Genomic DNA, 112,163 nt, shown 5'->3' on the forward strand with positions numbered 1-112,163 from the left:
GAGCGCAATACATAAACATGCACTTGTATTGTAATGAGAAAGTATAGTAGAGCAAGCATAAGAAATACATACTATGATACACAAAATAAAGAAACTACATTGTAAATCAGCTTTTTGATTTATATCGTTTGAAATCACTCTAAAGGCAATGACATGTTCTTACCAAAAATGAACAGTTTATTAAGAATTTTGCTATGGTCAGGGAGTTGTTTATTTCCTCTACCTATTTTTCAGTCTTTCAGATCCAGTTTTCCTTTCTATACTGATTGCTTTTTATGACAGATATTTATACGAAATTGTTGTTTTTGTCAGTATTTTGTAAAAAAGCAACACGCTCAGGCAGCATTTTAGACTAAACAGTGAAACACATTCCTTTTGGCTTAAAGGGACTATACACCAGATTGGCACCAAACCATTTTTTTTTTTCGCTATTGTTAATTTAGATTCCAGATCGATAATCACTTGTCACTTTGGGTGTCAATTGCTCTTGCGGATTAAACAAACATTCAGATCATGCATTGAGGCTCCCTTCAGGTGATACCGACCCTCACACTGAAATTCTCTCGGGTCAAAACTGAAGCATACTACAAATTTATGATGCGTCTATTTTGGGTCATTTACGATTTCTGTGCGTCAAAACCCGGGAGCTGGGGTGACTTGGAAGCCCTGACTGTATAGCCCCATTAAGGCTTTTACATCATCGCGGTCATCAGGTAGAATTCTAGCTGTGATTATTATGACTATGATCATATAATAACCTATTCAGCAAAAAATTCTCAGTCTAATGATAGGTACATTATTTTAAATAACTGTTGAAATATTTCTTGAAGTTTGATTCCCATTGAAGTGGATCAAGTGAAATATGTTTTCCGGAGGCTGCCATTTACCTTTACAAAAAGTGTAAATCAAGCAAACATCCTGTTCAAAACGCTACATTTCACAGCATGTTATTTCTACCCAAGCTCAGGACAACAACCGGACAAAAAGTAGTGTAAATCACCGCTATTTAAAACGCTTTATTTCACAGCATGATATTTAAACCCACGGTCAAGATAAGAACTTGACACACAGTAGTGTTAATCACCCCTGTTTAAATCTCACCATCTCACAGCTTGTTATTCCTACCCTAGGTGATGACACCCACCAGATTCCTGTGGAAAATTTTGAGCAGGCAGATGGAAACTACACCGGCCTGTGGATCCACATTGAGAACTTTATCAACCCGAATGGAGAACTGTCCGAACACCCACCCCTCTACTGTCTGGTAATACCATTAGGGCCTTGGTAGAATTGAAGATGAAAAAACAAAAACAGAAATTCTTTGCAGTTTTAATTATGCCCCCCCCCCCCCACCAGCTCCCCCACAAGCTTGTCCGAGTGATAACCCAACAATTCCTGGACCTATGTTCATCGAACTTGATTTGAAGGTTGGACCTGATCGGTAGATGACCCATATTGATTCTAGGAGTCATTGGGTCAAAGTTCAAGGTCACATTGACCTTTAACACGAAAAGGTTGTCTAAGCTAGAGCGAATGATAACTCAACAAGGCCTGGACCTATGGACATCAAACTTTACATGGGATTGGGCCTGATCAGTAGATGACCCCCTTTGATTTAAGTGGTTATCACAACAAAGATCAAGGTCACAGTGACCTTGAACTTGAACACAAAAACCTTGTTTGTGTGATAACCTGACCATGCCTGCGCCCATGGCCCTCAAACTTAACATTTAGGTTGGAGGGGTGACCAGTAAATGATCCCTGTTGATTTTGAGGTAATAGAGTAAAAGGTCAAGGTCACAATTCATATTTGTCATTAAAATTTACATCATATTTACTTATTCCCTGCTGCTAAAAGAATACATGCAAATATCAGTCATCATCTGCACATGATTAAAACCTGTACCTACTATCCTCACACTTTGAATGGTCATTATTATGCCCCCATTCGAAGAAGAGGGGTATATTGCTTTGCACATGTCGTTCGGTCGGTCCGTGGGTAGACCAAAGCTTGTCCAAGTACTAACTCAACAATCCCTGGACATATGGTGATCAAACTTGAGGTTGGGCCTGACCAGGAGATGACCCCTATTGAATTTCAGGCTCATCGGCTCAAAGGTCAAGGTCACAGTGACCTTTGATGGTAAAAGGATTTTAAAGCTTGTCCGAGTGATAACTCAACAATGCCTAGACCTATGGTCATCAAACTGATATGGAAGTTGGGCCTGACCAGTTGTAAAGTTATCACTTGGACAACCTTTTACCATTCAAGGTCACTGTGACCTTGATCTTTAGCCCAATGACCCCCAACAACCATAGGGGTCAGCAGGCTAAAGGTCAAGGTCACAGTGACATTGAATTGTAAAACGTTGTCCGAGTGATAACTCGACAATGCCTGCATCCATAGCCCTCAAACTGGACTTGGGGTTGCGCCTGTCCTGTAGATGACCCCTTATGATTTTAGGGTTCATCGGGTCAAAGGTCAAGATCACAGTGACCTTGAACAAAAAAAGCTTGTCTAAGTGATAACTTGACAATGCCTGCACCCATGGCCCTCAAACTTTCCTCACACTTTGAATGGTCATAATCTTAAAACTGCCTCAACATCATCCAATGTCAGTGACAAATCAGTTGTCATTTCGGTCCATGCATATTTCATTCAATCGTCCATATAATCCTGACAACAAGGTGCTCAGAGGGGGCATAATGTTTGACAAACTGTAAATCATCTCTTGTTTTAAAAGGAATCCAATATCAATGACAAATCAGCTGTCATTTGGGTCCATGCATTATTTCATTCAATTGTCCAAATATTCCTGACAACATGGCGCTCAAGGGGAAAAATGTTTGACAAACATCTCTTGTTATGAGTAAGTTTGCTGGTTTCTTACAAGTTAAGCTCATCTGAATGTACATCTATCAAGCCAAGTTTCATACTTATTGTCAGGGGGCGGGTAAATAAATCAGACATTTACTGGAATGTACATGTTATGGATGTATGTCTACCCCCTCTTATTAGGGAGCGGGTGAAAACTATGATGCAGTTGAGCGGTGCCTGGAATGGATCCATGGAAAGGCAAGACTTGGTGCGCCTAATCGCATACGGAAGGTGTACGAGATTGAGGGCCTTTTCCAGGAGCTGCATGCCCACGTGGGCAATCAGGTGTCCAAGGCCTTGTTGATCCAGTCCCTCACATCCTCCGACTGGGACTATGAGCCAAACACCAAGTAAGAGGCATTTAACATTATGGACATTAAGGTGCTATCTCCGATGGTGAGTAGGACTATTTGCTAAACATCATGGGTATTTAAGTGCTATCTTAGATGGTGAATAGAACTTTGACATCAAACACCAGTAATGGGCATTCAACATCATGGACATTTAAGTGCTATCTTAGATGGTGAATAGAACTTTGGCATCAAACACCAGTAATGGGCATTCAACATCATGGACATTTAGGTGCTATCTTAGATGGTGAATAGAACTTTGGCATCAAACACCAGTAATGGGCATTCAACATCATGGACATTTAGGTGCTATCTTAGATGGTGAATAGAACTTTGGCATCAAACACCAGTAATGGGCATTCAACATCATGGACATTCAGGTGCTATCTTAGATGGTGAATAGAACTTTGGCATCAAACACCAGTAATGGGCATTCAACATCATGGACATTTAGGTGCTATCTTAGATGGGGAATAGAACTTTGGCATCAAACACCAGTAATGGGAATTCAACATCATGGACATTCAGGTGCTATCTTAGATGGGGAATAGAACTTTGGCATCAAACACCAGTAATGGGCATTCAACATCATGGACATTTAGGTGCTATCTTAGATGGGGAATAGAACTTTGGCATCAAACACCAGTAATGGGCATTCAACATCATGGACATTTAGGTGCTATCTTAGATGGGGAATAGAACTGCCAGCCAAACACCAAGTTAAATTTAGGTCTTAGATGGTGACCGAGCGGGCTTTTGAGTCTTACACCACATAAGCTGCATTTTACATAATGGAAGATTAAGGGGCATTCTTAGGTCAGACCTGTCCGGGACTATGAATGTTATTTTGGGATTATGGTGCTACCCTGAATCAGAACTTATTTTGTCTTATGTCTGTAGTGAGTGTTTATGATATATGAAGAGTTATTTCAGTTTCATACATCAACATACTTCAGACTTAATTTATGAGCAAATGTACTAGCACTTCTCTAGGCATGAACCGTTTGGTTCGTTTAGAAATATTGATAACAATTGTACATACATTCTATTGTTCAATATTTAATTCTAATGGTATTAAAAGTTTGTATTCAAGTTTGAACACAATGCATACTTATATCAAGTTGTTTTGTACAGTCTCAGTTAATCAATGGTTTCAGGTGTAAGTACCATGATGAGAAGGAAGTGAAAGACTGCTCCCTGGGAATAGTGAAGAGATATGCGTAAGAATTACTGTTTTTGTTGCCTTGTTATATGGCATTTGATCCAGATCCATTAAATCACATGTGGATTGGGGGGGGGGGTGTAGTTTAAGTTTATAAACAAAGATATGTAAATACAGCGGATGCAAACAAATGGCAAATTGATATTCGGGTAATTGTTTCAATCGAATATTTGAATACCAAAATGTATATTTAAGAAGTTGTAGTAAAATACTTTTATTCGCTTTTGTAATGCCCAGGATCTTTTTACCCTTCGTTGTTGCCATGACTTGCAATGGATCCCAATTTTCCCCAGATCCTCTGTACTTCCCCATTTAGATCCCAACAAATAGCAATACATTTTGAATGAGCAAAAAACAGGATTGAATTATTTCAATTCCACAGTAATCATATTTTTATAATATGCGAATTAAGATCAGAGAAGGTTGTAACTTCCTGGTAAAATGACGTTACACCAACGTAAGGTTGTTCATGGGACTTGCAGCCTCGTTCTAGGACTGACCTTTACTAAATATAATTATGAAAAACAAAAACATTGATTTTGATTCATCTATTGTACAACAATATAGGAACTATATCCTTAAACTTTTAACAATACAGTTACATTTCAAAGCACAATATATAAAAACATGGAAAACAGTATATAGCACATAACTAGCAGATGTCATTTATATCATCAATGCAATTTGAGAAATATTGCCTAGTTCAATTGGTGGAAGGATGAGTCCTTAAACCCTTAATTTGCACTGTCATTTAGATGCACAGAAAATAATTAAAATTTGATTGATTTTACTTGTTTCATAGCCAGTGATGGTTATGTTACGGGGACTGGTAAAAGTTCCTGACGATATGTGACATATGACGCTATACTGTTATTATATTCACGCCTCTGGTATTAGGGGACAATCGTTGTAAAACCTAGACAAATGAACGATATACACAACAACACAGTTGTAGGCAAAAGGTTTATTATTTTATTTTTTCAACAAAAAACATTGAATATTCAAATTTTTGATTTTGACATTTGAAAAACCAATCTTTCAATCAAATATTCATTTGCATTCAATTAAATATTCATTTGCATCCCTAGTAAATACTAAATACAAATTAAGTATATGGGTCTCTCTTAAATAATTGTGTGTCACATGGCAAATAGAATCCAAGTGTCCTTATTTGAAGTAAATAAAGATGTATCTCTCCTAAGTTTGCCTTTACTCGTATAAATATTTTTTATGTCACAATAATATCAATATCACTGTGTGTATTCTATGACATGATGTTACTGAAATCTGTCGGACTCTTTCTGCCAATTCCTTATTTTATGTGTCCCCTGGAAGCATGGTAGTCACATCGAGATTATGTTGTCACGTGTCTTTCAATAAGTTTTAAATGACTTGTTATAGACTTGTTACAGAGTCTTTAAACATGATATACACATTGGTCATGGTCACTCAAGGGCCTCTATTGATTTTTGGGCCAATGTCATGGTGACCTTTAGCGCCACCTGCAGGCCACACATCTGATTCCCTGAGTTGCTTATACTCCTTTTTATCTACATCTATATTCTCCAGGTATGCCATTTCTGACTCACTGTGTAAGGATTACGACGTTCAGCTGACAAGGGCACACATACCTGCACGTGAGGACACAGGCCGAGTTACAGTCCTGTCCCCCTCCAGCATGCCTGTGTGCAATAAACAGGAGGCTAGACTTGCACCAAAGAATGACACCATCTTCGTTGCCAAAGTATGTAGATAGTGGTAGAATATGACTTATCTTCAGCTTTCCACTTTGATGTCAAAAAGTAATATTTTGATCTGTGTCACCATAAATTTGTTTTCACTTACAAGTGCGAAATAACCTTAATTTTATCTTGAAACATACTATAAATCATGGTAATGGTATAAAATCATAAAATATCAAACCTGTCATAGAGTTTATTGGTTTTAGAGGATGAGAGGTTTGCCCCTCAAAAAGGGACACCAGTAGAGGCTGCTACCCAGGAGGTTGACTTGAGAGTGATTTATACCTGTAGCCATCTTTACAATCCAGCTAAAGTAACCTAGTATAGACTTTTGGCTAAAGCAATGAACATTTGCGAAAGATTGGTGAAACATAATGTCATGTGATTATAAAAAATATAAGTGTGCTCAAGATTTAACATTTGATTACAGAAGCAGATTCCAGAAACACAGGACTATACAGCGCTCCGTAGACCAAATAATCCTCAAGGTACATTTGTAGGATGAAAAATGGTTTTGAATTTGACTTTTTAAAGTAAAAGGAGAGCTATACTACTCACCCTAGCGTCACACCTTGGTTGGGGTTTTATATGTAAGCACCTCTAAGTCATTATTTCAGCAAATACATCATGTATTGCATTGAAATGTTTGAATTGTATTCCCAACTATCCAACCCACTTAGTTTATGAAGTAAAATAACACTTATTTGAATAAAATGCTAATTACCGTAAATGACTGGGTATAAGACGATAGGGGGTATTAGACGCAGGGAAAAAAATCTGTGAAAAATCCGAGAAAAAAACTTTTAATCTATGTTTTTGGTTAAAAGACGCATAGAAAAAATGTCAAAATCGTCCGGCATTTTCAGCCACCATGTTTGTCGACAGTGACAAAAATTATTTTTTTCGTGAAAATGGCGATGGTTGTCTTTAAAACCATACTGTCGAGAATGAAAAGTTATGTTATGCAAAAAATATTTTGACAGTGCCCAACTTTGCTTTTTTATATGTAAGTTTGATTATTGTTTAATTCAATTTATTATTCAAAATAATTTTGAATACCGTAATTCACAAGAGTTCGGACACCATAAATTAATTATTTTTTTCGCTCTCCGAATACATAGAAAATTATCATTTTTACATTTTATTTACATGTTTGTTTAACCTGCCTTTTTTCTTCATGTTTGCTTTTTACCACTTTATCCGTAGTAATCAATGGTCATAAACTTATTTATTACGCCTATAAGTGTAAATCCTTCATGAAGTTAATTAAAACACCATTTTATACATGCACTGAACTGAATAAACACATTCTATCGGCTTCAGATCAAAGAGTCACACTGTGTGACGTCACACAACTTACAGTTATACCCACGAGGATCTCGTGGAGAGCATGGACATTGCTATGCAGGATTAATGTATAACTGTACGATTATTGCTTCATATAGTCTATAAGTGTGGTACAAGTTTGAAAGCTTATTGGCAGATCGTTTTACAAACATGTCATGTCGATGTTTTCTTAATCCCTTGATTGCCCTTGTTGTTTGTTTAATCCTCAAATAAATATATCACACTTCCTTTTCAACAGGCAATAAATCGTTTAGGATGGGTAGTAACTAATTAAATTGTCACAGTGGTGTATACGGTTAGGTAATCTAGCCAGGCATTGTAAAGATAAAAATCAATAATCTTCGTCTGTGAAACTTGGTAACTATGAAAGTTATGATTGATGTCCTTTGGGTGTCCGAAAATTAGGTACGCAAAATAAATTATTTTGGGAAATAATTATGGGTGTCCAAATATTTAGAGTGTCCGAACTGAATTACGGTAACTTTAATCAAAAAATATTTTTGTTGAAATTATAAACGTCTTACGATATACCGTATCCCGATCTTCAACTGCCGTTTTAACCCGTATATACTCGATCAATATGACGCGAGTAACATCCCTTTCTACATAAGTCTAAACAAACTCTCGGCTTGAAATTGACCTCAGAAAAAAAGTTACTGGGTATTATACGCAGGCATTTTTTTGCATCAAAATCTGAGGGAAAAAAGTGCGTCTAATACCCAGTCATTTACGGTATAGACCTTTGATGTTTGTCTTAGAAATTTTGGTAAAGGTTTTGCATTACTTGATGTATTGCATTGAGACTTTATACAATGGTACTCAACCATTCAGCCTACCTAAAACCACATTTAAGTCAATATCTCAACACATTTATTGCATTAAACTTGAGACATTTGTTCCCAACTATCCAACTGATTTAGTTAATCAAGTTAGATTACTCTATCTTGCATAAAATGCAAATATTTGTCATTTATTGTTTGACATAGAATTTCTGGCTAAGGTTTTAGTTTATATATCAGAAACTGATTGATGTATTGCATTGAGACTTTATACAACGGTACTCAACCACCCAACCTACTTGAATAACCAAGCGAGATAACTATATTTGGCAAATAATGGCCCTGTATTATTGGACAAAGAAATTCTGCTTAAAGTTTTGCATGTCACCACATTTAAGTCAGCAAATACAGCATGTATTGCATTGAAACAACATTAGACACAGGTTCCCAACCATTCAACCTTCTTAATTAATACATTTAAATAACTATATCTTGCATATAATTTAAATTCTGCCCATTTATTTTTCGACTTTGAAATTCTGTTTAAAGATTTGCACATAAGCTCATATAAATCAATAACTCACAACTATATTGTGTATTGCATTGAACTTTTTCACAATCAAGTATGGTGACTCTATCTTGCATATGATGCAAATTTCCCCCTTTAATTTTTTACTTAGAAATTCCAGTTAATCTAATTTTACAGTGATCCATGCAAGTTTCACTATCACTTTGCAATCCTTAAACTCAAAAGAAGCAGAACAGTTGACTGGGCTGAGCTTGTATTTATATTTTCCAATTAGCCCTGATTTAGTAGTGGCAAACACTTTTAATGGTAGGCTAGAGGGGATATAAATAAATAATTCCAGTATGATCTGCTCCAGCATAAGATTAAGTAGACACTTTTTGTGTCACGAGAACAGAGTGAAGCAATTTAAAGTATGCAGCAATATATTTAATTTAATAATAGTATCATTGATGTATTGTAGATTCTATGTTTTTTACAGATCACGAAAATGTGTCCTTTTGCAATTGCCTCTTATGAATTATTGTATGTGTATACTTAATGTTTACAGCTTCCAATTTTCTCATGGGGAATAGTATACAGGAGGACTATGCTCCCAGGGGCAGGGGACTCACTGTTGGAATGCGTGGTGAGAAACTACCCTTTTTTACTTGATGGGATTCTACTTAAAAGAGCCATTGTGTATATTATCTGTACTTTTGGTTCAATGCTTTTATTATGCTTTTATTATTAGGTAATGACCCTTTTATTTCTAAATAGTGTGGTGTATGTCCACTTTTTCTGAGCAACTGCCTACTTGAATTCAATGTGACCTAACTTAAAGTGGAGATGCGCATATTATCAGCACATTCCACTTTGATGATTTTTATGGATGCTTTTTAATTTCTATATAATGTGTTATAATAATAGCTTCTTTTGTATTCATTCTATTTCCTTGTAACTTGAATTCAATGAAACTGTTTGGAAAGCTCTACTTCATAAAATTGAAACTTTGAATTAGTTGAAGAAAAACTAAAAGTATTTCTTTATCATTCTGTACTTTCCGTTAAAATATAAACCCTGTGGGGGAGCATCCGTCGTTTACAACGATCACTTCGGTTTTTAGCAACAATTGTCTGTAGACATAACCTTAATATATCTCAATCATCCTATATGTAGTATCTACAATAATGCTCTATTCCAGACATGAGCCTCCAGGAGCCAAGGCCTGTAGGAAGAGGGGCTGCACCTTCTTGTCACATTGCTGCCCCTCCTACCATATTTCAGGTAGGCCTGGGCTTGCTGTAGGATTACGATATATGTGTAAATGTGTGTTTAAATGTGCAGTATATTAGTATCATAGTATCATGAATATGATTCACAATTTTGCCAAAATCATCAATCACATTGATAAGGATGTAAGGTACTGTCAAGCAGGGTGTCAACTGTAGAAAAAATGTTACTGGTAATCATATAAGGTTCCATGTCATCAACCATCAAAGTCTTACCAGAGCCTGTACCCTTCTGACAACTGCTAGTAATGGACGCAAAGATTAAAATTTTACGGACAGGAGTATATGGAACTGATGCTTATGCTTCAAATCTTTGCTATTTCAATGTAAGAGGCCAAGTTCCAATACAGCTTTTATCTCTATGGGTATATTTGTTTTCAGGGTAACCCAGGCCTACCAATACAGCAGCCCCTTGGTCTTGGGCGGGGAATGATAGCCTGCCCTTCGCTGTCTCAGAGGATGTCACAACCCCCAGGAATGCCGGCTCACCAGTATTATGGTGATGATGATGATGATGTTGATGATATGCCCCAAGTAGCTCCTGTCAAGCTTCCCTCACGGATAATACCTGCCGTTGCCATCCCAGCCAATCAAACCTCTAAACCCATTTCCCAGAATTCCAACCCTGGCAATGTGCCACGTCAGTCAGCAGTAAATGGTGCAGGGGATGATCCATTCTTTGGAGGTTAGTTAATAGCTTGGAGTTCAGGAAAAGGTCTCCAAAAAAACATTTGAATTATGAATATATTTATTGAATTGTTCCGTTTTTAGTTCATGTACTTCACGATAGGTGATAAAAACATTTCTTTAAAAAACATTAACGATTACCTGTTTATTTAGATATGAAAAATATAAGTAACAATTGTCTAACTGTATATTTTCTTCAACAGCTGTGGGAGTCGGAAGACGAGGGATTCTGGAATTGTTGATGACGCAGGGGAGAAGGGCAGGGGTGCCTGTGGGACGGGGGTATGCCCCTCCTGACTGGGGTAGGTTTGACAAGGATTTTGACTGAGGGATCGGATAATAAATTCAGTTTGAGTAAATATACGGTAGAAGAAATGATTTCAACAAAAATATCAAGAAAATACTTACTTTTTAAAAAAAAGTTGAAAAAAAGTTGAAACCTGGCTAAGTGCCTAAAGACATGGTGAAGAAATGAGATTACAATGTTCAATTTTGTGTTTTCAGTTGATGATGGCAGCCTTGGTCCCATCCGGAGACCTGACATCTGATCTGAGAATGTTCACCGTTGGTTTTCTGACAAAGTGGAATGGTTGATACCGCTACAAGTTATAAAAGCAGTGGTCGTCCTCATTGGACAATTGTTTTTTGTTTTTCTTTCAATTAAGATCTAATTACTATTCATACAAGTGACTTTCAGTATTAGATGGGACATTTATTTTGGTTTCATTAGTTTGATGAGTCCATGGTGATTTGAATCAATCAAACTGGAACACTGTTCTAGAGAGATTACAAGTATATGTTTTGATTTTTAAATGTGAAATGGTGAAAAGTGTTTTATGGATCAGTTGTATCACAAGTAAAGGAAGCCTATGTGAATACTTTTGTCTGCTCTTACTCAATTGGTCTCTTGGTATTGGAAAACCTGATTGGCCAGTGTAGTCAAAACGTTATGCTTTATGTACCTTGTGATTTGGGCGAACCATGTTTAATAAGGTGAAATATCCTTTCGAATACCGCTACCGTACATCGACGCGCTACCGTAGCCGCCTAATGCAGACCAATTTTTCAAGGGTGCTGGTTACCGCTACTGTTTTACTGTAGGAATACTGTAGACGACTGAAACGTACCGAAAAAGTAGGTACGTCCAGTTCCACAGCCGCAAAATGCACATTTTCCACAAATTTGTGGTACGTTTTTCATTGAAATAAGAAGGATTGTGAATTTTTAAAACAGCATTAATACCCTATGGTACTTTGTCTTAGAAACAGTTACTACACTACGGTATTTCTTTCAAATATAATAACCATGCAAAAATAAGCAACGGTATTTCTATAAAAATCGCCATTCAACATTATTCGCCTCTGGCTTTTGTAAATTTGCTTTAATAAAACAGCATGCTTAAGCTTTTCCTCTTGTATCAGAAGTATGCTGTGGTATCACTGTTAAATTTAAGAAATGAGCAAAACTGCGCAATGGTATTACTGTGATATTTGTGTGTTAACTTCGATAAGGTAGACATTTCATGTTACTAAATCAGTCACTTAAGTCCACTTTGGTAGCGTTCTTGAATCTAGAAGTATGCAAAACTACGCAACGGTATTTCCTGTATAAACATAATACGTAATCAACATAACACAACCCATTTCAAAGGCGACGTTGCCTTTGAAGGTCATTTAACACTAGTTACGCTTCCTTTTAAAACTGTTGAATATATGCTATAACTTTCTTATAAATCCAACCGGATATCTATTACGTGATCGCTATAAAGTTATCATGGAAACCAATAGTGACTGCAAATATATCAATATATCAACAGAACATCCATTAAAAAATAGCTGTCACAGTTGCCATGAAAACCACTGCAATAGACAATAAACCAACCGGACAAATATCACAAGGTCGCATCAAGGTTACATTGGAACCACAGTGACCCCTGTTATGAAAGTTGTATGGGAAAGGAGCATGACTTAATACAACGTGCATCAATACATATCTGTCGATGAAGCAATGATCAAATGTCACGGTCACCATTCAAGAATCGTTGGTGCTCCGTGTGTCATGGGGTATCTCAGGAATTGCCAGGCGTACTTAAGTCGAAAGATAAAAGTAAGGTTGACTCAAACAGTTGTAGAGAACTGAAGAGAAAACATCACAGGATGATCATGTTGTATTTGCCGACAAGTTTAAAACATCAGTTCCTCTGGCGTTTGGAAAAACAATCTATACAGTCGTGTCACGCATTAAACACCGGAAGAACATATCAATTGGTCAATCGCAAAATCAGTCCACGAAAAGAGATGGCAAAGTTAGGATGCTCAGCAGAGGGGAACACATGGCATGAAATATTTCGGACCGGAAGCTTATGCCCACTGCATGGGAATAATCAAAACATGTGTGCATCCCGATGACATGTTTCAATCCTATACTATAATAAATAGCCGACAGAACAAGGTTTGACCGAAGAAGTAAATACAAAAGGAAAGTGGGAAAAAAACATGCATCAAAGTTATATTTTAATTCAAAAAGGGCATGGGTGTTGTAGACAGTCAACATTTACAGTGTACCAACACAAAGTGCTTATTTGTGGACCTACTGTGTGTGGTTTGCCGTGGACATCCGGCTTGTGATTCATCATGTATAAAGCGTCAACCCTCCGGCTACCTATAAGCTGTTTGAGAGAATGGTAATACTTTTTTACAGTATATTACAAATATGCTGTAGAATGTTAAATAGTAACCATAATCAGGTTTAATAACATATTGATCGTTGCATGTACCACCAAAATGAAACATGAACAACATCTTTTAAAATCAATCAGCTGTTTAATGTTTTATGTTTCTGTTTTTAGGTTGCAGAACAACTTATCGGCGGGAATAGCACACGTATAAGGAAATCCAAACAAACAAGTGACATTTTTTAACCTGACCTCTTTGGCGATGTGCAGTGCAGAGTCAGCTTGCACAAGTATAATTCTAATGTTTATAAAATAAAACTCAAATGAAATGTTATTTTATTGAAGGGAATGTTTTATTTCGTATCGTGGCATTACCTCTAGCAAAGGCCGAATTGAGGTCAAGTCCAACAAGACTATGGCTCCAGAAACACAGAGGAACGGAAAACAACAACTCATGTATGTAAAACATTTTCAATAATATATGTTTTTTATATAATTGCATTTTGAAATGACCCTTAAATCGAAACAATGAACGGCCTCTGAAGTTCATGAAAATGCATACATTAAATTATTTCTACTGTTTAATGGCACATCTTGAATTTCAGAGTCTAGTACAAGAAAGCGCCGTTTAGATAATTGTTTCGATCATGTATTAAAATAAATATTCAATATAGTATTGATGAAATAATCATAACAAAATGTTGTTCAGGTTTTAACATTTTGTTCCTGAGGGGACGAATAATGTTTGTTTTAATGTTTTTTACAGAATTAAACATTTCATGCTTAAAATGAGGACATATATTTCGAAATTACACATATACAATGCAATTGTCGCTAACAATGTGTCTTTATAACAAATATTCATCAATATGTGATTTCTTTTTACAGACCGATGCTATTGCATTGCACCAGAAACTCCACTAGACTCTGTTGCCTTTTCATAAATCGCATGCTGTGATTGTGTTGTTTCCCGTGACAAATCTTGCGATATTTTTAGCCATATAATAGTTACAGTCAAATATTTTGATTTATGTTTTGGTCTATGTTTTTCTATTATATAATTATGTACATGTGTTCTTTGTTGATAGGAGAAAAATTATTATCATTATTGATTTTCGTCATGTTTGATTTTATCCCTATGTTTTCCTGAAGTTCCTATGATGTAAATAAATGATCTATACATTGTATAAACTTGATATATAAATGAATTATGAATCGTATTTGGATTTTAGTCCTATAAGTATACATTTATATAGGAAATGAATGAACATGTGTGTAAAATATCATGATAGAGAATTGTTATTTTAATTCCTTTCTGATTTATTTGATAAAAAACATATTGCTTTTTAATCGCTCTGTGCATGTGTAAAAACTAAAATAAACAAAAATATGTATAATATAATGAAAACTGCAGGGACAAGCCCATTAGTCGAACAGTAAAAAATAGGCCCTGTTAAGGGGTACACGTCAAGGACCCAAACAACAATGAACTAGAGACACAAACATTGTTACACCACTTCTTAAATCATAAGTTTCACTTTTTGTTTTATTACTGAATTTTACATAGAATGACACTTGCCTGGAAAACTGTGATAATGTGATGTCTGCATTAAAATTAAGCACGGCTAAAATAGCGTATTTATACATACATAGTTTAGTCGCACATGACATTCCAGAGAGTGTTTATGTGGATTTTTTCAATTTACTCCAATTCAAGTACACACATGCATGATATGATTGAAATAATAAAAACATTTCGCAACGTTGCCTTACAAACATCTTTTTAAGCATTATACTTTTGAAATATTTTGGAAAACCTTTTTCTACTAAGAACTGTAGTACAAAATTGCTGTTTTAGAAATATCAAATACAAGCCGTAGCGTATTTATGAGGAAAACAACAGACATAAAAATCGAGTTACTACAAAAGTTAAAACTGCCATAGTGTATCTATGCATGCACACGTGGTATAATTCAAAGATTGATCATAACATTAAACGTCTCCGGCAATTTTGAAATACATATACCTGAAATGTTTGTGCTAGAACTACCAGAGTGTATTAATGCATAATATTATCCTTTATGTACTTAACAAATTGTTCAAAGAAGTAATTCCTATCTACAAAACTCGCCTATAGTAGTTTTATAAACATTAAAAAAGTAGCCAATACCGAAGATGAAAATTACCACAACCTCCATATCACAGGATTACCATTGCGCTGTTTTGCATGTGCGTTTACCTACTGATGATTGTCTTAAATCAATTTACTACAACACACGTCTACGGTTTTTCCTACATATGTTCAAAATTCATCATATCCGTAGTGTATTAATGAGAGTTTTGTATTTTTCCGAAGTCAACCAGAGCGTAGTTATGCCGATATGTCATATTTATTAATAAGTAAATATTTTAATTGCCGTTACATAATAAAACAAATAAAATGCATTTTATTGTATCAATGTGTCTATTAAAGGGTTTAAGTAAAAGGAAAAATGTACATTTTCACTAGAACATTACCTTATTAGGGATAATGTATATGTCACTAATTCGTGAAATGCAAACTTGATTAATAAGGGTGTTATGTTATATAATTTTATGTACTATATAATGTTTGTAATTAATTTCTTTAATTGTGTTATAAATTTGTACTGTTTCAAAATTGATAAACATTTTTACCTAATTGCGAACGCATTTTAATCGGGAGATTTAAGTCTCTGCTTTTAACAAAACATGTACAAGATTATAAAAATAAGCGGTATTCCCACGCTGTACGATAGCGGTAATCAGAAGCCGAATATTTGAGTACGGTTTACACTGCTGTGGTAGTTCGCCGGTGAATGATAGAGGTAATGGGGACACCCGAATTTAGGGTCTGCATTAGGCGGCTATGGTAGCGGAAAGGATATAGCACTGATTTTGAACAAAAAAAATTCAATCAAAGTTTTATGAATAGATCGTGCGACTCCTTTAAGCATAGTTATTGGTGTCTTGATTTCGATGGATGATAAAAGTTAGAAGTTGTCAGTTAGTTGTATGAAAATCACACAACTTAGTCGAACCTATTAGATTAAGAATATTCATTACAACAAAATGTTGTCTCTGAGGGAATATGAACCACTGGAGCTGATGGTGTGTATATGCAAGGATTATTAAACCATGGGTAGGATATCCTTTGGTTTCATGACAACAGTCTTATTAAATTGATTTTTTCCCATAAAGTCTATTAAAAAGCAGTCAGACTTCGAAGTAATGTGAGATATTCATAACATTTTACCTAAGTTTTGATTTGGAGATGGGGACTCTTTGCTTAAGATATACTTTTTTGTGGGATAACATGATATGCAAGACTGGGATGGATAAAGTTACAAAATCTGATAGTGCCATGTTTTAAAGCGTGGTCATATATTTTGTTATTGTTTGTTTTATTTTGTTATTAGTAAACTGTAAATCAAGGTATGATTAGATTGATGTTTGTTGTTACAAAAATAAACGTAGTCAACGTCCTGTTTATTTCAACATTTTCATACAATGTTATTTGCAAAAGTGTTTTTTCTACTTTTGTCAAAAAATGTGTAGTTTGTAACACTTTTAAGAATATGCATGTCTTAAAACTAATAGATACACACATACTCATAACATCATGTATATCTCCTGTAGATGTTTCTGCATTTATTGATTAATTTGGACTTATAAATATTTGAAAGGATTTCAACCTGCAGCCATACTCTTGATTACTTCACTGGTGACAATCTTTTCCAATGATGTACATGCATTTAAGTGCTAAAGAAGCAGTAAATATTTGGTACACAAACTTACCACTATATGTACCGGTAAATAGCTCATGTTGTTGATATTATTTTTACATACTTTCAATTAATAAAACGCAAAATCTTATTTTTCTTCATGTTTATTTACGACACCAAAAATAGATGTATTTGTTTAATCCTAGAGAAGAGTTTAGTTGAGACAGTGGAGTAATTACTTTGTTAATTATTTTTACATCTAAAAATATATGTAACAAACTAGAAGTAGAATTGTATGATAATTATTTGATCAGAAGTTATTAATCTGGAAATGGGAAATCCTAAGGTGCTTGTAGAAGACAATGCAGTTAAAGACCTTGACCATCTCACCCGATCAGCAATTACGCACCTAAATCAGGCACCTGAGTAAAAAAAAATTATATTTGCAATTTATTGAAAAATATTTTTCAAAATTCTGCTATAAACAATTTGTGAAAGTAGCGCTTCTGCTGTGATGGATTCCTAACCAGTTGAAACCAATTGAAATCTTACTGCTATTCCTTCGGTTAAGTGACAGCACATGTCAAAATAAAGAGAGTGGTTTAAAAAGTCATCAATGCTAATTTTCATATTAAAAATATTCGGAAAATTGTACACAGCGTCATTTTGCAGTGCATTTCTTTAAAAAAAATATGTACATGTAAGTATGTTCAAAGGTCAAGATCAACCCCAAAGATATTCAAAATTGTTTGCCAAGCTGCAGGTACGGTAAAGTTTTGTATGTGTTCTTTACTGTAGCAAGACAGTATCTCAAATGGTCATAACTATGGTAATCTAAGGAGAATATTACCAATTGCTAGAAAACTAAGGATTTTGATTAGTCCAAAATTAAATGCTATTGCTTTAAAAGAACATCAGATAATAATGGTATATGTCGTCGAAGGAGACTATTGGTTTGCAAAACTGTACAAATGGTTCAAATTTAGTTTCAAATGTAAGAAAGTTTGTCATCAACATATCATGTGATGATCGTCCAACCAACAAAACTAAACAGTAAGTCAATTTTGTATTTTAGTATTACCCTTTTTCCTGTAGAATTTAAGATTGTTTTTCAAGTTTCTTTCAACAACCAAAGTTTTAGAAGCTTCATTCAATTTTGTCATGCTGTTAACATGTCATTTAGCTTAAGCAAGTCTTGCTCAGCTGAAATATGGGTGACTTATTGGTCAATAGTTTTTACAATTGGTCAGCTGCAGCGAGTTTTGCTCAGGTCAGCTAAAATAAGGTCGATTTATTGGTCAAGAGTGATTATAATGGCTCAGCTTCAGCCAGTCATGGTTGGAAGGTTGTGCTTATAATTCAAGTGGTGAAAGCGAAACGGTTCTATCTTCTTCTTTATTTAATGACACTTAGAACCTTTTCGCATTCACCCCTCGAATTGCTGTTTAACAAGCGATAGCACTGAAAAATGGTGTTCCTAGACAAGCACAAAACCGGTCGTAAGTCTGTCTCCAACTTGAGACGCCTACCAGTGGCTGCTCGAAATTATTTTGTGTCAGAGGTAACTTTGGGCTGCAACACTAGATGTGTGTCCCAGCGCTCAGAACCTATTGGTTATGATTTTATTGTGACAAGAGTGGACTTCTGACGCCATACACTTATTGACTTATAAAAACAACAAGCAAATTCGTTGAATTGATATCCCCCGCCTGATTGGGCTAAGACAAGGAATGGAAATCAATTGTTGATGAAATATATATACCAGTATGAGATTGATTGCAACTGTTTGAATTAAAAAGAAAAATTGTATATAATGTAACAATTAGAATTGACCAAGAAACCTAGTTTATGACTCAATGTTACCCAGTTCTGAACTAATCTAAGATTTCATCAAGGCAAACATTCTGATCAAGTTTCATGAAGATTGATCCAGATATATTGCAAAAAATATAGCCTCTAGAGTGTCCACAAGGTTTTTTTAAGATTTGACCCAGTGACTCATTTTTGACCCCACATGACCTACTAGTTTCAAACTATTCCAAGATTTCATCAAGGCATTCTGATTAAGTTTCATGGAAATTAAAGCAGATGTATTGCCTCTAGTGTTCCCAAGATTTTTGTAAGATATGACCTAGTGACCTAGTTTTTGACCCATATGACCCACTTTTAAAATGCAGTCAAAATTTAACCCAAGAGAACATCTGACCATGTTTGAACATAATCTGACCAATCACCACCATAAAATAGTTTTGGACAAGATTTTTGAAATATTTGACCTAGTGACATAATTTCTTATCACATGTGACCCAGTTTAAAACATGTCAAAGAGTTCATCAAGTTTCATGAATATAATACCATACATATTGCCTCAAATGTGTTTCAAAGATTTTTCTAAGATTTGACCTAGTGACATAATTTTTGACCCCATGTGCCCCACTTTTACAAGCGGTCCATATTTCATCAAGGGGTACATCATGACCAAGTTTGAACATAATCCGACCAATCATTTCCATTTTGGCCAAAAAAATTCTAAGATTTGACCTTGTCACCTAATTTTCGATTATGTGACCCAGTTTTAAATAAGTCCAAGAATTCATCAAGGAAAACATTCTGATTAAGTTTATGAATATTTGACCATGTATAATGCCTCTGGTATGTCCCAAAGATTTTTCTTAGGTTTGACTTACTGACCTAGTTTTTGACCCCATGTGACCCACTATTTTAAGTGGACCATATTTCATCAAGGGGTACATCATGACCAATTTTGAACATAACTTGACCAATTATTACCATGATATGGTTCCAGACAAGACTTTTCTAAGATTTGACCTAGTGACCTAATTTTCAATCATGGAAAACATTTGATTAAGCTTCATGAATATTTGACCATGTATAATGCCTCTAGTATGTTCCAAAGATTTTTCTAAGATTAGACCTAGTGACCTAGTTTTTGACACCATGTGACCCACTTTTAAACGTTGTCGAGATTTGATCAAGGGGAACATTCTGATCAAGTTTGAACAGTTTCTGATCAATGCCTACCAAGATATGGTACCGGACGGACGGACAGAAGGACAGAATGACGGACAGACAACGCCAAAACAATTTTGGTTTGGACCATCCATGAGAGACAGACCTTGAACCTATTTTCTTGTGAAATAGGGTTATCATTCTTTGGCTAAAAACAGTTGACCTGGGGTGAAAATATTGTGCCAAGAATTACCCATGCAAGCACACAAGGCTTAAGGCATTTTTTTGCATGGTTGTACCTATTGTTTGATACATCGTTCCTGACGAGTTTCTTCTTGTTTAGGGACACCACACTTTTGATAAAAACACTTGTTCGGCTATGATGTAGTGCTGTTAAATCTAATGTGATATGGACCAAACATTATTATTGATTAAGAATTCTAGGGTATGTTGTCAAATAACCTACAAGTACTCATGTTTAGAAGGATGTGCTAAAACCTGGTACCCAGTATTGCCCTGTATCATGTATCAACATCTGATATCAGGCCTCAGGCATTATTGGGTTATGTGAGGCTGTGATATTATCAGATGAAGAAACATCCAGTATCACATGATATGTATTGCTTATTGAGAAATACACAAGTAATAATTCCTATGTTCTATTATTTTCAATAAGAAACCCATTTTTAAGATACAAAGACATACAACAATACTCATTTGAGGTCATTTAATTCAAAAAGAGTTGAGTAGAAAACATAATGCACATATAATGAGCAGTATGTGAAATTGATGTGTATATAGTTGTGAAATAGTTATTCAAAAGATCCTTGCACAGTAACTACAACTACTAACTGTCCATGTTTAAGCACTAATATAAAATAAGCCAATGCATAGAGCAGAAGGGACAGATTGGAACAGAACATAAAGCATTGCAATGATGCACTTCAAGCAAAAACGCAGTAAATCTTATTCTATTGTACAAATGAATTTGCTCAGAATGATTGACTATTGCACATTTATTGTGTGCGTTTACAAATTGAATTGTCAGCTTATACCATAACATAAACAAGTAATTGAATTGATATTAGCTTATACCATAACATAAACAAGTAATTGAATTGATATTAGCTTATACCATAACTTGTAGACAAGTGTCAACTCTGCAGAAAACTGAGAAATTAAATTGGCCATAATTGCCATGCTTTCTGTAAGATACTCAACAATTATGTCAACTTACAGCATGCACATGTACAGTTTATTGTGTTTAACACAAGTGTCACATAAAATTATGTCCCCTAACATAAGCAGGAATGGATTTTTTTCTAAAAGGAAGACTGTAGCTGTAAAAAAGAAAACAATGAAATATATAATATTCATAATACATTATACATATATACAATTTCTTCAGGTTTTGTGATACCAAAATGATGGTGTGCTTAATGAATGAATGATTTAGTACTATACATGGTAAATATACTATTCATTAAATATACTAAATTTCTAAGTTGCCTGAGATTCAACACATATTCTCAAGATGGAATGACAAATCTACAAGTTCATTATTAATTGACAAGCTTGAATGAGAACACATTGTGCAAGTAGATATAGTACTGGCAAGACACTTTTGGTGGCCAATAAAAGATAAATTTATCAATTTAATTCCTCCATATTTCAAGTTCAGCATTTCAACTCATTGAGTTCTAGGTTTGAGATCAAACATTTTATGTGGTTATGTTCATTTCAAAACTATTACTAGTCCCTGTTTAATATAACAAAAGCAATGCCTATAATTGTCTGTTGTTGTTTTTTCAGTAAGAAGGGGTTTGACTTAACAATTATTAAAGCCAAAATTAAGGACGCTGCTACCACAAGTGCATATAGTTTCTGGCACCATGTGTTCTAAGTTGCATCCCAATATCTTAAATGGTTGATGGACAAGGTTTAATGTCACCGACTTAGAAAAGTGTGTGCCCAGACTGGGGATCAAAACCATGTCCCTCTGCTTACAAGCCAGGTGCTCTACCAACTGAGCTTACCCGCCTGCATTTCTCACATACTCTCTGATGTGTGGGAGTCAGAACTTTGACAAAGCTTTTGTAGACAGATAATGCAACACCAATACCATCCAAATACTATGACTACTATTTTTCAAAAACAGATGAGCAATATTTGAAAATTGTGTGTGTGACAATATGAGGTCATGTAACAAACTGCATGAAACAGGTTTTTAGGACAACCTTCATTTTGAACTTAGTCAGCAAAGTACATTAGTAGCATTTAGTGAATTTATGACTAGGAATATGACATGGAATCAGAGTTTTTAAACACACTTACAAACTATTTCCAAAAAATTGTTTGTAAAACTAAAATAAAAATCTAGATGTCCCTAAACATACATGTATTTATAAACTATTGTATTGTTGCATGACAGTCATATAGTCAGTACATTATTCTTTTGGCAAAATCATTCAAATTCTTAAACAAAGTTTAAATCTCTACTCTTACTAGGATTTTTACAACACGCTGTTAACACATAAATAGATTCATAAATATTCTGCCCCCATTTCATGGAATTTATACATAGTTGATAAATACTTAAAACATGTACTTACAGTGGTGTGAAGTTTTACATGTCAATTAAAACTAAAGGAAATTGCAGGAGTTCATTCTTTACAAACTTCTGTGTTAAGTATTATTAAACACATTATAGAAATAAATATATTAAATGCAAGTAGTATTAAAGTAAAATGAGGAATTAAAGTGACATCAAAGTCATAGCACTGGAACAATAGACATTTGTAGAGAGGGGATTCAACAGACATTGTTATTATGCAGGTTAAATAGTACACTGTATATGCACATTCAATATGGTGGGGATGGCACACATCAGTGGAAGTGTTCAATGTGCAAATGACACCAGTGTATCATGTTTAAACAATTCAGGAATAAATGAAATTAATAAGCTAAGAAGTTTTAAACAAATCGGAGAATCTAATCTAAGAAACTACACAATGAAACTACTGATGGATTCTAATTAATAACAATATATGTGAATGCTTAATGCATAGTAAGTGTGAGTGGTGAATATATTGCAGTGCAAGTTGCCTTGAGGTATGGAGACATTATACGTTTAATATGTACATCTATATGTTTGTAAGAAGTTTATGAACATAAATGAATACATTCAAAATATTTGTCATAAATGATAACATATCTATGAAATAAATGTTTAACAGTGCAAGCAAGACCTCAATTCATTATCCACATAACAATATAACTGTTCTCTCCAAATGTAAATAAACAACTTACAAAATAATGTAACACATTATATAACATGATATGTATTTTAATGACAAAATGGAATCCTTTAAACTGTTTGATTGATATTATAAAACCTTAATGTATATAATGAACATCGCATACATTTACAATTCTTACTAACAATATGATATTTACAATATAAAAATAGTTAACTATACTACATTAAATGTAAGTACATGGCTTCATAGTTAACAATATGGAATGTAGCATTCTGAAATGATGACATATAAAATCGTACAGTATTCATTTGCCCTTAGCATTGAGGTGGTTATTTATAGATCAGTGACAGATCGAGGTTTATAAAGTGGTCTAGGGGCCGGGACCGGGGCACCACTTTTGTCGAACTTTGAGCGCTCATCATTGTATTCCCCGTACCCTTTCCTGTCATCATGGAAACTTTGGTCGTCTGGCTCGTCATAATTGGTCGCTCCTCGACCTTGATCATCATATTTGTCATCATATCTAATAAAGAAGTAAAAAAACATGTGATTTATTATTTGCATATTTCTATAAAAAATGTTTGAAAAAAATGTCAACACATAATTTTTTTTAATTAAGCTCTATGTTTTTATCATATGAATTTGCTTATCTAATCTTTCTGTCTCAACAATTCATACCTTTCTTTAGAAAAATAGCGTAAATGTTTAAAGCAAAGAATTTTGGTTAAGACTTTCAAAAACAGGTCAGATGATAATATACATAATACTGCAAGCAAACTGCCTCGTACCTATCTCTGTCTTTCCTAGCATAACCTCTGTCATCATAGTCGTCATGACGATCATCATCATGATCATCTCGGTAAGAGTCCCTGTCATTATCATCTTGGTATGAATCACGATCATTGTCACGATAATAGTCTCTATCATTATCCCGATTATAATCGTCCCTATATGAGTCTCTGTTGTAATCCGAATTCCTGTAATCGTCATATTTTCCATCTCTGTCCGCATCATCGCGAAGGTATTCCCTTTCTTTTTCATCACCATAGTCATCATAGCTGAAATAAAAACATATAAGGGTATTGAGAACATATTTTTCACTGAATTAATCATTAGCTTTGCCTTAGCTTTTAACAGCTTGTTTGCAAATTATGAGTTTGGTTCCTGTTAAAATAAAAATTTTCTTCTATATTTTTATTTGTAAAACAAAAGAATGTTATTTTTTTACAAAAGAATTTATCTTCTATAATACTTGTGTGCTCATGGACTTTTACATGTATGAATATTTACAATTTTTAAATAAATGTGTTTTGATACATATTTACATAAGAGTGTTAGTAAACAAAGAAAACAGAATATGAATGGAACACTTACTGATCTTCCTTGTATCTTTTTCTAAAAAAGAAATAAAAGTTGTTTGAAATAAGAGTGTTGGATAAATTTACATGAATTTTAATGACATGCTTTACTCAAAATAGATCACTCTAACATCATGAGAGTCCACGGTAAATTCTATTATTGGAAGAGCTCTATAAACCTTATTTCTGGACATTCTTTCCTTTAATTAAGATTCCTGTAGCATGTTTTATGTTGTTTGTTTTATTGTGATGGTTTAAAGTGATTTTCACGTTATTAGGGCAATAATACTAAAAAAAGGATGTGTGAAATGTGAACCAAATGTTTGTAACTGATAAAACAGCAATAGTTTTAGTTAGGCCATATAGTTAATAATTATAAAAAAATATAAGAGAAAATGCTCTATTTTTCCATGATATAGTCATATGGCCTTTGACCTCTAAGCATGACCTTGACCTTGAACCAATCTGATTGCAACATGCACTCTAAAAATCTTCTCAATATGGGATATACATTTCTGGGATTTTGATCTCTTTTTGTGACCTTAAACTTGAACCAAGGGTGGCAACATAAAATCTGTGGTGAAGTCCCTTTAATTATTGTGATAATTCACAAATGATTAAAATAAATAATGATGTCACAATCTGAACCTTGGGAAACTGGCAAATATATAAAAATTATAAAAAAAGAACGTTGCGATATTAAAACAATCTACCGCATCCAAGTCATATCATATATTGCTGAATTGGTAGGTGAATGTCACAAAGATAATCTACAGCATCCAAGTCAAATCAGATATTGTTGAATTGGTAGGTGAATTTCACAAAGATAATCTACAGCATCCAAGTCATATCAGATATTGCTGAATTGGTAGGTGAATTTCACAAAGATAATCTACAGCATCCAAGTCAAATCAGATATTGTTGAATTGGTAGGTGAATTTCACAAAGATAATCTACAGCATCCAAGTCAAATCAGATATTGTTGAATTGGTAGGTGAATTTCACAAAGATAATCTACAGCATCCAAGTCATATCATATATTGCTGAATTGGTAGGTGAATTTCACAAAGATAATCTACAGCATCCAAGTCAAATCAGATATTGTTGAATTGGTAGGTGAATTTCACAAAGATAATCTACAGCATCCAAGTCATATCAGATATTGCTGAATTGGTAGGTGAATTTCACAAAGATAATCTACAGCATCCAAGTCAAATCAGATATTGTTGAATTGGTAGGTGAATTTCACAAAGATAATCTACAGCATCCAAGTCAAATAAGATATTGTTGAATTGGTAGTTGAATTTCACAAAGATAATCTACAGCATCCAAGTCAAATCAGATATTGTTGAATTGGTAGGTGAATTTCACAAAGATAATCTACAGCATCCAAGTCAAATAAGATATTGTTGAATTGGTAGTTGAATTTCACAAAGATAATCTACAGCATCCAAGTCAAATCAGATATTGTTGAATTGGTAGGTGAATTTCACAAAGATAATCTACAGCATCCAAGTCATATCATATATTGTTGAATTGGTAGGTGACTATCACATGGACACTCTACAGCATTGAAGTAATATCAGATATTGTTGAATTAGTAGGTGACTTTCATATCAACAATCTTACCTATCATAATCCTCATCGCTATCAGGGTACATTTTTTCATGCTCAGACTTCTTGGCTAGAAATAGAAATTGAAAATGTATATAATACAAGATAGACAAAATAAGCTTATAAACACATTGCAATAAGTTTATAAACACAACGCTGAATAAGAAAAAAATGTTTTACATAATAGTAGTTCAGTTATATTATTGCCAACAGTAAATGAACAATAAGAAAAATCATATTTTTTTATTCTATTTACTATTTATTACCAGATACCGTAAAATGCATAACTTTGAGCTTGGAAAAGAAATGTAAGAACACTGGAGATTGCTTCTATCATGGTTATTTAGAAAAGGTCAGTGGTACAGCAGCTCTTTAAGTGCATATGCATGGAAATAAGCCTCATATGTAAGGAAAGTGGTGTCATATGAAAGGATAATGGTCTCATATGTATAGATAGTGGTGTCATATGTATGGAAAGTGGTCTCATATGTATATATAGTGATCTCATATGTATGGAAAGTGGTCTCATATGTATAAATAGTGGTCTCATATGTATAGATAGTGGTCTCATATGTATGGAAAGTGGTCTCATATGCATTGATAGTGGTCTCATATGTATGGATAGTGGTATCATATGCATTGATAGTGGTCTCATATGTATGGATAGTGGTCTCATATGCATTGATAGTGGTCTCATATGTATGGAAAGTGGTCTCATATGCATTGATAGTGGTCTCATATGTATGGAAAGTGGTCTCATATGTATGGCTAGTGGTCTCATATGTATAGAAAGTGGTCTCATATGAATAGATAGTGATCTCATATGCATTGATAGTGGTCTCATATGTATGGAAAGTGGTCTCATATGCACTGATAGTGGTCTCATATGTATGGCTAGTGGTCTCATATGTATGGAAAGTGGTCTCATATGCATTGATAGTGGTCTCATATGTATAGAAAGTGGTCTCATATGTATGGAAAGTGGTCTCATATGTATGGCTAGTGGTCTCATATGTATAGATAGTGATCTCATATGCATTGATAGTGGTCTCATATGTATAGAAAGTGGTCTCATATGTATGGAAAGTGGTCTCATTTGCATTGATAGTGGTCTCAAATGTATGGAAAGTGGTCTCATATGCATTGATAGTGGTCTCATATGCATTGTTAGTGGTCTCATATGTATGGAAAGTGGTCTCATATGCATTGTTAGTGGTCTCATATGTATGGAAAGTGGTCTCATATGTATAGATAGTGATCTCATATGCATTGATAGTGGTCTCATATGTATAGAAAGTGGTCTCATATGTATGGAAAGTGGTCTCATATGCATTGATAGTGGTCTCATATGCATTGTTAGTGGTCTCATATGTATGGAAAGTGGTCTCATATGCATTGTTAGTGGTCTCATATGTATGGAAAGTGGTCTCATATGTATAGATAGTGATCTCATATGCATTGATAGTGGTCTCATATGTATAGAAAGTGGTCTCATATGTATGGAAAGTGGTCTCATATGTATGGCTAGTGGTCTCATATGTATGGCTAGTGGTCTCATATGTATAGAAAGTGGTCTCATATGTATAGATAGTGGTCTCATATGCATTGATAGTGGTCTCATATGTATGGAAAGTGGTCTCATATGCATTGATAGTGGTCTCATATGTATGGCTAGTGGTCTCATATGTATGGAAAGTGGTCTCATATGCATTGATAGTGGTCTCATATGTATGGAAAGTTGTCTTGTATGCATTGATAGTGGTCTCATATGTATGGAAAGTGGTCTCATATGCATTGATAGTGGTCTCATATGTATGGAAAGTGGTCTCATATGCATTGATAGTGGTCTCATATGCATTGTTAGTGGTCTCATATGTATGGAAAGTGGTCTCATATGCATTGATAGTGGTCTCATATGTATGGAAAGTGGTCTCATATGCATTGATAGTGGTCTCATATGTATGGAAAGTGGTCTCATATGCATGGATAGTGGTCTCATATGCATTGTTAGTGGTCTCATATGTATGGAAAGTGGTCTCATATGCATTGATAGTGATCTCATATGTATGGAAAGTGGTCTCATATGTATAGAAAGTGGTCTCATATGCATGGATAGTGGTCTCATATGTATAGAAAGTGGTCTCATATGTATGGAAAGTGGTCTCATATGTATGGATAGTGGTCTCATATGCATTGTTAGTGGTCTCATATGTATGGAAAGTGGTCTCATATGCATTGTTAGTGGTCTCATATGTATGGAAAGTGGTCTCATATGCATTGATAGTGATCTCATATGCATTGATAGTGGTCTCATATGTATAGAAAGTGGTCTCATATGTATGGAAAGTGGTCTCATATGTATGGCTAGTGGTCTCATATGTATAGATAGTGATCTCATATGCATTGATAGTGGTCTCATATGTATAGAAAGTGGTCTCATATGTATGGAAAGTGGTCTCATATGCATTGATAGTGGTCTCATATGCATTGTTAGTGGTCTCATATGTATGGAAAGTGGTCTCATATGCATTGTTAGTGGTCTCATATGTATGGAAAGTGGTCTCATATGTATAGATAGTGATCTCATATGCATTGATAGTGGTCTCATATGTATAGAAAGTGGTCTCATATGTATGGAAAGTGGTCTCATATGTATGGAAAGTGGTCTCATAATATGCATTGATAGTGGTCTCATATGTATGGAAAGTGGTCTCATATGCATTGATAGTGGTCTCATATGTATGGAAAGTGGTCTTCCTCTTACCTTTTGCATCCCTTGGAGTTTTGGGTTTCTCTTGCACCCGCGGGTCCTGTTTTCTCCAGCGATGCATAAGGTAGATCCACACAGCTGCTCCAATTAACAGCACTCCAGCCACCAGTATGCCAATAAACCAACCATAATTGGACCCAATGGCCCGGGCAGCAGCTGAAAGGGTAATATCACAATGAATGTACGGCTAGATATCTTTAGATATTTTTTCATCTTATATATTAACAGTTTTATTATACTGTAATCAACACACTTTATTAAACCTGACTGTATAACTTTCCAACAATCTAAGTACACTTAATTGAACCTGACTCTGTAAATATCCTAAAGCTTAAAGCTGCACTCTCACAGATATCATTTTTACAACTTTTTTTTATTTTTTGTCTTGGAAAAAGCAATTTTTTGCGTAAATATCTGCAAACCAATGATATTAAATTGCTGACAAAAAATCAGATCGTAGATTTTCATATTTCCGTTCGATGGCTTAAACTGTTACTAACGGTTTAAGAAAAATGCATAAAACATCCATTTTTGAACTTAAATATAAAAATCTGCGAACTATTTTTTGTCAGCAGTCTTATATAACTGGTTTCCATGGATTTTCGCAAAAATTGGCTCGTTCCAAGACAAAAAAAAAAGTTGTCAAAATGTTCAATCTGTGAGAGTGCAGCTTTAAGTACCGTACCCTTAATTGAACCTGACTGTACAATTATACTAAAACCTAAGTACATGTAATTGAACCGGACTATTATTATCCTAGAACCGAAGTAAACTTAATTGAACCTGATTGTATAACTATCCAAGAACCGAAGAACACTTAATTGAACCTGATTGTATAACTATCCAAGAACCGAAGAACACTTAATTGAACCTGATTGTATAACTATCCAAGAACCGAAGAACACTTAATTGAACCTGATTGTATAACTATCCAAGAACCGAAGAACACTTAATTGAACCTGATTGTATAACTATCCAAGAACCGAAGAACACTTAATTGAACCTGATTGTATAACTATCCAAGAACAGAAGTACACTTAAGTGAACCTAACAGTACAACTATCCTAGAGCCTTGGGATATCCATTTTAAAATCATACAACTATGGAACAGAAATCGTAACAGAAAATGTCATAATAATTTCTGAAGTTATTTAGGTTCCAATACATAGTTGATGTTTTAATTTATTGAACAAAAACTTCATAAATCAGTATAAGAAAGTTGTTATGATAAAATGAAAACTACAGGGACATGCCTAGTAGCCCAAACATGGTTTTATGATTTAAAAGGCACAAAGCAAAGGCCCAGCAGACACTAATCTAAATCATTACCAAAGCCTACAGTTCCAACGTTCTGAACCTCGCTGCTGGCCCTGTACAAGCCATCATAAGCTGTGACCCTGACCTCGTAGTATGTGCCCCGTTCAAGTCCATTAATGGCCTTGTAGTTGTTGATGATCTCATCTGTAGACCTCTGCCAGTCAGAATGCCCTGAAAAAACACAGGTAACTTCTGTAAAAGTTGTTAGAGTAGGGTAGGTCACCAAAAAAGACCAACAGGTAAATAAGGTTGGAGAAATAGGGTAAGTCAAATAAGTAAAAGCTGGTAGGTAAACATAGAGCTTAAAAATTGGTGATGAAATTTTAGAATTTTAGCTAATATTATAAATCTATGACTCTAACAACATGAAATAACATAAAATGTAGTTGTTATATAGATTGATATATGATTGATATATAGTCTGGATTAATTAGAGATCATCTAATCATCTGAGGACATGTTTTCTCGCAAAATGTTGCCACAAACGTGTAATACATGTAGCCAAATATCTTAGATATTTGGATTGAATAAACAGACATTACCAAACCAAAAGTAGTTTACTTAGCTTTATCCTAAAAAAATGACTTAAATATGTTCCAGAAAATAGGGCTTGTTAATATACTGTCCCTAATAACTTTGTAATGGTTTTCATGACTACTATGACTTCATGTTTTACCTTCCTTCCTGTACTCCACGTAGTGCACAATGTGTTTGCCAAAGTAGGCATCTGGGACCCAGGTCACATTGAAACTGTTCTCATGTACATTGTAGATCTCAAACTTGGGCGTGCCAATAGCTGAAGCATGTAAAAAATATAATGATGTAGATAAAAAACTAAATGGTCAGTCGCAGGCTTTCACTTCCGCCTACCGTCAAGATGAAGGGTAATTGTGGTCAATATTTGATATGTATGACTATACTGATCATTTTGAAGACACTTTAAAAAAAGTTTGATAGATGGGGAAAAATTATTACTTAATATGCAGGGTTTCCAAAAAGATGTGTACCTGGTGCATCCAATAGGACATTTAATGTATTATACATTTTAATGTATATAAACAGAATAAAATGGTCATCTTGCCACCTGTTTTAAAGGACACTACCCCCCCCCCCCTAACCTGGCATTTATATGATATATAAATGTCATAAAAATGTCTTATATCATAAATCATATTTCGTCAGCATGAAATAATGTCATTAAATATTTTTGATAAATAACTCATGTAATAACTTTTGCTCCGACGTCATAACTGAAAAGCGTCAAAAGTGAGTGTTGTTTACATGTTTATGTATTTAGCACTGTAAATAATCAAATAAGTATCTTTGATATAAATAGAAACTTTTGTTGTCATTCATTACAAAATTTATTGACTTACTTATTTTAGTTTTAAAAGTTTGCTAGGCATATTTTTTTATTCTTTGAATATTTAATCAGTTTTTGTATTTGAATGATTATAAGTACTCCTGTAATATTTTATAGAGATATATTCTCAATATCAAAGAAAAATCTAACTTAAACACGGCTGCGGACTCTTATCTTTGATATCAGGGAGCCATTCTGGCACACTGTAACAGCCTCAGTTGAAATTCATCACACATTTCCTGACTCTTGACATCTACTCCATTATAGTGTCTAATTTTAGAACACTAGTTTTCCAACACTTAACTCTCTACTTGTTCAACCAGTGACCAACAAAAATCTACTGAAAAGCTTGATATCATAAGAAATTTTGGTAAACCAATAAACAAGAGGCACATCAGTGCCTGTGCTCCACTGGCCAAAAGGTTCAAGCAAAGACCACCTAACGAACATTTTCGTCAAGTTTCATAGAAATACAATCATCAATTTTTGAGGAGAAGTTATTTACAATTTTTTTTTACTTTAATAGCTCTGGCTGCCATGTTGTGCAGTGGACCGAAATGATTTGGGCAATTTGAGTAAAGGAGCACCAAACAAACATTTCTGTCAAGTTTTATCGAAAAAAGGTCATCGGTTTCGACGACAAGTCGTATAAAGTTTTTTTTTATTTTTTAGCTCTGGCAGCCATGGTGTGCAGTGGACTGGAACCATTTAACAAATTTTGGTTAATGACCACCCAAGGAACATTTCTGTCAAGTTTCATCAAAATCTGATCATCGGTTAACATTTAATCTGAATAGATTATGAAGCAAATATCTAACCTGAACAAGAACTGACGAGATAGAATCGACTTGGTGTTTCACTTACACTTTTCGGCCATTTAAGTTACTAAAAATAGCTGTTTCATAAACTTTCAGAATGTCACTTAAAAGAAAATTAATGTTCAGTCTATATATACTTTCCTATGTATAAATGTAAGGTTTTTAAATTGATCTTTTTGTGAGAACTTTATGCTTATATGTTTACTCATAAATTATTATTGTTTAAAAATTATTTAAAGATGCTATACGTGAAAAATTAAGACATTATTTTTTTTTCTATTAAAGGGAGGTAATTCAGTAGTAAAATGTAATCAAAGCTATTAAAGCATGGCATTTCTTTTCTAACCATGTTGATATTATTACAGTCTTTTCAAGCAAGATGCCTTTTGTTTTTACATAGTACCCATAGGTTCTGAAAAACAAGGAGCACTATTCCCAACAGAAGGATGTCACTCCCTATCACTGCATGAGCATCATAATAAAGAAATGTTTACTCAAACTGCAAGCTGCTCAATTGAAATAGGTATTTACCTTAAGCATACAGTTTTATAATGTGGCAAAATAGTCGGACTACTAGATTGTCATTCGGACTAGTAAAATATGCCATTATGCTAGTCCAACTGGCTAGTAGGTTAAAATGTTTTTCGTGAAGACTGCGGACGAGAAGTCCTTAAAGGTTTTTCTATTTTTAACTCTCGCAGCCATGTTGTGCGGCGGACCGGAACCATTTGGGCAATTTTGGTTAAAGGGCATCCCGATGAACATTTATGTAAAGTTTCATCAAAATCTGATAATCGGTTTCTGAGAAGATGTAGTTTAACGTTTTTTTCTATTCTTAGCTCTGGTGCCCATGTTGTGCAGCAGACCAGAACTGTTTGGGCTATTTTGGTTAAGGACTACCCAAGTAACATTTCTGTCAAGTTTCATTGCAATACGATCATCGGTTTCTGAGGAGAAGTCGTTTAAAGGTTTTTCTATTTTTACCTCTGGGGGCCATCTTGTGCAGTGGACCGAAACCATTGAAGCAAATTTGATAAAGGACCATCCAAGGAACATTTCTGTTAAGTTTCATCAAAATCTGATCATCGGTTTCTGAGAAGATGTTCTTTAAAGGTTTTTCTATTTTTTTGCCCTGGCAGCCATGTTGTGCAGCGGACCGGAACCATTTGAGCAATTTTGGTTAAGGACCACCCAAGGAACATTACTGTCAAGTTTCATCAAAATCTGCCGAACCGTTTCAGAGGAGATGTCGTTTAAAGATTTTGCTATTTTTAGCTCTGGCGGCCATATTGTGCAATGGACTGGAACCATTTGAGCAATTTTGGTAAAGGACCACCAAAGGAACATTCCTGTGAAGTTTTGTCAAAATCCGCTTATCAGTTTCAGAGGAGATGTCGTTTAAAGTAAAAGTTTACGCACGCACGCACGCACGCACGCACTCACGACGGACAATCTGTGACGACATAAGCTCCATGGCCTTCGGCCAGTGGAGCTAAAAAACTGAATGGTTTACATTTAAGTCAATTAATCATATTGGCAAAACATTTATTAAACATGTGTGTTTAATAAATGTTTTACTAATATGATTCAATGACTTAAAAGCAAAATAAGTTCATGCTTCTATGAGTAGGTAGGTTAATAATGGCTGTATACCCATGACACATGTCCACTTCTTTAGAATTACAATTTACTTCTCTGCTTGCAAGACAAAATTTATCATGATTTCAGATTATTAACTCATATGTAGACGTCATAAAATATATGCATACACTATAGATCATATCTAAAAGAAAAAAAAAATCTGGATCAAATTATCACCTTATCGAAACGTCTGTTTTTTTACAAAAGATAAACATAAAGGACACTCAGTTGGGTTACACTTTCACACCAACCAGCCACCCATCTGGCAGACAAAACCTTGATTAAGAGGACAACTGTCATATGTTGCATTATTGTTGCTTCTCAGAGAATCCTGTTTAAAACAGGTAAGACAGTAGTATGGACCATACTTGTGACACAAAGTGAATATGTTAGATCTGATGATAATCCTGATAAAAAAAACTTTATAGAACATCAATCATATTCAAACATTTACAAAGAATATTTGGCATGAATATGTTGAACTCACCAGCCTTTTCAGTTGTTGAAGCCTCAATAAATGATCCCTCTCCACGTCCAAACTGTGTGCGTGCATACACGTGTATCCGATACTTCATGTTGGGCAAGAGACCACTCAGCACCGCACTCACAGAATTGGGGTCATTTATCTGTTCACTGCGGTCATGTAGGGAGCCAAGGGCTAGGCCATCAACTAGAAGAAAGATAGACCATAGTGTTCATTATTGAAAAGAACCTTATTACGTCAATTTAATGTATGCTTTACTTGTAATTAATACATTGATTTTCTGATCCTTATGCCAAATCTAACCAGTCTGGTAGGCGATGTCATATCCCCTGATGATGCCATTTCTGTCTTCATTTAGGGGAGGCAACCACACCAGGGTGAAAGAGTTACTGCTCCGGATTCTCGCCTCCAGCATGTTCACTGGGCCAGGCACTGAAAAATCATACATACAAAGTAATTCCTAGATAAGACACTCATTTGACTTTGAAAACTTTTAGCACTTTATGTATTAGATAGTCAATAACCAAGGCCTAAATACGATAATGTCATATGCCGTAACAACACAACACAAACCTCCTTCATAAGTTGTAAAAGTTATCGGATCTGAAGGTCGGCCAACATAGAAGTTGTTGGTAACACAGATCTGGAGGCTGATGGCTGCATTCTGGGGCAAGTTACGCATAATGTAGCTGGACTTTATGGACTGACTACCCGCAGGGACTTCCTTGGGCAGGACCTCAACCCATGACACCTCTCTCTCCTGGAACGTGCTCATTTTCTCGTCTACTCGCCAAAACTGAACCTGGTTAGTGAGTAAAGTGAGATGGTAGCTGAGAGTTTCAAATCAGTTTGAAAGATTTTTCAGTTGGAAAAACCTTTTAAATAGGACTTTTGTGAATGTATGATCTTGAAATGACAATTGCTAAAAGTATTCCTTTATATGTATCAAAACATTCAAATTCTGCATATTCATTTAAATGAAAAAGTAACTTTAATAAAATGACCATTAAAGCCACCAAAAGGCAATGAGCAGTTATCTCAATCCCCTTACCTTGAAAGCCCTGAACTCTCCGTGTATCTGTGCGATGGCTCCAGATTCCTCAAGCCAGATTTTGTCCCAGGTCCAGGTCAGCTTGACTGTCGATGCAGAGATATCGGACACCTCCACATTCTTCACTATCGCTCCAGGTACTTAACAACATAGATGCAGTATTAAGGTAAGGTATCACTAAATGTCTCAACACTACCATGTAAATAAGTGCATTGTAATATATAGATATACTCTTAACAATGATATTGCAAAACCTAACTTCATTTACATTCCAAGTTTACTTTTGGTTTAAAAAGTTAAAATTTTCAAGAAGTACCTATAATAATTTCAACAATGCAGCTAGTAGATGGATCAAGTGCCCATAGATCCAAACATAAAGTGGCAAAACTTACCATCTTCATAAGAATACAGAGTCTTTTCCTGTGCCTCTGTGGTGGAATCTCCAATGCTGTTTTTAGCCTGGACCCTTACTGCATACGGGAAGTAAGGGTCTGTTGCCATGTGTTCCAGTGTGTTGTTCATCCAGTTATCCACATTATAGGTGGTTCCCTGCGCAATGCTGCCACGTTGTCGTACGGTCACCTGGTACTTGAAGCCGGGGCCATTGTGTTCTAGAAGGTTCATTGGCTAGGGGAATAGAAATTGCATGAAATCTCTAGTTTATCAATTATACCTGCAATGTGAATTTTTTTTCCTCATGAAGTGTAACTTCATTGTATTGAATAATTCAACAAGACATAAAATTGTTCTACAAATAAACTCTGCAATATTTTACACACAAAAAAAATATACTGATATGACAATTCTTATTACGTCTTCTTATTTACAAGAACTTCATTTCAAACCATATTTATAACCCATACCCTCAAAAAATGTTTAAAAATCTTAATGTTACATATTTTTTATCTTAAACCAACAGGAATGTCATTGGTGCAAATGATGGTTAAACAATGAATAACACTTGTATTAGAGTACCATCCTTTAAAACCCACTTTACAAGACATATACAATCTTCAGAAATTATAACTAGAACTCCGCGAGTCAGATGTGTAGCCTGACAAATTATTCACTGTCGACATTATAGCTGTTAGACTGGCATTTTATTCATTTATAGACAATGATGTTGCCATTTAACTTTCAAGTGTAGGTGGCATTTGATAGTTTACAAGATATGCCACGGACAAAACCTAAGCAAGAAAATTAACAAAGGGCAATAACTCTAAAAATATGGCAGCAAGAGTAATGGTTCTTGTGCGCTGCACTTGCCCTCAATGAGATCTATCTAGCTATGAAGTTTCAAGTTGATACCTCTTATATTCTTCAAGGTATGCCCCGGACAAAACTTTAAGCATGAAAATTAACAAAGGACAATAACTCTAAAAATATGGAAGCAAGAGTAACAGTTCTTGTGCACTGCACTTGCCCTCAATTAGATCTATCTACATATGAAATTTCAAGTTGATTCCACTAATAGTTTAGGAGATATACCATAGACAAGTGAAAATGGGACCCGGACGCCGCCACCGACAAAAGTAACCCCTATATGTTGTCTTTTCAAGCCACACAAAAACACTATTATGTCCAACAGCTTACAATCCATTCAATCTTTAGGAATCCCTTCCTGTCTCCTATGGACCTGACATTCTGTGGGTTCTTGTTTGGAGCCTCTGGGTTGGTTTTACACACAGTGGGGGTGTGGTAGCTGGAAGTACTGGCACCAATTTTGTTGGTTGCGATCACCCGGAATGTGTAGTTGGCATAGGGACTGAGTGAGATGGTGGCTGTGTTTTGTGTGTAGTCCACTGTTTCCACAGAGACCCACTGGTCCGGGTTGAAGGTTGTGTTGTACTGGACAATAAAGTGGATGACTGGGGCATTGTTCTCGATACCCTTCACCCACTTGATGTCCGCCTTCTTCTCTCGACAACGGTCAATCTCCACACTGGATGGAGGGTCAGGTCGATCTGAAATTGCAAAAAATGCTTCATTATGAAATGGTCAAAACTTCTAAATTAGTTGAGGAAAATATAAAGACCTTTTACATTGTAAAACCATCTGTTAATATAAGCAATCAGTCCGTAACAGGAAATATAGAGCAGTGGTCACATCAAAATCGTAAGGGCCTCTTAAACAATAAATACAATTAAACTGTTCAGTGCAGCATTTCGACTATTCAACTGATGAAATCTTAAAACAAAAACATTGATGTGATTGCACATTTCTATACTGAAATTTTAATGTGACAGGAAATTATACAAAATTCTATTAAAATGCAAAGGACTCTTACAGTCATGTACAAAGTAAGTGCATGCAATGTGCAAACTATTTTTACTGTCCACAATCAATTAAAAGAATTTGATTGATCAAAGACTCCTTGATTGAATTTTAAAATTTTCAATACATAACTTTTTAATTTTTTCTTAAATATAAAAATGTAGGCAGAAATCTGTGGGAATAGGACAACAGATGTTCTTAAAATACAAGTGGTCTTACACACTACTTTGGGCCATACTGCATTTAAAAGTCTGGCAAATCAGCCCCTTAATGCAGACAGACCTTGGCTAACACCTTCATCCATATAATACCTTTAATGCCTTCAGTAGTGTGTAATATTAATGCATTAAACGATGACCAGCATAAACATATGACCGTCAATAGCGTATAATATTAATGATTGAATCACTGACCATCATAAACATAATATGACTTTCAGTAATGTGTAATATTAATGCATGAATCTATGACCATCATAAACATTTGGATCAAGTATATCTCCTTTTCTCTTTTCCAATGAAGATACAACTTAATACAGCACAAGAATCCTCCTTGTTAAAAAAGTGCAAGTAAATTAAAATCAGGTACTGTAACTAATGATATTAGATATTTGAACATTTAGTTTATATCTGTTAATTACCTTTAACAGTCAAGAAAGCAAATGCCCTGTCCTCATCAAGGCCATTGGTAATGACACAAGTGTAAACCCCAGAATCTCTCACAATGGCGCCAGCGATGGTCAGTGAGTTGTCCTGGAAGTTCTGGGTCATCCTGTGCTCATTGGTGGACATTTGTTTCCCATCTTTCTCCCAGTACACTAACATATTTCCTGCCTCATCAAAGTCAGTGGAGCCAGAACATGTGAACTTGGCATCCCGGCCAGCTCCTACTTCCAGATCCATTGGATATTGCTCAATACGAGTCTTTCCTACAGAATAAATATGCAGCCTTATTTGAAATGAACTCATTACTAAGAGCACTGGATGTGGGCCAAATGGCCCAATGTTTGTCTCAATCCTATAAATATTAAAGACAAAGTTATGGACCTTGAAGCAGTGTTTTATCTCTGGCAAAATGTGAACCAAATTTTATAAAATTATTTTCAAGGTAAAGGTTTGCCCACAACCCTGACACCTAAGGCAAAACCAAGGCTGTCACAATACCATAACTTTTGTTTTCAAACAAGTTACTAATAAAGAAGAATCTCACTCAAACTCTTTCACAGCCATACTTCAGGATTCAAAAATAAAATATAGCAACACACAAATCAATGTATTGAATATTTACTTGATGGTATCTTTTAGGATTAAACTTCTCTTCCTCTTTGGTTTTTATATACTTAAGTTTTCAAACAAATATTTGAAATTAGACATTTATGGAAAGGCAAACCTAAATTCCTTTCGGCTAAAAATCATTTGAAAGCTCTCAAATTTAGATTTGGAGACAGCCACAAAAACATTATACCAGCTCAGTCTGGTAAATATTTAAAGCACTGTAATACATAACAGAGCACTTAAATTTCTTACTTCGTATCTGCATTTTGCAGATAGAGGAGGTTACGTCCTTGGCAAACTTGTTACTCGCCTGGCATCTGTAGTCCCCCGCATCCGCCATCACAACATTCTAAAACATTCAATTAACTACCAATTTGCATTTGGTACCATTCCTTTCAAGAATTGATGATCAGATTTATTTTCCTCCTTTTTGAAAACCAAGAAACAAAAGAAAGAGTATTTCTAGCATATTAGCATGCAATTATAGTTTAGTCGAAATACTACACATAGACCAACTTAAAATGGTTTCTGTTTTTAATCTATTGCATAATACCAGGATCTTGTACAATGCACATAGACAAATAATACAGTTTGCAGAACTTTTCATCCTCTTTAGCAGATGCCAAAATTCAGCTATTTCCCAATAGAGGTGCAACGATTTGCTCCGATGCATTGAAAAAAACGGTTTTAAACTCACCAATTCGATTCAAAAGGGAAACCCCAAAATTTGATTGGATCCGAATATACATGCTACAAAATGACCCGTTGTATTCACATTCTAAACATGTCGACTTTTGTTACACAGCATGTGATTGGTTAATAGTAAATCTGGCATCCAATCAATACTAGAGTGTTATTCTTACTAGCCTAGTAACATGGCGTCTCCCTCATTGAAAGATACTCCTAACAAGAGGCCCAAAAGGGCCTATGCTCTACTGGCATGGCATTTGTGGTCATATCAATCTACAGCATGTATGTATGGGTAAAAGGCAACAGACATATAGTTTATGTTTTGTGTTTGGGTTACCTGAAAACGTAGCACGTTCAACATCTGAGCCCAGAAAGTATTGTAAGCAGATTAGTTGCATGAACTATTTTAATATGTGCCAAGTAAAAGTCATCTGACAAAAAAAAAATGCTTTCAAAACTGTACTCATAGTAAAAATTTCTGTAGTTTTAAAAGTTAAAAAAGTTGGTCAAAAGGTCAAAGTCAAGGGCATCCTAGGACAACATTGATCAATTTGAACAAACATTCACAATCAATTGTGCTGAGATGGATGCACGAACAAACAAAAAGATTTTCAAACCTTTCCAGATTTATGTTTACCAAACCTGTGAACCCTGGGTGTGGCCAGTAATGACACCAGGTGCATAACTTAAACATTCACAACCAATTTTGTTAAGATGAATGCGCAAACTACAGAACTTAAAGCTAAAAAATGGCCTTTGGGCTTTCAACAAGAACAAGGCAGAGTAATTCACAAAATCAACTGCAGAAGCAAAAAGCAAATTGTCTCTCAAAATCCTAGACTTGCAAATTGCAAAAATGGGCGGATCTGGCTGGTTTTCGAAAGGAACCGAGCTCTAATGGATATCTAGATACTGTACAAGTTTCATTGAGATACAATCAAAACTGAAGACTGTATCGTGTTCACAACCAATTGTTTACAGACACACGAACGCACAACCGCACGGATGCACATACTACGTACACATTACATCGCATAAGCTCTTCTGGCCTCTGGCCAGTAGAGCTAAAAAACTAAAAATCAAGAGAGTGGGCACATTTCGAGTTCAGCGAGGGATTGATACAAAAAGCAACTTGTAAAATTTATCTTGATGACTTTAATTATCCAAGTTAGATAACTGGCAACTCGACTTATCTCATGCAGCATTTGAAAAGGAAACACTACCTCTGTGTGTCCAAAAGTCTGTCAAATTCGACATGTACAGAAATACACCACACATTTATAACAGAAACCATCTGTTAATAACATTTAAATGAACAAGAGCTGTCACAGAGACAGTGCGCTCAACTATTCCGCCGCTTTTCGGTGTATGGATTGAAAAGTTTTGGCTAAACATGCATGGATCACTGTTGGATTAGATTTCAATGCAATACACGATGTGCTAAGATATTTACATAAATTGAATTGGGAAATATTCCAGGTGGTACGCAAATCTTAACGTAAATTTTAAGTTGAAAAAGGGGCATAATTTTGTCAAATTGCTTGATACAGTTACCTCCTCATGTGTACAAGTTGGGGGCATGATGGTGAACAAGCGGGCAAAGTTTCAAAGCCAGATGTCAATGGAATTTGAAAATATTAGAGGTGGTACGCAAACTTTAACGTAAATTAAAAGTCGAAAAAGGGGCATTATTTTGTCAAAATGCTTGAGTTACCTCCTCCTGTGTACGGGTTGGGGGCATGATGGTGAACAAGTGTGCAAAGTTTCAAAGCCATATGTCAATGGACTTTGAAAATATTTGAGGTGTTACGCAAACTTTAACGTAAATTCTAAGAAGAAAAAGAGGCATAATTTTGTCAAAATGCTTGATAGAGTTACCTCCTCCTATATACAGGTTGGGTGCATGATGGTGAACAAGTGTGCAAAGTTTCAAAGCCATATGTGAATGGACTTTGAAACTATTTGAGGTGGTACGCAAACTTAAACGTAAATTCTAAGTAGAAAAAGGGGCATAATTTTGTCAAAATGCTTGATAGAGTTACCTCATCCTGTGTACAGGTTGGGGGCATGATGGTGAACAAGACTGTGTGCAAAGTTTCAAAGCCATATGTCAATGGACTTTGAAAATATTTGAGGTGGTACAAAAACTCTTACAAAAACTTTAACATAAGTGGTTACGCCGACGCCGACGCCAACGCTCGGGTGACTAGGATAGCTCTCCTTATTCTTCGAATAGTCCAGCTAATAACAAAACCGTGTCATGTTTTGTTATTTATTTAAATTTTATCAACAAATTGTTTCTGTTGTTAGTGGGTGTTGTTGTTTTTTATTATTCAACTTTGTAAACAGAAAGTTGTTAATTAAAATTTGTTCTTAATGAAACATTGTCCTTGTTTTTTATAATTGCAATGATTAAACAATGTTTAAATATGCAACTTAATATTAAATAGCAGCAATAAGTAAAACATGAAATTAATCAAATCGACATGTTTGATATTGGAATCAAATCAAGCTTAAAGTGAATTGTTGCAGCTCTATTTCCCAATTGAAAAAAGGATAATTTTTCTCAATTTATAGACACTTATTTCCAAAAAAATAATTAATAAAAAAATATAAAAATTAAATCATGGAATCATTGTATGTTCTGATGTCATAATATTTTTGTTTGGTTTTATTTGTATGTCCATCTTTCATTAATTTTAAAAATGAGCTTGAAGTGTTGAAGCGAAACACTGTTAAATTTACCCAATTTGTGGTGTTTATCATTAAAATTTCCCAGAATGAACATGCCAGGCCTCTTTCCAACTTTCACTGAAAAGTCCTGGCCCCAATATCACGAAAATACTTAAGTCATATCTCAATCTCAGTATCAACTCATTTTTCCACATAACAGTATGACATTATTAAACAAGAGCTGTAACAGACAGCGCGCTGGACTATTCCGCCGCTTTTCAGTGTAAGGATTGAAAAGTTTTGGCGAAACATGCATGGATCACTGTTAGCTTAGATTTCAATGCAATACATGATGTGCTGAGATATCAACATAAATGTGGTAACATGGAACATTTTAATCAGATTTTTTTAGTCTAATAATAAAGGGTCATTATTTGCAAAATACAGTTATCTAACTTGGTTATTCAATTACGTTGGGTGGTTGAATACCATTGTATAAAGTCTCAGTGCAATACATCAAATAGTTGCTGAGATATTATCGTATGTATGCTAACATGCAAGACCTTAACCAGAATTTCTAAGTTGCATAATAAAGGGGCAAAAATTATATAATATGAAAAATAGAGTTATCTTACTTGATTAAAGAAGATGGTTTAATGGTTGGGAGCATGTGTGTAAAGTTTCAATGCAATACATGATGTATTCGCTGAGGTATTGACTTAAAAGTGGTAACAAGCAAAACTTTAACCAGAATTTCTATGTCTAAATAAGGGGCCATTATTTGAATTTAATGCAAACTAGAGTTATCTAACTTGGTGAATTAAGTAGGTTGGATGGTTGAGTGCCACTGTATAAAGTCTCAATGCAATACCTCAAGTAGTTGCTGAGATATTAACCTATGTGTGCTTGCATGCAAAACCTTAACCATAATTTCTAAGTTGAATAATAAAGGGCAATTATTTGCAATTAATAAAAACAAGAGTTATCTAACTTGGTTAATTAGTTAGGTTGGATGGTTGAGTACCATTGTATCAAGTCTCAATGCAATACCTCTGAGATATTAACCTATGTGTGCTTGCACGCAAAACCTTAACCAGAATTTATAAGTCGAATAATAAAGGCCTATTATTTGCATTAAATGCAAATTAGAGTAATCTAACTTGGTAAATTAAGTAGGTTGGATGGTTGAGTGCCACTGTATAAAGTCTCAATGCAATACCTTATGTATTTGCTGAGATATTAACCTATGAGTGCTTGCACGCAAAACCTTAACCAGAATTTCTAAGTTGAATAATAAAGGCATATTATTTGCATTAAATGCAAATTAGAGTTATCTAACTTGGTAAATTAAGTAGGTTGGATAGTTGAGTACCACTGAATAAAGTCTCAATACAATACCTCAAGTAGTTGCTGAGATATTAACCTAAGTGTGCTTTCATGCAAAACCTTAACCAAGGTGTGACACCGACGCCGATGCTTGGGTGAGTAATATAGCTCTCCATATTCTTCTAATAGTCGAGCTAAAAATACTATTTTCAAAAGCACATTCTTACATGCAGTATGTTAACATTACTGTTCAATATTCTAAAAAAAAAAATTCTACAGCACAAAATGTACTTGAGTAAAACTCAAAAATACTAAATTTGACTCTGATAGGTACAATTTTTGCTCTCAATTTTTTTTTCTATAAAATATTGACCAAATATTTTAATGAACATAATGAATGAGAGAATGCGATTTTAAAAAGAGTAAAACATTTATACATTTGAATCATATGATGCTGAAATTTGATTAAAAGAGTTGAGTCTGGGATCGAGATTTGACTCGAGTTGAAGATAGCCAACTTCTAGCTTATATCAATATTCCTCTCCATTCATTGATATGAAGCTTAAAAGATTAGTTACACCCTTAATAATTACCTCCTTTATTTAACAAAATAATATATCAAATCCAAGTCAACATACATTTGTTTGTCCAAGTTATCATGTGACTAGTACATGATCTCTCCATCAGAGTAACAGTAATGATTACCTAAATCAGGGTGGTTTACCAACATTTCACTTGATCACCTTAATCTCTTATTTTTTAGTATCATAACATAAATATACCTGTATATGTAGATTACCAGTGGGCAAGATCTTAAACCTCCCGCCTGTGATGAGGTTTTGGTCGCGGTACCAGGTAATGATGGGGTCTGGCTTGCCTGTCACCACACACGTGATAGTCACTGATTGAGCCTCGGCCACTTTGAGGGTAGGCGGTGGGGGTACCATGATGGTTGGGGCCTCCTCTGGAAGAGATACAGAAGCAATATTTATAGCTTACTCATATATTCTTTTTTGTTCGTCATTACCATGGAAGATCTGTTGATAATTATCAACGGGTTAACAGCATTTTTCATAAGGATGACCACTTAAGGACAAAAGGATGGCATTTTAGGACTGTCTGAAATGTAAAACTTTAACAAACTTATTAGATACTAAGAGGGTTCTCTTATAATGCTGATCACAATTATTCCAGTAGGATTATTCACTAACTTGCACAGGCTTGGTTATTGTTTAAGGATTACATAGATACAACAGTTTTGTAAAAATATTTAACATTTATTGAAATATTGAAAAACTGCTCTTCAGAGTACTGTCTCACATTGTCAAAAAAATCTAGAATATAGCTATGGTATAAGACACAAATTAACCTTACAATTGTAACATGTGGCGGATAAGTGGTTTGGCTGTCAATCCAGGGGTTGCATGTTCCATTCCCCGCCACACAACTAAACAATACTACTCGTTTTCCGGGAGGGACGTTCTATGTGGGAACCATGTGATAGCGCTATACACTGGTGCACGTTATAGAACCAGGGAAGCTCCAACCAGGGTTACAATCTGTCTGTAAACTAGGCTCCAAAAACCTAATATGACTTAACAACCTTATTGGAGCACTTTCAGATAGGGCCTTGCCCGAGTGTGAGTATAAAAAAACTTACACACCCACCAATTGGACATTAAGAGTCCTTCAAATTTTGCATGTAAGTCTCTTGAAAAACTGATCAAATTGGAGGCCTTTGAAACCTTACCCATAAATGATGTAGAGCCTTAAATGATATACATTAATTTGTAAACATCGTATGTACCTAATACATTAAGGTAGACATCTGCCCAGACATATCCATGTTTGTTGCTGCAATTACACTGAATGTTCATGTGGTCTTCTAGGGTCAGCCCCGTCAAAGTGATGTTGTTACGTGACTTGTGGAAGCGGGGGTTCCGGTAGATACGGGGATCTCTCACTGATTCCTGCCCATCAGCTGGATAATGTAAATTAAACTCTGAAATGTGCATACTTAAACACCTATGAAAGTAAGTGCCTAGAACTGTCAGTCATCTTCCTCAAGAATTTAAACTGCAAATATGGCAAGTATATGCTGTCAGAATGTGTTGGTAATAATGTATTTTTGCGAAAATGTATGGAAACCAGTGCTATAAGACTGCTGACAAAAAATAGATTGCAGATTTTAATATTTAAGATCAAAAATTGATGTTGTATGCATTTTTATTAAACCGTTAGTAACGGTTTTAGCCATAAAACATTAATTTCGAACGGAAATATGAAAATCTGCGATCTGATCTTTTGTCAGCAATCTTTTATCATTGGTTTGCAGATATTACCGCAAAAATTTGCTCTTTGCAAGACAAAAAATAAAAAAGTTGTAAAAACGGTATATCTGTGAGAGTGCAGCTTTAAATGTACCAGTCATATTTTGACAGAGATATATAGTAACTTACTGGTGGAGTCAAGCGGAACACCATTAATGTACCAGTCATAGTTTGGCTCAGGTTCGGCCTTTGCCCTGCAGATGAATGTCACTTTCTCATTTGTGCTCATTTCCTGGTTAAATGGCTCATCTACCCATTCTGGGGCAGCTAAAGTGATAGGAAACAAAGTTACATTATACATAATGGATTTAAGCAGCAAAATATTAAATTGACACAATATTCATCAGGTGTTTCTTCAACTACATGAGACTAACTCAGGTTGAAGCACTTTTTACTGTTTTCAATTCTTGCATCAGGTAAAGAAAACCATTATAAAGCACCAAATCATTTTTAATGTAGTATTAGATTAAATGGTCAGTTGTGATTACTAATAAATGAGGCCTATTTCATACAAGAATACTTACATTCAATTCTGACATCAAAAGCCTTGGTAGCCCTCTGCTGGGACTCGGCGTTAAGTCCAGTACACTCGTACTGACCGCCATCGGAGAGTTCAAGGTCAGTTATCTCAAGTTCCTGGCCAAAACTTTTCAGAACCATGCGATCTGGGAAACCACCATTAATCTTTGACCAGTACACCTCTGGGGTAGGGCTACGGTAGACAATTGATTGGTTGGCTAGAAGTTTTAACATTTCTAAATTCAATTCATTTTTTTTTTAAACGACTATTTTCATTTCATTAATCGACTTTCAGTCAAGCTAACAATTTTCAAAACACTTTCCAAAATTCAAATTTTACATGAACATGAACTCTTTTCGATGGTATAAAATTTAATGTAACACATACTTGAGGTATACTTCATTGCATGTACTGGTACTTACTTTCCAGCAAATATGCACTTGAGTCTTAGTGTATTTCCCTTCACAAAGAACTGGTCACTGGGTGATGTCCACAGCTCATAGGCTGGCCTCTTCTGTGGGGTGGCTTTAATAGGGCAGAAAAACTGTCATTACTACAATCTATTGACTTAATAGTAACTGTTCCATACTTGCAAGTATAACAGCTTCCTTTTGTAACATTGTTGTCTAAAAACTGTTTATGAAATAAATACATGTACACATACAAAAGTTGAATGTAAATTCTTGTTTTATATTATATATATGTTTTATATGTAAAGGATTAACTTGTAGTTATTACTGAAAGAAAACATAAACATGTAAGTTTCAAACATCTATTAAGCCTTAATATTTACATTTGCCAAGTCCTTTGTATAAAAAACACTTGACATTCACATTGTATAACATGCAAGGAGTTATAATATCACAATGTTAATATCAATATTGCCCTTCGTTTGGATAAGTGCTTACTACTTCATTTAACCAATGATATACGATGTACTAAAATCTTCTATTCTTTTACACAAACGTATGTTGTCGGTTTCACTTCTTTAAGAACAAGTACTCAATTGCAGAAGTATTCTTATTCTTAATCGTAATTAATGTTGTTTTTTTAAAAAGGTAAACATAAGTATTTATCACATTTTTTCTTGCATTTATACTGTATGAAAACAGTAGGGCAAGCAAGCAAGTGACCAGAACAGCTCCTGTACTCATGGAATTTGCTCGCTTGCCCTGCTGTGTTCATACAGCATAAAAGCAAGGAAAATGCAATCAATCCTAAAATGTTACTTACATCCTACAACTTTAATGGTATGCTCTGGGCCTATGGCATTGTCTCGCATGAAGTAATTAAGTGCCATGCAGGAGTACGCCCTGCCATTTAGTTCATCAGACTTTTCAACATTGGTGAAGCGCAGTCGTCCTGAAAAGAAAAGTTGTATAATTTTATACTTTCTATAGTAAGCCCTTCATTTATTAAACAGATCTCATGAATCAGCAATTAGATGATAAACATTAAATTTTAGATTATCACATTGTTATATTTACACCTCAATTTCCATTCCTTAAATGAACTGGCTTTCGGAAATTGCAATTATTATCCCATGAATGCAACATCTTTGAATATGTTCGTATCGCGAATCATCGCATAACAATATACATGAAAATTGAAATTGTTATTATTTGTATTGTGTAAGTAGGACCAGAAAAACTTGAAACAACCTTTAAGAAAGTGTTAATTTATGAGAAAGTGTTAATTTATGATATATTATCTGAATTGTTGTCATTAGTGTTTCAATTCTATGTTTAAAAGTGATTTATAGTGATTGATCTTTTCCTGCATTATTGTGGCATAATTTAATAAACTGTTTCCAGTTAGGCATGCACTTTGTTTTTAGTATTTATTAAATTGATCTTTGTAATTAAGTATAATTTAAATGTTAACAAGAGCTGAGGAGGGACAGTGTGCTTGACTATCGCACTTTGTCTTGGAAATGAATTCAATAATGATGTACAATGTCCCTGTCAAAAGCAATAAAGAAAAAAATAAAATTGAAAAGTAAACAAGAAAAGCCACAGTGTGATGATACATGGTTTTCAATGATTGACAGAAGAACTTTAGCCTTCATGCGAGATTCAGCTTTTTGTTTTTATATGTTAACAGTGTCCTTGACCTTGACCCTAGGAGCACCAAATGTAGCCTAATGGAAGTCCTCCATAAACTCTTCCTACATACCAAGTTTAGTCACAAAATGTCAACCCTAGCCTAAGTTATTCAGTACCAAACGGTCATCTATTTTTCGTAAAAGTGACCTTGACCCTAGGGGCTCAAAACGCAATGCCATGAAAGGTCTCCTTAAATTCTCCCTGTATACCAAATTTGGTCGCAATTTGTCAATCCTTACTAAAATTATTCAGAACCTAACATTTTTCTATTTTTTTAGTTATAGTGACATTGACCCTAGGGGCTCCAAGTGCAATCCGATGAAAAGTCTCCATAAAATCTTCCAAGTTTAGTAACAATATGTCCACTCTTACTAAATTTATTCAGTACTAACCATTTTTCTATTTTTAGTGAAGGTGACCTTGACCTTGACCATAACTCTTCGGGCCCCAAACGGAATACCATGAAAGGTATCTATAAACTTTTCCTATTTACCAAGTATGTTTCCCAAGTATGGTCACAATATCTCAACTCTAAAGTTATTCAGTACCAACCATTTTTCTATTTTTGTAGCAGTGACCTTGACCTTGATCCTAGGGGCCCCAAATGCACTCCCATTTAAGGTCTCCATTAACTCTTCCTGTATACCAAGTTCGGTCACTAGCATCAGATCTTACTAAAGTTATTTGATACCATAACTGAGATTGATGCCGCCCTCCTCCCAGCCCACCCCCCAAAAATGCTATGACATTCTAATAAACAGGTTTCACTTTGTAAAAACCTGGTTAAAAATAAAAAAATGTGCCTGTCCAAAGTAAAAAAAACAAGTCTATAAAGGGCCACAATTTGAATTTAGGGTTTATATACAGTTATGTAACCTTATTGTGTGAAGCCGGTAAACAGCTGAGTGAAGTATTAAGTCAATTGAATGAAGGGTATAGAAGCAATTAGTGAAAATCCCAATTTGCCCTTAAATTTTAATCGGACACGATGCTGTAAGGTAATGAGAACGTTATTGTTACTTTTTTGAAATAATTAGCTTTTTTAGGCATAAAAGTAAAAAATTCATAAATTAAATATATCGTCGTTATTTTCGTTGTTTGACTGTCTCTGTTCTCGGAATATAAATTTTCATTCCTGATTATGTATTACCGAGACGCTTTGTCAACAGGGAAACAAAATGGCGGAGTTTGGCGATCCCTGTCCGATATCTTCAAATTGGCAAACGCATGTTTATGGTCCAAACACGTGGTTGATCACAGGAGACGCATTTTGCTGTCTTTATAATGAAAATATTTAGGATATAGTTCGCGTTGTTATTTATCCACGTCCAAAATAGAACTTACATTTTTACATTAGGCTTTGCATATATCATGCAGGCTTCTTACGATTAGGCTCTGCGAATTCATGCAGGCTTAACTGCGAGGTTCACATTACATTAATCGTTACATTAATGTATCCGCAGTTATTATTAATGTTTATTTATTTCGAATAATTTAAGTCCCATCAACTGAAATCCAAACAAAAACCTGCGAAAGTTATAACAACACATGTATAGGAATGTGTCGGCTGCAGATCAAAAGGTACCATTTGTGTCGTCATAGCACAAGCGGTAATAAGATCACAGGCGCGTAGCTATGGTTTGTATTAAAATTGGTCGATTGGATACCGTATGATACCATTTGATTGCCAGGATTTCGTCTAGGCTGGTAAGAAAATACCATACGATCGAAAAAATGTAATAATCAATAATCGTCGTCTGGGAATCTTAAAACAATGACCAAAATGTTTTAATTCACTACGTTAATGAATGAAACTTTGATTGCTACGAGAATTATGATAAATTGTAAATAATTAAATAAGATACGTAAAATAAATATCCGCGTTTACTTGTTCTATTATTAACCTATCTCCATATAAGAGAGCTTAAACAATTTACAAGAAAAAAATCATCGGCAAAATTGGCGGGAAAATATGGTTTTCGAAGGCAAGGAAATGATTTCAGACATTGAACAATGCTGTTTTTTTCTGACTTTCTGTTACTCATTGAAAGCTTCGATATAATATAATTGATATGATGCAATAGAATTTTGCATGAAATCGAAAAAAAAAAAAAAATCCCGATCCGACCGTATTTTTTTTCGCCATGTTACCGGAAACACAGGTATATTTTTTTTGGCCTAATTACAAGTGAATGTGGGCTTGGGTAGCTTAGTTGAAATGATTTTGCCCCACAATCTTGTTATATATAAGGAACATTTCTCTGTGTTAGTAGTTGAGTTTTGGACATTGGCTAGGTAGTTACCGGTAGTTTTTTGAGGTGAGCTGGAGTTAGCCAGATCGCGTCTGTTAAGTCTTACTCCAATCATGTATGTTGTAATCACTGAATAAAAACATGGAATTGGGAAACAGTGTCTTTGTATACAAAGTTGAGTTGAGTTGAGTTGAACACTTGGTGGGTTCAAAGTGTTATGCTGCAATGTGCCCCTAAACTTTAACTAGCTTTAGTCAATCAGGGATGATAATTTGTATATAGGATGAACTTGTGTTATGCAACCTAATTGTAAGATGTTCCTCAATAATTGTATGAAGTATTAAGTCAATTTAATGAAGGGTATAGAAGTTATTAGTAGATATCTTAACTTGCCCTAAAATGTTAAGATAAGTTTCTTAGTCAATCACGGGCCATATTTTGTATTAAAGATAATATAGAGTTATGTAACCTTATTGAATGATTGTCCAGAACAACTGTGTGAAGTATTAAGTGAATTGAATGAAGGGTATTGGAGTTATAAGTGAAAGTGTCAGCTTGCCGTAAAACCTTAACCAGAAGCCCACAACGGAATGAGCAGTAAAGCTTCCTTATTCTTAACAGTCAAGCTAAAATGAAGAATTAATAGTGTTTTGTTTTATTCTGATCCTGATCTACCTGATCACATGACTTTGATCATCATCATGTTATATGCATGGCGGTAGTAGTGACTCTGCTGAAAGGGAAATAACTATTGTATTAGAACTTTTTCTGGCTACCTGGCCAAGTGCTAGAGGTTTAAAAATCTTCACCTTCCAGGTCCATGCTGATGCGTTTGTTAAAGTTAATGGCCTGCCACCTGCCGTTTTGCTCCTTAATGACCCAATATACATCAGCCGAGGGGTAGCTCTGGGGCGGGGTACATGGCAGGGTGAGAGGGTTCCCCCACAGCTCATAGTGCTCCTGAAGACATGGATGAGCACATTGTGAGACAGCAATGCCTTCCTATGTACAATCTTTAAGGCAGTAAGGCAGTATAATTAATGTGGTCATCCTAACAAAATTTCCTGCAGATTAAAATTAATTTACGAATAATGACAGTCTTATCGTGCATTATCTTATTTACAAATTGCAGAACTTTGTCAAAATGTCTCGGTTTTAATGTTATTGGAGTGTAATATAAAGGATATCTGTTTAATTTTAGTGTAAGATCAAATTTTATATCACTGATTGATCACACTCGAAAGCAATTATAATTCCTTACTTGGAAAATCTCATGAAAAAAAATCACATTGTGACATCATTTTAAAAACAATCAACACAGCATTGTGAACACCATATTTCTTTTTGTATGAAGCAACATGGGAACCAAAATTCAAAACAGCAGTGAAAATATCAAAACTGATATTTTCAATACAGTGAGTGATGATTACATTTAAACAACGCTATTCTGAACACCGTTTATCCTAGATTATCAATATTTTGAAATTATTTTTCGGTCCCAATTTCATTCCTTCTTCTTTTAACTAAATTTTTATTCAATAATCTGATTCATTATTTCGAAATAATCGCTATTTCTATTTAAAAATTACGGTCCCGATTTGGTATTTCACACCTTTTTATCAATCCTTATTTCGAACTCGATCATCTCATAATTTTTCACACCATACTGCGATAGCACTCGGGCATCGGCTTGAGGTGATCATGAAGCACAATTAACGCTTGTTAAAGAATGACATTGAACACGCCTATATTACAAACATCGATGTCAGATAATGAGCAAATTATTTGGGTGATGTAGTGTGTATGTAATTGCTGGTTTACTCAATCTGAATGTCATTTGAAAATGTCTCATCAAATTTGATTGCTACACTATTCATTCTACCCGCTACCAAACAATCCAGAGAAGAGCCTGGTAACCAACCTGGGAGGATATCTGGTTTGGTAATGAAAGGATGTTTAGCGGCGCCGAAAAACTGAATGAAATGTAATCTGTTGGTAGCGTGTAACCGACATTGCAATCTTCATGACATAATAGTTTGCGTCATCTATAATTTGCGAATGCTGTCATTTTCTAAAAATTGTTAATTCGAAAAAAAAAAATTCGAAATTTTAATCTGGGTCCCGGATTTCAGATTAACGATGTTTAAATGCTATATGATAAACCAATAAGAGCATAAGGGTAACTTATTATTTTACAGCTGGTAATATTTTGTAACATTTAAACAGCTGGATTGTTTGCGTATTTTAATTCAATTGGTACTGCTTTACACATCAAAGGTTAAACATTCTCATTTACAGGCACATCTGATAAAAAATTTCGAGAGGCTACACAAATAAAGAACAGTACCTTTCGCTCCTCATAAGAAAATTTCTCAAGCTTTGCTTCCCTTAAGTTAACTTTAATTGATGCTACAATCCCATAGCCATTGTCAGCAAAGCACTGGAAAATGCCTTCGTCCTTGGATTCTGGTCTGCTGAACACTATTGTTCCCTGGTTTGGTATCTGCACCACTCTGTTATCATTACCACTTGGGTTGAAATCTTCCTTATTTCTTTTCCATCGATATCTGGAACACAGAACAATGAAAAAACATGAAAATTGGATTCTGTATCATAAATGCTTGTTCCTCAAGTAAACAAGAGATGATTGTCAAACATTAAGCCAACCAAGCGTCACTTTGTCAGAAACTTGAGCAATATTTAGATAGGTGTTTACGGTAATCGCTATTTCGATGTAAAAATTATGGTCCCGATTTGGTATTTCACACCTTTTTATTAATCCTTATTTCGAACTTGATCATCTCATAATTTTTCACACCATACTGCGATAGCACTCGGGCATCGGCTTGAGGTGATAATGAAGCACAATTAACACTTGTTAAAGAATGATATCGAAGACGCCTATATTACAAACATCGATGTCAGATAATGAGCAAATTATTTAGGTGATGTAGTGTGTATATAATTGCTGGTTTACTCAATCTGAATATCATTTGAAAATGTCTCATCAAATTCGATTGCCACACTATACATTCGACCCGCTACCAAACAATCCAGAGAAGAGCCTGGTTTAAGCCGGCGTAATTGAATATACAAAAAGATATATCAGAAAAAAATGCAGTGATAATTAATAGTTGGAGGATTTTTTATTAAAGTGAAGTAAAGCATTTTAAAATTAGCACAACTGACCTCAAAAAGTATTTTTGTCATATTGTGCAGACAAGACCAGGTCTACTGACCAACCAACATTTGCAAAACTATATATCCCTTTTTTCCCCCGGAGGGCATCATAAAGCTTCTTTTTCAATAATTTACAACTTCATTTTTACAGTATTTTTTGTACAGTTTCCATATTAACACACTCTTTAAAATGACTTTGTAAACATCAACTAATTACTACAATCATGTATAAAGGCAGCAGAATTCAGTAAATGATAATGTTGCAATGTAGATAAAAGAACGGAACTAAAGAAAAGTCCTTATATAGTTCAATGATTATTTGCATTACATGGGCTTCGGTATGCCATCAGCTATACAAGTTATGACCACAGATTCCCCAGCCTTGTAAAAGATGTCTTTATCTTTGGGGTGCTGAATCATATTAGGGGGTCTGTTGACTGAAATGTAAAATCAAAAATGAAGTTAAGACAGTTTAAAGTCATGTAACATTTAAATAATTAAATATCATCTTTTGTTAACGTTCATCATCAGAGCTAATTAAAGTTTAAGCCAGCGTAATTGAATATACAAAATGATGGATTACTTTATTAATGTAACAATTTTGCATATATTGTTTTATAAAGTTAATGTTTATAATGATAGATATATTTTCAACAAGTTCTAGCAATCATTATGTCATTAAATCATCAAGTTGCTTGTAATCAATGTATTAATTTATCAAAATGGCTTTGAGTGGCAAAAAGAAAAATCAACAGCTGTTTTAAGTCTAAATATCAAATATACTCTTTATTTAGAAAAAAGAGTAAATTCTATATACCAGATATAAGGATTAAATTACTGGCGATTAATATTCAAATATTGAACTGTCCTGGAAGCAGAAATTATTTTATTATGTACTCAGACCCCTGGCATAAACTAGAGCTGTCACAGGAGTGACGAATACCCCCAAATGCCGCCTGGACACAGGAATGGCAAACCATTCCTATGAAAAGAGGCCATAACTCCAAGGTTACTGCACATTGCATCTTCTTTTATCATGCATGTATTGTTTGTCCGGAAACCGTTTTTCTATTTTCGTAACAGTGCACAAAAACCTTTACTCCACTGGCCCCATTTTCAATCACAAGCATTGTCTTCACAGAGGCTGCCTATACAGCAAGTTTCATCACAATATCTCATGCCCAATTAAAGTTGAAAATTGAAGCAGAAACCATTTTTCTATTTTAGTGACAGTGACCTTGACCTTGGCCCCACCAGCCCCAATATCGAACTTGACCTGTATCTTCTGATGTTACACCTGTGTACCAAAAAATGTTCATATCTGTCAAGCCTTTCATGAGTTATCGTCCGGAAACCATTTTTCTATTTTTAGTAACAGTGACCTTGACCCCACCAGCCCCAATATCGAACTTGATCAGTATCTTCTGATGTTACACCTGTGTACCAAAAATTGTTCAAATCCGTTTAGCCTTTCATGAGTTATCGTCCAGAAACCGTTTTTCTTTTTTTAGTAACAGTGACCTTGGCCTTGGCCCCACCAGCCCCAATATCGAACTTGACCTGTATCTTCTGATGTTACACCTGTTTACCAAAAAAATTTTAAATCTGTCAAGCCTTTCATGTGTTATCATGCGGAAACCGTTTTTCTATTTTTAGTAACAGTGACCTTGACCTTGGCCCCACCGGCCCCAATATCGAACTTGACCTGTATCTTCTGATGTTACACCTGTGTACCAAATTTTTTTCAAATCTGTCAAGCCTTTCATGAGTTATCGTCCGGAAACCGTTTTTTTTCTATTTTTAGTAACAGTGACCTTGACCTTGGCCCCACCAGCCCCAATATCGAACTTGACCTGTATCTTCTGATGTTACACCTGTGTACCTAAAAATGTTCAAATCTGTCAAGCCTTTCATGAGTTATCGTCCGGAAACCATTTTTCTATTTTTAGTAACAGTGACCTTGACCCCACAAGCCCCAATATCTAACTTGACCTGTATCTTCTGATGCTACACCTGTGTACCAAATTTTTTTCAAATCTGTCAAGCCTTTCATGAGTTATCGTCCAGAAACCGTTTTTCTATTTTTAGTAACAGTGACCTTGACCTTGGCCCCACCAGCCTCAATATCGAACTTAACCTTATCTTCTGATGTTACACCTGTGTACCAAAATTTTTTCAAATCTGTCAAGCCTTTCATGAGTTATCGTCCGGAAACCGTTTTTCTATTTTTAGTAACAGTGACCTTGACCTTGGCCCCACCAGCCCCAATATCGAACCTGACCTGTATCTTCTGATGTTACACCTGTGTACCAAAATTTTTTCAAATCTGTCAAGCCTTTCATGAGTTATCATCCGGAAACCATGAAAACCGACAGACCGACCGACCGACAGACAGACTGTAAGTTCGGCATTTTTAAATGGTGCTAACGAAATTGTGGTTGACAGCATTTGCTACCAGACAGAGTATTATTGAGGGGTTCAATTCAACCTGCTAGTTATTTCTTTATTTGTAAATATTAACAAATGTACAGGCCAAGAGAGAGAGAGAGAGAGAGAGAGAGAGTAGGCCTGTTACAACTGGAGGACTTACAAAAACATGTTTTGAAAAAATATGTAAAGGTCATAACTAACATAAAAATTAGTAAAACAATATACCTGCATGCGTGTGCATAGCACACAGTAAAACCAGGAACACTCTCACAATCATCTTGACATCTGAAATACAGAAAGGATGAGAAAAATTTAATATGTACATTCCGTTTTAATTTCTTATAAGTTACTCTTTGAGCAGTGCACACAAGAATCATGGCAGCATGTTGTTAATCAAACCAAATTTTACTATCAATTATTGGATCAATGATCCTATTAATAATCAAATATTTTTATGCCCATACAAACCCTTTCTTTTCTGCATTTAAGTTTAATTATTTTATAGCTTCAATTTTATTCAGGAGTCTTCTGACTTGTCTGTTGTGGTACTTTTAATAATTTGCATGTGCAGCTTTGAATAATGAAATAAATAAACAATTGAAGTTTCTAAAAGGGTTTAAGGAATCATTTTTAGATATGTGGGGCATTTATTTCTGAGATTCAGACACAAGACTGATGAGTTACACTATGGAATTGTATCAAGATTCCTTTAGATAAGAGTGTGAAGGGGAGTCTGCCGTATTGTTTTCATGGGTTATCATGTGGATTCAAAAGGGCAGTAACCAATGACTATGTATAGACGACCAAAACTCAAAACATCTACAATATAAAAGTTATGGAGGAAACCATTAATGTGCACAATGGTTTGACTTTGTATTCATTTTAAGATGTCCAGTCAACTCAGCTCTATAATGTTTTCGGCGGATGGAAACGTGATGATGATGATGTTGTTATTGTGTTGGTCACTCCTTAAATATAGCAGTGGTTGAACAACAGCATGTTCACAACACAAGACTGGTCTGTGTTCAAGCAGTTCAGAACAAGCAATGACTTTGAAGCCAAGACACACCATTTTATAACATATATTATATCTTACATACTTTGTAATGTAAAATACATATTTGCTGAATAAATGTAACTTCAGTATTAAAATAAACAATTTTGTTGTGACAGATTTTTACAAATATATCAAACTATATTTAAGTTGACATCACCCCATCAACTCAAAGGCAGCTGAAAGCGGATTAGTTTTTTTTATATTATTGTGGTTGATAACAAAGGAAAATGTATAGTTAATAATTCTTTTTCAGTCTTTGGTCAGTCTCATAAAAAGGAAAAATAAAATGTCTTTAAATATTCTATATACATGTACATTTTTAGGAACGATGTCATATAGGATCGATTGTGACATGAAGACAAACTTATCACATTAAATTTTGAGAATTTTTATAATCATAATAGTAAAACAAAAGTAGGCCAAAATGGACTAGGCCAAACTGGTAACTTGTTGATTGGGCCCAGTTCCCCGGATTCTTTTAGATTGGACCTTCATGATCACCTGATTACAGTACTATGATTATTTGATATATATGCTGGGACAAATCAAATTGTCACAATGACAGATGGACAGTGCTTCATTTTGAGATCATGTAGTGATCAGGTTCTTTGAACTTTTAGTGACTCATTACAAAATAAACATTGATCAAGGTGTGCTCAAGGTGTGACAATGGTCTATTATCACATCAAATTAAAACTTACAATTGATAAAAATCGTAAAAGCGGTAAACGATACTTGCTTTTTGTCGTAGACAATCGTTTAAATACATGAAATAAAGTTCGCCAAGTTATCTTATTTCCGGTTTACCTGAGTGTCCGCCATTAGTACAGAAAATACAGGTAAATTTTACGGTTACAGACCACTATTTTGCTTGGGCTACATGGTAGCAGACAACGGTTTTAAACAATATGTGATGAGGCATTCACTTTACCACTCTTACGTCTAATTAAGGACTATGCTCTTTATGTTACATGGAAGAAATCAAAGTAAATGGTTATTAAAATTAACAAAAGAAAGGGACTTAACAGAATCTTGTATTGACTTATTTAACACTGCCTCCAACGTGATGTAGATCCGCATGCCATTCACGATTCATACACTCCTGCAATTAGAGCCAGTGACACAAGTATCTGTTATGTTTATAACCAGAAGCTGGGATAAATAAAAAAATTAACCATACTCACAGCCAGCGACAGGTGCTGAAATGGAAGATCTGTGTTGGGGAACGTCATTATATTTAAAAGATGTTGAGATCCCCCATTGAAACTCGATCAGCCTGTATATTATAACTGACAAAACATCCCCAAGATTCGAGAATTCCATTGGGTTAGATACCGTATAATGTAAAAGAAGAAACACCGTGTAAGGTCACCTGATGGTATTTACGAAGAGCTGAAGGATGACGTCACTCCGATAAAGAAGTTTAAAGAACTCCTACAAAGGCGAATTAAACTACTCGAGTTGTCCGCAACAAGTATGCGCGTGCCTATGCCCAAAACCAAAACATGGCTCTAAAACGTAGTTATTACTTGCTGACTGTGGATGAAGAACTCCGGCTTCATTGTCAACATTTATACGTTTTTGGTTATATTTTAAGGTGAACATTCATGTACTTAAAAAAACAACAACTCATTTTAACTTAGAAAATATTATCTCTGAACCTATATGTTTTATGAAAAACAGCTACAGACACACACTTATTAAAAAGTAATCTCAGACCACCTTACCTGTGCTCTGGGTACCGTAAATTTATTTTCAAGGCTCGTCAAGCAAGAAACACCTATAACAGAAATAAGATCATGGCAAACTGGTCAAGCAAAACAAAGTTCAGAAATCTTAAAACCAAGGTCAAAAGAGAATCCATACAGTAGCTGTTTATTTCCAAGAACGGTTTAGTGGAGGACCCAAATCTTAAGGCTTCTGGCCGACAATTAAATATTTTCTTTCATAAAAACTTTCAAACAAATCGGATAACTCAATGATACTCAAAGACAACACAGAAAATTTGGTTTCTGATCAAAAGCTGGTGGCAAATAAAAGGAACTTATTTATCACCAATTTAACCGAAGCTATTGGAATAACTGGAATTCAGTTCAAAGATAAACATCATAGTCTTGTAAAAATACAGGAAATTGCCAAATGTCACCAGATTTTCATTCCAACCGTTCAACAATAATGATATTGGAAAATAATAATATATGTTAATTCCAAATAGCAAACGGAATAGATCTGATTCCTCCCCAAATCATCTGGAAAAAAAACAACTTCCCATCCGAAATGGCCAGTGAAATCATAAGCTAAGGATCATTTCCAAATATTCTTAAGCAGCTAATACAAATTACCCCTATTTTCATTATTTAAAGATTACCCTTTTATAGAAAATAAACTTTTATCAGTCAGTATTTTAGCATCAGTGTTCAAACTATATGAACGGGTCATAAGTTAGCACTGACTGATAAGTTATTTTGAGTTTTTTTTTCATCCTTGCCAGAACAACATATGGATGTCAAACTATCCTGTGAAGCTGAAGCATAACTTGTCAGAATATTCATGTTAGTTGAAACAGAAATTGTGCATGTGTGCTCATATGCCAAAACTTCAGATCTATATATACTCTAGCTATAGATTGGAGTGCACAACTGAATACTTAGTAATACACAGGTTGCGGACATGTTTGTAAGCACAAATGTTGTACTAGTATTTTCTATTTCAGTATTTTCTGCATGTAGATCTAAAGCAGAACGCGCGTTATGTAGCTTGCAAGCATGAGAAAATAACATTACGAGCAACAGCGACATATAATTCATTATTATGCAATTATTAATACACCAGTTTTTATTTACTTTTAAATATTCATTTCGCGCAGTCTCACAATGTATGAAAGTTAAAAAATTAGTGCAACTTACCTCTTCATGGTGAAACCATGAGTTTCTTTGGGACCATTGCGAGTTGAATGTTCTGTGTTCAGTTTTTTAGTGCCAATATATATCTTTGGAAAATATTTCGTTTTTAGGCTGATTTAAAAGGTTTAAAGTCAAACTTTTATTAATGTGACGAGTTTGAATTAATACATATAGCCGGCTTTTTTTATGACAATTCTGATTTAACGAGTAAATACAATTATCACAATCAACTAGAGATTTCTAAACATCAAAAACAATACAAATAATTATAGTCTTATTGCCTCTCCGTCTTCCACAACCCGTCTTTAATAATATGCCGACTGTTTTCCCGCCACTCACACGCCAATAAGCTAGATGGTGTAATCATGAATTGGTGGCCTGTATATTCAATATCGTGTCTGACTGGTATTAATCTGTATATGTGCGTAGCTTTATTTGAAATACGATGTTTAAATAAATCGGTATCAAATATTCGCGGCCCCATTGCCGTTACTAGCCAAAATATTGGGGATGCGGGCGCAGCCCAACTCGACTCCTACGCGCATGTACTATTATTTTAAACATTAAACGTTTTTAGAAAAACGTACGCGCAAACTGTATTTATTATGCACCAGTCAATTGTAACCACGCCCCCAGGTTCGGGGAATAGCGGGGACTTTGACTTTCGGTCCAGCCAACCCCGGGTAAAATCTCCGCCCTGCGGGGACGAACTGATGGTCAATTCAATCCCCGCCAAATGCCCCCGCTATATTTTGCGCGAAGACAAAACCACCACATTCACCCGGCACTTCGGGTCCACCTGAAAGGTAAAACACGGCCCATTTCACTGGCTATCCCCAGTATACCCGGGGGTTGGGGGTACAATTGACTGGTGTATCACAGTCGATCACCGTTGACTCGAACTCGCTCGCCTCGAATTTCTTGTTAGCTGCGCCTCGAATTGAATGTTAAGAATTAAAATTTAAATAATGCCTAACTATTCTATGTGTTTCACCTCTGTCCCATGTTTTACATTACACAAACATATCTGACCAGGATAAAAAACACACATCCCAAAACATGTTGTGTGCCCCTTTCCTTGTTGCAATATTTTCTTTGGGGTTCTTTAACTGAAATGCGGAAGTAACAAACATCAACAACGACTTTCTTTTCTCAGCTACCTGCATTACCGAATCCAAAATAATAGAAACAAGACAAATACCTATTGCCAGGTTATCGACTCAGACAAACACAGTAGTTTTTAACCTGAACTGAAATCTGAAAGTGTCAAAATTCAAATAAACAGAATGATCTGATCACACTGTTACTGGTAGCTTTAAAGTTTAAGTAATCGCATGTTTAGATATGTTATGACTGGGATTTGTATTCTGAAGAGCTTTTCAAAATGACATATTTATCGTGGTATTGTGTGTTGCTGGCTTCGATGATTACAGGACTTGGAGTAGTTAGATGTCTAGACCTTCACAAATTTACCTCTACAAAGCCATTAACAAGACTTTCATTTGATCCAAATGCAGGTGACTACTTTTTAATATTTTTTTAATAGAATTATTGAAAATATCTACTTCTACAAAATACTGGCTGAAGGTTTATTTACCTGTCTTTATCCGTTTTAGTTAATTTAGTGTCTGTTATTTCTGTGGTTTACTGTATAGCTACAATAATGAGCGATCAGGGATACTCTTTATTATTTAGACATTTCTTATGTATCCCTGTAATGCTACAACTCTCTACCATTTAACAACGTGCGAAATGATATACTGTAATAATATGCATTGATGTTGAATAATAATGACAAAGTTGTTCAATTTTTATCCGACAGTGATCTGAACTGGATTAAATTGGTCATTAGAGTTGTTATTTTCACATTACTATATTATGGGTCACGAATACCGTTATACATGTACACAACCAGTCAGATTTGTCCCAGATTTACCGATATCGGGATACTTGATAAACAATCGACACTTGTACGTGTTTTATGATAACTTAACATAATTTTTGGGCATACTGACATAACTTAATATGTGTTTAATAGTAGGCAATAATATTTTCGTAGAAATTTGAATTTATAACGTAGATAATTTAAAATTGTGGTCGCGAGGATTCTCTGCGCAAGGACAGCTTGCTACTTTTTGCTGGGATGGTGGACGTCACGAGTCTGCCATATTAAACAAATCGTCAAAAGACTCGTTGACGGCCATTTAGGTGGACTAGTTTACTGTACTGATAATTTAATAAGGCTAAAAATAATGTTGTGCTTCCTGAAACATGCTGACAAAAACAGGCTAGGAAGGTAGGGAATCATATTTTGGATCATTATTTTATTGTGTGCAAAGTATACATATATCTTTATATTGTTTACAAACATACAACCATCTGAAATCAATGATGCCAAGAAAGTACCGTAATTCACCTAAGAGTTCGGACACCTTAAATTAATTATTTTTTTCGCTGTCCGAATACATAGAAAATGACCATTTTTACATTTTATTTACATGTTTGTTTAACCTGCCTTTTTTCTTCATGTTTGCATTTTACCACTTATTAATTTATCCGTAGTAATCAATGGTCATAAACTTATTTATTACGCTTATAAGTGTAAATCCTTCATCAAGTTAATTAAAACACCATTTCATACATGCATTGAACTGAATAAACACATTCTATCGGCTTCAGATCAAAGAGTCACACTGTGTGACGTCACATAACTTACAGTTATACCCACGAGGATCTCGTGGAGAGCATGGACATTGCTATGCAGGATTAATGTATAACTGTACGATTATTGATTCTTACAGTCTATAAGTGAGGTACAAGTTTGAAAGTTTATTGGCAGATCGTTTTACAAACATGTCATGTCTATGTTTTCTTAATCCCTTGTTGTTTCTTTAATCCTCCAATAAATATATCACACTTCCTTTTCAACAGGCAATAAATCGTTTAGGATGGGTAGTAACTAATTAACTTCTCACCCTGTTGTATACGATATAATCTAGCCAGGCATTGTAAAGATAAAAATCAATAATCTTCGTCTGTGAAACTTGGTAACTGTGAAAGTTATGATTGATGTCCTTTGGGTGTCCAAAAATTAGGTATGCAAAATAAATTATTTTGGAAAATAATTATGGGTGTCCGAATATTTAGAGTGTCCGAACTCTTTATAGGTGAATTACGGTAACACAATACAAGTAAATTGTATAACCTTGAATAAAATATACTGGCTAAAGTCATAAAGCTGAACACTTTTTGATTTTTTTTACAATTATCTAGAATAGTTTTTGTTGTAGCAAGTTAAAATTTGTATGAAACATCTTTGGTTAATGTGACAACATCTGTCACATAAAGGTTCATGATCTAATCAATTTTATGTCGAAAATCTTATGGACAGTTAATCACCTATCAATTTGTGCTATGGAAGGCACAAATACCGAACACTTGAAATGCGAAAATGCATGGTTATACAGTTATAAAAATATAATTAATAAGTATGCTATATTAAATAAACACTTAGCTGCAAAGTTGTTTATTTTTTCATCTGTTTTTTAAAACATGCAATTTAAATATAAAGCGTGATTTCTATTTACAAATATCTTGAATGTAGGTCAACATAACTACGTATAAGAACATTGAATGGCAATTTTAGGGAAATACTCTATGAAACACGACTTAAACTTCAACATTTCAGTGTAAATTTTCCAAAATTGATGGACAGGAAGCTCATACTTTCAGTTTTAAGTTCTTAATGGAAGCCCTTGAATGTTGAGCTCATGGAATTGATGTTAAAAATATATTTGGCGTGTCTTACCAGAGCAAAGGGTACTAATTTTAAAGTGCTAGGTTATTTTCCCCCGCCGAATCAAAGGTTTCGGGAGGGGGTGTATTGTTTTTGCGTTGTCCAACCGTAATGTTTTCCTTGATGAAATCATGGAGTTACATGTAGTTAAAACTTGGTCACATGGTTGAAAATGAGGTCACTAGGTCATATCTTAGAATTTTTTTGTCCGGAATGGAAATGATTAGTCGGATTATGTTCATACTTGGTCATGATGTATCTCTTGATGAAATATGGACTGCTTGTAAAAGTGGGGCACATGGGGTCAAAAACTAGGTCACTAGGTCAAATCTTAGAAAAAAAATTGAAACACATTAGAGGCATTATGTATGGTTTAATTTTCATGAAACTTGATTAGAATGTTTTCCTTGATGAACTCTTGGACATGTTTTAAACTGAGTAACATGTGATCAAAAATTAGGTCACTAGGTCAATCTTTCAAAAATCTTGTTCGAAACTATTATATGGTGATAATTGGTCGGATTATGTTCAAACAAAGTCAGAATGTTCTCTTTGGTTAAATTTCGAATGTGTTTTAAAAGTGGGTCATAAGGGTCAAAAACATGGTCAATAGGTCAAATCTTGGGAACACACTAGAGGCAATCTATTATTCATGAAACTTATTCAGACTGTTTTCCTTGATTATTGTTGAATAGTTTGAAACTGGGTCACATGGGGTCAGAAACCAGGTCAGTAGGTGAAATCTTTGAAAAATTGTGTCCCGAACCAAATATTGTTGTTAAATAGTCAGTTTTGGTTCAAATTTGGTCAGAATGTTTGCCTTAATGAAATCTTACATGAGTTTTGAAATTGGTCACATGGGTTCAAAAACTAGGTCACTAGGTCATATCTTACAGAAATCTTGGGAACACTCTAGAGGCAATACATCTGCTCTAATTTCTTATGTTTGGCTTGAAGAAATCTTGAAATAGTTTGAAACTAGTAGGTCATGTGGGGTCAAAAATGAGGTCACTGTGTCAAATCTTAAAAAAAAACTTGTGGACACTCTAGAGGCTATATTTTTTGGCAATATATCAGACCAGTCTTCATGAAACTTTATCAGAATGCTTGCCTTGATGAAATCTTAGATTAGTTTGGAACTGGATAACATGGAGTCACAAACTAGGTTTCTTGGTCAATGCTACATTATATACATTTTTTTTTTACAGTTGAAAGGCAATTTGATAAGGTGTGAAAAACCGTTAATCACTGTTTACCCATGACTGATATTAGTTGATAAGGGCATGTGAGAAGATAATTATGAGAAGTTCATTGATATAAATGTAAATGAGTTATAAAAATATGAATAAACACTACCATATTGATCCAACACCGGAATCTCTGAAAAGAATTCCTTCTTGTCTTTGCAATATGGCAATTTTGTAAAAATAAACATTTCTATTTATTCATTCATTGATATTTCTTTTACATTTTACATTTAGTATATGACAGCCTTTGAATATATGAGCGATTTTCACAACGCAACCCATAATCGGTGTCTTAGTAAACAGTCGGTTTGACAACTTCAAACTTAAAATACACTGAAAGATATTTCAAAACAGATTGAAAATTCAAATTCGGGTCATTCGAAACATCGGTTCCCTCAAAGTTTTGGCTTGGTCCCTGGTGCCCTCGAGCGATCACAGTTTTACTGTATCATATTAATGAATGATATCACATAAAAAACAGGAATTATGCATGTTTGAAAGACTGTCATAGATAATATGTATAACTTAGATAATATGTATAACTTATTTATTATTCATTTGTTATTCATTTTTTTCAGGTAAACTCTTTGTTGGGGGTGAAAATATTATTTATCAGTTAGATGAAAACTTGAGTCAAAAAGACAAAGCAAAGGAGACTAAAGTGATTGGTCCTCGGTTTCATTCTGATAAATGCTTTCCTGATCCAGTGAGCTGTCCTGGAAATAGAGCATACAAAGCAAATATTGTGAAGATATTAATTGTTAACAGTGTTCACAAGTATGCATTAGCATGTGGCTCAATACAACAAGGAGTCTGTATGGTATATCCGTACAATGACGTGGAAAATCCTTTAGAATTTGATGATGTAACGGATCACGCTACTTATCTTGGTAGCGAAGCATCTTCCTTTGCATTTTTTGGAACCCCACCAACTTATATTAATTCTTCAAACAGACTAGTTTATGCTGCTATTGCTACAAATGATCGTATTGATGCGCGCTTTTCGCCAAAGACAATCTCAACAAGGGAAGTGATTTATAACAGTACACATCGGCAAATGCAGTACTTTTATGATAATGTTAATCTCAATGAACACAGTTATATCAATGTATTTCCCTCGAGCCAATCAAGATTCCGAGCAAAGTACATATACGGATTTGAAAATGGGGGATATGGCTATTTTGTATCCATTCAACCAATAGACCCTGATCTTTCCAAAACAACTTACCACACTAAATTAGTACAGTTCTGTCTGGATGACAATCAGTACAAAACCTACATTGAAACAACCTTAAAATGTGGAGACAGTCAAGATTACACCATTGCCACAGCAGCCTTTGCTGAAAAAAGTGAAACTGACAGCACCTTAGCCATCAGTTTTGTGCGACCTTTACGGTCGGGATCTCTTGACATAGATCCAGCATTTGGGACAAGAATATGTAATTTTTCCATGAAGGAAGTGAGGTCCCACTTTGTTGAGTTGAGGGAGATGTGCTCCGAGGGTGTGGCCGGGTTTTACCCCTGGTGGATTCAAGGCTCAATACAGAGCTGTCAGGCACAGCTTGGTGGACCAGTAAGTTACATTATGCCTTTTCTTGTACTGTAAAAGAAACTGAGAAAATCTTTGTTTATGACTAGGTGAAGGAAATATCTATTTACCTATCAACATGAGTTAAAATTAGTATTACAAAAGGAATTGATATACAGGTTATTACTAGCAATATGTGTAGGTGTGGTTAAGCTTTTGTGGAAAACTATAGTGTGTTATCCAACTTTAAGTTCACAGACACATCGTACTGTGCATATGACAAACGCCAAACAAAGGCTGTGGCTGGGGACCCGAAAGCTGAAAACTCAGTGCTGTCAGCCACGGCGGACATCTGTGTGGATGAGGTTGTTACTTCGCTTATCCTCACAGTGCAGCTGAACCATCCTATAGCAGTGCTAGGGACATCCGACGGACACATGATGAAGGTAAATCAGAAGGTAATGTCTCCCTCATACGCTCCTTTTGTTGTGCTAGCTAGATCATCTGCAGGGCTTTCAAAGTGATTGAAAGTACTGAAGCTCACCAGCTTGGTCAGGTACTGGGGAAAAGGCTTGTGGGACTTGCTCAAAATTTAAATTTTACTTCAAAGGGCATGTGTACAGTTTAACCTCATGAAACCTAATAACAATTATAATTAAGATTTAGTGAATAAATGGTGAATCATTTACTTATTTTTAAACCTGTTCCTTTGATATAGGTGAGTGTCAGAAGCTTGAAATTCTAAAAATCTGGGTTGGGAATACGCAAAAATTAACAGACATAGAATGCTTTCATTGCATCAGAAGTGTTATTCATTATAAAATCAATTTGATGATGCTTAATGAAAGCCCTGCAATTGTAGATGACTTAAAATTTTCATTACATTTTAATTCTTTAAATTTCTTTTTCAGAGTATTAAAGTATGCTATTGAGCTAACTCTTATCATTTAATAATTGTTTATTAATTGTACCATTTTATCAAATTGAAATTAGAGGCTGTTTGAGTTTCATCATTAATATTCCAATATATATGGACATGTATTCATTGCATACATATATACATATGATATTGAGTGAATCAACCTTTAACGAAAAATAATTTATCACATCATCATGATTAAAGTTGTAATTCCTGGGAATATTTGATCTTGCCATAATTTGTGTGTACAATGATTTAGAGAAAGTAGGCCATACATTTATGTGTTTGAACAATTATGGGCATAAATACAAAATACTGTTAACAAATAAATGGCAGAGTAATTAACTACATCCTGTTCTTGTATGATTTTCCACCACCTAAGGATAAACTGTACTACTGGTATTTGATTCTAGGTATGTCAGAGTGATGATTAACTGTTACAGTATGGCTTTTGTTTAATATCAAAATCCCAATCATAACCATGAGTTATTTTTAGCAAAATTTTATGTATAAGATTATTTCTTTGCAATTCATTAAATGCACCAAGTCTTTATTTTGCACTTCAACATTTCTAGACGTTTTTTGTCTGGTACAGGATTCTCCAGTTCTCAAGATTTTTGTTTACATGATTTATAAACACATTAGGTAATAGTTCCTGCTTTCCTAAGTTTGTTTACAACGTTGTCTTGTTTGGCACTCTGTTGTGTTGTCTTGTCTGGCCTGCAGAAATTACATTCCTGCTCAACGCGCATCCCCACCAGAAGACTAACACCTTAATATAACATATGCACAATCTGTGCTGGAGGTGTGCATGGAGCAGGTGTGTAAGGTAGATCTCCCTTTCCTTGAATTGTTTCAACTGCATGCAAGTAGAGAGGAAGAAAATTTGTAGAAATAAATTTTTACTATGCTTTTCAGTTTAAATACAGATGAAATTTATTCACATGTGTATATAAAATTCTGTATTTGAATTTAAATCTAGTTTTACCACTGTAAAACATAAGAATTCATTTTCTGTACAGACAATATTGTTGCATATTGATTTAGAATCCTTATGAGTCTGTTACCTTGATATGTTGAGAAGCCTTAAATGACCTCAGTCTGTTACCTGGCAGCGCTTTCTCTGCCTATCTTGGGAAAAATACCTTAGACATTTTGGGAACATTTGCATCGCGAATATACCGAAATTGGAAAATTTTACAGTTAAAAGAACAAGCTTTTCAGTCTCCTGAGAATGAGAAAATTATTAAATATTAGTTTCTTTTCCCTTTCAAAAGACCAAGAACGGCTTATATATCAATCCTTGAGGTGTAAATAACTATTGCAATAAATCATGACAGATAATGTTTCAAACTGAACTCTGAATGTGAAGAAAATCAATGATTTCTGAATTCATTATCCCCAAAACTTTACATCACATAATCTATTAGGATGTTGAATTAACCAAAGACTTTCATTGGAAATATATATATATAAATATATCTTACTTTGAATGTTGGTTTTTTCAAAAGATTGGGAAAAATATCATATATTTTGCTTTGGAAATGGGTCCGATAGTCTATCCCGTGGGTACTATAGAAAAAGCCCTGCCTGAGCACGTTTGGAAGCCTTGAAATACCTCAGTCTGTTACCTGGAGCAGCCTTAAATGACCTCAGTCTGTTACCTGGAGAAGCCTTAAATGACCTCAGTCTGTTACCTGGAGAAGCCTTAAATGACCTCAGTCTGTTACCTGGAGAAGCCTTAAATGACCTCAGTCTGTTACCTGGACAATAAGCAATGGCAGGCATTTTGACTCCTTCTATTAACTTTCATAACCATGTTCGTTTACAGTCCAGCATGAAAGGTGGCTCATGTATAAACAACTCTGCCTACATGAAGTACAAGATTGGCAATGAGTCCATACTGCAGGATATGGCCCTCAGCTCGGACCTGGAGTTTGCGTTTGTCCTAACAAATACATCAGTAAGTAAATTAATTTTATGCTAAAATGTTCATTTAATTACATAAAAGTGACAGACTGAATGATCAATGGTTCACCTGTAATCACCTCTGCTTTGACTGTTAAACTGACAATACCCTATTAAAGATTTTAGCAAGCAATATTCACAGCACCATATATGCATTGAAGTAGATAGTTACTATTTTTGTCTGTTATAAATGACCTTCCCATTTTTAAAGTCATTGGTTTTTTAAATTTCATCAAAATTAAAGATAGAAACTGCTTTCTTTATTTGTACAAATATCCATTCACTTGTTATATCTTAATTATCATTGAAACGAAAAATTTAATTTGGCATGTTTAAAATTGTTAGAAAAAAACATCATCCAAATTCATTTATTTGCATTGACTGAGAGATTAAGCACAAGTTTGCATTCTTTATAGTAAAGAATAGTAAAGAAAAAAGGATCCACATTGTCAAAAGAAAGAACACTAGAAAAAACAAAAGTAGACTTTCTATTACAGTGCAAAAATGTTCAAACAAATTTAAGATTGAATTTAAAAGACTGAACAGAATGTTTTCACATATCTATAAAATGAAACTGCCTTCTGTTATTATTCATGTTAAATTTTTTTAGTGAAGATAATTGATTCTTCCATTTCAATTTCAAATTGCAATATTTATCATATAATGTAGTAAACTTAAAAGTTTATTGTTGGCATTACATTTTTTATTACCCAGGTGGTAAAGTTTCCACTGCAGTCGTGTGCAGTGTACAGTGAGTGTTCCTCATGCGTTAAATCCAAGGATCCTATTGGCTGTGGATGGTGCAAGGACAAGTGCACTAGGAAGGATAACTGCACCACTGATAACTGGTCACACAACACATGCCAGCCATACATATCCTGGGTAGGTCAAGACACAACAGGTGCCAGCCTTATATATCCTGGGTAGGTCAAGAAAAAGCATGTGCAAGCCTTATATATCCTGGGTAGGTCAAGACACAGCATGTGCCAGCCATACATATTCTGGGTAGGTCAAGACACAGCATGTGCCAGCCCTATATATCCTGGGTAGGTCAAGACACAGCATGTGCCAGCCCTATATATCCTGGGTAGGTCAAGACACAGCATGTGCCAGCCCTATATATCCTGGGTAGGTCAAGACACAGCATGTGCCAGCCCTATATATCCTGGGTAGGTCAAGACACAACATGTGCCAGCCCTATATATCCTGGGTAGGTCAAGATGCAGCATGTGCCAGCCCTATATATCCTGGGTAGGTCAAGAAAAAGCATGTGCCAGCCTTATATATCCTGGGTAGGTCAAGCCACAACACATGCCAGCCCTATATATCCTGGGTAGGTCAAGACACCACATGTGCCAGCCCTATATATCCTGGGTAGGTCAAGACACCACATGTGCCAGCCCTATATATCCTGGGTAGGTCAAGACACAGCATGTGCCAGCCCTATATATCCTGGGTAGGTCAAGACACAGCATGTGCAAGCCTTATATATCCTGGGTAGGTCAAGACACCACATTTGCCAGCCCTATATATCCTGGGTAGGTCAAGACACAACATGTGCCAGCCATACATATCCTGGGTAGGTCAAGACACAGCATGTGCCAGCCTTATATATCCTGGGTAGGTCAAGAAAAAGCATGTGCAAGCCTTATATATCCTGGGTAGGTCAAGACACAGCATGTGCCAGCCATACATATTCTGGGTAGGTCAAGACACAGCATGTGCCAGCCCTATATATCCTGGGTAGGTCAAGACACAGCATGTGCCAGCCCTATATATCCTGGGTAGGTCAAGACACAGCATGTGCCAGCCCTATATATCCTGGGTAGGTCAAGACACAGCATGTGCCAGCCCTATATATCCTGGGTAGGTCAAGACACAACATGTGCCAGCCCTATATCCTGGGTAGGTCAAGATGCAGCATGTGCCAGCCCTATATATCCTGGGTAGGTCAAGAAAAAGCATGTGCCAGCCTTATATATCCTGGGTAGGTCAAGCCACAACACATGCCAGCCCTATATATCCTGGGTAGGTCAAGACACCACATGTGCCAGCCCTATATATCCTGGGTAGGTCAAGACACCACATGTGCCAGCCCTATATATCCTGGGTAGGTCAAGACACAGCATGTGCCAGCCCTATATATCCTGGGTAGGTCAAGACACAGCATGTGCAAGCCTTATATATCCTGGGTAGGTCAAGACACCACATTTGCCAGCCCTATATATCCTGGGTAGGTCAAGACACAACATGTGCCAGCCATACATATCCTGGGTAGGTCAAGACACAGCATGTGCCAGCCCTATATATCCTGGGTAGGTCAAGACACAACATGTGCCAGCCCTATATATCCTGGGTAGGTCAAGACACAGCATGTGCCAGCCCTATATATCCTGGGTAGGTCAAGACACAGCATGTGCCAGCCCTATATATCCTGGGTAGGTCAAGACACAGCATGTGCCAGCCCTATATATCCTGGGTAGGTCAAGACACAGCATGTGCCAGCCCTATATATCCTGGGTAGGTCAAGACACAGCATGTGCCAGCCCTATATATCCTGGGTAGGTCAAGACACAACATGTGCCAGCCCTATATATCCTGGGTAGGTCAAGATGCAGCATGTGCCAGCCCTATATATCCTGGGTAGGTCAAGAAAAAGCATGTGCCAGCCTTATATATCCTGGGTAGGTCAAGCCACAACACATGCCAGCCCTATATATCCTGGGTAGGTCAAGACACCACATGTGCCAGCCCTATATATCCTGGGTAGGTCAAGACACCACATGTGCCAGCCCTATATATCCTGGGTAGGTCAAGACACCACATTTGCCAGCCCTATATATCCTGGGTAGGTCAAGACACAACATGTGCCAGCCATAAATATCCTGGGTAGGTCAAGACACAGCATGTGCCAGCCCTATATATCCTGGGTAGGTCAAGACACAACATGTGCCAGCCCTATATATCCTGGGTAGGTCAAGACACAGCATGTGCCAGCCCTATATATCCTGGGTAGGTCAAGACACAGCATGTGCCAGCCCTATATATCCTGGGTAGGTCAAGACACAACATGTGCCAGCCCTATATATCCTGGGTAGGTCAAGACACAGCATGTGCCAGCCTTATATATCCTGGGTAGGTCAAGACACAACATGTGCCAGCCCTACATATCCTGGGTAGGTCAAGACACAGCATGTGCCAGCCCTATATATCCTGGGTAGGTCAAGACACAACATGTGCTGGCCATATATATCCTGGGTAGGTCAAGACACAACACATGCCAGCCATATATATCCTGGGTAGGTCAAGACACAGCATGTGCCAGCCCTATATATCCTGGGTAGGTCAAGACACAGCATGTGCAAGCCTTATATATCCTGGGTAGGTCAAGACACAACATGTGCCAGCCCTATATATCCTGGGTAGGTCAAGACACAGCATGTGCCAGCCCTATATATCCTGTGTAGGTCAAGACACAACATGTGCCAGCCTTATATATCCTGGGTAGGTCAAGACACAACATGTGCCAGCCTTATATATCCTGGGTAGGTCAAGACACAGCATGTGCCAGTCCTATATATCCTGGGTAGGTCAAGACACAGCATGTGCCAGCCTTATATATCCTGGGTAGGTCAAGACACAACATGTGCCAGCCTTATATATCCTGGGTAGGTCAAGACACAGCATGTGCCAGTCCTATATATCCTGGGTAGGTCAAGACACAGCATGTGCCAGCCTTATATATCTTGGGTAGGTCAAGATGCAGCATGTGCCAGCCTTATATATCCTGGGTAGGTGAAAGCATAACATGTGCCAGGCCTATATATCCTGGGTAGGTGAAGGCATAACATGTGCCAGGCTTATATATCTTGGGTAGGAGAAGGCATAACATGTGCCAGGCTTAAATATCCTGGGTAGGTGAAGGCATCACATGTGCCAGTCATATATATCTCCGGTAGGTGAAGGCATAACATGTGCCAGTCATATATATCCTGGGTAGGTGAAGGCATAACATGTGCCAGTCATATATATCCTGGGTAGGTGAAGGCATAACATGTGCCAGCCTTATATATCATGGGTAGGTGAAGGCATTACATGTGCCAGTCATATATATCCTGGGTAGGTGAAGGCATTACATGTGCCAGTCATATATATCTCCGGTAGGTGAAGGCATTACATGTGCCAGTCATATATATCCTGGGTAGGTGAAGGCATAACATGTGCCAGTCTTATATATCCTGGGTAGGTGAAGGCATTACATGTGCCAGTCTTATATATCATGGGTAGGTAAAGGCATTACATGTGCCAGTCTTATATATCCTGGGTAGGTGAAGGCATTACATGTGCCAGTCTTATATATCATGGGTAGGTGAAGGCATAACATGTGCCAGTCATATATATCCTGGGTAGGTGAAGGCATTACATGTGCCAGTCTTATATATCATGGGTAGGTGAAGGCATAACATGTGACAGTCATATATATCCTGGGTAGGTGAAGGCATAACATGTGCCAGTCTTATATATCATGGGTAGGTGAAGGCATTACATGTGCCAGTCTTATATATGATGGGTAGGTGAAGGCATTACATGTGCCAGTCTTATATATCATGGGTAGGTGAAGGCATAACATGTGCCAGTCATATATATCCTGGGTAGGTGAAGGCATTACATGTGCCAGTCTTATATATCCTGGGTAGGTGAAGGCATTACATGTGCCAGTCATATATATCTCCGGTAGGTGAAGGCATAACATGTGCCAGTCTTATATATCATGGGTAGGTGAAGGCATAACATGTGCCAGTCATATATATCTCCGGTAGGTGAAGGCATAACATGTGCCAGTCTTATATATCATGGGTAGGTGAAGGCATAACATGTGCCAGTCTTATATATCATGGGTAGGTGAAGGCATTACATGTGCCAGTCATATATATCTCCGGTAGGTGAAGGCATTACATGTGCCAGTCATATATATCCTGGGTAGGTGAAGGCATTACATGTGCCAGTCATATATATCTCCGGTAGGTGAAGGCATAACATGTGCCAGTCATATATATCTCCGGTAGGTGAAGGCATTACATGTGCCAGTCATATATATCTCCGGTAGGTGAAGGCATTACATGTGCCAGTCATATATATCCTGGGTAGGTGAAGGCATTACATGTGCCAGTCATATATATCTCCGGTAGGTGAAGGCATAACATGTGCCAGTCTTATATATCATGGGTAGGTGAAGGCATTACATGTGCCAGTCATATATATCTCCGGTAGGTGAAGGCATCACATGTGACAGTCATATATATCTCCGGTAGGTGAAGGCATAACATGTGCCAGTCATATATATCCTGGGTAGGTGAAGGCATTACATGTGCCAGTCATATATATCCTGGGTAGGTGAAGGCATTACATGTGCCAGTCATATATATCTCCGGTAGGTGAAGGCATAACATGTGCCAGTCATATATATCTCCGGTAGGTGAAGGCATTACATGTGCCAGTCATATATATCCTGGGTAGGTGAAGGCATAACATGTGCCAGTCATATATATCTCCGGTAGGTGAAGGCATTACATGTGCCAGTCTTATATATCATGGGTAGGTGAAGGCATTACATGTGCCAGTCATATATATCCTGGGTAGGTGAAGGCATAACATGTGCCAGTCATATATATCTCCGGTAGGTGAAGGCATTACATGTGCCAGTCATATATATCCTGGGTAGGTGAAGGCATTACATGTGCCAGTCATATATATCTCCGGTAGGTGAAGGCATCACATGTGACAGTCATATATATCTCCGGTAGGTGAAGGCATAACATGTGCCAGTCATATATATCCTGGGTAGGTGAAGGCATTACATGTGCCAGTCATATATATCCTGGGTAGGTGAAGGCATTACATGTGCCAGTCATATATATCCTGGGTAGGTGAAGGCATTACATGTGCCAGCCTTATATATCCTGGGTAGGTGAAGGCATTACATGTGCCAGTCATATATATCCTGGGTAGGTGAAGGCATAACATGTGCCAGCCTTATATATCCTGGGTAGGTGAAGGCATTACATGTGCCAGTCATATATATCCTGGGTAGGTGAAGGCATTACATGTGCCAGCCTTATATATCCTGGGTAGGTGAAGGCATTACATGTGCCAGTCATATATATCCTGGGTAGGTGAAGGCATTACATGTGCCAGTCTTATATATCCTGGGTAGGTGAAGGCATTACATGTGCCAGTCATATATATCCTGGGTAGGTGAAGGCATTACATGTGCCAGTCTTATATATCCTGGGTAGGTGAAGGCATAACATGTGCCAGTCATATATATCCTGGGTAGGTGAAGGCATTACATGTGCCATTCATATATATCATGGGTAGGTGAAGGCATTACATGTGCCAGTCATATATATCATGGGTAGGTGAAGGCATTACATGTGCCAGTCATATATATCATGGGTAGGTGAAGGCATTACATGTGCCAGTCATATATATCCTGGGTAGGTGAAGGCATTACATGTGCCAGTCATATATATCTCCGGTAGGTGAAGGCATAACATGTGCCAGTCTTATATATCATGGGTAGGTGAAGGCATTACATGTGCCAGTCTTATATATCATGGGTAGGTGAAGGCATAACATGTGCCAGTCATATATATCCTGGGTAGGTGAAGGCATTACATGTGCCAGTCTTATATATCATGGGTAGGTGAAGGCATTACATGTGCCAGTCATATATATCCTGGGTAGGTGAAGGCATTACATGTGCCAGTCTTATATATCATGGGTAGGTGAAGGCATTACATGTGCCAGTCATATATATCCTGGGTAGGTCAAGGCATAACATGTGCCAGTCATATATATCATGGGTAGGTGAAGGCATTACATGTGCCAGTCTTATATATCATGGGTAGGTGAAGGCATAACATGTGTCAGGCTTATGTATCCTGGGTTGATCAAGACACAGCATGTGCCAGCATTATATATCCTGGGTAGGTCAAGACATAACATGTGCCAGCATTATATATCCTGGGTAGGTCAAGGCATAACATGTGCCAGCCTTATATATCTTGGGTAGGTGGAGGCATAACATGTGCCAGTCATATATATCATGGGTAGGTGAAGGCATTACATGTGCCAGTCATATATATCATGGGTAGGTGAAGGCATTACATGTGCCAGTCATATATATCCTGGGTAGGTGAAGGCATTACATGTGCCAGTCATATATATCTCCGGTAGGTGAAGGCATAACATGTGCCAGTCATATATATCCTGGGTAGGTGAAGGCATTACATGTGCCAGTCTTATATATCATGGGTAGGTGAAGGCATTACATGTGCCAGTCATATATATCCTGGGTAGGTGAAGGCATTACATGTGCCAGTCATATATATCATGGGTAGGTGAAGGCATAACATGTGCCAGCCTTATATATCCTGGGTAGGTGAAGGCATTACATGTGCCAGGCTTATTTATCCTGGGTAGGTGAAGGCATAACATGTGCCAGGCTTATTTATCCTGGGTAGGTGAAGGCATTACATGTGCCAGTCTTATATATCATGGGTAGGTGAAGGCATAACATGTGCCAGCCTCATTTATCCTGGGTAGGTGAAGGCATAACTCGTGCCAGGCTTATTTATCCTGGGTAGGTGAAGGCATAACTCGTGCCAGGCTTATTTATCCTGGGTAGGTGAAGGCATAACTCGTGCCAGGCTTATATATCCTGGGTAGGTGAAGGCATAACTCGTGCCAGGCTTATTTATCCTGGGTAGGTGAAGGCATAACATGTGCCAGACTTATATATCCTGGGTAGGTGAAGGCATAACATGTGCCAGCCTTATATATCCTGGGTAGGTGAAGGCATAACTCGTGCCAGGCTTATTTATCCTGGGTAGGTGAAGGCATAACTCGTGCCAGGCTTATATATCCTGGGTAGGTGAAGGCATAACTCGTGCCAGGCTTATTTATCCTGGGTAGGTGAAGGCATAACTCGTGCCAGGCTTATATATCCTGGGTAGGTGAAGGCATAACTCGTGCCAGGCTTATATATCCTGGGTAGGTGAAGGCATAACTCGTGCCAGGCTTATTTATCCTAGGTAGGTGAAGGCATAACTCGTGCCAGGCTTATTTATCCTGGGTAGGTGAAGGCATAACATGTGCCAGCCTTATATATCCTGGGTAGGTGAAGGCATAACTCGTGCCAGGCTTATTTATCCTGGGTAGGTGAAGGCATAACTCGTGCCAGGCTTATATATCCTGGGTAGGTGAAGGCATAACTCGTGCCAGGCTTATTTATCCTGGGTAGGTGAAGGCATAACTCGTGCCAGGCTTATATATCCTGGGTAGGTGAAGGCATAACTCGTGCCAGGCTTATTTATCCTGTGTAGGTGAAGGCATTACATGTGCCAGCCTTATATATCCTGGGTAGGTGAAGGCATAACATGTGCCAGGCTTATATATCCTGGGTTGGTCAAGACACAGCCGGTGCAAGCCTTATATGTCGTGAGTAGGTCAAGACACAGCAGGTGCCAGCATTATATGTCGTGGGTAGGTCAAGACACAGCAGGTGCCAGCCTTGTCATGGGTAGTTCAAGACACAGCAGGTGCCAGCCCTTGATGTCGTGGGTAGGTGAAGGCATCACATGTGCCAGCCTTTTATGTTGTGGGTAGGTCAAGACACAGCAGGTGCCAGCCTTTTATGTCGTGGGTAGGTGAAGGCATCACATGTGCCAACCTTTTATGTCGTGGGTAGGTGAAGGCACAGCAGGTGCCAGCCCTTGATGTCGTGGGTAGGTGAAGGCATCACATGTGCCAGCCTTTTATGTCATGGGTAGGTCAAGACACAGCAGGTGCCAGCCTTTTATGTCGTGGGTAGGTCAAGACACAGCAGGTGCCAGCCTTTTATGTCGTGTGTAGGTCAAGACTTAGTAGAAGGAGGACTAGGGTTGAAATTAATTCATGTTGTTGATTTTTTACACAAGAATACTTACATTTTCCTTTTACTTACCACAAAAAAGATTTGTAATATTCTGTTCATAGAAATTAAAAATGTCTTTTTGGCTTTAAAAATCCTCTCTTATCAGTTGGTTAGTTACAACTTCTTGGGGGAATATTTTTCCAGTTATTTTGAGGTGACTCAGACCCATCAATCCTGAAGATGTTGAAAATTGCGAAAATACTCAGTAAAACCACATTCAACTTTTTTGGCCTAATGAAGTCTTGATCAAATTTTGAAAATGACTCTTCAGGGTAAAGAAGGTCACTTCAGATTTTAGAAAAAAATGTTTATGAAAGAGGCTGCTTTTATTATTAGATCCTTGATAGATTTATTCAGAATGATTGTCTTGGTGAAGTTGCAGTGAAGTTTGTATATGGGTCATCTGGTGTTGATTGGAAAATGCACAGAATTTTCAAAATTATATGTATTTTAGCATCAGGGTTATAACCATACAGCTATTAAAAATATAATTAAACTAATTAAACAGGTGAAAATATCACTGCTAATTGTAAATCTTAAATACTGAAAGCTTGCACCCTGCAAGAGTTCTGTAAACAAAGTGAGTCAAGCAATTGAGATAAAGGTAGAAGACCTGGCATGCACAGTTGACTATAGTAATGTACTATCTTCAGACAGTACTGCTGATACTCCTTCTAAATTGGACACTGGCATACCAATCAGTATTGGTTATGTTTGCTGCTGGATTTTGATATACTTTTGCCAATATATTTTTTTCAGGAAAAAGCAGTTAATATACTAATCTTAAGTGATTTATTGCACAATGTGTATAAGTGCCTATACTATGAGAGGGTCTCTTTTATGGATAGAATCTGAGTTAAAAGAATTCTGATTTATTCAATTTTTATGTGTTGAAAAATTCTGTTAACATGTAACATGTACCAAACATAAAAAGTTTTTTTTGGTAAATGAAAAATGACGTGTCTTAATGATACTGCAAGCAACACTCATACTTATATGTTCATCGTGTATTAATAATTCAGCCATTCATATTCCTTGCAGGTGAGCCCAAACTCAGGCCCTATCCAGGGTGGCACTCTCATCACTATAACTGGTAACAATTTTGGGCTCCTCACACCCAAGGTCACCATCGGGGATGAGACCCGGATATGTCAGGTTGATACACAGAACAACAAAAACACCAAGTAAGAAACATCATACCTACTTGTACAGATTACAATGCACTTCAAAAGATCTAAAACATTCACCAGGATATTTAGAAATATGTTCCAGAAAGTATGATATTCCAAAATTGCAACTTTGTTTTTATTCATATTTATCTAAATATGGTCCTTTTTACTTTGTCTTCACCAATCCTCTCATCTTTTTTGTTACGGCAGGCAGTTATTTAAAAAGTACATGTACATGTATATTTAGATCTGTACATAGACAATTCAAGGTGTTCCTATAAGTTTTTTTGCTGTTTACTTGCTGTCATTCAGTGTGGATCAACATATTGTTTTCATAGCGAGACATAAAAGCCTGCAATGTCTACAATATTGTAACATAATATTTGACAAATGTCAGACTTTGTGAAGAAATTCAAATCTTGAACCATGCCTTGACTATTGGGAAGTTTTTTGTTTGTTTTTAAAAAAATCTAATAGAAATATTGTTGCTGTCATTAATGCCCTGCTAATAGTGACCTTTTCTAGAAAACTGTTCTTTAAGTATGCACCTAGAATTTGGTGCTATGACTCTGGCTGGCATATTGATTGAGCTATCCCCCTTGGGTAGTTGAGATAAACAGACATGCTATAGCAAATGTTTGCAACACTCTTTTATTTGAATCTTTTACATATGAATGAAAGAATTGAGCTTCAAAAATTAATCAGCCATCATACACTTCAGCTTGAAGTGCACATCACCGCAGACAGAAGTGGAAGTGAGTTATCCCATCACCATCACTGTAAATGATACACAATCCCTCCCATACATCGTCCAGGGAACCGCTTCATCGGAGGAACCATTTGAGTACAAGGTGGGTTGACAGTAGAATATACAGAATTCATTAATAATTTTGTTTAACCTTTAAAAGTATGAAACCACATCTTTCTCCATTCTCCCTTTATGTAAGTTTATTAAATTATTTTTACCCATTAATCTTTATTCCATTTAGATGAACTGCTATACTTAAGTTCACTGTAGTACTTATCGGGGCTTAGTGGAAGACATTTGTGACTCAAATGGAAGTAGAATGCATAATAACAGTCTTGTGCTAAGCATTCGTCCTTGCTTAATTGCTCCAAGTATGAAGTAGAAATTAAGTCATCTAGGGTAACAACTTTCAATGCCAAATTATTCAATGTAGTTTTATAAATGTCCTTATTAAACCATTCATCAGACTCCGAGTGTTGCCAGTGTGTTCCCACTGATGGGTCCTGTGTCAGGGGGGACAAATGTTGTAATCAGGGGGAACAACTTCCACATTGGGGATAAGCAGGAAGTTTCCATAGGAATCACATCTTGTGATGTCATCAGGTGAGGAATTGGATGGTAGATGGTAGTGAACAAAGTCACAAGCTGTTTAAGTTTATAGATCAAATAGAAAACATTTGTGTTTATAATTAGTAATTACTTTTTGGAGAAGGAAGAATGTGTCATCAGATAATAAGCTAACATTTAACTTATTAATAGCATCTGAATAAGTAGTTGTCTTCATTCACAAATTATAATTCTTCCTGAATAAATACTTTCAAGGTAACATGAACCAGTATTATTGAAATGATGAAATTGTTCTTTCAGCCTGAATAGGACTGTGATAGTGTGCCAAACTCGGCCAGCCCCTACTTTACTGGACTCCACCAGGAGACAGAGGCGGGCGGTACGGAAGAGTTTTGTGATTGTCACAATAGATGGGGCCATCCTCAACAGCCCTGAGCCCTTTGAGTACCGGGCTGACTCCACAGTAACTAAGGTCTCTCCTCCATTCTCCATACAGAATGGGGGAACTAAGGTAGATATTGTGGCATACTGAGCTGTCAGTTCCTTTTATTGGTGATTTCATAGTTATATCTTAGAGCCATGTTTCCCAGATGTATGTAATTATACAAAAGCTTTATAAGGCTCTGTCTGTCAGTTCTTCCCATTTTTGTCCATATCGTTCTCATTCATAGTCAGATTTTAATATAATTTGGCAGAAGTGACCACCATACAATGAAAAGGTGTCAGCGAAAGTCACCTGTCCGTACCTTTAAGATCAAGGTCATAGCAACCTTCTGAACTCAGTATGTGTCCATCTGTCTGTCTCATTCGTTGTCTGATTTTAAATTTTTAAATGAAGGAAGTGACCACCTTATTATGACAATGTTTCACACAAGTATTTAAGATTCAAACATTCAAAAATCTTTGTAGCTATTAAAATTAGGTTATTGAATCAAACCAAAATTATGGTATATATGTAGTGTAAAAAAAGAAAGAATACTTTTAATATCTTCAGCTATAAAGAGTATGGTAACAGGCATCTGTGTGCATTCCATTTTTGGGCGTATTTTGCACCGAAATGGCCAAAATAACTAGCAAATCCAGATAATAAAATGCAGCAACTCGCAGTTTCAGGGAAAATACTTTATAATCATATCCAACTAAAGTGTTAATGTGTATTATTTATATGTCCATCCTTTTTCCAAAAATTTTCCTTTCCCTTTATATCGCCATATAGTTCTATCTAATCTTTAAGAGATTTTAATGCAAAATCTAGCTAAAACAGTATCCGCAAAAAGTAAAGTACTGTTTATCATTACTACCGTTAAGCGAAATGACGGTCTTCAGCAAATTCTGCAGTTTAGTATTATTGCTCATTTTTTCCACAGCTTTTTATAGAGGGTACCAATCTGCATATTGTCCAGAATCCAAGGATTGGGGTCATCACACCAAATGGCAAAGCAGCTTATGATGTAAGTGGTTTTAAGTTTGACTGTTTTCGGAAGAAAAAATGTCATAAGTTTTGTTGGCATAGCTATTGTTGTCATTGTTGTCATTGTTGTCATTGTTGCCATTGTTGTCATTGTTGTCATTGTGCATGAACTAAGATGTTTGCCATAGTTTGTTGTGTACTTTTATGAACATGTAGTTTGTTACTCACAGTAAATAGATGGATATGTTTCGAAATGTGAAGCATGAACATTTCACTGGCCCATATGATAAACTGTGCTAAGCAACAGTTATGTACTGTAATGGTTTTGCAATACCTTAACAAGCACACAAATATAATGTTTATGTATAAACACTCTGGCCTCAGATTGAGACTTTAGTAATGTGTTAAAAATATTATTGGTTTGTTTCAAAGTCTGTTTCCAGTTTCATGACCCTACAAGTAGGGTAGATAGGCAGGATTTTTTTTACTAGGCAAATTTTTTTTTTAGGTTTTTCTTTATTTCCGAAACTTATATGCTTAACAACATCTATACAATCAGCATTAGCAACACTGGTACTGTTAAATACCTAAAACACTTCATTTTTTTTTTACTTTTTGAAATAATTTTTGAATATTTCTTAGAGCAATAAAAAGGTTTAGGATAGAGGCAAACAAGTGTTTGGCTAGGAAACCAGAAACAAAAATAAATTATGCCTTAGGTAAAAAATATCAAGCTACAGTAACCCCAAACATAATGCCTTTGTTTTAAAATATATGTGCCATGACATTTTGTTTTTTGTTAGCTTAAAATAAAACAAAGAACTTCATATCAAATCACCTTCAACGTAAGGCTGGTGTGAAATTATGGAGTTAACACTCGGAACATGCAGCCATTTTATCAAAAATCTGAAAGGCTGTTTGATAATTTCCTGGTAGTTAGGCTTCCAACAGTATAATTAATACAGCAATGTTGGAAATCTCTCCTAGGCTTCTTTATGATCTGGCCATATGCCCCTCATGTAATCCCTAGACCAGAGGAGCTGAACAACCTTAGTTTGGTCCGGTCAAAAGAGTCTGTTGTATTTCCCACAGTATATTGTAAGGCAGGTGTGAATTTTGGGGAATAAACATGACTTGTAAATTTTGAACATCATGCCTCTCATGCCATTATTTGACCAGAGTGATGTTCCCTTCAAATTTTGAAAATAATCTGTTGTATTCCCCACAGGATTGTAAGGCGGATGTGAAGTATGGGGGAATGAACATGACATGCAGCACTCCGAACATCATGCCTCTTATGTCATCCCTGGACCAGAGTAGTGTACACGATGTAGGAATGTTTCTGCTTATGGACGGGATTGAGGAACTAAAAACAACCAAGTACAGGTTGGGCGATATATATATGAGGACAATTATACAATGTATACACGTTTGACCTCACAATGTGGAATTGCATAATTTGGTTAACTGTAAAAAAAATTAATAATAATATTATATGTGAATGAAAGAATCACTGTACCTCTTACAAATTGTATGACAACTGTTTAAGCTGTGATTGTTTAATTAAAATATACATAAGCACTTCTTTAAATGTTTCATCTTTAAAAGTTATGGATGATACTCTTAACAAACAAATTTCCCATTGTTAGTTAGTGTAAAAAAAAACAGGGTTAAAATTTATTGTAATATTTCTTGCAGGTTAATCTACAACCCCAACCCAGAAGTGTCCAAGTTTGAGAACAAGGATCACGTGGTAGAGTTTGACACAACTGATAGTCTGCTCACTATTACGGTGAGACTTGAGGATAAGGATGATTTGAAATACATGCAGTTGGAATATAGCTTTTTCAAAAAATGTTTATTCTTAATCAATACTAAGCTTTTGATATCAAGCTTTGAATGACCACAAACAAGCTCTTTTTCACTACCTGAAACTCTCAAAAGTTTTGCATACGTTTAAAAGAATAACAATAAAATTTAGATATATATTTTGACCTTCTACCTTTATACCTTAAAATTAGGGATGGCAACGAGTACTGGAGTACTCAATCAATCATCCGAGTACCTGAGTACCAAATCACTACGCGAGTATTGAACAAAGATTTTTTATTTAGAAAATTCACAAAATACACGACTTACAGACGTAAGTATCAGATCTGGCGCGTTCCCAAGAAGACTATTTACAGTCCCTCTAATCCCCGCTGTGTACATCATTGACCCTGCTGTGAGAGTTGCAACCTGTCAACAAAGGGTCCTAATTTGCCAATAGCACTGGTGTCAAATAGCGAATTTTTGATAGCAGTACATCTCCTACACAATTGTTTTGTTTACCAATTAGAGTTTTCACCAAACAATGGACGTTGAAGCACGAATTAGTAAGGACCGTTACGAGCAATGATTCCTGATTCCTTGGTGGATATCTTAATTCAAGAATTATAAATATTAATGAGGTAAACAGCAATGTTTCAGTATACTATCACTTTAAATATTATTTCGTAGAGTAAACAACATAACACATTTATAAATAGTTTTCGTTCATTGTAATTCTGAATGTTGTTCATTATTGAGTGTAGTCTAGATGCTCGAATATGATCTGAGTTTTACTTTTCATTGACATTGTAGTACATATTTTGATGTAGGTATAAATTGAAATAAAAAGCATGATTCAACATTTTTTTTTTTTTTTTATTGATTTTTCTGTCAAGGTACAAAATGACAGTCGTATTTAAAGATAAAAATGGCCAATATTATGACCAACACACAAAGTGCATGAGCGCTACATGTGTATACACGAACTTGTTTTTCCCGAAGACCAATTCAAGTTATCAGAGTAATCGAGTGCCCGAGTACGCGATCGGAAAATTGTCCCCGAAGACCAATTCAAGTTATCAGAGTAATCGAGTGCCCGAGTACGCGATCGGAAAATTGTCTGAGTACTCAAGTACCAATTTTACTACTTGTTGCCATCCCTACTTAAAATGCATTTAACATCATACTCAGATTAGCTTTGAGAGGTTTGACAGACAAAAGAAAACTGCATGGTATACATTTGATATCAATTGTGATAGAGAATGGTCATAATGCCATACAGGGTAAAAACCAATTGCGATGTGCAACATGGTAAGACTACAGTGGATGGATTTGGGACCAGTTGTTTTATGTTACTCTGTTTTTTATGCAGGAAATTAATATAAAAAAAATCAAATATTCAACATTATAAAGAGAAAGATTGTTTCAAGAGGTTTGTCAGGATCTGGCTATTACTACAGACTGCTACAGATGGTTGTAAGTATGTTGACATCATTTGGGATCCGTTGTGGAATGTTACTTTGTTGAAGTTATATAACAGGTTAAAAACCTTTTATGAGGTGTGACAGAGTAAGACTACAGTGGATCGTTGTGTAATGTTTCTCTGTGCGAGGTGTTACAGGGTAAGGCTATAGTGGATACATTCGGGATCAGATATGTAATTACTCTGTTTAAATCATACAGGGTAAGAACCTTCCGCGAGGTGTGACCATGGATGACTACAAGGTGTACATTGGAGGTGAATTGTGCAACATGACCTTGCTTCGCAGTGCCTACCTTCAGTGTAAGCCTCAGAAGCCAGCCTCTCTTGAGGGCAAGGGACCTAAACTGCCTGTGATGGTAAATATTGGGATTGAAGATGAAATCTTAAATTACATAATTTTATGTTTTAAGTAATATCATGTAAGTTTATTAATAGAGAAGTTTTATTTGATAATTTTTCATCTATATGTAGTAACATGTATCAGTACTTAAAATAATCACAGTAAGGCTCTTTCAAATTGGACAACCAACTTTTAGAATTTCTGTTGAACTAACCAAAAAAAAAAAAATTTCTTTATTTTGCCTTTCTTGGGTGAGTTGTATGTTTAGAATAGCTCTAAGATCTAAACTAAGTCTATAGTTTTTATCTGTTGGTGCACACAGAGAATATACCTAAAAGTTTGCAAAGAGAACTATAAGTTGTGTCATAAAAGTGGCATGTTATCACAGAGCTCTATAAAAAACACCTAAATAAAACACTCTCTCCTTTATCTTCATAATGCAATTTCTAAAAATTTCACATAAGGAACCACTGTGAACCATTTCATTAAGAAGTCTAGGAGCAATTTCGTACCTAGAGATTTTATCAGTGCAGTACTTTAAATCCCTTAGTTACAGCCACACCTGTATTTCTTAATGAAATGGCCCTGGGCAAGCAGGGCTGATGTTGGTGACATGAGAAAGATGGTCTATGCCTACTTTTTAATCTGGGGCACATAAAAAACCCATGAACTATGAGTCTTTTTCTGTACCACAGGTTCACATTGGAAAGTACCTTAAGTTCTCGCCGGGTGAGCTGATCTTTGTGGCGCCGGAGGTGATCCAGGGGGCTCTGAACATAGGAATCATCATCCTTATTGTACTTCTCATCCTCATTATCATTGCCAGCAGTATGTTTGATAATTGTTTTCTATTCTCTTAGTTTTTATTTCTTAACATGTTTAAAGGTTCAACATATTTTAAGATTTTTTGAAATTGTTATTAGATAAAATTACTATGAGTTTGAATATAACTGGAAGAGATTTGTTATCATATTGTTCTCTCATAGAGCTTGATTGTAAAAAAAAGTTGCAACTTTAGATACTTTTTTTTTCTTTATTAGGTCTCGAGGACCCCTTTTTTTGCCCTGTAATAATAACTTTAGATACTTAAGGTCAGGCTAAGCGATATAATATTTTTCTGTATATTAAAGGCCTGAAGTTTGCCTGTGTATCAAAAGCCAGCCCTAATTTCTCTTATGTTCAGTTGTGGTAGTGGTGATAATGAAGAAGCGTCATCTGTGCTGTTGGAAAGACAAGAACGCACGGGCGATCCACTACCTTGGAGGGAATGACCCAAGACTGGACGCGGAGGGACAGCTGCTCATGGACCAAAACAGGCGCAATGGTAATTGCAGTCAATGTACTAATTTTTGTGATGAATGAGCCTAAAGAAAATTTAAAAAATGATTAACTTTTAAAAAAATACAGCATCCGATAAAATATCAAATACAGCCCAGTAGCATAAAAATTAACTAAGCCTATGAATCATTTAACCAGTGCAGTGCTAAACAAAAATTAGCTAGTGCTAATTTTAACCACTGTATGTGACTATCTGAGGAGAATGTTGATATAATGTTTCATGTTAAGGTATTTAGTTGTTTTAAATCATTATTTTATCAATTTTTTATTGATTGAATTTTTTTTAGATAAGAGAAGTGATAAACATACCTGAATTTTTTTTAGATAAGAGAAGTGATAAACATACGTGAGCATGCATGTGTTCATTGATAAGGGCTAAAGCAAATAGGGGAATATAGGGGTAAGCACTTTGATTTCATCTTGAATTCATTATTACCTTTGGCTTAGCAATCTAGCTATATATTCTTTTTAAATCAGACTATGAGGAGCAAGGTCGTGGGGCGGAAACAGCTGGGGCTTCTGCCTACAGCACAGGCATTGATGAGGAGACCAGAATACTGCTGCAGGATCAGCATCTGCTCATAGAGAGACAGTACCTGCAGATGGGGGAAATTCTGGGTGCAGGTAGGTGTCTCAGTGTTCACTGTAAATATCAGCACCTGCTCATAGAGAGACAACACCTGCAGATGGGGGAAATACTGGATGCAGGTAGGTGTTTCAGTGTTCACTGTAAATATCAGCACCTGCTCATAGAGAGACAACACCTGCAGATGGGGGAAATACTGGGTGCAGGTAGGTGTTTCAGTGTTCACTGTAAATATCAACACTTGCTCATAGAGAGACAACAGCTGCAGATGGGGGAAATACTGGGTGCAGGTAGGTGTGTAAGCTTTCACTGTAAATATTAGCACCTGCTCATAGAGAGACAACACCTGCATATCGGGGAAATACTGGGTGCAGGTAGGTGTGTCAGTGTTCACTGTAAATATCAACACTTGCTCATAGACAGACAACACCTGCAGATGGGGGAAATACTGAGTGCAGGTAGGTGTTTCAGCATTCACTGGAATATCAACACTTGCTCATAGAGAGACAGTACTTGCAGATGGGGGGAATACTGGGTGCAGGTAGGTGTTTCAGCTTTCACTGTAAATATCAATACTTGCTTATAGAGAGACAACAACTGCAGATGGGGGAAATACTGGGTGCAGGTAGGTGTTTCAGTGTTCACTGTAAATATCAACACTTGCTCATTTAGAGACAACACCTGCATATGGGGGAAATACTGGATGCAGGTAGGTGTGTCAGTGTTCACTGTAAATATCAACACTTGCTCATTGAGAGACAGCACCTGCAGATGGGGGAAATACTGGGTGCAGGTAGGTGTGTCCGTGTTCACTGTAAATATCAACACTTGCTCATAGAGAGACAACACCTGCAGATAGGGGAAATACTGGATGCAGGTAGGTGTGTCAGTGCACTGTAAATATCAACACTTGCTCATTTAGAGACAACACCTGCATATGGGGGAAATACTGGATGCAGGTAGGTGTGTCAGTGTTCACTGTAAATATCAACACTTGCTCATAGAGAGACAACAGCTGCAGATGGGGAAAATACTGGGTGCAGGTAGGTGTTTCAGCTTTCACTATAACAAACAGCACCTGCTCGTAGAGCGACAATCTACAGATGGGGATATACTGGGTGCAGGTAGATGTCAAAAACATAGTTTTCTATTAAGAGGTTTGCCGGTTATAAAAGTAGGTGAATGTTACATTTAGGTACTGTCACTTTTAATGGGTTGCACTAAGTGGAATTATCTGTCTCATTCCTCAGATCTAGACTTTCAGTTAAATAATTCCAACTTTTTAGCTAACTACCATTTTTTTTTTTTTTTAACAAGATTGAAAATATATTTGAGTATTATGTTTTGTTTATATCTGACAGTATTTAACCTTTCAGGTCACTTTGGAAGTGTGTTCAAGGCGTATCTTACCATACCTGATGAGAAAGGGGACAATTTGGTGGCTGTGAAAACACTACACCGTATGTACCACACCATGACCATGTGATCAGCACTTGAATAATGTTAAACAACTAAGAGTAACATTTAACTGTAAAAGTAATGATCTTAATGGCATTTTTGAGTCAGGTTAATTTCTTACGGTTAAGAAATAACAGATTGACTTTATAGTCATGATAGTTGCCATCAACTCATTCCACAATAAATAATACATGCATCTGTAATGATCTGAGTTAAGTACACATACATATTTTGCTTGTATTGTTTGAACTCATCTAGTATGTTTATCCAACAGCTTGACAAAATATTTTTTTCACCAGAGAACAGCCCCCGTGAGATTGACGTGCAGGCCTTTCTGAAGGAAGCCATTATTATGAAGGACTTTAACCACCCCAATGTTCTCAACCTTATTGGTATGTTACAGAGAAGATCTTATTTTATTTGTTTAAATAAGAAGACACATTAAGAGCTATTCCATTTCAATATACCAAAAAACACCACAAGAAGGCAAAATAAAGAACTTTTATTCAGGGAGGATCCTGTTTATTTCTGCTTCTTTTACATTAAAAAATAATCTAAAGGGGGTGTTTCAATGATAAGTGCCATGGTCCAGGGTGGGCTGTTTGTTTAAATGGGAAATCCCTTAAATGTTTTAGTTGCTTAAGTGTTTAACATACTCTGCAACAATGTAATATATTAGTTTAATAGCTTAATATATGAAATATAAAGTATGTTTTGGTGTAATGAATTTTTGGTATAATAAGAATATAATTGGAGAAGTTTGAAGTACACCATTGTGCGCTTAAATGGATAAATAAGGGGTATATTTTTTATAGATAGTCAAGCCTTCTATGGATTTGCCATAGATAGTCAAGCCTTCTATGAATTTGTCATAATTGTTCAGCCTTTTATGATTTTGCCATAAATAGTCAAGCCTTCTATGAATTTGCCATAATTGTTCAGCTTTCTATGATTTTGCCATGAATAGTCAAGCCTTCTATGAATTTGCCATAATTGTTCAGCTTTCTATGATTTTGCCATAAATAGTCAAGCCTTCTATGAATTTGCCATAATTGTTCAGCTTTCTATGATTTTGCCATAAATAGTCAAGCCTTCTATGAATTTGCCATAATTGTTCAGCCTTCTATGATTTTGCCATAGATAGTTAAGCCTTCTATGAATTTGCCATAATTGTTCAGCCTTCTATGATTGTGCCATAAATAGTCAAGCCTTCTATGAATTTGCCATAATTTTTCAGCCTTCTATGATTGTGCCATAGGTAGTCAAGCCTTCTATGAATTTGCCATAATTGTTCAGCCTTCTATGATTTTGCCATGAATAGTCAAGCCTTCTATGAATTTGCCATAATTGTTCAGCTTTCTATGATTTTGCCATAGATAGTTAAGCCTTCTATGAATTTGCCATAATTGTTCAGCCTTCTATGATTTTGCCATAGATAGTTAAGCCTTCTATGAATTTGCCATAATTTTTCAGCATTCTATGATTTTGCCATAGATAGTTAAGCCTTCTATGAATTTGCCATAATTGTTCAGCCTTCTATGATTTTTCCATAAATAGTTAAGCCTTCTATGAATTTGCCATAATTGTTCAGCCTTCTATGATTTTGCCATGAATAGTCAAGCCTGCTATGAATTTGCCATAATTGTTCAGCCTTCTATGATTTTGCCATGAATAGTCAAGCCTTCTATGAATTTGCCATAATTGTTCAGCCTTCTATGATTTTGCCATGAATAGTCAAGCCTTCTATGAATTTGCCATAATTGTTCAGCCTTCTATGATTTTGCCATGAATAGTCAAGCCTTCTATGAATTTGCCATAATTGTTCAGCCTTCTATGATTTTGCCATAAATAGTCAAGCCTTCTATGAATTTGCCATAATTGTTCAGCTTTCTATGATTTTGCCATAAATAGTTAAGCCTTCTATGAATTTGCCATAATTGTTCAGCCTTCTATGATTTTGCCATGAATAGTCAAGCCTTCTATGAATTTGCCATAATTGTTCAGCATTCTATGATTTTGCCATGAATAGTCAAGCCTTCTATGAATTTGCCATAATTGTTCAGCCTTCTATGATTTTGCCATGAATAGTCAAGCCTTCTATGAATTTGCCATAATTGTTCAGCCTTCTATGATTTTGCCATGAATAGTCAAGCCTTCTATGAATTTGCCATAATTGTTCAGCTTTCTATGATTTTGCCATAGATAGTTAAGCCTTCTATGAATTTGCCATAATTGTTCAGCCTTCTATGATTTTGCCATGAATAGTCAAGCCTTCTATGAATTTGCCATAATTGTTCAGCCTTCTATGATTTTGCCATAGATAGTTAAGCCTTCTATGAATTTGCCATAATTGTTCAGCCTTCTATGATTGTGCCATAAATAGTCAAGCCTTCTATGAATTTGCCATAATTTTTCAGCCTTCTATGATTGTGCCATAGGTAGTCAAGCCTTCTATGAATTTGCCATATTTGTTCAGCCTTCTATGATTTTGCCATGAATAGTCAAGCCTTCTATGAATTTGCCATAATTGTTCAGCTTTCTATGATTTTGCCATAGATAGTTAAGCCTTCTATGAATTTGCCATAATTGTTCAGCCTTCTATGATTTTGCCATAGATAGTTAAGCCTTCTATGAATTTGCCATAATTGTTCAGCCTTCTATGATTTTGCCATAGATAGTTAAGCCTTCTATGAATTTGCCATAATTGTTCAGCCTTCTATGATTTTGCCATAGATAGTCAAGCCTTCTATGAATTTGCCATAATTGTTCAGCCTTCTATGATTTTGCCATGAATAGTCAAGCCTGCTATGAATTTGCCATAATTGTTCAGCTTTCTATGATTTTGCCATGAATAGTCAAGCCTGCTATGAATTTGCCATAATTGTTCAGCTTTCTATGATTTTGCCATGAATAGTCAAGCCTGCTATGAATTTGCCATAATTGTTCAACCTTCTATGATTTTGCCATAGATAGTCAAGCCTTCTATGAATTTGCCATAATTGTTCAGCTTTCTATGATTTTGCCATAGATAGTTAAGCCTTCTATGAATTTGCCATAATTGTTCAGCCTTCTATGATTTTGCCATAGATAGTTAAGCCTTCTATGAATTTGCCATAATTGTTCAGCATTCTATGATTTTGCCATAGATAGTTAAGCCTTCTATGAATTTGCCATAATTGTTCAGCCTTCTATGATTTTGCCATAAATAGTCAAGCCTTCTATGAATTTGCCATAATTGTTCAGCCTTCTATGATTGTGCCATAAATAGCCAAGCCTTCTATGATTGTGCCATAGATAGTCAAGCCTTCTATGATTTTGCCATAATTGTTCAGCCTTCTATGATTGTGCCATAAATAGTCAAGCCTTCTAAGAATTTGCCATAATTATTCAGCTTTCTATGATTTTGCCATAGATAGTTAAGCCTTCTATGAATTTGCCATAATTGTTCAGCCTTCTATGATTGTGCCAGAAATAGTCAAGCCTTCTATGAATTTGCCATAATTGTTCTGCCTTCTATGATTGTGCCAGAAATAGTCAAGCCTTCTATGAATTTGCCATAATTGTTCAGCCTTCTATGATTGTGCCATAGATAGTCAAGCCTGCTATGAAATTGCTATAGTATAGCCTTCTTTGAATTTGCAATGAATAGTTCAGCCTTCTATAAATTCGCCAAAGAATATTAAGCTTTCTACATTTTATTGTTATTTTACATAGTATTGTTTTATAAGAAGGAAGCTTCTACATATTACTGTTATATAAGAAGAAACTATATTCATTAAGAGAATCATGACGATTTCATCCCCACAGGTATATGTCTTGGGATGGATGACATGCCACTGGTAGTATTGCCCTACATGAAACATGGCGACCTTCTCTCTTACATCAGGAATGACAGCAATGTGAGTTGGGGTCAAGTTATTGGTAGTCAAGTACATGATGATTTTCATGGGAAACAGAATTGAATTTTAAACCACTTGTTGGTTTGAATTTTAGTGAATGATAAACAATTGTCGTCTCTACATTTTTTAAGTTCAATCATGAGTACATGCTCCTCTTGTCATTGTATGCTTCAAAGCTTAAACATATTGACAGGAACAACTGTCATCCCTGTATTTGACATCTGTACATGTATATTTTCTCTTTCCATAGAACCCTACAATTAAGGACCTGATCACCTTTGGCATAGACATAACAGAGGGAATGACATACTTAGCCGGGCTGAAGTTTGTCCACAGGGACCTTGCCTGCAGAAACTGCATGTATGTACTGGGCAACACAGAATCTGGTAGAAATTGAAGGGAAATAAGTACTTACTACAATAACAGACTATTTTACAATTAACTTGATGCTACCTTTACATAATTGTTCATCATTTATTTCATGTCTGTACAAAGTTTTATTTCTCCCCATCCACTCATTGGTTGTCATGTATTAGATTCTTTTAAACAAGTGGAATATGCTAATAAAACATGCACATTTTAAATGATTTTTCTTGATTATTATGGCATGAAATAGTTTATTCAAGACCATGAACATTAAAAAAATCACATACAATTTTGTGTTGATTAGAATATGTCAAATAATAATCTTCACATCCCAACCCTCCAATAGGTTGGATGAAGACTTCCATGTAAAGGTGGCAGACTTTGGCCTGTCCAGGGACATTTACGAGAAGGATTACTACGCCAGTGAGAACAAGAAAACCATGCTTCCTGTGAAGTGGATGGCCCTGGAGTGTCTAGAGAAGGGGAAATACTCCTCCAAGTCTGATGTGGTGTGTAGTACATGGTCATCTGCAATAACAAAATAGTTCTATTCTGAAATCCAGGAATACAAGCATACATGTTTGGTACAAATTTGGTTTAAGTGATCTAAAGGTAATCTAAAAATATTTATGAATTTCTGGTTATGTTCATTGTACTGTGATATAACCATCACAGTAAACTTTGTCTGTTTTGTTGTTGACCTGGACTTGACAGCCTTTCCTGACATTCTTTTGACTTCAGTGGTCGTTCGGTATCGTGTTGTGGGAGCTGATGACCCGAGGGGTGAACCCGTATCCAGAGGTCGATAACTGGGATATTGTTCGCTACCTGAAACATGGCCGCCGCATGCCACAGCCACAATACTGTCCTGATGAACTGTGAGTACATTTGGAGTTTTATCATTTAGGATTTAACATTGTAATTGGTTTTAAGAGAACTGTTGGAAACACTGTTGAACCAGAATGCTGCCCATGATATATGGAGGTTTTTGGAACAGGGCCATCGTAGCCACAATAATGTCCAGTATTGACAGAGGAATGTCTCAGGATCACAACAGTTACAGTTAGCAATGAAAGTCATTAAAACAGCTCTAGCATAGACTTATTGATTTTTAAAAGTGTCTTTTCTTTCATTATACTATAGAGTATAGAGCTGTAGCTTATAACATATGAAAATGAACAATTATTGAAGAAGTGAATATATTAAGAAGGTTGTGAGACCCGTCTGTGCATACAGTGGCTATCTTATCAACCAGGGTGCAACAAAATATCGTAAAATCAAGAATTTGAGTAAGATACGTTTTGAGTGTCACAAATTAAATTGAAAGCTGTGCTTGCAAAATCAGATAATCTTTGCCTAATCTGATCAAGGCTGTTAGTCTTTCATATGATATTATAACTACTCAGAAATATTTATTCTAAAAAGCAATCATATGATAAGAGTGTTGATAAGATAAAGCCAGTGTGTATATATATCTTAATGTTTCAATTTGTATATCTTAGCTGTGTTTTCCTTGGTTTCTAATTTATTAAAATGCTCTCATGTGAATTATATGTCCCTGATTTTATTAGTATCAAAGCAGGCCTTGTTATGCTAAATGAGAATTATTTGCTGATTTTCCTGGAATTGAATGTGTCCAAAAAATCAGTATTACTGGAATGAAAGAGCACTCTTAGAAGAGAAATTGACTGGGAGACTTTATTCAATGCATGCAGATTATTTGTGCAATAAATGAAAGGTGTAAAAATATCAGCCAGATTTCTTTCAGTGTTTTTATTGTGTTCTGAACTATTCTGAAGAATAAATTTTATTTTGTTCTCTTATAGTAGCGCAGAACTTCTATGAGCACTCCCCTGTTTTATTGTCAGAAAATCCTCAAGGAATAAACTGCTAGAAGTATTACCGTATTTTCTCGACTATAAGACGGGGAAATTGGGTCCCGATTTTTACCCCCAAAGTAGGGGACCCGTCTTATAAGCGAGTCGATAAAATATTAAAAAAAGATTCAAGTCAAAATCAGTTAAATTTTACATAAGGTCTGGTCTATCGTCTGCTGATATAAGTATGGGGCAATTAAGTAAACAACAACACGAAATCTCTTCACCGCGCGTGCTCTGACGTCACACAGTGTACCGTTATATCTGCATTTATTCTCATGGCGCGTGTCAGTATAATTAGTTTGACAGAGATATCAAATCAATAAATTGGAATCTTAATATGATGTAGGTACCTAACTGTCAATTTGATTAAGCAAACAAATGACAATGCGAATATGAATCCTTTATGTTCGTCGCCAATCAAGGGACAGTATTGCCTAAAGCATTATTGCTAAACAAACACCTATTCATGCCTCGGCTTTTCGCAGTTATGTTATTGAAGCCATTTATTTTGCCGAAGAACTTCATTGGTGTCTTCAATAAAAAAATAAACTAAAACAAACATATGTTGTTATTGATTAATTATTACAATTTCGATAAGTAACGACCTGTCCTGCAAACTTATGTACTCATTTTTAACCTACCTCCAAATAGAGAGCTCACAGTTGACCGCCATTTTCTTTGAGTAAAACAAAAACAGTTACCGCGAAAGTCGATAATTGTCCGTTGAGCTTGAACATTTTTACACATTAGGAAGAATTTTAGCATTTTAGATTTGCTTAAAAATTGACCCCGTCTTATAAGCGAGTCGAAACAAAAAGCACCAGATTTCATGGGCAAAGTTAGGGGGCCGTCTTATAAGCGAATCGCCTTATAGTCGAGAAAATACGGTACTTCAAGTTTTCACCCATTGCATTGTTCGGCGTTTTATTATTGAGGCTTGTTTTGTCAGCATTGGTTTCAAAGTAAAAAATAAAAATTAAGAGGTTTTGTAACCCAAGTGTTGTCATTAACAGATCATAAAAACTTTTAATCACTACACACTACTTGTGCCCAACAATTGACATGTAAACCATCCCCCCATGCACTACTTGTACCCAACAATTGACATGTAAACCATCCCCCCATGCACTACTTGTACCCAACAATTGACATGTAAACCATCCCCCCATGCACTACTTGTACCCAACAATTGACATGTAAACCATTCCCCCATGCACTACTTGTACCCAACAATTGACATGTAAACCATTCCCCCATGCACTACTTGTACCCAACAATTGACATGTAAACCATCCCCCCATGCACTACTTGTGCCCAACAATTGACATGTAAACCATCCCCCCATGCACTACTTGTGCCCAACAATTGACATGTAAACCATTCCCCCATGCACTACTTGTGCCCAACAATTGACATGTAAACCATCCCCCCATGCACTACTTGTGCCCAACAATTGACATGTAAACCATTCCCCCATGCACTACTTGTGCCCAACAATTGACATGTAAACCATCCCCCAATGCAGGTACAACATAATGCGGAAGTGTTGGCATCCGGACCCTCGAAAGCGCCCAGAGTTTAGCCAGCTGTCCTACGAGATTAGTGAAATGATCAACATGCTAGAACAGGCCATGAAGCAGGGCGAGCACACTGCTGATATACAGACGACCTATGTCAACCTTGAGAACTGTACAGGTACATAACATTTCTGTCTTTCTATTTAGTTTAAACATTATTAATTTTACAACGATTGTGAAGAAAGTTATGATAACTTATACATAGGCACTCTCGTGGGCACGATGTTGTGCGAGAGTGTGTGGTCTTGTGTTGTGGGGGGAACCGGAGTGCCCAGGCTTGGTGACCACTTACCAAACTCACGTGCCCCCAAACCGGGAATCAGACTTGTGTGCCTTGGTGAGAAGCGAGTGCGCTACCCCTGGGATAACCGGAAAACCTCTATTTCTCTCTTGGTGTCTGGTTGGCCAAACTGATAGGTGCAAATGGTTTTATCTCTAAAGGCTTTTGAAGCACACTTTCATTTTAATGGTGTTTTGTAACTTTTTTGAGCTACAGTTTATTTCTGACTATATTCCAACATTAGACTATAAATTTAATGGGGTCCTTTTAAGTTTTTTAATAATAAAGAAGTTGCTAAACACGAAGTGTGTGTGAACTTGTGCTGCTAGCTACAGTTGAGTTCAAAAGATGTTTGCAAAATTTCTCTTCAAACATGTACTTGTTGTAAATGCATATATTTCTTTCCTTATGCTATCTTGTCTCTTATTCTAAACTTGTGATATGTACACATTTAATGAATGAATAGCGGGGTTGATGTCATTATCGGGGTATGAACGCAATTGGGCTGGTCTAAGCGTGTGGAGTCCGAAGGACTCCACGCGTACTTTGACCAGCCCTATTGCGTTCATATCCCCGATAAAGACATCAACCCCGCAATTAATTCCTTATATTTACACCAATAGTTCATTATTTTGTTGAAAAGACGTTAAAAAATACTTCATTTCATTTCAGATTACCTTTAAGTAATCCTTTCTTACCCATTCTGTAAATATATAGGACGACCCAGAAACATTTTTTTCAAATGACGTCACAATAACGCGGGAAAAGATTAACCACTTGAAATCACTTTTAAACGTAAAATTAAAACACTTTTGGCAAAAAAACGTTTAAAATATAATAACTTAGCACTTTCTAAAATGTTGATTTATATTTTACGGGACCTGCTGACACAATACAAACACTAACAAGATCAATAGTTTTCATGTATATTGTTATGCGATGAATTGCGATCCGAACCTATCCGAAGATGTTGCGTTCATCGATTGATGAACGCAATTGCAGAAAGGCAGTTCATTTAAGGAATGGAAGTTTAGGTGTAAATATACATGTACCAGAATGATGTAGTGCACAAAAAGAACTCCACACGTACTCGTACAAGTAGTGTTTCATAATCTTACTATTTATAATTATGGTCTTGTGTTTGAGAATTTCAATTAATGTTTTCACGTAAATGCCCATATTCCATGCCCAGATTACCACTACACAGATGAGCTGATGCCTCCAGGTTCACCAACCTCCGACAAGACAGACTCCCCCCCGACCTCACCCAAGTCCCCTGTCCCCTCTACACAACCACAGGCAGCTACTGGTGAGTGAGGCCTTTACAGAAAATGTCTTATAATTTCTTAATTTCATATTAATTACGGTCATTTATTTTATAGAGGTATATTGAAAACACTTATGCAGAAAAAAACAAAAACTTACTTAATGTATATTTTGCAAGTTGTTATATGGTGATATCTGACCCAGGCATTACTCAAAAATATTGACACAAATGTACATATATATACAGCTACAATATGCACAAATATTGCAAGGCCAATGAGTCTGGCTGTAGTACTTGTAAAGCCCCTTTTTGATTGTCAGAATAAAAACAGATGATCAATGGTCTTATTTCGCTTGTTCTTTTCATTTAAGTTAAGGTACCTGATACACAAGTATGACCTCATAATTTGCAGGAACATCAGCAGACCTTCCTCAGAAATCCAACAGCTCTCCAGCACAAAAGCACAAACCAAAACCAGTTCCTTTACCTAAACCAAAACTACCAGGTCAAGCACCAGATTCAAAGGAAGCAAAGGAAACAAATGAACCCAAAGATATGAATGGAGCAGCAGGAAAAGCTGGACAGGGGGACATGGAGAAGGAAACTGAGAGTTCTCCAATGATTCAGGACAAGGGTAGTGTAGGAAAAGGTGAATCTGTAGCATAACAATAGGGACCCTCATCAACAAATACTTTCATGCAATTTATTTGCATTTTTGAACATGAATATTGCTTACTAGCTGATATAATGTCTCCTTGGTTTTATTGTTTTAGTTACGCTTTTACACTTTTTGCCAAGATGTTATGACTTTGAGTAAACACGCATGATGTTTACTAATAGAAGATCTCGGAACCTTTTTGAGATTTTTTGAAATACCTTCCAGAATTGTTGAGAAATCAGATTGACTATAAACTAAAGCTCTTTTTCTGTATGACACATCCAAAAAATGGCTGAAAATGAATAACATTTATTTGATTTCCATGATTCCAAATTAGGTAAACAAAAAGGATTCAACTGAAGTTTGACAGTACAAGTTCTTAGAATTTGTTTTCAAATGACTTCATAATAGTTCTTTACGGTATTTTTTTCTACATACATAATATTTATGGGTTTTTTTCAAACCATTGTTAGCAAATTTGAAGCCCTTTATTGTATTAAAACTTAAGTATTATAGTTTAGAAGAACATATGCTGTCTTTTTAATCATGTCGTAAATACGATGTTTGGCAACACATGATGTACCTTTCCTTTGAAAGTTTGAGATGTACACAGCCACAAATTTACATAAGTAGTGAGTGCTTCCTTCTTTATTCCAAAAAATGACAAGACTATTGCTCAAATGTATATTGTATCATGAAATAGTTGTTGAATGATGATGGGAAGTTCTTCTACTGCCATTTAGTTGCCATTTTTATTATCATTTTTCAATAAAGTATATCACTATATGGGACATCTTCGGCTGATCCACAAATGCAATTATTCAGTGACTGTCAGTTTTCTTCGATTAAGAAAGATAAGTTTGAAATTTAGTGTTGAAATATTACATTTTTGTAGACTATATTGTAGAGTTGTCATTTTATTTGAAATGTTACAACACTAAAACATTTATTGCCATTGTTTGGCAATAATTCTTCAATGTAAGCTGTCATTATTATTATTATTATTATTTACTTTCCATGTTACTTGTTGATTATGACCATATTGTTTTTACAAATAAATTTTCAGTATGTCTTTAATTTTGTATTTGACTGACAGAAGGTTCTAAAGCTCTTAAGTAATGGCATGATAAAATACCTCTGAAATGAATGTTTATAAATATAATGGCTGTAAATAGATTCACTAGTGTAGTTCATATACCTCTAGTCATAGTGGACTATATAATTGTCGTAAATCGGTCTTTCCTTTCCTATAGATATTTAAAATGGCAGTGAAAGAGTAGCCAATTGTATAAACCTGGTTGATTCTGTAGTTTTAATAGTAACCTAAATGTTTATTTATTGGTCGATATTTATCCAAGAATTTCTTTTATCCAATCAAATCACTTAAACATGCAAACTAACTAAAGGATAGCATGTGGACAACATATCAAGGTTATATACAATTGGCTGAATATAGATATGAACTTGATAGATAAAAAAATACTAAGAAACTGTAACAATCTTTTCTTCTTTATGTACTTGATTAAATGTAATCAAATATTAATCATATTCTTTTACTAACTTTTTAAGTGGTATATAATATTCATATATTATTCAATTTTTACTATTTACAATTAATATTATAATATGTTCTTAGAGTCATAAAAAAAATTGTTTCACAGCAAATTTAAAATTCAATGAACAAAACAGATATTTTGAAGTGCCTTACTCTTGCAGTATATAATTATACTTAAAAGGTGTAGAATTAAGAAAATATACAGATTATATTCAGAATAAATAATGCATGCAAGGAGAAATGACATGACCTCTTGCTGTGATTTGACCTAGTTGGGTGCAGAGTGCCATAAGTGCTGACTGTTGTAAGGACACATACAATGTACATGTATTATGATGTATATCAAGAATTAGTCGAGATGGTTGTATAACTTCTCGGTAATGTTGATTGTTATACTTTTATATTTTATATATTTCATTCAATACATTCCTGTTATTCTATTCTTATACTTTATTGAAAGTTTATTGTTGACGTTTTTCTACCTATTGGAATATATTAGAATTGTATAATGATGTAGAATTATTTTTGTCTGAAGTAGTTGTTGTAAAAGTCTTAGATGTTTATGAATTGTTACATACGTATGTCTACTGTAAACAATGGAACCATCATATCAATGCAAGCATTATATGACCAATTTTTGAATGAATATTTCCAAGTTGTAATTACAGTTATTTTGAAACTGTCAGTGGAATAGTTCAGTTCATACAAAGTTTATTGGATTTTGCAGGTAAAATTTTCAATTTGATTTGTAAACTCAAAAATATCTAACTGAAATTCTTGATCTGATGCCATTTTGTTGTACACTCATTGACATGAAGACCTCCATATTCTGTCTGTAGGCATGCTAGTATTTGTTGTTCTATGCAATTATATATATATATATATATATATATTATATATCACCCTTAAAGTAATGGATTGCAAATTGAGTACAGTCGAAACTCGTTGGCTCGATATCTCATGGCTTGATATTCTCGTTGGCTTGAACCAAGTTAAAAGGACCAATTTTTATTTACTCTTTGTTCATATAAATTTCGATCGGATGGTTCGATATCTTGAGGGTCGATATTTCTCCACGCTCGAAGTGGTTTTCGCGGTCCCAAACAAGAATTTCACACTTTGATTTGGTTGCTTGGGTCGATGTCATTTTCGCGGGTTCAGTTGAGAATCTCACGCCTTGATTTGTTTGATTGGCTTCATTTAGCACAAGGCGCTAATCGATTAAAATTGCTTGACTGATATTATAATTAGTGTTGAATTTAAATGGTTTAACAGTTTGAATAAACATGCCATCACTTTAAGTTATGTCTCTAATTGTTATCCATCCCTAAATTACTATGCATTTTGATATAACTTTTAAGCTATGTTTATGTTACCCACTGTTTACAATTGCTTGTTTTCGCATAAAAGTATTTTTATTATAAATAAAATGATATTTTCTAATAATCGAATAAGTCATATAACGAAATTTAGGGTGCGTAACTATGCCCAATAAATACTCTTCCTTCTCTTGCTGAGATAGCGTAGCCAATAACAAACGAGGTAAATAAGACTTTATGTAACAAATGAAAAAATAACATTCTGTAAGCAATCCCGCTTGGCTCGATATTCTCGAGGCTCGAAGTACTTTGGCCGGTCCCTAGAATATCGAACCATCGAGTTTCGACTGTACTTGAAAAAATGTAAGTTTGTCATGTTAGACACTTAGGGATTACCTTGTCCATTTGAACTTTTGAACGTTTTGATGTAGAGTGTTCAATATGTGGTCGAGGTCAAAAGGTGAATCAGGTCAAAATAGTTCAAAGGTCAAGGCCATAGAGACTTTAAATAAAACAAATGCTGTGGCTTTTATTTCCCCTTAATAATGTTTGAACGACTTGTTTTGGGGTCAATAAGTCCAAGGTCAAGTGGTGACCTTCACTCGAAAAGGTATGGGTGTTGATTTGGAGTTGTTGGCTGTTGAAAGTGGAAAAAAAAAACCATCACAGCATTGATGCTTAAACATAAAACTGATGACATTAATGATTCATTGCAGAAATATTAACTATGAAAGTAATTTCTATGTCACATCTTGACATTTAAATGTGGTAAACATACTATACCAGTAAACATGCAAATTCAGGGATGGGTGGGGTGCATGTGTCCTTACTTCTTTCCAATTACTATACAGTAAATAGTTAATACTTCAGAGTGGTTGTGAACGATCTTTCATGGCATTACGGCAGAGTATAACTCGAGGTGCAATAGCCCATTTAAACATGTGTGTTCATGCGATTGAAACGTTATGGTAGATTTAAAGTAATGCTTGTGTTCGGGTATTCTTCATTTCATCAGTTGTTGTATGTGATGCCATTGGTTGTAGTTGTAGTTCAATTGGTAAACATTGTCTTGATTGTAACAAAGGTCAAGGGTGGTATTCAATTTTGGTCTTCATTTGGTCTAAGAGTAAGGAAGCGAATTAGATTTGTAGAATAAATATCAGATTGATGGCATAAATTATGGATTGGTTGGTATAAATAAAATATTGGTGGATTTAACTATAACTTGGTTGTAAAATAATAGTTTTACACCATGATGGGTTGTATGTTTAATATTTGAGTGTGAAGCATTTGATTTGGTTGTGATGTATTATGTAAGGTTGTATAAGTTTTCATATAGCTTTAATTCCATTTACGATATACTGTATTTCTAACAATCCATGATGATGTCTTATTCATATTTTGTAGAACTTAGACTTGATTAATGTGTTTTTATCATTTTATCAGTATTTTATTAAGATAGGTGTTTACAACTAAGACTATGCATTGCACATTTCGAATATGGTACTTAATTTGACGTCACGTGTGTGACGTCTTTACGAAAGTAAATTTACTATTGAAACAACTCACATAATTGATGTATCAATACTTCAACTACCTGATATTTTTAGTTGTAATCTTAAAACTGTATATTTCTAGAACATGGAATACGTTGTATTTTAAACAATTCAAGCTTTGGTCAACAGATATAATGTATGCAATCAAAACAAATTGGAACAAAAGCTGTTGTTGCCATTGAAACACAAATCTATTGAACTTACTGAATTTTTTTTTTCAGAATTCATTGATAATGATATGTAGATACACATACCAAGAAGCTGGTTTCAATACAAAAGTACCCACCATTTCTTGGTTCTACAAGATATGATAACACATAGTGTTTTTACTATTATTATAGTATTTTAACATGATATAAACGTATGCACACTTATTTCTATACATTTTCTGTATTTCATATTGAATACAAATTGTTTGAGTATGTACCCCAATATTTTATAATAAAAATTGTAAACACTAGTTGATCAATGTTGTGGTAGTTATTCAAGTTTATACTGTCTGTTTTGACAATCTTTATGATTGTTGGGAAATAATTTAACCATCTGGAAATCAAATTTGAAATCATTATAATTAAGAAATTAAGTAACGGAAAAGTGAGAAGTAAGGTTATATATTTCCATGTGAACTCCAAAGAGCCTTGGCTTGACCCTTGAAGTGTGTTAGATAGTTCATTTTGTCGTCTTGCAAAAACTTAGAGCTTGTGTCAGAACAAAAAACACCCGTCAATCTACTGGGTAGTTGCCTTATTCCGGACAATTTTGAGGTTTTCTTACGGTATTTTCGGAATTACTGAACATATCATATAACTGGTGTAAATCAAAGGCATTTAAAAAACGTACGAGCATTAACACCCGGTGGCGTTCCTCTTGTTTTCATTTAAATCCTGTATACATGTTCAAATTGACTGATTTTTAAATGCACTTCGGTTCGTACAAAATCTACCTTCTTAAGTAAGAACGACTGGCTTCTACTATTGTTTCAATATGCAATTATTGCATATTCATACTTCTTCGCATATGCCACGGACCCATAGGTTTATGATAAAATTCCGACATTGAAGTCTATTTTAGCTATAATATAAGCTGAAATTGCCTCTGCTTATAAAATATTAAAACTATTTCGGGTTAGGTATGTATTTAACTTTTAACGTAGATGCTCTGTTTTGAATGCGTGTCTGGTCTCCTTGGTAACGAGCGTTGCGAAATACCTAAGACAAGATCAGTTTCAAATTATATTTAAGTTGCTTGCTTATGTATCCAACTTTTAAAACAAGTAGCTACGGAGAGTACCTTCTCATCGGATAACAGGCTCAATCACCTCAAATCGAATATTTTTTCTATTTCACTTCAAATAGAGCACTAGAAGCTATTAATTAAATCAATAAAGCAAATACTGTACAGAACATCACACAACAACAATCGATTCCACTTGAAACCCCGTTCCAGCTTGTCCGTAAGTTGAGTAATAATGTCCGTTAGGGAAATAATCTAGATACTTGATATTAAAAGTGTCACATTTACTGTTTTTCAACTTCAATTTCCAATGTTCATTTAATTAAATATCATCGCCAGTAAACACGGTTGGGATATAAAGAGCACTGACTCTATTACGTTGTGTTTAACTAGATAATTATAGTAACTGTTCGCATCAGAAAAGTAATTAGAAAACAAAACAAGAGCGGATTATACGTATCTTCCATGGACGAGAGTGTAAGGGTTGAGATGAACTTTTTTCCCACCTCAGATAAGTAGATCCAAAAATTGAAACATGCTAGAAATTCTTATCTTGCCCACGGGCAAAGATACAACAAGTACCCGTATGGAACTCCTTTTTAATGGTCATCACATTGTAATTACCTCCCTTGTTGAAGACTGTCGTCTATAGCATCATAGAAATATTGTCTTGTGGCAATATTTAGAATGCTAATTATTTATTTTTCGCTTCAAATGTCACCACAAAAAAAGTTTTCACGCAGCTTTCAAGAAGTAATGCTTCCCTCTCCTCAGAACTATTTAAAGACCGATTTGACTATTAACATAATCTGAATCACTGCGCGCATACTCATGACAACCACGAATTATCACATATCCATACGCATTTATTTCCCTACGCACAAAAGTGTTCCAGCAAAAAAATGCATATTTACTTAATTTTGTTTAATTGAGGTGGGAGAAAAAGCATCTACTATAGCCGCTCGTTAAAGATAGGTTCATCGGTAATTACAACCCCTATTTCAAATCTTGTCAACATTGTCCGAGAAGTGTTACCAATTATAACTATCACGAAACCTTCTCCCAGTTACCGCGTTAAAAAAGTAATCGTGTCACGAAACGTTCTCGCGGTACGGTCACTGAGTACTCTTCTCATGAAATACTCCAAACTAGGCTACCAAGTACTCCTGTCAAGAAGTATTTTTCTATACAGTAACCAAGTACTCCTCTCATGAAATATTCTCCAAATGAGGCTACCGAGAATCTCCTGACACGAAAAAGTCTACTAATACGGTTACCGAGTACTCCTCTCATTAAATATTCTCCAAATGCGACTACCGAGTGCTCTTTTTTTGAAGCATTCTACCAATACCGCAACCAATTACTCCTGTCACGAAATACTTTCTAAATGCGGCTACCAAGTGATCCCTTCATGAAGCATTCTACTAATACGGAAACCGAGTACTCCTGTCATAAAGCTATCTCATATACGGTAACCGAGTACTTATGCAAGACATATTCTCCATATGCAGCAACCGAGTCCTCCTGTCATGGAGCATTCTGCCAAAACGGTTTCCGAGTACTTTTGCCTTTCGTCCAACCTTTGAGCTTTCTATATGCATATCATATGCGCAGTTTAAAAACTTGGAAAAGTATTTTCTAGTAACTAAACATACCTTTGTCAGGAGTGAAGCATTAGTCATCGAACTAAGTTTACCCTAAACACACGTTGCACAGAAAATCATGCAATATACCATAGCAATAAATGTACTTGTATTTCAAGCGGTAAAATTATTACAAAAATGCGACTCTTCAAAGAGCACTGATCTATTTCCCGTTATTGCCAGTGGACAGATATTAACACCATCACCTTACAAAGAGAACTTATCAATTGTCCTCTGTTATCAAAAGACGAACACCAGCACCATCACCCTACAAAGAACACTTATCAAATGTCCTCTTTTGCCTAGAAAGCAACAGTAGACAGACATCAACACCATCACCTTACAAAGTGCACTAAACAATTGCCCCCTGTTGCCAGTGGACAGACATCAACAACATCACCTTACAAAGTGCACTAAACAATTGCCCTCTGTTGCCAGTAGACAGACATCAACACCATCACCTTACAAAGTGCACAAATCATTTGCCCTCTATTGCCAGTAGACAGACATCAACACCATCACCTTACAAAGTGCACAAATCATTTGCCCTCTATTGCCAGTAGACAGACATCAACACCATCACCTTACAAAGTGCACAAATCATTTGCCCTCTATTGCCAGTAGACAGACATCAACACCATCACCTTACAAAGTGCACTAAACAATTGCCCTCTGTTGCCAGTAGACAGACATCAACACAATCACCTTACAAAGTGCACAAATCATTTGCCCTCTGTTGCCAGTAGACAGACATCAACACCATCACCTTACAAAGTGCACAAATCATTTGCCCTCTATTGCCAGTAGACAGACATCAACACCATCACCTTACAAAGTGCACAAATCATTTGCCCTCTATTGCCAGTAGACAGACATCAACACCATCACCTTACAAAGTGCACAAATTATTTGCCTTCTATTGCCAGTAGACAGACATCAACGCCATCACCTTACAAAGTGCACTAAACAATTGCCCTCTGTTGCCAGTAGACATACATCAATGCCATCACCTTAGAAAGTGCACAAATCATTTGCCCTCTATTGCCTGTAGACAGACATCAACACCATCACCTTACAAAGTGCACTAAACAATTGCCCTCTGTTGCCAGTAGACAGACATCAACGCCATCACCTTACAAAGTGCACTAAACAATTGCCCTCTGTTGCCAGTAGACAGACATCAACACCATCACCTTACGAAGAGCACAAATCATTTGCCCTCTATTGCAAGTAGACAGACATCAACACCATCACCTCACAAAGACAAAAAAATAATGAAAAACGTTGTCAAAACGGTAAATCTCTGAGATTGAAGCTTAACGGTCTGTTTATTTTCTTAAATCACCCACTAATTATAAAATCACCCAGTAATTATAACATAGCAGACAATGAACAAGACAATAATGACATACAACAAGATAATCGCTAAACATTGCACATGTATGAGGTAATTATAACTTTACTTTTAACAAAAGGTTCTTTCAATTAGATGATATTAAAATTATGAATTTATTGAGTGGAGAACTATGAATTCCGTTATTTTTTTTATAGTGTTTGGATAATTAAAAGGTCAGCATTTAATGATGAGCTTAAATTAATGCAGTTCTGCCTTCTTTCAGAAACGAAGTACGATTTGTCAATATAGTAGCCTATTTGACATTTAGAATAGTGTTGATAATATACTTTGTATTCACTTTTATATCAAATTATAAGTATTTTGAGGCTATTCATCAGTATATTATATACAATATATTATATATTAATATTACAATATTTTTAATAATGTACCATTTTTCTTCGACTAAAAATGAGACGGGCAATTTATAAGAAATTTATTATAATCTTCTACTTGATTAAACTGAATACAAAGAGGATTTGCTGAGATATTACATATTTGTTGTCATGCTGTTATGCAGTAGTTTAAACTGTTTAAAGCTATTATCTGGAATCATCCAATGTAAAATGAAATATCATTATCACCAGTTGATTGGTTTGTCATTTTTTTGCCATTATTTATGTATAATGGGTTACAATAAATATGATAAATGTCTTTACTGGTGAGATTGTTCACGACGATCTGATGGCATATGTTACTTCTTAGTGTCTACGCTGATATACCTCCACGAATGGGATGGCTGGGTTGATTCTGATTTAATACTTTAGAAAGTCAATTTAATTCAATTCACGAAATCCACTGATATTTTATTAATTGGTTTTAATAAGTCTATTGCTTAGCTGTTCACGCATGCGCGCTGGCTAGCACAGGGGCAGTCGCGTTGGCAATAAGTAAGCTACCATGTAACAGTTAGGTGACATGTTAAACTTAATTATTGAGAAAAGGTGGACTTTAGCGTAGCGACGAATACTATCGTCAAAGTTCATCACCGCCTTGAATGGATTTAGTAAGTGTGATTTTCAGCACTTGGCAAGTATTTTGTCTAGAGACATCCCGCGCACACACTAAATAAATGGCTGCCTTTCCTTCTTTACGAAATGTCGGCGCTGTGGGACTATCCAGATCTCATTTATTGCGGTTCTCACATTTTTTTCCTTTAAATTTCCTCTTTGGCGTATATCCAACTACTTGTGGGAGTATTTCCCTGTTTAGCATCGAAGTTCAACTTTAAGTCCCGCTTAGGGACGTGGCCGTGTTAAGCCATAATACAAACATATATGCGCGTGCAGATCATCATAAACTTCTCTTTCAACAAGGGACATATATAAAATGTTTGAAATGAGCGTATAAATTATTATTACATATATATATATATTATCAAACATTATTATAACGACATTTAACCATTACCAAATGCTTATTATACACTTTTACAATTAAATCAAAGCGCTTAAAGCGTTGAAAGACGTCCGGCATGCTTTGATTTGTAAGTATAGTGATTTAATGCCGAATTGAACGGAAAGTGTGTGAAGATTTCTCAATTTGTCGCAGATGGATGGACGGCCGGACTACGCCGACTTACTTTGTAAGTATGATATTACACAAATAAATGGTTTGATACGAAACAGTAAATACATGCTTACAATCTTAATACAAAAAAAAATCAGGAAAGAGCAGAATTAAGGTTATTTAGAACATAGAAACTATATTTATGGATGAATTACAATCACCAAAAACACTGATTATCGGATAAAGTGAAATAACATTAGCATTTAATTGCTTCTTCAATACGTTCCATGTTTCTTTCCGGGCTTTACCACCAAATTGTAAACACAAATACATGCATTTATTTATTTTGATTCAGTATGCACTCAATTTGAAACTATTTGCGTATTCTGCTTGTTTGTAACTCTTCAATATAGATAAATGCGTATCCTATGCTTTTAATTTTGTAATTACGCCAAAACGCAGCTTATTCGTGCTATATTAACTTGTAGCAAGCTACTCATGCAGAACGCAGCTTCGTAGCTATTGGAGCAGATTTGTAATGTAGCTTAGGTCGTTGACCAACCGTATTTCTAACAACGATGGGGTTGATACGCCTGTGAGCGCATTAATTCGTCTAATGTGAAAAAGGTTATGTCCATCTGCCGATGGTATATTCCGATTAACAGTTACAGCCGAAAACTGATTCCGACTGTATTCAATTGCTGATATGTGTTTTTATTCAATAACATGCACTTAATCATTTATGCGATTGGATAACTTGAATGAAAGTGTTCTATAAAATATAATTGCAGTCGCGTTGGTTTCGTAACGACTAGAACCATCCCCACGGAGTCACCAAAACATGTAACGATCACTTTCTAGTTTTAATAAATTGATTATAACAAAACCTGGGACCGATCCAACTCTCATACTAAACTGATAGACTGATAAAAATAACAGAATATATGAAACCTTCTTCTAAGCGATTTTAAACTTTACAAGCTAACTATATATTGTTTAAAGGGTTTTCCGAGCGATCTTTTATCAAACAAACTGCTTATCATATATAAACAAAGTGCTTATATACAAAAAAATAAAACAAATTCCTCTGGACTTTTTACTCCTCTGATTTTTAAAATAATTATTCAAATGTATGTATTTAGTTATTTACAAACAATAATTACGTAACGTATTAAGTCAACGTAAGTTAAAATTATCCTCTCTATCAACTTCTAACTAATTCATCGAGTTGAAATTAGTACCAGCCATTGTTATTCTTTAAGGTCTTAAACCACTTAACTGATCAAATATAAATAAAGTCATTTCATATCTTTAAAGATAATTTCTCTCGAACACGTTGTGTCCTTTCTACACTACGTCTTGTCAACAGAATTAAACTACTATTGTAATACGTTCACATAACTTGAACAACTATGCAGTCTTTTTCTACACCTTATATCATACATTGCTGCATTTCAAGTTCACTTCATTATTGCACCAAGCAGTAATACAACAGTAACACGCGAGACCTGCGATGAATGACATCTAGAGTGGTCCAATATCTCTGACCTTATTGCATATGGTTTCAATTATCTAGTCTGACTAGTTGTTTTTTTAGAAATTTAAAATTACTTGTACTGCAGTATCCTAAAAATCATTTACTTGTAAAACTGGTTTATTTTTAGAGAACAGGACGTCTCGTCCAGTTAAGGTATATATAATATTTTATTATATGCCTATCAATTTCATTTTCCAAATCCAACAGTGAATTTAAAGTACGCCATATTGAAAAATCCGTATCGCCATACTGTCATTTTTGGACT

General features: G+C 35.6%; 3 protein-coding genes across 7 annotated transcripts; 2 read left to right on the forward strand and 1 right to left on the reverse strand.

The window, feature by feature from the left end:
• The first annotated feature begins 784 nt into the window (after nt 1-784).
• Nucleotides 785-11,680, forward strand: LOC128215882 (uncharacterized). The gene is made up of 11 exons (XM_052922491.1): nt 785-791; nt 1,131-1,264; nt 3,020-3,228; nt 4,386-4,448; nt 6,020-6,194; nt 6,623-6,680; nt 9,395-9,472; nt 10,028-10,110; nt 10,497-10,800; nt 11,006-11,104; nt 11,307-11,680. The coding sequence occupies exons 1-11, from the start codon at nt 785-787 to the stop codon at nt 11,348-11,350; spliced, it is 1,254 nt and encodes a 417-aa protein (XP_052778451.1). The 3' UTR covers nt 11,351-11,680.
• A 9,221-nt stretch (nt 11,681-20,901) lies between these two features.
• Nucleotides 20,902-58,835, reverse strand: LOC128218473 (neuroglian-like). Of its 3 annotated transcripts, none has more exons than XM_052926144.1 (26): nt 58,784-58,835; nt 57,145-57,204; nt 54,818-54,926; nt 53,657-53,876; nt 52,119-52,269; nt 48,186-48,314; nt 47,375-47,477; nt 46,957-47,144; nt 46,562-46,699; nt 45,910-46,083; nt 44,885-45,066; nt 39,666-39,762; nt 38,780-39,067; nt 37,459-37,829; nt 36,258-36,492; nt 35,866-36,005; nt 35,388-35,616; nt 35,118-35,246; nt 34,818-35,000; nt 31,185-31,304; nt 30,521-30,679; nt 29,186-29,347; nt 26,437-26,491; nt 24,824-24,844; nt 24,238-24,507; nt 20,902-23,972 (listed from the first exon to the last, which is right to left on the reverse strand). In XM_052926144.1, exons 2-26 carry the CDS (start codon nt 57,194-57,196, stop codon nt 23,783-23,785), a joined length of 4,095 nt encoding a protein of 1,364 aa, XP_052782104.1. In that variant the 5' UTR covers nt 57,197-57,204; nt 58,784-58,835; the 3' UTR covers nt 20,902-23,782. The 3 variants fall into 3 exon arrangements, with proteins under 3 accessions (XP_052782104.1, XP_052782103.1, XP_052782105.1); XM_052926143.1 differs by having other exon boundaries at nt 58,716-58,796; XM_052926145.1 differs by lacking the exon at nt 58,784-58,835 and adding an exon at nt 58,678-58,699.
• Nucleotides 58,836-61,994: 3,159 nt separating this feature from the next.
• LOC128217379 (hepatocyte growth factor receptor-like) lies at nt 61,995-105,040 on the forward strand. Of its 3 annotated transcripts, none has more exons than XM_052924506.1 (25): nt 61,995-62,396; nt 66,501-67,495; nt 67,702-67,908; nt 70,201-70,332; nt 71,052-71,219; nt 80,356-80,498; nt 81,205-81,334; nt 81,698-81,834; nt 82,099-82,309; nt 83,166-83,249; nt 84,438-84,595; nt 84,908-85,001; nt 86,702-86,857; nt 87,537-87,669; nt 88,025-88,165; nt 88,657-88,803; nt 90,142-90,225; nt 90,523-90,615; nt 94,031-94,122; nt 94,373-94,482; nt 94,835-94,997; nt 95,230-95,366; nt 97,894-98,063; nt 99,418-99,534; nt 99,905-105,040. In XM_052924506.1, exons 1-25 carry the CDS (start codon nt 62,264-62,266, stop codon nt 100,156-100,158), a joined length of 4,389 nt encoding a protein of 1,462 aa, XP_052780466.1. In that variant the 5' UTR covers nt 61,995-62,263; the 3' UTR covers nt 100,159-105,040. The 3 variants fall into 3 exon arrangements, with proteins under 3 accessions (XP_052780466.1, XP_052780467.1, XP_052780468.1); XM_052924507.1 differs by having other exon boundaries at nt 67,702-67,896; XM_052924508.1 differs by lacking the exons at nt 61,995-62,396; nt 66,501-67,495; nt 67,702-67,908; nt 70,201-70,332; nt 71,052-71,219 and adding an exon at nt 78,850-78,962.
• Nucleotides 105,041-112,163: the final 7,123 nt, after the last annotated feature.

The sequence above is a fragment of the Mya arenaria genome, chromosome 14 (assembly GCF_026914265.1).
Source record: "Mya arenaria isolate MELC-2E11 chromosome 14, ASM2691426v1".
Lineage (NCBI taxonomy): Eukaryota > Metazoa > Mollusca > Bivalvia > Myida > Myidae > Mya > Mya arenaria.

What these genes read in the sequence shown, in the direction of transcription:
- LOC128215882 (XM_052922491.1), top strand. An exon ending in GACTATGAGCCAAACACCAA is followed by an intron (nt 3,229 to 4,385) that starts GTAAGAGGCATT and finishes CAATGGTTTCAG; the next exon opens with GTGTAAGTACCATGATGAGA. An exon ending in GGAATAGTGAAGAGATATGC is followed by an intron (nt 4,449 to 6,019) that starts GTAAGAATTACT and finishes TATATTCTCCAG; the next exon opens with GTATGCCATTTCTGACTCAC.
- LOC128218473 (XM_052926144.1), bottom strand. Translation starts at nt 57,196, where the DNA reads ATGATTGTGAGAGTGTTCCTGGTTTTACTGTGTGCTATGCACACGCAT. An exon ending in CTGGTAATCTACATATACAG is followed by an intron (nt 39,763 to 44,884) that starts GTATATTTATGT and finishes TGAATGTTTTAG; the next exon opens with AATGTTGTGATGGCGGATGC. An exon ending in AAAAGATACAAGGAAGATCA is followed by an intron (nt 24,508 to 24,823) that starts GTAAGTGTTCCA and finishes TTTTTATTTCAG; the next exon opens with CTATGATGACTATGGTGATG.
- LOC128217379 (XM_052924506.1), top strand. Translation starts at nt 62,264, where the DNA reads ATGACATATTTATCGTGGTATTGTGTGTTGCTGGCTTCGATGATTACA. An exon ending in CTTGCCTGCAGAAACTGCAT is followed by an intron (nt 94,483 to 94,834) that starts GTATGTACTGGG and finishes ACCCTCCAATAG; the next exon opens with GTTGGATGAAGACTTCCATG. An exon ending in ACAACCACAGGCAGCTACTG is followed by an intron (nt 99,535 to 99,904) that starts GTGAGTGAGGCC and finishes CATAATTTGCAG; the next exon opens with GAACATCAGCAGACCTTCCT.